Source organism: Labrus mixtus, chromosome 13, assembly GCF_963584025.1.
Source record: "Labrus mixtus chromosome 13, fLabMix1.1, whole genome shotgun sequence".
In the NCBI taxonomy this organism is placed as follows: Eukaryota; Metazoa; Chordata; class Actinopteri; order Labriformes; family Labridae; genus Labrus; species Labrus mixtus.
Window position 1 is genome coordinate 3,794,912 of NC_083624.1, and position 120,134 is coordinate 3,915,045.

The following is a 120,134-nucleotide window of genomic DNA, read 5'->3' on the forward strand; positions in this document are numbered from 1 at the left end:
TTGCCCCTTGTTTTTGCTTCATCCCTGCATGATGCTCTGCTGCTTCCTCTGCTCAGAGATGTTTCCTCCCTCTCCCTGCTTCCTTCCTTCCTTCCTCCCCCTGTCAGCCTGCAGGACACCTGTTGGTGCAGAGCAGCCAGGAGAAGCTGAGTTGTCCCTTCAGAAAGGCCTCCTTCAGCACTAAAGTCACCTGGGGAGCCTCTGTTCAACTCTGAGTGCTGGACGATTGTGTCAAACAGGGGCTTTCTGTCGCTCATTACACACTTTTACTCTAGTCTGACTAAATAGGGGCAGTCTAGGTGTTTTTAAAAAAGGAGGGGGGGGGGGGGGGGGGGGGAATGAATAAAACTGATGACGTTAAAGCATTAAATGTTCAGATTTAGCAATCTTTAGAAAACTCATATTCACTAGTCACTGTCCTCTTCATCAGTCGGTCTTTAATGATGGCATGTGATCCAATACTATTCAATCTTTTTTTCATATAGCTATAATATTTTTAAATAAATATAAATGTTCTCTATAGGTGATTGTGTACGATGGAGTGCTTTATTTTGAAAGGTTAATCTCTATTCTGAACGCCTCATGTGTGGAATCAATAAAACCTGTAAATATAAAGAACTCCAAATCAACACCACTAAAAAAAACTACAACTGCAGAATAGAGATGTTTAAATGAAAGCACTGATATCGGGTGTCATTGATATTGGAAATCAAAGAACAGAATTGATTGCAGCCTTGCTCTCTCGTCTCAGATGAGATTTGAACTAGTGTAGTGTTTTTGAAGATGATCTTGAGTGTATAAGTGGCGGCCATGTTTTGCTTAACTTGCATTCATTTGAACACTTAAAGGATTCAAAAGTGAATTGTCGATGAAAGAATCAAAGTCAGTTTTTCTCGCACATCTTTCTAGGCAGTGGTTTTAGATTTGAAAATAAATACTTTAATGAATGTTTTAAAAGTCCCAAAGTCAGACGTTCCCGCTTTAATGACACAGCACAACATCAGGATACATTCTGAGACTGAAGCAATCAGTTCATGACACATGACAATCTGCTAGTTCTGTAACTGGAAAACATCTCTAATCACACACACACACACATTGATTTTAAAGATCAGACCAAAAAAATGGCCTCACCAGAACAGTGCTTGTGGATTTATTTCATGAAAGTCAAACACAACAGCAACCTCGGGGTGTGTAATGGTAGATTTGGCGAAAAACAAACAAACAAGCCGAATGTGAATTCCCGACAGCAAAGAAGTGAGCCAGGGGTGAGAGAATGTATGTGGCCCGATGCCAACGAGACGGCTTACTGTTGGGGTCTTTGGCTGGGCGCAGGAGTGGGTTTCGATCTTTTTTTTTTTTGTCTGGCCTGGCCTGGCACAGACCGGCGTCCTGCCCCAGACACAATAGCTCATACAGTACGAGAGAGAGAGAGAGAGAGAGAGAGAGAGGGAGAGAAGGAGAGAGGGAGAGATGAGTGGACGAGGTGGGGTAGGGGAGGTGTGGTGCCTTTCATTACCATGGTCACCAATGGCACTATTAACCATTCAACACCCCCCCAATTATCCTCCCATCCGCAGTCAGAGAGACAAAGCCTCGGTCCTGGTCTGCTGGAGCAACATGGCCACTAATCTGTCTCACTCCAACATCACACCCACTTCACTGTCTATGGAAGTCAGACGTGTACAAACACCGCACAGAGCCTTCATTGTACTCACCTTGTACTACTTTAGTGTTGTATGTATGTGGCTTTTGTTTTTTTTATGTCAAAGCTGCTCTAAACCAATTGCCTCTAGTGGGATTAATTAAGTAGTTTGAATTTGAATATATTTGACTTCACAGAACTTTTCCGGGAGTTCATTCTTTTGTTTCATTTGGAAAAGTTACCATGTAAAGCTAGGTAAAAAAATAAAATAAAGAGAGCGACTACATTTTGGTGATGCAAAGAACAGAAGGTGAAGGATCTTTGTTGTAGAGTGTCACGTTTAAATGTCAACATTAGAGGTGTAGACTGAGGTTTAGGAAAGGGAGGCGTTCAAGGAGTCACGTTCTGTGTACATTTCTGGAGCTCTTTCATACTTTTTTGTTTGTGTGGTGGAGGATTCCCCTATGCTGCATTGCACAGTTTGTTTTTAGACTGTTGGATTTATCTGTGTGTGTCCATTAAAATGTGTTTAAGTGTGTTGCTGCTGTCTTTTTTTTTTTGGAGTACCCATGCACTGAAATAATTTATATTTTTTGCAGATTGGCTTTTATTTGCTTCTTCTTGTTGTAAGAAATCATTTAAAGGTTTATAAGAAAAGCAAACAGACAGGGTCGATTGCCTTTTAAATGGACTTAAAAAAGAAAGGTTCATGTTTCCAGGACTGCAGATACAAACTGAAGTGTAGGGATGGGGGGGGGGGGGGGTCGTTCAAGAAGTAAAACCCTTTCAGACTTTTTTGTTTATGTGGCGGATAATCCATCAAGATGGCATTTCAATTGTTGTCTTCACTTTGTTCGAATACGGTTTTGTGTCGTCTTGTCTGTGTTTTCTCCAGTTTCAATTTTTAATGTATTTATTTTGCAAAGTGTGTCCGTGTCCCCGCCACTTTTTTTTTTGTTGTAATTTACATTTAGAAGTTCAGAAATCGTTAATATTTCTTGCAGTTCTGCCAGTAGATGTGCTTCTTGTTGATGTCAGGAAATCAATTTAAATGTTTCCTTTATTAAAACACAAACACACAGGTGAATGTCATCCCAGACGCTGTAGCTGGTTATTTCAGTGGAAGTTGGTGCTAAATGAGAGATCAGTTGTGGAACAGTGCCGCAGCGTGTGCATGTATACAGTGTTTATTTTTCGTGCAGGTCATGGTGTGTCTGACACTGCACGCCTTCTCCATCAAGACCACAGGCCTGCAGCTGCCACAGAGCGAGCTGCATGTCTTTGCTAAGGAGACAGACGCACACACAAAAAAAAAAGCTAAATAGTGAGTTTATGCACTTCCATCAGGTTTTTTTTTTTTTCCAGTGAGTGGGACTTTGATGTCTGAGAGTCAGGGCCTGGGCAGGGGAGAGGGGGAGGGGGGAGGGGGGGTGCTGAGGCCTGACTGGAGGACTGGGGCCTAATGAATAGCTCCAACAACAGTGGCTTGTTGTGTTTGTTTACCCTTTTCGCCCAGCTGCCTGGACCGTGGAGATGGGAGAGCATTCATCATGACCTAGGACACACACTGAAGAGTGACAGGACGGCGCACACACACTTCAGAGTGTGCCAAGAAAGTGGCCCGCACGGGGGAAATAATCCTCGACACACACTTCAAGACACAGATTTCTGCTGTTCCATGCTCGCTACGGGCAGTTTTCACAGAGTTGAAAACATCTGAAGGTATATTTTAACATAATCATCCCCTCTGGAAACGGCCCGACAATCACATGAATTAAATACAAGTATTTCAACAGTTCTTAAAAAAAAAAACATAACCCCAAACTTTCACCAGCGTGAGTTTCAAAGCCTTAAAAAGTGCTCTTTTTTTTTGTTCATGAAACCTGCAGCAATCCCAGTGTCCATCGACCTCTCCTGTCAGGGTCGCGTCGTGTGGTTCCATCGTGTTTCTGCTTATCGGTCGTGTCGTTTCTCTGGCACGGCGACGGAGAGCGAGAGGATGTTCTGTGCCTGCTTCACAGAGGGCATGTCGATCATGCTGCCACGGAAGGTGAACGCTCCCTGAAAAGGTTTTTTTTACGAACAGAGGAGAGGAATGTTAGACCGGATCCACACAGAACAAAACACGTTGAATGATCTTAGGTAGTAGGTCATTGTTGTTATTGCATAACGATCCACTGCAGGAGAGCAATCATGAATCCTATTTTCTTTGTGTGTGGATGTGAAGCATAACGATTTTAATCTAAAAACTTTAGCACTATAGACAAAATAATTTAGTTCAGAAAAGAGGAAGATGCAAAAGAAAATGTAAGTTTAGAGCATTTGGGAATTATGAATCTTTTGGTATAAGATTTTAAGTAAAAAATAGAACGTCAGGAAAATGCAGCCAACAGCTTAGGAATTATAAAAACCAAGCACCTGTCGTGTAGAAAGACAAAAGGACTGACCCTGCTTGCTTTTCAAACCTACACTCACTCACACACACACACACACACACACACACACACACACACACACACACACACACACACACACACACACACACACAGCGCGGCAGAGGGATGGGTAGGATATGAATCCCTCGGGCGATGCTTAGCAGGAGCGGCCCTGGCAGTGAGAGAGGTGTGGGCAGATTGTGTATTACCTCAGCAGATAGCCCACCGAGCACAACACACAGGATCCAACCATGCACTAAATTAGGAACAATAATATTGTACACTTAATTGGCCCAACCCCCCCACCCCCCCACCCTTCCTGCCCCCTTCCTACACCAGGGGTCGTACAGTATGTATTCTCTAAAAGCACAGAGGTGTGTCAGAGGGTACACAAAGGGATCTAGTCTCAGGGCGGAGGACGACTCCTGCCCACCGCAGCACACACTCACAGATATCGCGTCATGCTGGAGACATCAGTTTGAGGAAGTTGAAGAAGATCTCCTAGTTTATCTAATTAATTTAATCCAATTAAAACTATTTATTTTCAGTTTTGGGAATACAGTGACTTTTATATTTAGAATAAGTTTGATTGAGAAAACTGGAAATCGCCAGAAAACAAGCAGGGAAAAAAATGCTGACACATATGATAAGCAAGATAAGATGGTTAGTGTTTCTTTTTTTTTGAGTTGTCTTTGCATTTGCATAATAATAATAATAACAACAATATTAACAATAGACAGTAAGTCTAATAAAGCATTCATATTTTACAGGAACTACTTTTCAGTACTTTATTTCTGACTAAATTCCCAAATTGTCTCAGTGAGGGGCAATGAGAGATGAAATTGAAATCAAAGAGAGAGTAATAGATTTTTTTTTTTTTTTAACCTTGTGAATGATGGTGGTTTAAATTTGAGCACGAGATGCTAATGTTACCTTCCCCTCCTTTTGGTGCTGGTCAAAAGCTGCAATGAGCTCTTTGGCCCACTCGACCCTCTCAGGACTGGGGGAGAACTCCTCCTGCACAGCTTGGATCTGCCCTGGGTGGATCACCTGCTTACCTACACACACACACACACACACACACACACACACACACACACACACACATACACACACAAGAGAAAGAGAGAAAGGAAGAATAGTGAGATATGCTAATGATAACAGCAGGCAGGCTTTGGCTCCAAATGAAAATTAAATACAAGAGCTACTTGAGTTTAAAAACAATGTTTTTTTTATTGTTGGCACAGAGCTTTCAATAACAGAGTTTGTGCCAATTACCTGCCTCGATTATACCGACACCATCCAGGTTTCTTCCATTATTTCTAACAACAACTGTTAAACCAACAGTTTTCCAGAACTGGTTGGAAAAAAATTCAACTTGTGACAACTTGAACTGTTACCATGTGAGAGGAATAACATCGGACAGAGAGGAGGAAAAGGAAATATAATGTGTTTATGTTTATATGTTATGAAGTGAGTCCGATTGTAAAGGAAATGAGCAGAACATGCTGTGAATCAGAAAAGATTATTAAGTGTCTTTAGTCTGCCTGGAGGTTAGTACTGATGACAAAAATAAACTTTGCTGAACGCTTAGTAGGACTTCAGGAAACACACACAGTCAAGCTATACACTCAAGAAAACAAGGACAGTATTTCAAACCATTAAAAAAAAAGATATTCCATTTTTTTTCATGGATCTGAACATCAAGAATCCTTCAATAAGGCAGCAGCAGTATGAAGGAATCGCTGTTTACCCCTTCATACATTTGATATCTTTGCACAGTCTCAGTAAATGTTCATTGTCAGCGGTCAAATCACAACATCCGACTCAAACACGAGCTTAACATGGAGTTAAAGCTCCGTCTGACACAGTCCTCTCCCATCCACCCATTCACCCACCCCTCATGAATCCCACTCCCTCTCTGTAAAATGTGGGCTAACGCCGCAGACATAATCCCGTGTACATTTGCAGATCAAACTTGTAGCGATAAGTTAAGGTTATGAAACGTCTGCTGAGATCCACGACTCAGCTGCAGGCAGCAGGAACTCGACACTTTGGGGCTTAGCTGTGTCGCCGACAACAAATCCTTCAAGGTGGCCGAGCGGGGCGGGCAGCACGAGCAGGGGAGGAAAAAAAAAAAAAAAAAAATTAGGGGAGTAGGGTAGAGGAAAGGAGGACAGTAGAGGAGAGGAGAGAAGAGGGGGAGGAGAGAACCCCTCTCCCTTCATCCAGCTCCGCTCACCCCAGTTAACCTCAGAAACACACACTGCAGTTACACAATCAACACGCTGTACTGTACATGGAGGCTGGGACAATGAGACAATATAGTTCATTTAACAGCAACTCGTTATTAGGGCTACGACAAACCAGTTCTTACAGAGAATATTAACCTGACGATTAACTGTCCTGACGATACATTTCGCACACTTGTGACAAATGTTAATCACTATTTCTCAGAGCCCCAAAGCAAAGTCTTAAATTGAAACGTTTTTTGAAACAACTATTTGAAACCTTAAGATTTTCTCATGTGCAGGAGGGCAAAGAGTGACACACTGTTGCATTTAAGAAGCTGGAACCAGCAAAATGTTTGATGTTCTTGCTTGAACACTTGCCACATTATGAATCTAAGCTCAAACATGTTATGACTGACCTTCTGTCAATCTATTCATCAATAATCATACATTTACACATTTATATGTTTACATGAGAATCATGCAAACAATTAAGGCAAGCATGTTTTATTATGTTATATTAAAACGTCCCTGCAAATGCATCAATTGTGCTTGTGTGTGTTTTTGTGTGTGTGTGTGTGTTTGTGAATATAGAGGTGGAGTTCTTCTCTTGGAGCCTGAGGACTGCCCAGGGCCACACTGGAGAGATGTGTGTATGAATGTGTTTGTGTGCGATCGTGTTTGTGTACTTTTATATGTCTGTGAACCTCCTATTCTGCAAAAAAAAAGGGCATTTTTTTTAGTGCTCCTACTTTTCCTTTGCTCATACCATGAATCTGTTTGAAGTACAAAACTCAATGTGTGTGTGTGTTTTGAATGTTTCTATCAGGGCTGTCAGACAATTACATTTTTTAATGGCGATTAATCCCTAAATTTCAGTAAGTTAATAGCGATTAATCAGACTTTTAAACCTACATTTGAAATTCCATTATTTCGCATTTAAAAGTAAAAGTATTAGGCTTTTATTTTGAAATTGTATGTTGACTTAACTTGACTTTACTTGCTGTTTGAAATAAAGTAAGGTCCTTCTGGTAGATGGAAGGTTACGTTTCTGTCGTAATCATTTTTTTTAAAGTGAAATGAGACATTCAAAGACGCAGCAGTGTCGTTCTTTTCCATCACTGTGACTACAGGGAGACACTGCGCAGGCTTATCCACGGTGCCCCTGACGGGACAAAATAGCATGCGATTAGAAAAATGAATGCATTTATTTCAGGTCTTAATTAATCGTGATTATCTAGCTGATCCTGACTAGTGTGTATGTATTTGTATTTGAGAAGTGAGACAACAAGAGAATGCATTCCCTCTTCTGCCACCTGTTTTGCTCCTGGTCTGAAGACGGAGCAGCATGTTTCCACACTGAAAACTGCAGGCTAAAAGATAGTGTGTCTCGTCCTGTGTATGGTTGTCATATGAGTGTGTGTGTGTGTCTGTGTAGGACGACAGCAGAATGACAGAGCGCAGAGACAGACAGGGTGACTCAGGTGCCCTCAGTTACAACCCATTGGTTCCCCTAAAACTGCATCATTCATGCCCTCCAGCCAATCCCGCTCTGCCATGTGGTGCTGGCATCTCATTGGAGGATTGCTATTTAGCAAAGTGCTCTCAGGCGAATGATGGGCAGGGTCCCGGGGATGGAAGTGAAATGTGGACCCTGAAAGCAGAGAATTTTTGTGGAACCGTTTCTATATTTCTGGGAGGCGATCGTGTTTCAGACGGATCACTGAGTCTCAGCAGCAACACGTAGTTTACAGCACATAAAACAAGGTGCTTGCAAAGTTTAAAAAAAAAAATCAGAAAATGAATGACCTTCCTCCCTAAGAGATTTGATCCCTGCATTCTGTCTTCACACTGACCTGTTTAGCATTAAGAAGCACCGGGTGTTTGTGTTTGACCGGTGTGTTCTGTGCTAATGGGTGCTGGTTGCGGCTTAGGCACTGCCAAGGTCAATTACTGCACAGGTAGAGGCTTTTGGCTGCACCGCATTATTGCTTAAGCACACTCGGGCCAGTAATAGCTACTAACTAAGATTATACAGAGTGCCCACGGCTTGTAAGCCACTAATCCAGTGCTTTCGACTGGTTCTGTTCCATATCAAATCAAAACCATTTATTCCATCAAGCAGCTGCTTCTGTTCATTTGCTTTTATCACCTCTTACCTCATACGAACAAAACACAGAGTTGTTCTTTTCAATCCCCCCCCCCCCCAAAAAAAAGTCACAAATCATTCTGATCCAGAAAAGTGCAAACACATTATTAAATCTTAATTTAATGAACACATTTGAGAAGCACTAGGGCTTAACATAACGCGCCCTTATTGCAGTGTGCAAATATTCAAAAGTAAAAATGCTGAACTAGAATTTTTCGGTGCAAAATATTTTTAAAAAAAGCACATTGCGATTGCTGAATAATTCTGATAGAGACACACACAGGTACACATACTGCACACAAGCGCTCACATGAACCTGCAGCCCCAGAGAATAGAGGTGGCAAATGAGGTCACCTGGAAAATAAGTTGCCGTATGAGGCAGCAAGGAGCGCTGCCAGAAGATGATTTGACGATGTGAAGTGCAGGAAGCGTGTGTCGAGGAGAGTGCAACGTGGAGAGTGTGCTCAGGCGTTTTCTACTTTTCTGTGCCAAAGAAAGAAATCAGCATTTATTTACGATTGTATTCCTTCCGATATTTCTTCCCCTTGTGTGTAATTATGTCTTGCCTGTCCGATGCTTCATGGACAAGCTTGCTCCACACACATTGCTCTTAGAGGGATTCATGAAGTTGGTGAATTGAAAGAAAAGCTTTTTTTTCCAACAATTTCTTTGTAGCGTGAAAGCTGACTAATTCTACTCGGTATCTCAAAACCTAAGGAAGACAATTATTACTTTGAGTAAACAAAACATTTTATTGTTGGGGGGGGGGGGGGGGGATCCTCAGATAACAGGGGTGAATACTACACGACAGATTTTGAAAATGATCGGCCTTCAAGGGATGAAAATACCAGAGCAAATAATATCTGCTGCAGCGAAGGAATAATGAATGAATCTGAAAAAAGAAAAAAGGCTGCCCTGCCTTCTGTGGTTACATGCAGTCTGCAGGGCACAGACACACACACACACAAATTCTGAGAGCGTTGCCTGGCTACAGACACACACAGTGCGCTGTTAAAGCACAGGCTACCACTCTCTGTTAAATTTAATCACACTTGCAGGTGAGCACATGGACACAAAACCCTTCATCATGGGCACACCAGAAGGAAGAAGAGAAAAAGTCCTAGTTTTGGTGTCAGTCGGTACAAAATAAAAAACAAAAAAGACCAGCGGCCAGTTTCTGGAGCAGAGACACAACGTTCATTTTAAGTTAGAACCATTGTTATAAAGAAGAGTTAAATGACATGAATGTCACACAAGCTAGGCGATATTCTGCGTCCTTTTAATGTCTTTAAACTACATTAAGAACCAACCTCTTTGTCACTTTGAACACAACAATGAGACAGAGTGAATGATTGCATGCAAAAAAAAGAGGTTAATCTGTTCATGTGAGGTTTAGAGAAGTAAAGAATATAGAGTTTAACAACTGTGAGGTATCTTTGGTGCACAGATATGTTCATTTGTGGACTTAAAGTGACCTTATTTAAGGGGACAGGGGCAGATTAGAGACCCCAGACAGCAGGAAGTGTACCTGTGAATCCCATGAGGGCTCCCTCTCTGGCCTGTCGCCTCAGCCCCTCCAGGTCTTTGTAGTCGATGTAGACCAGGTCGATGGCCTGCAGCCCAAACGCTTTGGTGGTCACCACCACCTTCTGCCTCGCATAAAGGAGCTCCCTGGCATCTTTGGTTCGTGTGGCACCTGGGAGACAAAAAAGAAAGGGGATGCATACATATCATGTAAGTCATAAAACAGATAAGGAGTGAGAACGCTTGGAGTCTTGTGTCCTGATTGTGACACTGATTCATCTTTTTTCTGGTATGAAATATTACAATTTATTTTATTCTCCGTTGATGGAGAGTTAAACTGTAGAGTAAAGTCTGGTATTATTTTCAAATCACTTGAATATTTATGCCTTTATCAGCAAACTTCCTGTCCATCTGAGGAATTGATTTAGAAAATAATACACTTGTGAGATGAAACTCATTTCCATCTCCTTCTGTATATTATCTTTGGGCTTTGACTGAAAAAACACTCATCCAAAAACCATCTCCTACTTCGATAAAACATATGCACAATGAAAACATTTACCCCTGCAATACATTAATCAGTTATGTTTGAATACCTGTGTGGACATGCAGTATCATGATGTTACTATGACTCGATGTTGGCAGAGGGAGAAAGGATAAGACTTCTGAAGCAAACTCAGTGTTGAGAAAGTTTAATAGAAGTCGTGGTAGCTACCTATGCTGGCACAGAAGTCATCAGAGCCAAACACCACTCCGTCATGGTGCAGACCAGCTGCTGGAGCAAGTCCACGCAGTTCCTCACACACCGCCTGGAGAGAATATATTCAGATATATATATCACTGAAATACATTTCTGAATCAAGTGACACAGATCTACCCTGATTTATATCTGCCAATATGTCCGTCACTTCTCTCGCTCTTCATATCTACTGACTCTCCAATGTGTTGACAATTGTTTTAATGACCTACGTTTCATTTTCTTTAAGTTCTCTTTAGGACGCATATCTGTTACACATTTATTACATAAGGTGCAACATCTACAATTCACTTAGCAGATGCTTTTATCCAAAGCGATGTACATTTACAGAGAGTAAGTACAACACAAGCAAGGATCTAGAAAAGAGAAAACAACGTCAGTAAGAGCAGACGAACAGCTTTAAGTCCGATCGGACACACAGGAGCTGACAGGCAAAGCACAACATCGACCGCTGTTCTTGGGAGCTCTAATCAGCATCAAAAACATCCTAAAATCACCTTCATCATCATTATCAAACAAAACCATCGTCATCATCATCATCATCACTGTCGTCATCAATAATACTCTTACTACTTAACCTACCACCTGCAGGTATAAACGCTACATACTCAAATGAAAACAACACAATCAGGAGTCTTCAGAGATTCATTTTAGTCAAAAAAAAGAAAGTAGTAGTGGTTGGTATCAATCCTTGAAACTTTAACTACCATTCTTACCAGTTCGTTGAGAGTCAGGGCTGAAAAAGTGAGTCCGATTGATCAGCTGGTGCCTTGTGTACTTATTCTACAATCAAATTATTCCTGATTTCTTATCTTCCCTCATCAACGTCTGTGTTTTAAAAGTCTTAAACTGCTACAGTATGTCGTGTAAAGTTAACATTAATTAGTAAAGCATGAAGTTATTTTGCTAAATTTAATTTAATCAAATCTGTTTTTTTTTCTACAGTGAAGCAAAGCTTTAGAAAGGAAAGTATCATATTCGCACCTGCTCTGAGAAAGTCAAGCTCAAACAAGCTCTTCTACTCAGATATCACTTCTGGATACAGTTACTATCGCCTGACAGCGAAGTTAAAAAAAAAAGAAAATCTGGAATGTGATTGTCTGTGGAGAAGGGAGTGAAACAATAAGAATGTGTCTCCTGCTTTTGTTGGCCTCCAAATTAATTTCACCACTAGCTGTGCCACAGAGGTTTTTCTTTTTTCTTCTTCTTCTTCTTCTTCTTCTTCTTTCTCTTGCTTGAAACCGGGGGGTTCAGTCTGGGCAAAGATACAGGGTGTTCTCAAGAAAAAAAGCACACAGAGGCACCCCCTGCCATCAGAACACACACACGTACACACACTAACAACCCAAAAACACGGACGCAGAATCAGAGTGGAGGAACTTAAAAAAAAGAAAAAGAAAAGACAAATCAAAAGAAAGGAAGGACAGCTTGTTTCTCCCCAAATGCCCAAAACCGTGCCCTCTTTTCCCCGTGTAGCTGAAGGTCGTGCTGCACTGAAAACGGAAGTGCTTTGATGCTTGCCAAAATATCATTAAGAACTTTCCCAGTATGATGATATTAAAACAGTTCTAATTAAAAAATGTCAGCATGTCTGGAGAGGGAAAGGGAGAGACAGACAAGAGAAAAAGGAGTCAGGGAAAAAAAAAAAAAAAAAAAAAAAAAGGCTCATTTTGAGAGACTGTCCGAATGCTTTGAATCCCTTTCATTTTGGACATGTGGAGCGCTCGGCGAGCTGACGCGCTCTTTAATCTAGCGTGAACAATGGACAAACAGGAAAAAAATGTCTTACACAGGCAGTTTTTTTTGGGGCGGCATTTGTTTGCAATTTACCTTAAAATTGAGCAGGCCCACAGCGGTTTCCACAAAGGTGACCAGGCGGATGGGTTCTGTCAGCGGCCGTCCTTTCAAGTTGCGCTGAAACCTGTCAACAAACTAAACACACGGGGACAATCTCATGCACGACTCATTAACAACAACCCACTGTTCTCCTGTTGGAAACCACGCGCCTCCAAACAATCAGAATAAACGTGTTTGTTTTTGCTATACTTTGTTGGAGTCTGTGCTTTGTTTGGAGCGCTTTTATTCCCTCTGCATCGTTTGCTGTTCAAACTCGCCATCAGCTTGATTCTATTAGATTTTAGAATATGCACTCATCTTTAGGGAAACATCACGTCCTTTTATTACCGCTTAAATTCCAGTATGTGTAGTAATGTGCAGCTGCCACTTAATCATTGTGTGATATGCATGGAAACAGGGAAAACCCACACTGAGATCCTGAGTTATTGAGTCAGAGTGAATTTAAAACAGCGAGAACATTTCCAGCAGTAAAAACCACATAAATGATATGTCACATCTTTCAACATCCACGATGGGGGAAGACAGACAGATAGGAAGGGGGGGGGGGGGGGAACAGAATGTTAACGTGCAAAAAACTCACTTTTGATATGAATCTTGACACCTTTATTACCTGCACTGTTCCCATTTGAGTCCTTATTCAGAAACACATCTATGGAGGGGTTCAAACAGCTGAGGGAGCAAGCGCAGGAGAGCAGCAACAAAAGCAGGTGAAATGAAATATTTTACATTATCACCAGGGTTCCCCTCTCCGTCTGAAGTCTCCTTCTCTACCTCCGTTCACAGGCTCTGCTCAACTACAGCATGTGTTCCCCTGAGAACGTGCGCGCGTGGAAATGTGCACATGCACACGCGCACACACACGGCGAACCAAAGAAGAAACAAAGTAGGGGAAAAAAAGGGGGAGAAGAAACAAGATTTGGGGATGTCTTTGAGTGTGTTTTACTCCTACATTCTTCTTGCTCTGCACCCCCAACCTGCTTCCATAGCAGGGAACAGGGAGACTGGAGCAACAATCAGAGTGTGATGTGACACTTTGCTGAGGCCTTTATTCTGCACGACTCCTGCTAATATGCAAGCTCACCTAAGTAGGGCTTTAAAACCAAGTTTAATTCTTTGAAGACCAAAGCATTTCAATTTTTTCCAACAGACCAGTTCACAGCTAGCCCTGGACTGCCAGTGGGGTTGCCCAAATTCCAAAAATCTATCATCTGGAAACACACAAAAGCCCCTTCCGTTAGATATTTCCTTTCAAAGCCAGTCAAAAAAAGAGAGCGAGAGAGAGAGAGAGAGAGAGAGAGAGAGGGCGCAAAAGCCCAGAAATCTGTCTAACCTCATGTGTCCCCCCCCCACCTTCCTCTCCTTTCTCTCGCTCCCTCTTTGACACACCAGGAAAAAAAAAAGACAGATATAAATAACCTCAGGTACAGCAATGCTATTTTCCTAAATGAAGAGCCAAATAACCCCGGTGCTCACACTCACCACTCTTGTTCTACCCCAAAAAAAAAAACTGAAAGAGTGGGCCCTCCATTGATGGATTTAAAAAAAAAAAAAAAAAAAATAGGGGCAATTTTAATCATCTCTCCATTCAATCTCAGTTGGATAAATCATATCTGAGAGATTTGCATAAATACAAACCATCAAAGACTTTTCATCTTCAAAGAGGTTTTCAAGACCCAATAGGCTTTGTACTGTAATCATCTGAGGTCACAACCCTGTGGGAGCAAGGCTGCTATGGCAACATAAAAACTAACGCTGGGGGCTTAGCATAATATCCCCCCCTCCTTCGCAAACACAGGAAGGGGTGGTGTAGGGTGGTGGTGGGGAGGGGTGTCCGAGAGGAGAGTGTGAAAACGAGGGGTGTAGATGAACCTATTTCTGTGACAGAGGAAGCCAGATATGGGACGGTGCGGGGAGACCAAGCTGACATTACACTGCAACACTGCGCGACGCAAACCCCAACATGGCTACGGCAAGCGGGAAGGTTGTTTTGATTGGGCTGGGGGAAAAAAACGCCGCTAGATAAAGAGCCTCCGTGCCTCTCTGATTACATGCTTCTGTCCGTCTGTATTCTCCTCTTCAGCTATTATACACTTGGAGGGCCTGATTTACGCTGCATCAGAGGGACTATAGTGCTCGTTCATTGTTCCTCAGGCGCATACAGCAACCATTAGCTGTCAATGGCTCTCAAACCTAGCACACTTAGGATGTTATTCTCTGCCAAATTGAAAAAAAATACATATGAAAGAACAGAAAAAAGAAGAAATAACACCTCTTCTCGCCATTCAAAGCCACGCTACAAACAAGCCCTCTGACAATTTCACCACCCAATCATGAAAAGGGAAGGAGGGCGAGATGGAGCAAGAGAAAGGAGGCTATAGTGGGACAAGTTTCAATTAATTTTCTTCAAAAGGGGGCCAGATTAAATGTTTCCGGCCTGCTGAAGTGTTCATTTCACAGAGGGGAAGCGGAGAAAAGGGACGAGGGGAGGGGCCCGGGAGGAGGAGGAGGAGTAGAGGAGGAGGAGCGGGGACAGGGTGTGCGATTCTTTCGGTCCCACTGCACACCAAATAGTGTGGTGGGCAAAGAATGCGCACGGCTCCGAATCTGTGTGAGAATTGTCCCCGGACAAAAGGAGGGAGTTACGCCTGTTATAGCCCAATAAGGCCTGTCAGTCACACAAGGGCCGGGGGAGAGGAGGAAGGCAGAGCTAAAGGTTTCCACACAAAGGGAAACAAGCAAGTCCATCTTTTAGCGACTAATCAGTCTGGAGGATTCCTGCGCTAATATCAATAAAAAAAAAAAAAAAAGGGAGAAAAATAAACAAGTGAGGGATTTACTGCGATGCTTTACGAGAGGAGAGAAAATCAGACGCATGCTTACAACGCAGGCAGATGAATACAAACGTGGACACAGAGAAGTCATGTGAAAAGAAGACAAGGAGAAAGTAACAAGGACAGCCATGGGATTAGACGAGCCAACATGAGTAAAACAAAGGTCCAATAGACGGGTGCAGACTTGACCGTGATTCAGGATAACCTGCTGCTGCAGAAACACCCTGGCAAACACTTTGCAGATCCAATGTGCAAACAGATCAACACAGAGTGCTTATGGGCGACAATGCTTAAGTAGTGGAAGAAAAACATAAGAAGGCAAAATGTTGAGGCCCTTTTTGATTCCACATGATTTCAAACAACAATCTCTGTTAGTTTAATGATCCATGGAATCGAAAAGTATGAAAGTTTTTTAAAAAATTGCAGATCTTCAGTCATTTTTTGTAACCCAAAGCTGCAGCAAGCAAAGTGAGAGAAAGCTGCGGTCAAAATTCACAGGTCGGCAAGAAGTGACGTCTCTCAAGTGCTTTCAGCATTTATTTATTATCTTAAAAATATAGACAAAAAGGAGTGTCAAAAGTGTCACAAATACTGAACAACGCTGAATGCCGATGTATTTGTGCAACTAAGACATCGTGCAGGAGGAGTTAGCTTGCAATTTAAGGTCAAGGTCACTTTTTACTTTGGGGTGCACAGGACTTATGTTTCTTTTGCCATGGTACCAAAACAGTTATCGATGTCCTTTACTTTTGTAAAGTTTTGTAGTGTCAAATTCAAGTTTTATTTTTTTCTGGTTTTGTTAGGTTTGATGGAGAATTGAGCGTAGATTCTTTTGTGAGAAGACGTAGAAACGGGCTGACTAAAGCAGAGAAAAAGTGAACACCTGTCACCAATTATACTTGAAAAAAAGAACGGGCAGCAGGATGTAGATGTGTTCTAATTAAAACCACTAGTTAAAAACTTCCTGCCCCTTTCTTTAGACCGCATATGAGTGTGTGTGTGTGTGTATGTGTGTGTGTGTGCGTGTCATATATATACAGAAAGTAAAACAGCCAATTAAAAATAAAAAGATAAACTGCTTGGCCGTGTTAAAGCCTTCTAAAGAGCAAGAAGGAGAGCAAACTGCAGCTGAAATGTTGGCAGATTGCAGAAGAAGTTTTGAATTAGAAGTAAATAAAGCACCTTTGAACTGTTTGTTTCCTCCTGGTAAGTGAACCATATGGAGCTGATCAGAAAGGCCTACATTAATGATGTCACTGTCTCCTGACCTTTGAGGACCTGACATCCGTACCGTGCCCCTTTATAGAAAGCCATAGGGATGGCCTAGCCCAGACGTACTGCTCTTAACTAAGGCACAGGCCCAGTTTTTTGGGGGACAAATTTCTAGAAGTATTACATCTGAGAATGAGAAATAATTGGGTAAAAAAAAAAGAGTGCACAAATGTATTAATGCAACAGTTCTTTCCGCTGCAATTACCAAAAGGGAAAGACTATTGTCATACTGCAGCAGATGTATTGCTCAGATTTAATGTTTTTGTTTGGCTGTTCACTATTTAAATGTTGCTGTCCTGTAGATTCCCATGTGAACTGGTGTTCATCCTGAGCTGGTCTGCATGCACAACAAAACACAACAAAGACGTCACAAGCAGCACTAAGCTTTACCTCTTCAAACTTTGCTTCTTTAAAGCAACATTATTGAGGAATTTAGTTTGGTGTGCTTTAGCACCAACCGAACGTCTCTGAGTGCAACTACACTGTCGTAAAACACAAATACTTTATCGACATAGCCAGCTCAGCCTACTGTTTCTCGAAGCTCTCGCTAACATGTAAAAGCCTGTCCAATCTTTATTCTTGTCCGCCTTCTTGCCCGGCCAGTCTTCTCTTTTTTCCATCTTAGATTCCTCGATTACATCCTCTTCCGTCTCTTCGGCCATTGTACCAAACAGAACTGAGACGGGCTAACTGGCTTCTTGTTAGCTCAAACTGTGTGAATTAGTGCTGTAAAGCTGTATGCACGTCTCGTGAGAGAACCGTGGCCATTTGCCAAAGTTACATAGTTCTGAAAACACGCGACTGGTGTGCTCTGTGGAAATAGTGTAAACGCCATTTCCCTGTTGATATTATTGAATTATTAGATCGACTTTGAAACTACTATGTGACGGGGTCCTCTTTCAATCCACCCAAAACTTAAAAACAGGCGTAGTCGCAGACTGTAAGTGAAGTGTTTTTATTTTTGCCGGCCTCCCAAAGTGCAGTGATAGATATTTACAAAAATACAAAAATGCAAAAACAGGAAAAAAATGGTGTTTAGACTATTTACACTATTTACAAAACAAAACTCGTCCAAAAACAAAATCCACATAACTCAGCAAACAAACTGTACTTCAAAAAAATAAACTCTCTGCTGTAACATGTTACCTTCACTGTAACCATCCTAGACTGCTTGAAAGCAGCTCTCTTTTGAACACATTAAGTCCCTCCCACTGGGCGTTATGAATTGCCTAACATTTTAAAGAAACACATTATTTCATGAATGAGCAATTTACACTCTGTTAAATTAACATGGTTCACTCATCCCTAAATTACCCATTCTCATCCATATTTTAGTACCACCACTGTACTGTATTGGTGGCGAAACTTTCAAAACAAACATTTAATTAATCAGTCAATCATGTGATCACCTATGCGCGCTCCATCCGCCGTTTTAGTATGCGGAAATGGGCCGCCTCTGTTTGGAACAAACGGGACACCGCGGAGCGCATATGCAACGCACCAACGGTAATACCACTCTGAATCTGTATATATATGTGTGATACCAAAAATAGCACTTCCAAGTGTGCACCCTTAATCGCGCTATGAAACTGAGAGGGAAAGGAGGATGATGGTGTGATTTACTGAATGATTATAGGCGCACTGGCAGAGGGAAAAGTTTGGCGGATGTGTGTGTGTCAGCGTGTGTGTTGGTGTGTGTGCTGACTGCAGTCAGTGACGGAGCCGCTCCATCACATACTATTTGAATGTGGAAAAGTTACATATCGTTGCTTCTAACCTGGCTTTAAAGTCTTTATATGTGATTTTTCACACTTAAATATAATATAAATCAAGTATATCCTCTGAAAATAACTCTGTGAGTCATGACTGTCTACAATGGGTGTAACACCCGAGTCCCACTGTCTGTGATGCTTTCCAAGTTTTCCGAGTCCTATCTTCAGTTTGTTTACATCGCCAGGACGGCTGGCCAGCTCCTCCCCTCGTGTATAAAAGTTGTTTAATTGAGGGACTAGAGAAAAGAAGAATAACATACTGTACTCACTGCTTAACTGTGTTTCTAGATCACGCTCATTTCAGGTGAATTTACATGCAGTGTGAAGATACGAGCTTAATAAAGATCGCTAGCATTAGCATGCTAACACAACAATGCAGCGCGAGTTGTTTTGGTTTCATGCTGGTGCTCAAGGGCGACATCTGCTGGATCAAAAAAACACATAAAGTCTTTAAGGCTCTTAACTTTTCATTGACACCGCAGCCACTTTCTTTTGTGGCCATGTTCAGACATTTCTTTTTGATATGCGTTCAAACCCAGGTCAGTTACGATACGACCCCTAAAGTTTTACTTGTATAGGAGTGTCACCCCAAACACTTATGAGGTCTAACTGTCCCTCTACTGACAACCTGCATCACAGCTGTCTTCCATGTTTGTTTCCATTGAGTCAGTGTGAGTGACTCTTCGGCACTTCTATCCAGCATGGAACAGTGACGAGCTGTTCAGACTGAGACCGCCTTGCAAAAGATCTGACCTGTATCTGATTTAGTACCACATATTTGGATGCTTAGATTTGTGCAGATGGGATCACCACAGATTGAGTGGTACAAATCTGAATTGAAAAGGTCTGATTCAAACGGACTCAAACGGTCATAAAAAAATCAGATCTGAGTCCCATATGAGCAATGAATCAGATTTTGATCAATTTTGACTGTCTACAAGAATTCTAGTACTTTAACCTAAAGAACAGGGAAGCTTTGACGCTTATTTTTATTCATTATACCTGTCTGGCCGAGAGTCTTAAATTAGATTTAATTATTTCTCAGCCTCAACACGGCAATGTCCTCATCAGTCTTCAGTATGTTCAGCAGAGGAAGAAGGCACCACTGTGTTGTTACAGAAAGCTATCGAGCTTCAGAAGCTAATCCGAAGAAATGTCATCCGTTTCTAGAGCAGCAGCCAAGAAAAACACTCGGCCCGTCCCCGAGTCCTGCCACAGGGATCGATTCCCTCTTTTACTGGGATGTGGAAAAGTTTGTTATGATTGCTTTGAAGATTCCTGTGGTTTCTTCTTACTTCATGACTCTGTGTAGGAGCACCAGTGTGTTTTTAAAAGACACCCAGAGGTAATAGAGAGATATGTCATGGGTATTCTCTTGGCCTTGTTTAGTTTTTGCATGTGTTGCAGTTTTTTTTTGTATTGTTGTTTCAGGATGTGATTACACTTGGTTCTAAGAAACACTTTCAGATTACTGTCTTTTTAAAAAAAAAAATCTCAAGGACGACTAACAAAGGGAGCCAATATTCATAACTTACCCATTGCACCTCCTGCGTGTCCTCCACTTTGGGCAGCATGATCGCAGGAGGGAGAACCTCAGCCTGCAGGATGACCTCGAGGTCAGCCTCGGCTAAGCCACTGGACACAGAGTTCACCCTCACACACTTCTCCGTCCGGCCCAGGTCCAGTTCTGCTAACATCTTGGGGATGGTCTCCCTGGCTTCTGTCTGGATCAAGACAAAAACAAAGACAAAACACACATGAAATCAGTTTCAATGAGTCAAAACAAAACACTTAAAGACGCCTTGTTACTCGGAGTGATTACTTTCCTGAGAATACACCAGAACAACGAAAGAAAGATTGGAGATGTATTCTGGATCAAAACAACATTTACGACAAATGCTTGGATGCAAATCAGTTATATTTACTAAAAAGCACTAATAAACTATAAATTGTAGAAGAATGTAATAGAATTTCCTTCAAGGAAATGTTGCCAGATGAAATATATTGACCATTAAGAGTGATCATAAGAACACAGATTACATGCAATCAAATAAGGTGACTAACAAATGATATATCAGTCTGGAATACATTAAAATAAAGCATTACGATGTAGAAAAAGAAAAATAACACATCCCTTTACTGCAGTACATCTTTATACAGTAGGCCAGAAAATCCTTGAAATGCAGGCTGCAAACTCAACTTTTTTTTTTTTTATCTGTCAATGCAGGCTTTGTATGAGCTGAAGAGGAAGAGACATGAGCAGGATGGGAAAATCAAAGAGAAGCCCTACAGTCCAAACTTCTATCAGTAACACAGTAGCACACGCCGCTATATTCAAACCAGATGCTGGGCCACGAGAACGGAGGGGGAAAAAAAAGGATGTAAAGGAGAGAGAGGTCCGGCTAGTGAGAGGACAGAGAGAGAGAGAGAGAGAGAGAGAGAGAGAGAGAGAGAGAGAGAGAGAGGCTCTCTGGGAGAAATGTGGTCCGAGTTAGGCAGCGTGAGGAAACGGTAGCTTAGGAGTTGTCAGGTCAGATCAGAGGCCGGAGCCTTTGAGTGCTTATGAGTGTGTGTGTTTGTATGTGCATGCGTTCTCTGGAGATGATCAAATTGGGATTCTTTTGTCCTTTCTACTTTTAAAAACTTTTAAAATTATGAGAAAAGAAAAATACTTGAAACCATACAACGATGCAGAGTGTATAAAGGTGTTTCAAATGTTTAAAGCTCCCCTTGGACTTTTGAACTATTTATGAAACCGACAAAAATGCAATATATAAAAGAGAGCGGAATTTAATTCTTTGTTAAAGCTCCTACAAGCAACTTTAGGTTTGTGTTGATTTTGGCGCCCCCTCTGGACAAAATAGTACCTCTCGTCTCTTTACTGATCCCGTCTTGTACACGTCGAAGGGTTTTACGACAAATAACCTCATCAGCTTTATTTTAAAGCCAAACGATATACTCATCGGGAATGCTGTGGGGGGAAAAAAAAGTTAATCGTCTTATCTGACACCTACCCTGTGGCAGTGGTTACAGGCAATACATTAGCTATATAGAAATTTTAAGTCTCGTCACAGATGGTCTCAATTGTTTTTTTTGGTCATAAAGAGGCTTCGATATTATTTTCAGTTCATTCCACAACCAGTAAAAAAAAAACTCACCTAGGAGCTTTAAAAAAACACTACTTCTAATTGTACAAGACCAAAATCAGGTAAGATGTAAAAAAGTGAGGATGCTGAGTGGGTCGTTTACTTACTGCACCAATGAGTAGCGGCTTATGTAGCATCGTGCTATATGATGGAACGTCATACTTGATTGGAAATTAATACTGAGAAGGCTTTGGGTTTACTGCAAATAAACATCTGACTAGGCCTCATTATAAGCAGACAGATCATTGAAGTAATGTGCATGAAAGAGAAACTGTAGACAGATATAACATGGAGAGGCCATACATCACCATCTCTTGTAAAAACCAAAGTAAACCGAGCTTATGGGGGACCTCTCAAGGGTCACGGGACGGCTTCTGAGACAAAACAGCCCTCGCTCTGATCTCCTGGAATGCAGAACTGTACTTGATATTACGAACGCCCCTCCAGTATCAATAAAATATGGTATCAAAGTACATATCAAAGATTTACTCAGACTTAATAGGGGTCATGAGCGGGCTGGACTGCTGCGTGTCATCTATGTCTGTCTTTGGCTCACTGAATGAGACAAGAGGGATCGTCACACCGTATGATGGGCGCGCTGTGATCTTTGACTCGTACTCAAGTTTGGCTGTAACCTCTCTGTTAACTCTCTGTAACTGGTAGCTTTCATAAGCCCGCATAGACCCGTAACTGTATCGTGGTAACTTAAAACGGATGGAGCAATTTACAAAGCCATCATTCAGTGTTCATAAACCTGCTACTTGGTGGATAAAATTCTGTCTGTGGCCGCCTCGGTTCATGGTGACTGCAGGAAAATTGATCTGTGAGAACCGCTTGCGAGAAAAGACACATTGATCCCTGACGTAAACTAAATAAATAGTGATGTAGAGATGATCAAAAAAGCTTTGTTTTTTAAGATTCAGAGCTCAAGAAGACTGCAGAGGGCTGAGTGTATATGAAGTGTAACCAGACACCGCTCATTGCAATAATTGTCTCCTGCACTTTCTTTCTTTTTTTTGTGCAATCTTGACGCCAGGAATAGCTCAGAAGATGGCCAGGTCACCGTGCACCACCCTTTCTTTTATCAAGATCTTCTCTTAGGCGGAAGAGAGATTATTCTGCCAGACACCTTGACCCCTATGGGCCCTGCCACTCTGAGCTTGAATAAAGCTCTTTGAAAAAGGAGATCTTTTACATTAATGGACAGCCATCCAACAAGTTGCTTCAAAGCTCCCTCCCCAATCACCTGGTGTCCAACGGAGAGCTTGCCCCGACGTCAGCTGCATCTCCTCTTTGATTCCCTCCATCGTGCTCATCATTAGAAGCTGACACACCGGCAGGCGGGCGGGCGAGGGAGCAGTCGGCTGGAGCGGGCAGGGCCGCGGAACGCACACACACGCACACAAGAAGCTTTTTCAAGTGCGGAGGAGGCTGACCTTCCAGAGAGCGGGGTCAGCTCCTTAACACACAGCCTGAGCCTCGACGCTGAGGATCCTACGGAGTGCTGTGTATACGTGACACAGCATGGCTACCGCCTCGTAGACACCACATCAGTCTGTAGCGTCCAAACTCGTGTGTGTGTGTAAAGTCCACAGCGGGACCGTCTTCCTCTCCAGCAGCAGATCGTGGATGTACAACCATGCCGTCTTGCAGCTTGAAACAAAAAAAATGTCAACCATCGCCCAGGAAGAACTCTAGGTGTAGACTTTCACGCTCAGTCCCTCAATTCAATTTGAATAAGAGATCAGGGCAAGACAGGTAGGGACTGTAATATTAAAGTCCTGAATGTAGGTCTTGTACTACACACAGTATCTCCTGACCAATATCAGGACCTCTTTTTGAAGGTCTCTTGTCTATGACGACACACTTTCACTGAAGTCTCGTCTCGCTCGTTGACAACGAGCCTTTGGATTTCAAAGCCAAGGTCAAGGTTTCAGTTGGTAGGGATTTTAACTTAATTTGCCTGTGCTTTCCTTACTGTGACCGGTTGCTAAATGGCAATGGCCTGGTGCGCTGAGAGGCCTTGTGCTTACGAGCTAACGATACGAGCCAACGACACGAGCGATTATTATTAATATCTCTATAAAGCATAAAATACAAATTCCTTGAATCAGGTGTACTCGCTCTTTAAAGGCTGCATTATAAAAAAAACAGCTAGTGTACACGTTATCACTGACATGGTTCCTTCAAACTTTACAGTGCTCTGGTTTTTATTCCCAAAGTGCATATATGTTTTGCTGTGTGAAAATGGAGGGAAATCATGAGTCACCAGGAGAGTACTTGTTTTTCTGTCTTTCTTTTTTTTTCTTTTCTTTTTTTTTACCTTTTGAGAGCTGGCGTTTTGCACCCTGCTGAGCAACATGAGCTGCCATTTAAAATGAGCTGTAGAGTATCTCGGGTGAAGGCTGCCTGCCTGAAGTATGACTGTGTACACATTTGTACATCCGTCTTTGTCAGTGTGTGTGTGTGTGTGTGTTCATGTGTGTGTTGGGTAATGTTTGTGTGTGTGTGTGTGTGTGTGTGTGTGTGTGTGTGTGTGTGTTCGTGTGTGTGTTGGGTAATGTTTGTGTGTGTTTGCACAGGTTTCAAGTCATCTTGGATGGGGTCTGACAAGTGACATGCTGCACTCCAGAAAGCAGGAGGGAGATGACTGACTAATTCAGGCTACATTGATAACTGAGACATAGCAGAAGCAGATTCAGGCCTTCACTGTTGTCAGTTGGAGGCACACCGTGTTACCCATTTTCCTGTCAGGGCAGACAACACGACATAACTAGCAGGATGGAGAAGGAGGAATTTGTAAAACATGAAACCTGCTTGTCACTGTTGGTCAAAACTGACAGCCCGAAATGGGAAAACAGCTAGTTATTAGGCGGTATCTATTCACTTTAATTGGCCATGAAAAGCTTTCATTACAGCGTTTTGGTTACAGTTCATTACAAGCTGAATTGCGATGTTTGCAGGGGAATTAATTCCCAAGACTATGGATTCATTTTTGGGGGGGGAATCGGGAGAAGGCAGAGCTCATCATTCCGTATCTTTAAAAACTACATACAGAATTATCATGGATCTGCATAATTAAAATGATGTACTTAATTAGGTTCATTAGAGATTATGCATCAGTTTGTTTCCTAATGATTTATGTCTCATTTGCAACTCCCAGTACAGCTGTCTCCACTCCGACAAAGTCAGCCCAATTTACTGTTCGTCCAACTAACACAGGACTAATTATGCTTAACATTATGTCCCTTCTTAGCTAACTAATGATTGATCTTATTAAGGTATGTAAGCAACTTACTTTGAGCTTCATTAGTGAGCTTTAGAGCATGCATGAGCTGAAGGGCATGCTGAAATCACAACTCTATCAGGTTTATTCAATCTAGGGGCACAAATATAAAGGCTACAGTGCGCTTTAAATCGCATAAGGTCGGGTATGTCGTTGTTTGAAGCAAAACTAGATGATCAGCTGTGAGCTAGTGAAGGGTTAGGAATTAAATATTAAGCAAGAAATTAAACCAGTGGCTGGATGGGGGATTTGCAGCAAATAATGCACATCGTCACGGATTACTTAGAACTACAAGAATGGGCTTTGTGTTTGTTTGTTTGTTTTTGATTTCACGCCTTTTGTTAAAATGTGAGAATTATGTATAATACGTGTTTCATACATTTTTTATATCACTTTACATAAAACTATCCTCTGCGGGTTGAGTCATGATTTGCTCTTAAACACGACAACTTCAGGTTTTGCCGCTACAAGCATGACTCCTCTTTAGGCCGCTATAGTAACCTTGGAGACTTGGAGGCGGACACATCTGCCTGTAGATGTTCTCCCTGATGTGTTTGTGGACGATGCTGTTCAGATTTGTTAATTGTGTCTTTTAATGTCTAATAATGTATTTTTGTATTTGTATATGTGGCTGCTCGTTGTTTGTGTGGTCGTTGTTTGTTTGTGTTAATCTCAATGAGTTTCTTTCCTGGTTATAGAAAGGTTAAATAAATAGAATTTAAAAAAATAACCAGGGGCTTCCTGCTATTATGATTTAGCTTTGATGACTCATCATCGTCAATTAATATACATTTATTTAATCCCCATTTAGCTTAAAGTTCCTGTGAGGAACTTTTGTTTGCATTGCTTTTGGCGCCCCTTGTGGACAAAGTGCTACATCTTATCTTGTTTGCGATTTTGTTTGGTACAAGTGTAAGTAGAGTTTTCTTTAAACAGTCAAATTTGTCGCCTACCTTCAATCCTTGCTAAAGACAGTGTCAACAAATCTTGTTTCTAGTGAGCTAACCTTTTGTCTCACATCCTGCGTGAGTTGTTCCAAGCAATGAAAATTACTATTATTATTAAATCTTGATTTTCTCTGTGCTTGTTTAGGTCATATAGACGCATCATTATTAATTCCAGTCTGTTTCAGAACCAGTTCAAAACTCCTCCATGGTGCTTTATAGCTGCAGTGCTACTGTCAGGAAGTATGGCAGAAGTGTCGTAACCTACTGGTAACACTTAAAGTATGCACCTTCTTCAGAACATAAAGTAAAAAGTGGGCAGAGAGAAAATCTACATTCATGCACATCACTAAAACCCTGCACATTAAAAAAAAATAATAAGATGATTATCATCTGACCTCAAAAGGATTCCTTAGAAAGTCTCTTAGTATTAGAGTAAATTCAGACCATATGACATTTCCAGTTGCATCATAAAGGAACAAAACCATGATTACCTAGACTAAATGGAAAACAAATGGGAGTTAGAGGATTTTTTAAAAGTTCACAAATGAGTCACGGAAACAAGGCAAGCAAGTTAACAAGAAAGGGTCTGAGATGTGCACAGAAGTTTAAATAACCACAAGGTTGCAGACTAAAGTAAAATCTGCTTTCAGTTCTCAAGGCTGAGGAACTGACACTGCAGATGTGCAAGGATGAAGTCTTGGCAGATCCTTGTGATGTTGGACTAAGGTGCTAATAAGGTGAAGAAGGTGTAAAAACACAACAAGTGAACTGCAAAAACATGTCTTTAGGAAACATGAAAAGCCCTTCTAATTGCATGAGGACAACAAATGACATAACATTGCAACAGTGCAATTTCTGATATTTTACCAAAAGCTTGCCAGGTTGTCACTACTTTGTGCCTTGCCATTTTGAAAGGCCATAAAAACGAATGACATTTCTAAGAGAGTTACAGTGTTGCTCATTTTCCTCTCTCCTGCACCAACATCTGCTCCATTCCTTTCCATCTCCTCCCATTCTTTCATGTTTTTCTCTCCTCGTCGCCTTCTCCATCATCACTCCTCCTACTGGGGTTACTCTCAAAGTGTTACGTTGCGAAGCCCACGTAGCACAGAGTGGTGCGGGCTGCGGCTTTGCCAGTGAAAACACAAGAGTGTAACAGGATAATGAGAGAAGAAGAGAGGGCCTCTCTGTTCTCTATGTCTCAGCATTTTCCGATCCCTCGCTCAAACTCAGTACACGCCCACAGCCCCCCCGGTACCTTGGGACTCTTGGATGTAACCTGTGACTTCTACTGATATCTAGAAAAAACAAATGGGAGAAAAAGAGGTACACTTCGTTCTATGTGCTCCGACAACGGACCAGCCGTATCCAACACTAAGCAACTACAGCTAATCGCAGCACTGTCATCACTCTTCATGCACCCTGACCTCTAGTTCGTCTATCAAACCTTCCCAAAGGACTCGAATCCATACCCTATGCATAACATATAACACACACATGCACTGTGACAGCCAGGTAAGGTTTGGAATCGAGGGACTTTCTGATCTGTCGGGGACAGGGTCTATTTTCTGGCTGAGCGGCTTACATCCCGTTTGTGAGTCTTGGCAGCCTGACTGGGAGTTTCTCTGAAGTCTCCTGGGTCCGCAGAGATGTTGAGTGCACAAGTATACAAACATACACACACACACACAAACACAGGAACATGAATATACACGGCCAACACACTCTACATACAAATGTTCAGTATTCATAATTCAACAGGCTAACATTATTTCCCAGGAGCGCTTTCTGTCACAAGTTTAGTCATTTGAATCCACTTAAATGGAGAGCAGATCTTTCAGTGTCCTCTGGAATAACAGAAGTGAGCATTGAGCGGAGGTCATGTATCAGTTGGCAGTTGGCTGCATAATTTATGTTAAGTTGAAAATCTCTGGTGTCAGACACAGTTCATGCATAGAGCATAGCTCAGATATTGACTGCGCTACTAACAGAAAAGGGTAATAGACCGTAATAATGTCATCCACTCTACCATGTGCCATTTATTCTTCGCTCAGCTGCTCCTACCGCCACCACAAAGGTCTGTCAGGACCAGTGGCCAGTGGTGTGAAAAAAAAAAAAGGGCATGAATATATGAAAAAATTGAAATTTTGCAGTGTGCACGATGACATTACATGAGGTTAAAAAGTATTAACAGCCAGCTTTTTAAATAATTAAGTTAATATCAAGCGGCAACCTCAAGTGTTGAAAAAAGAAGCCAATGCAGAAGTGCAAAAAAATAAATAAACTGCAGTTCCTCCAGTGTCCACTTGAGGCTGGCTCTAAAAGTCAAGGAACCCTCATTAGGTCTCATATTAAAATATCTATTTGAACAGCAGGAATTAACATGTTTAGAGTCGGGTTCAAAAAATAATAATTTGGTATCAATAGTTAATTTTCTTATTTGTAAAATTGTACGAGGATCCCTTTTTTCATAGCTCATCCCTTTTGATTTTATCAAGCCAAAGAGTTAATCATACATTTGCCTAATTAGGGATGTGATGCGTTGACTTACAAATGGATGCGTTTTAGCTGTTAGCCAAGAGGCGTATGGTCCGCCTCAGCTCTACCGGTTCGCCTGTTACAAGGTGGATCAGAAGTTAGGTCGAGATAGCATTTTCAATATGGCAACCATCACTGTTGAGCTTCACAATGCCTCTGCAGGAACCAATGTGTGACATCACTGAGTCTGCATCCATGTTTTATACAGTTTAATATCAGTTTCTCAATCACTGATTGAAGGAGTCTCAAACAGAGGGGTTTTCTTGTGGAAATAAATTATAATTTTAAAATTGACAAATATGGGACAGAAATGTGATTTTACCACTGAAACTCTTTTAAATATTGGAAACAGTAAATTTAGCAGACCAACTGCAGCTTCTGACTGGAAGGAGGGCAGGGCAGTATGACAGCATAAACGGCATAAGGGTAGAAATGTGTGCACCAGTAGAGACTGCATTATTATTTCCACATCTGGAGCGTATTCATGTCGTCATTCACATTTAGCTAGCCCATGAAGCTCCATCGTCATATGGACTTGTCAGGCATAGAGGAGGAGAGTTAAAAACAACAACTAACTAAACCCCACAAGAGTTCAAATTGTGGTTCTCAGAAACACAAATCATGAACATCCTAAATGATTTATCTGATTGGAGTAGACATTTGTTTTACAAAAAAAAGTTTTTTGGTGAAGCATGGTACTATTATTTCAAAAGCATGTCTTACTTGAATTTCCAGAGGAATTTCTGTTTCATAATTCCAAATGTAACAATGACATTAATTACTTATTGATGATAGAAGATTTATTGTACTATTTAGGACCATACTGAACTTTACAGATCCTGTTAAAATGAAGGGGGGTACATGACAATCCATACGATATATTAGAGCTGAAATAAGGCTGTTTTAAGTTTACTATTTAGATACTTTGTCAGGATTGTGAGGGCATTCACTGAAAAGTTTGTGTTGATCAATCATTTGTAGTCTTGGGAAAAAAAAAAATCTAATTCATCCTTTAAAATCTTCTCCCTCTAATACAGTAATTAAAAAACACAAGATAAGTTACAATACTCAAGTTGAAGGGATTTAATATGTACATATGTAAGTGTGTTTGTAATCACATCCACACACTCATAAAACTATAATCCAGGAGTTTAAGGGTTCTGGCTTCCACATGGGTCCAATAAAAAGGAACCGAGGGGGTTGATCAGTAACAAAAGAAGATATTTAACTTTGTGTCTAGTAAATTAATTTCATTTTCAGCACTAACAAGTGCTTTTGCTTGTGAGCTGACTGATAGTGAAAGCAGGACACTGGTCCTCTGTCATGCTTGAATGATGTACAGTGAGCTGCCGACTGTAACCATTTGTGTATGTGTGCTCGCCTGCATGTGCCCACATTTGTGTGCGACTGTGTGTGTGTCTACGTGTGCACGCTTGACTGTGTGCACGTTTGTGTTTAGTGTGTGTGCTCCTGCGCGTTTGCAGGCGCGTGCGTGCCGGTGCGCGCGAGTTGCTCCCCATCGAGTCGGCCGCGCCACCATGCCATCTGGAGAGGAAATCGAGTGTGAAGTACAGTATAGTTTGGGACCAAGCTCCGTGGCAGCGGCTCAGCAGTTAGTTCATTAGTTCCAAACTTCCAGGGATTAGGAGAGAATCTCTGCGGCGGGGAGGCAGGAGCGGTCAGGGAGGATGGAGGGACCCATGTGGGGAAAGGAGAAGGAGAGGAGGGGGGGGGGCGAGAAACACCGGGAGGAAAACTGGACCATAGGGCACGAGGAGAGAGAACATGAGAGCGAGAGATAAACAATCTTAACCCTGAGGACCCTGGCGAAGGGAAGAGAGGGACAATGAAAGAACAAGACAGCGAGAGAGTAAAGGGAGGAGAGAGGACAGGTGTAGCCGTCAGTTCCGCTCCAGGGTTTCAACCTGCCCTCCCTCTTCCTCCACCCCACTGATCATACAGATATGATGATATGTGTAAGAGTGTTAGAGCAGTCAGCCTTGTCTTCCCTCCCCTCTCTCCTCCCCCTTCTCTCTCCCCTCTGGGTCTGTGGTGACAGTTAGCAAGCTCTGGGAGGCTCCTACCCTTTACTCCTTCTCTCATCTCCCTGCCTCTTAAGCAGCCAGCGTTACTGCCAAGATGGAGCGCCGACATTTTTTTGGAGTCAAAGCGGCAGGCAATTAAAGCAGGCACTCCTGGATTTCAATTTTCAAGGGGAGGGGGGCTGACTGACCTTCATAGCTTACCTTTTTGTCATGAATATCTCTCCCTGTTTTAAGGTGAAGGTGACTGATAATGAAAAGAATACATTAATGAACACATAATAGGAGGGTGGAATGGGCAGTAGCCCCATTTAAGGCCTATCCAAGCATACCCAGGTACCTAAGCTCACATTTCACCTGTAAACCTATTGTTTGAGACACCGAAATAGTGGCTAATGGATGGTATTTAGCAAGCTCAGTCTCTGCTTCCCCCTCAGAAAAAAAAAAAAAAAAAAAACATGCATATTGAGAGCATTGTTGAAGCCTGGCATCTCTTGGCACACACACACAGTGCCGACTGTGTGGTTGTCATGGTGAATAGCTACAGTATTAACTGTAGATATTGTCAGGGCAAACACGCTCACAGTGTTAAAAGGTAATCTCTGATTCCTTTGCAATTCAGTTGGTAAGGAAGATATACTGAAAAGAAAGCCCACCACAAATTACCATCTGAAGCTCTTCATTTGGCATCAGCAAATGTTTTTAAATTCAGCTGGAAATTTACGAAACAACACCATACAACAAGATACGACACGATTACTGCCAAGAAGACGACCTACTTTATTTTATCTGACAAAAGTAATTTTATATGAGCCTGATCTTTGATTCAATTAGCAACACCCAAAACTATTTCAAGGGGTTACAGATATCTATCCTGCAAGTGTCTGTGGTTAATTTGTGAAGAGTGATATTAATTTGAAATGCAAGCGAGTTATAGAACAGATACACACGTGTGGTACACTTCACACTACCACAACAGAGAAAGACGCTACAACACTGACTCTTCAAAAATAAAAAAAGATAACGTTTCTGGTTCATAAGTATATGTAACTCAAGAAGGACCAAACTTGCCCGAACTTTCTCCCAGCTGTAAACAATATTCTCTCTATGAGTAACTTAACTGAGCCTGCATATTTGACATCTCCATGATGTTAGCAGCCTGCTAGCAGCAAAAGCTACAGAACTAAATTAGTTTGAATAGTGATTTATTCACAGCACTGTCCTGTAGGTCAATAACAATAAGCTCAACTTGAAGGGTAACTTCTAGGGGTTGGACAAAAATATCATAAATCTAAAATGACTCATCACTCAAATACAACTCACTGTGTCCCTACCTCATCATGGCATTTATGACATGAATGATGGTTGCATTAGCTGAAGTTTGATGGCCGAATAAGAAGTCGACAGCAGGAGGAAAGAAGTTAAGGAATGAAGCCCGATAAGAGGTGGAACTAAAAATCTATATCTATATAAATCTATAAAATAGATAAATCCTGCACTTTACCCTGTTAGAGGCACTCTATATCCTTCTGTTGATTAGATATCGTGAATGATAATTTTATGGTTTTTTTCGACAATAAACTGTATCAATTAAGCCGAATTGCTGTATCATGATATTATCGCTGGCCATGTAACACATATCCTGTCCTGAGTTGATTCCCACCCCTAGTAATCACACTTTGAGTCAAGTTTGCATTAGCTGTTGTGGAACACGAGTAATTAGCTGTTTAAAATCAAAACTAACGCAGTTGTGTCCTTCTACACTCATACAAAGACTTTAAAAATGAAACATCTCCGGTTTTATAAAAACACTCTTTACCAGTTTGATGAATGGCAGAAGTTTAATTTGCCCAGGTACAGAAGCTATTTGTTTATTTCCATCCGCCCTCCTCCCTGTTTAGAGTTTAAACATCGGCTGAGAGTGCTTTTTATAACCTTCAGTGTATAAAATAAAAAATAAATATAAAGAAAATAGATATTTTCACAAGTTGAAATTTTTGAACACCTACCGAAAGTGAGAGAAAATTATGCCAAATTGACTAAACAAAACAAGGAAATTAATATATTGAAAACAAATGTCTTAGCAGCATTCCCCTTAGGCTTCTCGCACACACACACACTTAAACACATACACACACACAGAGCACAGTTGATCCAACAAGAAAGAAATACCATCTTAAGGGAAGGTATAACTACACAACAACCCCCACAGATTTCCAATCGCCACAGAAGCAGAGGGTGTGGGAATGTGAAGAAAGGGTGCCAGTAGGAAAGGTGTAGTTTGTTATTGAGTAAATATATATATTTTTTTCTATATTACACAGTACGACCAGGCCGACACATAATATGTTACAGGATTTCTGCACACTGTGTCAGACTGTACACAAACTTATAGTGCCAAAAAAAAAAGGTTCAAACCTGAACTCATGCCAATGCTTTGTAGCATGTGGCACTGATGTAGCATGATCAAAGAAGGAGCGGTAATGAGTATGTTAAGGAAGGGGAAGTATTACAGTTTGGTAATTTACTATTGTAGTTTTTTTTTATGTGCATTACTCAGAGTGCTCAGATGGAGAGGTGAGCTTGGGAAAAGGTTAAAAGAGTGGAAACACCCTGTAGCTAATGTCATTTCCCCTTTAGATTGAACAGCATACACCAGGGCCTAATGCCTTTTCTCTACAGGTACAACCCATCAGCATCGAAAAGACAAAAAATAAACAAGAATGAATGTAAAATAACATTAATTCTTTCTTTCTCCAAAGCTAGAAATAAGACACATACGTCTTGTCTGTGAAGTGAGTATGTCGTAGAAAGACAAGAGTGGGCTAAAGGAGGATACTTTCACTGAAATAAAATAGAGCCATAAGTCTGTCACATGCTGATAGTTTGTGTCTCAGAGTTCAGCGTCTGAGTTCTCCTCAAGCCTGAATGGATGCTTCAGTGCTGCATTCCTCTACACATTCCTCCCTCTTCCACATAATAAAGACAGAAGCTCTGACATCCACCAACTCCATCGTGGGGTCACTTTTTTTTTTTTAGCCTGTCAGTCACACAGGCCATCGTCTTATTGTCTTCTACAGGAACAGCCTGCAGCCATATCAATCATCTTTATTATCATGACTTAAAAACCTTTGTTTGTTAACTTTTTACCCGAGCCCCCTTCTTTACCGCGCTCTCCAATCACAATTTCATGGGCAGTTCAGCTGGGCCAATGGGGAGGCGGTGTAGGCGGGAGGAGAATGCTTTTAACCTGCTGCATCTGGTGCTTTCCCGCTGCTCGCCCAGCGGGACGTGGTCACCTTGTTTTAAAGGACTCCCATAGGGGGCCACCGCTGCCTTTATCCCATCATAATGGGGTGAAATGTGCTTGTTTTAAACATCTCACTTAGGTAGTTTTCCTTTCAGTGATTAAGACTGAGCACCTGTCTGAAGAAAAAAAAAAAAAATCCTGAACAGCTGTGCTGGTTTGTTTGTGACCCATGAAGGTGCATTTAATTCATACATCTGTGGATTTGTGTACCTTTTTGCTGAGGGCTACACCGTCCTCGCAGTCCAAGACGGCGCAGTCGACATCAAGCGAGGCCAGCTTCCTCAATTTTCGCTCATCATTGCCGGGGCAGTAGAGAACGGCCCTGCGGGGAACGTAGCGCAGCGAGGGGCCTGCAGAGTGATGGTGTTGACGCCATGCTTTGGTACACAACTGCCAGGCTGCGGGCAGGAGCCAGCCGCTGTCCCTGTCAACACAAATAGGTACAAACATAAAACCACGGCAGCATACCTTTGTGTGCACATCAGAAATATACACAAAAAGTCAGACAGCGCTAGGATGAATCTATAATTACATGTCATTGGTGCATACATTACTCATGAGCGCACACAGTATCCATACAGGGCTAAGGGCAATGAATAATTAAAGGTTGTTGCTGCATTCATCTTCATAATATCTACAGTTTTTATTTCACATGTGAAGATTAATAGGGAGGCCTCCTCTTCCTCCAGACCAGAGCGAAAGTCTGGAAGCGTTTCATTTTGGGGAGTTCTGTTTGCCCTTCAGCTGTCCATTGAAGTGGATGAGACACGTTGACCTGAGCTTTGGCGCTCTTTGTTAGGAACAAACTCACCCAAACACTGAGCCACTCATATGCTAATGTTGCAACACTGCTGAATATGTAGGCAGGGCAGAGAGTGAATGAGGAGGGGTGTTAGCAACTGGTGGAAGCCGAGTCATGGAAAAGTTTGGAGCACACATTGTAGCCAAGACAAAAAACTACAAATGGGAATAGTTTCAGATATTTTTTTTCTTCTTTGACAATTAACTAAATATCTTTGGCATTCTATTGGGCTTCAGGAAACAGTTAACATTTTTGGAGTTTTGCAAAACGAAACATATCAAACAACAAGTCATTTAATAAAGTACATTAACAACAGAGTAATATTGAATGAAAAGAAACATTAGTTAAAGCTCTTTTAATCTAAAAAGTGAGGAAAGGGAAATACATAAAATGGGACAGAAGTATGTTAGATGTCAAAGTAAATTATTTGTCAATAAGAAACTGCTGATTTGCACAATTGATTGAAAGTGATTTTATTTTTTACCTGAGATTTAGTTTTTCTAATAAATGAATGAATAATTAATTAATTTTAGCTAAAAAAATAATAATAATAATTTGTGGTAAACCAAAAATGATTCAAAAAAGATTTTTTTTTAAATCCCCATGTGATCAAAACTATAATGGTGAGTAGTGCCTCTTGTCGTTAGCGCTTGATGACATGAACATGACCTTTAATTTGGAAATTTCTCCCAAGCTTTTTTTGTTGAGCAACTACAGTACAACTGTTTACTGTAGCAAAATTATGTCGCAAATTTTCTTCAACATAGTCATGTTATTGGAGCTTAACAATTGTCTATATCTAAATACTCATACTTCTGCAAGCACCAGAAATGGGCGAAGTGTTTATACACTAAGCCACAAATACAGTGGAATTGGATGTAACCCTTCAAATCACATGCGCACACTTCCACACTATTGTGTACACAAATAATCACTTTCCTGCACACACTACTTAATTATTTGTTGTGCCGATCTGTCGAACAAATGGTCCAGATGAATGGCTAAATGTCGAGGATCAGATATATCTAATTACAGCACGAGACAGCTTCTCTCTTCACTAACCCTCGCTGGGTATCAGAAGCCCTTCGAGGGATCATATTTGCAGATAGTGTCCTTCTTTGCCTGAGGAAACAGGAGAAAGAAAGGAAGAGGAGGGGGCTCCTTCTGTTGAAAGAGGGGGCTGAATGATTCTCTTTTCTTGTCTTTTGCTCTCGAAAAGAGCTAAAGTCACTTCAATAGCCACTTAATCCTGTCTACTACGCTTCCACACGCCCTCCAGTCCCAATCAGGACTAATCTGCTCTGAGATGTAGCGGTCTGTTGCTGCTAGTTAAAACCAATTCAGGTTGCTTCCAGTATTTAAAGGAGCAATTTGTAAGATATCTACTGAAATAAATCATAAAATGACTTTACGATATCATTAGACTTTAAGAATTCATGCTATGTGGAAGTGCTGGCTTCTCTAATAACAAAGCAGTTTTGATTCTGGTCTGGTCTGTGTTTGCTTTGACCAGAAAAGGCACCCCCACACGGCCGTTTTGGACGCCCCTCGGTTTGCCAGGCAAACGGCAAACCAACAAGTGTTGCAGTGATGGAAGCGGCAAGAGAGCTGGTTCAGATATAACGATTCTGCCCGACCTAAAAAGCTAGAATAAATATTATAGATGATTCTGAAAAATGGAGAGAGATGAAAACACAGAAATGTTTCTCATTCACAGCATCATTTATTAACAGACATACAGCATATGTTATATACATTGATGGCCAATGCTGAGACTTTGGACAAACTTGCCATCCTCTCAAAAAGATGGTTCAATGCATTGGTTCCCAACCTTGTCAAAATTAGATTTGCAATAATTAAATAAAATAAAAAAATGACTGGGAAATGTATATAACAGTCTTTTGGTTAGGACAAGTGTGTAAGTGTATTCTGATAGGGATTTATCAATGAAAACTATTCAAATTTACGTTATTTTTCAAAGCAATTATCACTGTTTTGTGTGGGTCCTGGTGGGATCAGCTTTTATTTGATGCAAAATAGGGGGGATTCCAAGGATAAAGGGTTGGGAATTGCCGGTCGAATGTACTACTACTTGAGATGTGGCCTCTTTAGAGAAGTCATTTTTCCCACTGTGTCAGCATTTGGTTGTTTACTTTTCTACAGAAACCACAAATCCTTAGTTTTGGCAGGGCACTCCTTTCCCTTTGTCAATCACTAAACCATTTAAAACATTACTTAAATTGCAGAGTTGAGACATTCTTCTTAAACCAGTTCCAGTGGATCATTTTCATTTTTCTATTCGCTGGTCATCTAGGATCCACATCGTTGCCCACAATGTAGAATCGGTGTGTTCCAGTCATTTGCAAAATGCTGGTTAGGATTGGGAATCCTAACACATTTTCTGTTCGACAAGAATGTGCGGATGAGTGTAAAAGAGTCATTGCACTGATCCATATTACAGAACTTATTTGCCCCACTTGCACCAAACCAATTTTAGGAGCATTATCATGTGGCAGTAAAAAAACAACAACTGTGTAAGGTATGGAAAAAGAGGCATCCGAAAATCTATAGCATCAGGGTTTGCCAAATATTTGATAAAATCACACAAGTGTTGGCCATAATTCAACTTTAAAGTGTTTCTATATTATTTGTAAATGACCAGTTTGTACCATCAGGCAGCCATAATCATCATTGATAGATTAGAGCATAGCTGTTACAAATGGAGATCTGGTAACAGCCATCAAATATACAACTTTTATATATAATATTGCAACCTAAAACGTTTTATTTACACATTCAAACATCTGGTAAACCTTTCCCTTTTATTCAATCACCAAAGATTCAACAGTCCCCAAAGTGCCATATGCACCATCCATCACCAATTTCTTCCACGTTCCTTTTTTACATGAAGGTTATGATAACACAAGGCTGTGTGTTTAAATTAGCAGCTATAAAATGGTGGGACCTAGCCACAGTGACTATGTTTACTGGTCTGGGATCAGAGCTATAAGTGTGTGTAAGTGGGTTTATATGGTGCTAGATGGGACTGGTTCCAATTAGTAGAGTGGCAGCAATAGACCCAGGCCCACTGGCACTCAATGGGGGAGAGTGAGGGTGAGGAAAGGGAGAAGGAATGTGGTGAGAAGGTGGTGAGATCCATTTTAAGACTTGACAAAGGCACTGCAGATTGTCATATTTGGACCTGCTTTCCTACGAGTAGTTATCATCGACAGCCAAAAGAAGTGTTCTTATAAACTCACAGGTTTAGTTTTTGCCTTCAGTATAACTTTTCCCTGCTGGCTTGGCAGTATGCAGATGTGTGTCTGTCTTCCTCCAACACCACCAGAGAGTGTCTTGGACAAAGCAGTTCACTGCTACAGAACTATCAACTGATCTTCAATCCAACAGAATATCGTCTGATGATCTGACACTCAGTGTAACGCGTCCAACTACAATAAATCCACCTTGAACCACGTATCCTTGAACTACACATCTTATCTTCAACACTTTCCGACAACACTGATGTACACTTTGGACCACATTCAGCTACCGTTTCTCACCCTATAGTTTCATCTTCTTATCTCGCCTGAAATCCCCCGTCATGTAATTCAGACAGGTACGCCAATTTTTCTCAAGGTAACGGGTAAAAGCACATCTGTAGGAAATGTCAAACTAAGTAAGGATCATGGAGTTCACGCTAGAAATTCTAAAACTCTTGAGCTTCCTGTTTCTAATCATGCCTCTGGTATTTGGGGGTTCAAAAAATGCAAACATGAGACATGCCAATGAAATGTCCAAGACACTCTTATGTGCCTCCAAAATGGCTGGTCTTCAACTGGGACAATGTCGGACAGTTGTCCAAAATGTTGATTTGTGTCAGGTTCAAGGGATGGAAACTTTAGTGGTGGGTTTCATTTGTTGAAAAGGTTATTTTAATTTGATAGAATGTCATATAGAAGTCATGTGCCACTCTGGCATACTCCTGTAGAAACATAAGGAAGAGTACAATGGATCTTAATAAATATTTATGACATATGATCCACAGTTAACTGCTGCTGATTGTGGTGTGGCAGTAAATTTTGTGTTATGATTGCCCAAAGAAACTGCTTCATTATCATGACAGAATGATCACTGTAACTCTGCTGGCCTCCACCTGGCAACATAATAACCTAATTCAGAGAGTAATATTCATCCTACCACACAAATCACACCAGATAACAAGGGGCACACTCCAAAACAGACCCTGACCATGGCCCACCTCTCAATATGCAGATTTCCACCATTATCTCCAGCATGGCCGTGCAGGCAGAAGCTGTGTCTAAAATGCACAAAATTAAAGATCTGTGTTTCAGGTCCATGATAATCAGCCGCTTCTTAATATGCAAACTACATTTGGAGGTCTGTGGCACTTAAGATTCCAGATTAAATTTGGTGAAAATAAAGATGAATAAGGAGCAGAGCGGAAATCAATGCCGCTGAAGCGTAAACAGGCTGTCTGTCTGCAGAGAGCTGATGGCGGGTGGGAAATAAAATGGTCCAAAAGTCATCAATATTTACCTAGCTTTGTGTCCACCTGCCTGTCTGACACTTTTCTTGTGTTTTAGAATGAAGAAGAGAGCTGAAGCATTCCCCACACACCCTCCTCCGCCCAGCATGATGCTGTTCGTGTGGGTTCTCTTTTTATCCACACTGCCTCGGGTCTCACAATTGGATGGCAGAAAAATGCTGAAAAATTAACCAGAGACACCAAAGATAGGCAAAGGAAAGAATCAAACAGTTTTCTTCTACTTTTTCCTCTCCTCTGCCCCCTGCTTTTTGGCTTGCCCTCCAGCAAGTAGGATCTTAGGATGAGCGATGCACTCCCCCTGAATGAGATTAGCTGGAGGCTGCAGAGTTTACTGAGAGCTGGTCTCGCAGACAAAAGTTTACTGGGTCTGCAAACATTTTGAGGATGAAGACTGAATTGACTGTATTGTAGTCTACAGTTAGAAAACCAACAATTCATTGGAACAACACTGGACATTTCATTTCCTCTGTCTCATATACTGACTATATACTGATTCTAATACCTGGAACATCAGATAATAAGGTTGATTTAAAGAATAAAAAAACACAAGCTAATCATAATGGTGGAATAATATTGGTGTGAAAAACAGATTGATGGAAATGTCACTAATTTTGACTAACATTACACTTACCGCTAGCACCACATTGTTTGAATTAGTTTTATCTTTATCCGGTGGATTTTTGAAGAGTCTTGTTAATTGTTTTGCGCTGTGCTGCTACCGGAGGCAGTTCAGATTTTTTGATGTACTATGGCAGACACCATCAGAATCAGAATTTGAAGGGATCAGATAAGCAAGTGTTATTTCAACATGCAAAATGTTCTAATAATGCAGAGCCTATATGATTTATCCCGCTTTAACCAAAGTCGTTAGACATTACTAAATTTAGCACGACAAGTTCGGTGTGTGCATCAGAAGTCCTAATCTCAATTGCTCATATTACACCACTGGACCCACATCTTACTCTTCTCACTTTAAAAAGCTAATTCAATGTCCCTCAACCATCAACAATACCCCCTTACTCCTCCTTCCATCCATGCCTTCTCCCCCTTTCTGGTCTCATTAGTTTGGGTTTTATGCCTTAATCTACACAATGAGGATGAAGTCATGGCGGTTATCTTCAGCAGCCAATGTCTGCCTACCTGTAATCCTTCTCAAAGTCCCCGGCTTTCTCCCAGCTCACAAATCGGCACACAATGCTTTTATGCAAGGCCTCCGCAGTAATGCCCAAAGACGACAGAGGACTTTTTTTATTCCCTTTTCTCATCCCTCAACATAAAACTAGTTAAATCCCACTTCTCCTTAGAAGAACGGAGATGTCTTTATCTCGGTCTGAGGACGGGGAAAAAGTCAGAAGGACACCAGAGCTATCATCTACCAGACTAACAAACTGGTTCTGATGGCAGTTATCTCTCTGCCCATCATAGACAAATTGATAAATCCCATTATGTAACTTCCTATACAGTATGGGCTAGAATCATTTGAAACAACCAAACAAATAATAAACTCATCAATGAATTTGATCAGATTAATATTTAAACTTCATCTGACACACAAAAAAACTATGAATTTATCATTAAAAGTTAATTGAGAGGGGAGCTTGAAAAGGTCAAACAAGTCGCACCATTCGAGGAGGGCATAAGGGGGTTAGCTTTTAACTTAGCATTTTTATTGACTCTGGCAAAACAAAATGAGCGGGCTCTGTAGGATTGTGCACTCTGCATTGGCCATTCAGGCCTTCAGAGCCCCATTGTACTACTTTGAAGAGAATGAAAGGAAACCCCACTGGTGGAAATGCAGTGGAACAGCCCCACAACAGGCCACAACTGTTCCCTTATGCATGAAAGGCAGGGACATAAAAGACAAGATGGACTTCTGAGGTAGGGCCAAAAACAAAGGCAACAAAAGTGCTGATCACGAGGGGATGACACGACTCGTCTCGGCAGAAGGAGCAGGGAGAAAAGGAGCAGGGTACAATAGCACTCCCGGCCAAATGACATGTTGAAGAATTGAAAAATCCACACAAGAAGTGTCTTCTCAATTCACTAAACCCACAAGAGCTGGGTGACTGTCGGCTGGCCCTGGTCAGCCTGAGGGGGGTGGACTTTAACAGCCCAACAGCTTTTCTCTTCCTAACTTTCTTTCCCAAATCTTTCCCTGTTTTGGCAAACAACTTGGCAAAGGCAGGGACTGACTGGGGTGATGGCTTTAGTGTACACACACCAAACCGAAACCAAACCAAACCTAATCAAAGCGTGGTGGGTTCCGCTCCCGCAGCTTCCGTTTTGATCTGTTGGCTGTCTGTGTGTGTGATCTGTTTCTGTTTGTGCTCTAGGCACAATTATACCACTGCCTAACCTCCATGGAAACAGTCAGACGGACAAAAACATGTTTACTCTCGTACAAAAAGCATCCTTGTTTTTAGGGACACAGTGAAATGACGGCCGATATTTGAGCCAATGTGTTAGAAGTCATACCAAATAATGCTTTGTTATTAATAGCACTTCCTGGTGATTTTTCACCCTGTTGATTTCTACGCTGGGAACCGCGGAAGTTTTTTCATTTCTCATCGAAGGAATTTTCACATATGAAATAACACACATAAAAACTGTGGGAGTGTTTATGCGTGTGTGATACCTTGATGGATGGCTTGGCTATTATAAATCAACTGAAAATCTTCAATGGAATACCTTGCACAGAGGAAATACACTTCTAGATTTGTTCAAATACCCCCCAAAGAATTGGATAACGCCTCAGGTAAAGCCTGAAATGTGCTATCAAGTATCGATGAATGCACCAGTCAAAGTACAAAAAGTAAAACCTTTTAGCATCGTAACAAATAATATGGGTGCCTCAGCAAGTAATAAAGTTTATTTTATCATTTTACAACTGTTTTAGTACTGTTGTGGAGCAGCGAAGAAGAAATTGCTTCACATAAATTATCATAAAACAATACCAAATAAAATCAAACTTAAGCTAGCAAAATGTTAGCAATCAATTTCTTCTGGTCACACATAATAATCTTCCCTGGACAAAAAAGTGGGCTGCTAGCCAAGCTGCCACTAACCTTAGTCCAATTTGTTCCTTAGTGCTAAGCTCCTCTATGGGTCAGGCAATAAAACAATTATAGGGAACAACACAGTGCCACAACATCTCTAGATGAAGATTGGTATTTATGAAAATGTACAGTATATTATTTTGCCTACATTAATGAAAGTTTTTTCAAGCAAATTCATATTTGACATATTTGAATTTCATGCACTGCACTCAAAGACAAATGTATTTTCTCTTTTAAAGAAAGTACTTGTTGAAAGCCAAATGCTGAACAGTGCACTCCACAGGTGAAGGCCCTCCTCCACGCTAGCCTGAGGCCTATCCCACAATTCTTCACACATACCCACGGGCCCTTTCACTGGCCATCACCCTGTCTGATTAATGGATCGATGTGGTAATTGATTAGTGAAGAGGAGGAGGGAATAAGAACATAGGTCAAACGTCAATAATGTCCCTGTGACAAAAGGTGGAAGACGTAAAATGTACCGGTGATAGCCTGCAGCCAGACCTCTACCCATCAAAGCCTGGGCAGAGCTAGCATAAAGGCCTTGGCCAATTCTCCTGCCTGCCCTGCCCTCCCTCCCCAACACTCCTTTTCTCTTGGTAATGCTGTCTGTTAAAGTGACAGGAACCATTCTGGGAGCCGCTTGTCAGCTCACCTTCATAAAACAAGCCATAAAGCAGCAAATAACAGGCTTATATGGCTTCATTATTCTGGCCATGCAGGATCACAGCCCTGGGCTGAGGGATGTGGGGTGGGAGTCATGTTGGATGTGGAGAGGCGGGGAGACTCTTGGCAGGACAGCCTGGTTCTCGTGGAGGTTTGTTGTCCCAACGGCTGTCACCATGTGTGTGTTTGCTCAGGATAGAGGACCACTTGACCCCCTTCAACCCTGTGTTCCCCAAAATCCAAAGCAGGGCCAACGGTGAAATACAACTCACTTTGGAGATCCTGTAACAGCTCCGGTTTGTTTTCATTTGGCATCCTGCTTTGTGTTTCATCCTTATGAATCTAATTCCTGACTACACTTCACACAAGATGCTAAAGATAAAAGATTACATCCCGAGTGCACTCTAATGAATCTCCTCCATAACTAAGCACAGACCCTGGTGGTGTATCTGTAAAGTGGCGAGACTGGAGATGAGGCAAGTAGGGCCAGATGGAGCACGCATCTGCGACACTAAACCTTTGGCCGTGGCAGGGCTGGACGTGAGAGAGATTCTCATTTATTTCATGCAAATATCTTTGGGCCGTTTCACAACCTGACAGTGGGGGCTGAGAGGTGGTCAATATCTGAGGGTGCTGTCTCCAAAACATTTTCTCTGTTTTCCCAGAGTCAGCCACGGGTGCCTGGTGTAGGAGTCATCAGTGGATGTGTTCTCTTGTTGTGTGCTTACCAGTCCATGGGCACACATGACGCAAGCCCCTATTATTCCAACAAAACTTGTCCCCACTGGCTCCAACCAAAATTCATCCACAATTTTTGACCCACTGGTGACAAAATTGGTCGTTTTTGAGTGGGGGCAAAGACAATGACAATGATAGTGAACTCTCATTATCATTCAAAAATGAGGAAGTTGTTGACAATCATGTCAATTCTTTGGCATTACTGGCAGCTCAGCTAGCAGCCCCATTACAAAAACATTCCACGTCCGCCAAAGACTGCTATAAAGACTCAACTTTCTTGTAACTTTACTGGTTTTAATCCAGAGTTTGTTTTGTTTTGAAATGGACAAAACGTTTAAACATATCTCAGCTGCTTAAAAAAGACGAATGAATGATTGCACTAAAGGAATCCTTCACAAAAAAAAGCAAGGCTTCAAGAAACAAGCTGAGTTAATAAAGCAGCAGCTTCTTCAGTGCACAGTTCTCTGGGATGCAGTGTACCCCATAGGGCAATAAAAACAATGAGCACCTTAGTATAATACCTGATAATTAGCCTTAACTATATCATGAAACTTAACAAATGAACTGTGTGTTTTTCTGCCCTTTGTAACTATCAGGGTAATTATTGATATATAAAATGATGCAGGCCCTATATGGCCTTTAATCTGGTCTCAAGCTTTAAAATTAACTATAAACAGACGGCGGATATTAGCAAGTCAAATATGCAGCTAAGAGAGCTCGTGGAACATCTGGTGGGCAAGCTTACACAATGTTCACCAAAAGTAACTGTCCCTTTATGTGCTTATCTGTCATCCGCCAGGTCCCAGTTGTGTTCAGATCAGTCACTTATCTCTTTTGCAAAGCTGTGAGGCCGCAGTACAAGCACCATCTCTCTGATCATTGTATAGTTAATTGTCACCTCCATCAACATTAGCACTCTCTTACATGCTAAACAGAGGGGGAGAAAAAAAAAAGAAAAAGGGGGAGGGCGGGTTGACTGCACCCTCTTTTCTGAGGCTGACACTTGCTCTCTGAGGGGTGGTTTTTCGGTGTCAGGATTACAGTGCATGGGAGAAAAGAGGGCGGAGGAGAGGTGGGGAGATTTCTTCACAACTCATGTCACTGACGTCTGTGTGTAATGGCAGCAGAGGGAGGAAGAGAGGCAGAGAGACAGGGAGCCGGCAAGGATTGATTGGTGTTTACTTTTAAGCAGCCGCTCAACCAATGGCAAGAGCAGCCAATGGGACCCATCATGTCACTATAAAGTCACATGACCAAACACAGGTCACATGGATATAAAACACACACAAGGTTACGACGGGTTCAATGTATAGACAGTCCCACACATGCACACACACAAATATATCCGTTACATACAATTGGCACCGGTCCAGATTGATTTAATATGTCGCAATCCGACCATATGGACACACATATCCGCGCCTAATCTAACAAACACTGCAGAACACACACACACACACACACACACGTATTCTGGCCTGCACACAGGCACACATATCCGGACTGTTAAACAGCATTGCCATCTTGAGTCCCATGGATCACTGGGACCATCTGACACTGTGGCTCCTGAATGCATTAAGACCAGCAAGGTGGTCACACTTTCCAGCAAAGCTAGCACGGTTACATAACACTCCACGATACGAGTGCATTAACAGTTTTAGTTCTGCAGATAAGAACACTATACGTTATAAATAATGTAACTCCTGGATGTCAATCAAACTTATTTATTATTTAAAGGAGAACAGCTGATACATGCTCAGCCAGTTGTCATGATACGAGCATTAAAACAGGATGCAATAAAACACAGTTGGTAGAGCAGGTGCTCCGTGTACAGAGGATAAAGTCTTAGTAATACTGGTCACAGGTTCAACTGCTGTCCTATCAATAAAAGAAAATAGCCCTAAAAAAATAATCTTTTAAATAAAACACATTTGCCAAATCTTAGGATGTGTTATCTTACCCATAAAGGAAATTACAATTTTTGAAGTGAGTTAGACTTCATTTATTTATCCCTTTAGTTGGTTAACACAGTGGAAAGTAAATAAATAAGCAGTCGTTTTGACAATTGGTGAATTGTTAGGGGATTTTTCAAGCAAAAATGTTTTACATATGCTTGAATTTGCTGCTCCTGGGTTTTTTTTATAAAGCAAAAATCTTGGGCGTTTGAACTGTTTGATTGACAACAAAACATATGAGGACGTCACTTTAGGCTCTGGGAAATTGTGATACTTTATGGCACTAGTTTGGCATTGATGGATACAATCAATCCATAAATGATAGAAATAGTCGGCAAATTAATCAAATTGGAAATAACACTCTGTTTAAGGCCTTCACCGAAGCATTGGAGTCGATGGCTGGTTGACTCTACAGGTGTCAATGGAGGGAAAATTGAACGAAACAGAAGGGAAATAAGGATGAAGGAAAAAGCAGTTGACTTGGTCGAGTCTGAATTAGAGGAAGAGAGAGAAAACAAAGACTGGACGGGTATGGTTTCGTGGGCAAGCTATAAAAACATTCTTTTAACTTGCACTAGATGGGACAATCTGGGCCGGGCCGTGCCTGGATATGGATGTGACCGGGACAGTAGATCAGATGGTACATCAGACTATTAGGACATTTGGCCTTCGATGTGATATGTACTGTGTCTGATCTCTTGCCCCCACCCATCCACCCACACCGGGCCCAGACACAAACACCCCCCCCGTACCCCTCCTCGGGTCCCGGAGAAAAAAAAGTCTGACAGATGGGTGTACTGGAAAGATCCACTCAGGAGACCAAAACATACTAAGGCGCTGTCTGTCTGACGTTTGGATTTGGAGAGGAACGACGACCAGAGAAATACGCAGGGCAGAGAAAAAGGGACATCTGTGGCATTTGTCTTATTTTCTGTCTAGAGGGACTTGTGTCATGAGTGAGCGCAGAGTCTTTTGGATCATATTCCATTTAATTAATGAACCCCTTTTCACACACACAAACACACACTCACAAAACACAGACTTCACATTCCAACTCACAGCTCTTCTGCTCTTCCCTGTAAGTTGCCTGTGCCCCCAAGTGGTTGGAAATGATAACTGCATCTGGTTTAAACTGCCTAAGGGAAAAAAAACCCTACTGACTAAATTTGAATGAACAATTCTTCTTTTTCAACACCCTTTCTTAATGAGCAGATGGGTGAATTATTATATTTAAGTAAGGGCTTTTTAAATACCATGTTCTGCAAATATTGTTCATTTTGTCACTAACCTATTTACACTACAGCACACACAAAAATAAATAAACGCACTTGTAAAAATAATGCACACCCTTAGTGAGAAGTTTCCTTGCAACAGTCACTTTCCTAAAATGAACTCTTCCACTTCCCATTATGTGTAAATGGAAGTTATCCTGAATGCAAACAAATATATATGGTTATAAAATGACCAGTGTCAAATAATGTGAACAAAAAGCAATCAAGCTTGAAACCTTTATGCCACTTTAAAAAAAAAAGAGCATACAAATAATAGGGTCGATTTTAAATCACTGCCATGCTCTACTTTTCCTCTCAATAATTCTAGCGCAAGAGATGTATTTTTCATCCCTCATTTGTGCTCGTTGTCAGTTTAGCAGTGAGCCTTTTCAAAGAGGAATTTTAAGTAATAAGGCTGATGCTCCCTATAGTGTTGTAATGACAGCCGCTTCATTCTTTTGACCAACAGGAATGCCTTTTGCCCTCGACTTCTGCCCAGCCCCAAGCCTTTAATTAAGACTGGCTTAGGCCCGACTGATCCTGACACACCAGGAAGTTTCTTGAAAATCTGACTGACCATGGAAGTATTATATAGGCCACAACCCCCCATAGCAGCCCACAGCCCCTCCCCACACCCCACATAAAAAAGGGTTGTAAGCTGAAAGGCCTTCTAGTCGGACCTTATATGATTGAAGTATGCCTACACATTCTGTGTTAACCCTTGCTACACATATTCCCGTGCCCCTTTCTCAAGGATATAAGGTGGTTTGGGCAAGAAGATGCACTTCTAGCCCCTAAATTGCTTCTTTAGTTAATTTCATAGTCTTCCTTGTCACACCAATGCTTAATTAAATCAACCAAACGTTGCATGTAGCAGAGGCGGTGGTCCAAAAAAGAAAACCTGGTGCTGTCCGATTGTCAGAGATTGGCGTTCTGGGGGTGTTGTTATTCACATGGGGACAATCCCTGAACAGGCGTTTTACCACAACACAGCCACTTGTGAGTCCAAAAGCCCCATTAAAGTGCAAAAGAAGCACAAACTATGATACAGGGGGGGGGGGTTTAGTTAACCATATGTTTAAAGTTTAGGGGAGGAAAATATCATTGAATAAGGACAGACACCTTCAGTTCTTGCCACTTTGGGTCAGCTCCTCCAAGAGGAGGAGAGAAATATTGGGGCTGAGAGTTAATAAAGATTCTGACCTGTGGAGACGGAATCAAACCAACCAACCAACCACGCGGTTACCTCTACGGTAGACAAAACAAAGGCAGTAGAATCTGATGCAACCAAACACAACAGTCATTCAGGAAATACTGATACGCCAATATTTCAAAACTGTGCAGCACTGGAGTGTAGACCTGTGTAAAGTGATCTGTCCTGGGAATGAAAAGCAGTCCACTCTGCGATAAATGTGACTTTAGTTAAGACAGTTGTTATGTGTAGATTTCTGGCATTTATTCACAAAGTGTGAGGGGTGAAATAAAATATGGATACACTCGAGTATCACAATTTCCAAAAACACTTCCCTTCTTCTTTAAATTATAAATTGAATCAGACTTAATAGATCATTTCTTAAAATAAGAGATGCTAAGTTAGTTTCTTTGCATCTCTACAGTTTGTAACACTACTGTTGTGTCACCTGGCACTAATACTGTGTTCTTCTTTGTGTTATTGCCGTTAACGAACAGCTTTCAGATGTGCTCCAGCCACTGTCTGGTGGTAGTGCCGCATTAATACCAGGCTCGAGTAAAATATTGGGGAAAAAACATTTTTTAGATAAGATAAAAGTCACATGAAAAATAGTTTTTTCTTTAAAAAAAATGATTATTGGAATATTTACAATAAAAGTAGTGTTATGATGTTGGGTGATATGGGAACTTAGATTTATACAAATGCAGATCCAACCGTCATTGTTCAATTGAAAAAGGAAAGTACTGTATAACTTTTTTAATAAGATTAAAAACTGCAATTTATATCGCATTGTTACAGTATCACTATCTTCGAATGTATTCAATCTCTCTGTCTTGACGGGTATCTTATTTGGGCCAATACACAGCCATTAAGACAGCCACATAAGATCATCATCAATGATGGTTTGTTAGTCATTGAAATTTTCACAAACATAAACGTGGAGTCGACTCGAATGTGAGTGACAAGGACAAAGAGCGAGACCCTATACCCTTGGCCTATTCCTCCGTTAAGGGAGTGGTGTGGGCGATAACCAATGCCCCTTCCTTCCTTCCTTTACTGGGAGGATCATGGAAACTTTACTCAATTTGTTTGGCACAAACGCATTCCAGGACCAGACTGTATTAAAGCTCCCACTATATGACATCTTGCTTACCAATTAAATTAATTATTAACACTTTCTGAAGTATGAGTAAAGTCCCTTTTACAGGAATAACCCAAGATGTAGAGCTCAGGTTTAACTAATGGGTTGTCATCATATATTGCCCCAACACCCCAGTTTAATGTTTAGTAGCTGTAATGTTGTTTTTCTATGAAATGGGATAAAAGGAGTGAAAATCAGTAGTCCAAAAGTGTTATTGTTTGTTCTCAATACTTGTGACTCCATACAACAAGCTGAATGGGGGAAAAGGTTTTGTTCTGATTCCCAAATCAACAGTCCAACAGTTGGTTGCAGTCCAAATGCATGGGATGCATGACATTCAACTAACTTCAGTTTCATGGCTATTAAAGGTTCAGTAAAACCACTAAATGCCATAGTGGAAGGATTTCTAAAGACAGCTTACTTGGGATGGCGGTCAGGGGCAACAAATGGGGGCTTCCACTGGGACTTTCTGGGAAACTGAAGTCAACTTTGAGTAACTGTTAGATTTTTTTTTAACCAAATGTATACAAACACACAGTTCTGTGTTTGTATCATGGTAGCTACTAGGAAACAGATGCTACTTTTCTGTCTGTAACAAAGACTATTGGAATGACAAAGACTATTGATTTTTGTATTGGGATGCAAATTTGATGGTCACTTGGAGCAACTTCTTTGAGTGTGCAATATTGCTGCAGATGGTTATTGATGGTAGTTAAAATGAAAGTTGTCTAGATACTGCTGCCAGTATTGCTAACAGCCTCTGATAAATTAAAACAAAAATTATTTAAAAATACAAAATAGGGGGGTATATCAATCAATGAACCAATCCAATACATTCATCAATTAGCCCCCAAAATATCCAGCTGGTAAATTATCCTCCGACCATATAAAAAACATCAGTGTGATGTTAGGTAGAAAGTGACGTCAAAGCAAGTTGTTTGTTCTTCAAAAAGCATGAATCTGTAAGGGAAAGATGCATGCACAGTGAGTTTGCATCCTTACAGATTTTGATGCGTCAGAGATGCAGGATGCTTAGCTTACAACATCACTGCTTAATAGAAGAAAACCTGACGCGACTCATGAAGACACTAAAGAACACTTTATGTGGCGGTATCAGACAGTCGAAGTGTTAGTATTTGACATCCTTGGATGAGAAAGTGTGGGGAGTTCAATCGCCCGTATTAAACATGGGGCACTGAGCCTACCTGATGTTTTCCTGCACATTATGCTCAATGCAGGTCCCAGAACACAGCAGCTATGTCAAGGTCACATGTCAGGCGTCCAGTACCACTGGTCGGTTACTGGAATTCAGGTATCAATGGGAGGCATCAGGTACAGGAAGTCATTAAGAATATTCCATACAGAGGCTTCCTGAACAAAGTGCAGAATGGGCGTTGGCATATTGTTTCTGGAAATGTCTGCCGACTGACACGGGGCATGACGGTTGACATGCTGTTTTTATTGGACTAAAGCCTATTAACAAATGTCTTTTTAAAGTGTTATAATGCATTTGTAACAATCCACACAAAAACAATCTTTTCATTACTTGGGAATGCTATCCATCCCGACTACAATCAAAGAGATTCTAAAAAAATATACAAGTATTCAGGTAAAATCTAAAAATCTTTTTTTTCCAAAAATGAAGATTATAAGGTCAGGAAGGTAAAGACAGTGGTCTGAATTTTCTCTCAAGTTCAGAAGCTTTCGGCTGGCTTAGTCCCTCTCTTCAGGTCATGCAGTAACCCTGGACTTCAAAAGAACCTTATCACTGTCACATTCTCTCGGAAGAGATCACAGTAATGGAGACCGGATGCACAGGCTTACACTAGGTTAGGCTAACACAAGGAGGAGAGAAGAAATGCTTTGAATGTTGGCTTGTAAAGGGAAGAGCTCCTGAATAGGCCTCCCGACCTTCCCACTACACTTCCTTCCCGGGAAGTTCAAGGAATGCTGTGTAAGGTTTTAGAAATTAGTTGGGACGTGCCTTTGTAGATTTCCCTCAGAGGCTCCATCCAATCAAAGCTCTGCATGTTTTCAAGGGGCTGTAATGAAATTATAATATATAACACTTTCCACATATTTAACCCTTTTTTGATACTCTTTATGGACAGCTTTTTGCACGTAATGAGGATGAAAAATTCTGAGTAGGAATTCGGTGTTACCATTTTGGGTAAGGGTAATCACCATCAGACAAATATATTGGGATATATCAATGGGAACAGCCAATTTGAGGCGTATCCTAATGAAAAAAGGCCTGGACACTTAATCAGTTAAACTTCAGAACATGGTTTATTGACAAAAAGTGCTGCTTCCACATTTCTCTGTTTAATCTTATTGTGTGTATCATTCTCAGCTAATGGGAGTCGGAGGCCATTTACTCCACATTGACACTTCACACTTCAAGTATTTAACATCGGGCGCGTAAAATCCTTAATTTCATCATCGGAACAATACAAATGGGACATATGATTCTGACATAAAAAAAAAAAACAACAATAACAACACAGTTCAATTTCCACTCTCCCCATTTTCTTCCTACAACTCTCTCTGTTCTCACTCGCCTCCATCCTTGCTATGGCTACCTCCGTCGAACACAAGGTCCCCACTTTGACTGTGGCTTCATCCTGTATTTTCCAATTATCACCTTTTAAAGGCCAGCTGGGTGCATTCCAAACCATCGGGGGGCAATTCCATTTGCATTGCTCTGAGACAAAGTCATGCTCAAGTACTTTCATGCTAAAGTTCATAATCTTCTATAAGGACGCCAAAGCTGCAGCTAGAAAAGTCTTCAATACCTAAAGCCGAATTCAAATGATCAAACTGAGAAACGGTGTGCTTTCCTTAATAGCGTTATGATTTAGAAAAGTTTGAGAAAGTAAAGAGAACTTCAGAATCGGACAGTGTTGCGGTTAATCACTGAACAACACCCCTGGCCTTAAAGCTAAAAGTTTGCTTTTCAAACTCGACCAGATTGACTCGAACTTGTTCATTTCAGACTGATCAATGCAGCTCTCCTTTGAGTGTTGGGCTCTGTTTACAATTAGAGCTCATTATGCTAATTTTATTCTTCCTTTTCCATTAACTTGATTTTTAAACAGCTCCAGGAATATTTTACATCTCTTTTATTTTGGTTCGTTTTTTTTTTGTTTTTTTTATGCACATTCAAATTCACTGCAATCAAAGGGGGCCTGAAATGACCATTCTATAGTTGTGAGCGTGTTTCTGTGTGCATGTGCGTGTTGTTTGGAGGGGGCAGAGGAGGGAAGAAACTGTTCCATTTACTTTGCACATTAATGAATGCCTTCTCCGCCTGCCTTTAGGCTCTCTTTCTTAATGCTTGATCTGTTCACTGGTGTAAACCTGTGTTTGATTTCTTCTCTCCTCTCCCTCTCAGACTGCATATAGCAGCATTTAGCTGTGAATTAATTTTCATGTTTGGATATACCCTGCTGAGGTGTGATGCCGGTGGCGCATAATCAAAATCTGCAACACTTCATATGGGTAGAAAGGCCTTGTGGGTATTTTCACAGTGCAGATCTGTAGCTGGGCGGGGGAGACTAAAAAAGGAAAGAGGGGTCAATGAGAAATGGACAAAACGGGAGTCAGCAAAAGGACAATGGGATATAAGACACAAAAGAATAAATCCATTGTCTTATAGTAGGATACAAAGCAGAGGATAACTTTGGCAGAGTGGTGTGCAGCTGTGTGTGTGTGTGTTTGTGATAATGCCTATGCCTCTTGCCATGAGACAAGACACGCACCCACAGCCACAGCTCAAACACCAGCAGCCCTTAACATGGTGTGTCTAATGCTCCTATTTAGTGTTTGGGGTGCAGCGGCGCGTGGCCTGAGGTTTTTTGGGAGGGGAGCGTGGATCGCACCTAGCCTGACAGCTGTGGCCCAAACTGGAGACAAAAGCCTGAGGAAGTACCGCATCATCGAAGATGGGACAAAAAAAGGCATGCCAATTTGCTTGAGGTCTGGCAAATACTGCTGTCTGTTTCAGTGCATAAAGTCCACTTTTCACGGACAAAACGGAGAATCATTGCAAACAAAAACTGGGAGGACACACCAGAAAAGGACAAGGCTTGATGTTGTACATTTAGATCAAAAGCCGAAACACAAACTACAAATTCAAAACAGACTTCATTTCAAACAAACAAACAGAAAGAACATAGGCCGCCTTTTGTGCACCAGTCTTTTCATTGGAGTTTATTTGTAATCCTTTGATAGGAGGGAGTCTCTTTGTCAATCGGGATACATCAAAGATAAGCCAACTTACCATGCTGCTTGTGTTTGTGTGTCTATGTGTGCATGTCTGTATTCTAGCCTTTAACATCACAGCAAGGCACACTTTTAATCTATTGATTTAATAAGCTTAGGTAGCAGGCTGTTGGCTAAACAAATGAAACAGTAGAGAGGTGACACCAAAAAAAAGAATAAAGGTATGCGTGAGGTGAATCGCTAATGTAGTTTACAGTAGGAGACAGGCTTTCAGTGTCTGAAAAATAATGAGTTTTCCAAAACATTTCAGGGGAACACACCAGAAAACAGAAGATGACAATCAGCAAATGCTTGACAAAAAAATCAGTTGCTATAGGGGTAGATGAAATTCAAACCAAAATTAAAGCTACAATCATTTAGCTCCCGGGGTAAACATTCATAAACGCTAACCCTTTATTATCATACGCAGGGGTGTCTCCATTCATAGGCTTTGCTATTAGAAGCAAAAGAGATAATAATTACTTGTTTGTTGCCAAATCAGCTATTAGTCGATAATTAGACCTCAGCGAGAATTATAACTCTTTCAAATGGTTTGTTTGATCTGAACATGTGTTCCCACTTGGATGTCTGAGTATGCATTCATTATATTTGCAAATGAAAAGCAAAACAAGCCTGCGCAGAACGAGATCTGATGGTTTAATATGCAGTTCTCCGCCACACCACTGAATTAAAACAAAAAAATACATACTGCACTCTAAAAATCAAATGATTGTTACATCTGAGTTCAGACTCTTTACTCTGAGGCAGATAGGCAGGCAGATGTGACACCAGTAAATTGGGTACCTCACAAAAAGGAGGTTGCAACCATTCCAGGCATTCATTTCAATGACTCTGCAGTGAAATGGAAAACTAAATATTTAGAATACATCTTCACAGCAAAATAGGAAAACTATCCAACCTTCCCATAACGGAACTTCCTTCATCACGCCCCTGTGTCCATATACACATGCAAAGACGTCAGGGGATTTTAAAGGCACAAAAATATCCACTGGTTTAAATTAGAGCATCAAACAGCCAGCTGCTGATGTGTTTCCTGTGTGTGTGTGTGTGTGTGTGTGTGTGTGTGTGTGCAGAGGTTTGAGGGAGAGGGCTGAGCAGGTTTCTGACCTCCCGTGGGTGCAGCAGAGTGAGTGCAATGGTGTCAGTTCACTAAAACAACATTGTGGGTAACAGTGTGTATTTTACTACAGAGAGGAGAACCACAAACAAGCCACAGCACATGTGACAATAATGATTATTTCAGCATGTAATTCAAATGTTAATGCAACGGTAGGTGAATTCATTTCAACAACTGCCCGTTAAAACGTAATCCTAAAGACCATTACGGTACCGCAGGAACTTTTTCATAGTGCTAGGAACTGTTGGAACCCTCCGCCAAGCAAATAACAAAATAGCTGTTGATTAAAAACTCTTAAAATCATAAACAATTGGGGGAGGGGGGTAACGGACAAATGCCCAACAACTGATTACGTCAATTTTAGATTCAAATCGTCGTCATCATGGCGATATCGAATGCAGACAGAAAAAAAGTCCCCATGGTGTGTAGTTCTTCCCTTGATAGTTTCTCTACAAAAGGTCCCCACAACTGTTTGGTACGAAAACACCTATTGTAGAACCTCTGTTTAGGTGACCAATCAGACTTCAGATTGATTTATAGGCCTAGAAAACATACATACAATTTAAATTAATCGTATTTAGAACATAACAAATATGAACACTATATATTCAAAGTACTGGCTGCATAACTTGGTCCAAAATGATTAGCCTATGCTGGTGAACTTGCACAACTACACTATACTACTCCCCAGCACCAGACGAGACTATAAACCAGAAAAAGACCAGAGTAAATTAACCCATTTGTTCGATATTCTTTCTCATATATTACATCACTTTGTGGCATCATTCAGTGTAGACAGTCTGTCTCCACATATAGGCTTGTCTATAGCCCTATTCAGACTGACTTTTCACCTTCAATAAGAATGTGGGTATGCAGAGGCATAATGGGGGGACAACATGACCCCCCCCCGTGCTGGCTTCTGAGGTAGTAACAGAGGTGTTACAGGGCCGAGATGGGATTGTCAAAACGGGATCAGCAAGATGAGAATCCTAACTTGAAGAAATGCCAGCAGATCACATTCTGCCAATTCACTCTGTTCATGGTGGCTGAGATTACCGACTTAACGCGTATGATGTTACAGTATTAATTTAAATCTTACGCAACACCAGAATAAAATGACCTCTATAAACAACATTTAAGACTCAAACATAATTCAAGACCTTTTGTTGACAGTATACAATGTCAGAATTTTTTTTTTTTTTTTTTTTTTCACTTTTACGACTCTGTGTGAAATATATGTTCTGCACAGGAGTTTTCAAATTGGCAAAGATCAGAAAACATAAACTAATAAAAATGTCTGAACGGGGCTTTGGAAGCCCATCGATGGCAGTCGACATGCTGGAAATGCTGTCTCAACCAAAGTCAGCGTAAGATCTGGGGCAGGCTTTAAGCCTCCTGACAAACGGCTACACCACGCCTGCCTGCCCGTCCGTCCGTCAGCCAGGTCAGCCATGCACCTTGTTATCAATAACTTGTATCCTTCAAATATCAAAACGGATGGGTAATAAAAATGGACGATTGACGTCAATTGATTTCTGAACGGGGCTTCAGAAGCCCATTGATGGCAGTCGACATGCTGGAAATGCTGTCTCAACCAAAACTTACTGTCAACCAAAGTCAACGTAAGATCTGGGGCAGGCTTTAAGCATCCTGATAAATCCCCCCCCATCAGCCAGGTCAGCCATGCACCTTGTTATCAATAACTCGTATCCTTCAAATATCAAAACGGATGGGTAATAAAAATGTGAGCTATTCACACCAATCTCGTTTTTTATATCAGGTTGTAAATATGTTTGTTTCTGCCGTAAAAAGAGGCATCTTTGACTGGGTGTGATTGTGACTACCGGATGCTTCAGCAGCCAGCTTCAAGTGGATACCCGATGAACTGCAGTTTTTGCACTTTTGTATTAGCTTACATTTTCAACACTGCAGCTTGAAACCAACATGGGCTCAAAGAAGTTCCAATACAATGTGGAAGGTCAAACACAAGACATCCTACACCTTTCTGATGAGCAGTGAAGCAAACCCATAACTCACTGAATGAAACATAACAGAATCAAAAAGTTTGTAAAAAGGTATCATGCTCCTTATTCCACTTCTATATCCCACTATCCTTGTTCTACAGAACTGATTAGGGGTTGGACTTGGACAGAATAAATCGTTGCTCTGACTTGTGAATTGTGATGTATCGTTATATGATTGTCTTGTAATGTATTAAATATTGCTGTATTGTGATATTATGGTTATCACAGGCCACGTGTTGCATATTGTGAGTTACCCTCCGAGCCGCTTGTACCGATTTTGTCCACCTCAGTGCACGTGCATTAACCTGACACCATGATAATAAACTACCTGTTAACACTGTTGACCTGTTTAAGTGTAGACCTGACCCAGTCTGTGCTCCATTATTACTCCCCGATGTTAATATGCCGTTGCAAAGATTCTGTCATAAGGAAGTGGAGAAAACCCTCCATAGTGAGAGTGGCTGTGTCCTTAGAGGACATTACAGCAGGCTTTATCTTGTTGTGCCAGACAGTTCAGTAGTAAACACCCTGGCAGAGGGCCTCGTAGTAAACTCCGATGGAACCAGAGTGCTGTAGCCGTCCTGGCACACAGATATGGGTCATTCTAGGCTGTCCTCTCCCTCACCCCGGCACCAGAGCCCAAGCCCTGATGAGATTAGCCGGCCAGCCAGGCGCTCAGTGGTGGTAAAACACAAACACCACTGATTACGTGGACATTAAAGTCAGATCCCCTCACACTTCAGCTCGGATCCCCTTGTGCAGGGTCACAAGCGGGTTAGTGTGGTAACTCTGCCGCCAGTCCCAACACTACTGCCTTTATCAGTGTACACACCATGGACTCTGATAGATCCTCAACAAGCACGTCATTATCCTGTGACATAATCTGAGAAACTTGGACTTTCAACGCATGACTAAAGGGACGGTGACACACCCATGTTTCCCTGCAATCCTTCACAGGATGTCTTTTCCATGCCCCAACAAAAAAAATAGGGCTACTCTATCATATATTTGTAAGTTTTGCAAAAATATGGAGTCAAGCAGGTTGACATTTCAATTCACTGACTAGTTTTTTGGCCTATAAGTAACAGAATGGAGAGCCTTGGCCACTGCCTCTCTGTGTTAAATCACTGCTAAAAATGGGATTAGGCAGGTTGGAATGCCCGGGTAATCACTCATTCAGCAGCAGCCAGAGGAAAAGGCCTCTTTAAGGAGAAGGGGTGGGTTTTATATAGCTGAGAGCTTTGATTACTGCGCCGTCTTAAAAACCGCATCCGATGAGTAAAAGACATGCACTGGTCCTCCCCCACGTTTACTGGGCAAGTGGCCCTCCTGGGTTCCTGTAAATAAGTGATGTCACAAGGCTTAATGATGCCCAGACTAGACTCTGAAGAAAAGAAAAAAAAAACGACAAGCTTCAGCACAAACTGCGAGCACGTTGCTGAACTGTCATGTCAACAGAGAATTAGTTATGCACGTTGCATCCCTTCAGCTGATGCTGCAGTTGAAGTATGGAGTAGTGCAAACAGTCTCTCTGACTCAATGAAGCCAGTAACCCCCCCCCACGAAAAAGAAACATTGTCCTAATCTGTCAACAGACTAATCTGTCCCTGATGAAGATGTTCAGATGCACAGGGGAAAAAAAAGACACTTTCTCTGGGTTTTCTCCTGCTCTCCCTGATGCAGACTGGTAGTGACAGTTGTTTTCAGTTGCTACATATAAAAGGGCCCATCATAAAGCCCCGGCTAGAGGAAACAGGATAAGCGCTTGAGCCAAGGCAGTAAAAAGCTCTCTGGGAACTTGAAAGCCACACAAATGAAGTCTGCGTCTGCCATCTGGAAACAATAAACAAACAAAACCCAGCAGCCAAACAAACACTGCGAACGGCTGAGGGAGTGAGAGACAGAAGAAGAAGAAGAAGAAGAGGGAGAAATGGAAGCAAAAGATTGAGAGCGCGAGTGAGTGATGGGGAGAAGAGGATGTCAATGTTAAAAACGTGTGCGGCATGCATCATTAGCCGACACTGATGGGAAGACTGACACAGAGACGAGCCTTTGTATGAAACCTCCTTTGATGCCGGGGAGATGGCCCTGCTGTTTGAATGTGTGTGGTACCACTGAAACCTGGTTCTAATGAAGTACAGTGCTAACAGGAGGCCGCCTGTCTGCAACTTGTGCCAATGATGTGATGAGAAGTTCTGAAGCCTGTACAAAATAGGAAAAAGAATACCAAAAAAGAAAGTGGCCAACTCTTCTCTGCATGCACAGATAAATTTGAAATACAGTTTTTTAAATAATTTTGATTAACTCAGAGAGGCAGTCCCAATACGGTTGTTCTGTCACTTGTGTTCAGTGGTATGGACTGGTTAAGGAGAGACGTTTTAGCTGCAGAGGACTGAAGGGTCATTGGAGAAATTATGAACGAGATAAAAGTAAAAGGTAGAAGGACACTGTTGTAAATGTCTCTCTAGGTCTGATTTACCAAAATACAGTAAATACAACCATATTCATACACTGTTGTGAACCATAATATCAAAATCTCTCCCTCACAAACACACAAGGTTATTTGGGTTCATCCTTGGCACTTTAGGAATTCTGCTGTTTTATTTTTGCTACAGAACCTCAGTATGTTATCATTATCTTGAAATTGTATTTTACTTGCAACACGATATTTCCATCAAGATTCAACGTGAAACACGACAAAGTGAGACCAGTTATATCATCATATTATACACAATGCCCTTAATGTTGCTTTTGAGATAAACTTGTGCCTGTAAGGTCTGCAGTTGATAAACACTGAAGTATCTATTGATGCCAAAAAGATCCAATTTCATCAAATTCAATTTCAACTCAAGGAGAGAAAACTTTGGCAGCTGATCACCCAAAAAAATTAAAAATGATGCAGTGTATTTTCACTTTTCTTCCAAAGACTTTCTGCTAAACATTTAATCGACCATTGACTAATTTACTTCGGTTTGACAGTTAACTTGTTACCTTCATCTTAGCTGAAAGTAAAAGTTACAGTACAAATTTGCTACAAAAACTAAAATGACAATTTATTTCTAAGGCTGTAAAATATACTGACATGGATCCATGAATCGATCCAATTGTCAGGATGTAACATATTAATGTCTGAAAGCGTCTAGTAACAAAATGAGCAAATCCTATTTTATCAGGGGCTTTTTTTTTGTGCAATAGGTCTAAAAATGTGTCTAATTTCGGTTGCAGGCTTTCAAATCAAATCAGAAGTCAAAAGTCTCAAACCAACGACTGAAACTGTCCCTGATCAAACTGTCGCTCACAAAGAAAAGGAGGGCTCACAGCTTTATCATGCAGAAAGACAGTAGACTTACCAAATATCCTCTATAGTCATGAAGTGTCATGAAGTGTATGAAACACTTTCATGTGAGAGATTAATGACATGAAACTTCACTTGGTACTTGAACAGAAATCACAGGCTGATCTCAAAGTCCCTTTTCACAAAGCACACTGTCAATACTGACACCGAGGGGTTACACCAAGAACTGCAGCTATGAGGCCCCAGCATGGATTCATGTACTATAATAACACATAGTCTAACCAATGGTGTATATGTGCTTAAACCAACATGTTATAGTAGAGTGGCAGGCAAAGACAACCGTACACACACGCACGCACAAACAACCCGCCTGCTGTGCCCTGTTAACAAACACTCTGCTATAAAAGCAGGGATCTTACTCATTAGGGTGCTGTGGATCAGACAGGAAATGCTGGGTAAATTACACCTCATCGCCCTGGAACTACCCGACCATCACCATGGCAATGGGCCAACCTCAGTCCCGTGAGAAGGGCTAACACACCCTGTTGATAAAAGAAAAGGGGGATATGACAAGACACAGCTTTTCTGCTTCAAACTCAAAGAAAGGATGGTATATGTTTGTGATGGAAATCTGCAGGTTTCTAAGGTGTAAACTGACTCCATATCTTTATCTATTTTAATAGCCAAAACAACCCGTTTGGCTTTTTGACAGCCCAGCTGACTCCATGTCTGGAAGCAATATCCTGCCCACACACAACTCTGACTGCTACCCAATTAATGCTGCATGGGCTAAACTGTACCAGCCCAACAAACTTTATTAGAAATTGTGAGTCATGCCCACAATGAATGCTTTAATACAGTTCAATAAATGGATCAACACTGGCTACAACTTCGCAGGACAGTTCAGAAGAATTTGGGTGGTCTTTCTAAGGAGATCACATTTAATATTTGGAAAGATTAAGGCTTTACATGTCCATTAAAAAAAAAAAAAAAAGAGTTAAGCCTATAGACAACTTCTGCAAAAATGTTCTTTAACTTTAGAATAATAAATTCCGCTGGGTTCATTTGAAAATTCTTCAAAGGTTATTAAAAAAAAAAAAAAAAAAGCTACATGTAGCTTCCTATCGCTGTGTCAAAAAAATTGACACCTTGCCCTTTTTAAAAGGGATCATTTCATCACCACACTTGTATTGCCTCACATCTGTAAAAAGCAAAAACACAAGTTTCCCCATTCGTGTTATCATTAAAAACAAGCAATATTTCTCCAGCTTCTCATTCGATCCGACCACCACGCTCAAACTCTAAACCACATAAACCACTCGTTAGCCAAATCCACCCCACGTTTCTAGAACAAAATTCTTTTGTTGCATTGTTCACACATTCCTCCCCAGTCGTGTTTTTACAGATGCGGGTCCATGTGCGCTCTGGGGTCCAGAGAAGTCCCTCTCTGCAGCCAGAGATGTGCTGCTGATCAAAGGCTTCAGCGCTGCAACAGAGACACTTGTTTTGGTTGAGTTTTTTTTTTCTTCTATGGGGATACAGGGTTACATATCCATCTGTTGGCCGCATGGATCCACCTTGGTCAATAGTGCCTGGGACAAGTGTAGGCCTCTTTTCTCTGCCATCCCACATTGCTCCCTCTAGCACGTTTACTCAGCTGGTCACCACGCTGGCCGCCGGAGCTTTGTTTTCACACAGCAACATGTGTTACTTAATGCTCTGTAACACTTTTCAAAGGCAAGACTAGCTGGGTCAACAACAGGTAATAGAGCGATTTATTGATTTACTGGCTCAAAAAAGGCAAAGTGTAAAAGAAAAAGGCCTGCGTGTAGGCACAACTGAATACATCTACAGGCAGTGAGGTTGGGACAAAGATTTATCCATTTTTTTAGTACTATAAAACCAATGTAGTTTAATACAAAAGTAGTCCCCTGCTTGACTTTGAGACTTCACAACGTACAAGATGGTATGGGCTCCCGTTTCAAGAAAAACCATTAGGTAATGGCTGAGAAAGTGTCCAGCAAAAAGATTAACCATTAAATAACCCAAGACAGTCAAAGCGTAAAAGGTTTAAGGTTTCTTAGCCAACCTGCTCGCCCTCCCCGGCTTAAGAATTTAGTGACAAAGTTCCCGTGGTTGTTTTCTTGCCTGATTGGATTATGGCCACACACCTCAAGCTCAGCTTCCACCACCAATCAATGAGGAAATGAGGTGTCAACACACTGCTGTTTATTCAGCACTCATTTATTTTTCTACCGGAAGCCAAAGCTAGCTGCAGCACAGAAGAGACCAGATGACTCAAGGGATTTTCTTTTCAGCATTTGGAATTAAGGTTTATTTTTTTAAATGCCAATACAAACAAGCAGGTTGTGGTGCAAAAGAGCCAATTAAAAACAATAATCTCCTTGGTTTTATTTTGTTTTCTTTAATTGCACCACATTGTAAATTCCTCATTATTATAGGATAGTTTTAAATGGAAATGAGCTAATTTAATCTTTAATGACTAATGCATTTATAATGATGCTTTGTACTAATATAACGAGTTTAAAGTATAACTAAATAGTGTCTTTTCCTGTTTCTAATCTCTTTTACAACTGAGAAGACGGGGCTTTTAAACTTCAGGCTGTGCGTCCATATGACCCAGCTAAAAGAGCTGGTAATGGAAAGACACCAGGAAGTCGGTAATGCTTCCAGTCAGCATGAAGTGCCATCAAAATAAAATTCTGCACAGTAGCTGCTGCGTTAAAACAACTGGGGCAATTGAAAATTCCCATCCCAATTTATGCCAAATGCCACTTTATAAACATTCTAGCATGACTGCCAAGTGTCTGCACTGCTTTATGCCCTTTCTCTTAATTGAAAACGTTATAGGGGTGCATTACTCTTGGGGTTTTTATAAGCTGTGCTATAAAGCCCTAGCAGGCCCTGAGAGGGGAAACTGCCCATTAACTTATAAGGTCCAGGCCTTGGCTCTCTTAATTGACAACCTCTAGGCTACTTTCATCACTTGTCGACTTCATAGCAGCAGTCAATGCTTCCTCCAGGATGCTGTTGCATCTTTGACACGAGGGTGTTTGTGACAAAGAGCAGTCTGCCGCCAATGCCAGGGCGAGGGCTCTAGGCTGTCCATAAAACAAGCGCACACATTCCTGTCCTGGTTCCAGCCATCTGAGAGGGCTGCATTTAACCATGTAGGTGCTGCCTCTTAGAAACAACAGCTAAAATCCAATTTGGGCCCTATTAGGGAATCATGACTTGTTGTGTGTTTTTGTTTTACAAAACTCTGCACATGATCAGACCATAAAAACACTGGGAAATGTGATAAACACTTTCCATATTTAGAGAAAAAAGAACAAAAGACTACCCCACTTAAAACAGGGATCATATAATTGAGCATGGATAGATGTTTTATTTCTAATCTATTCAGTCTATTACGGCAAGCAAAAAGACACACACTCATACAACACACACACAAACACCAGACTGGATTGACAGTCCCTTCACACTCTAATTTGGCAGGATCATCAAATGTGTGCCTCTGGACAGACATGTGCCCGGAATTAGAGCAACGTGTCACATTGTAGTTGACCAGTACAGACACATTACTAGAATATTAAACCAACTTAAGTATATTCAAACTTACTTTCTCATTGTACCTTAATGTGACATGTTTGGCAATTTACTGAAGGGGAATGAGCTCAAGGCAACTTTGACTGTCAACTGAATCTCTAGACATCATTTTGAAGGAATACTAACAATTGTCATTCATATGGAAGGTTTTTAAATTCTCAGTATTATTAAAATGAGCACTACATTAAGGATTCTTTTTTCATAAAGATGAAGATCTATAGGAAAGGAATTTTGAAAGCAGATGTTAGAATCAAATCAGAAGTGGTTAGAGCTTTCGCAATACCAGAATTTTAAACAATTCTAGTATTCAAATCAAACCATTTCAATACCTGTTTCCTTACCACAGAATCAAAAATACAAGTCCTCGGCACCAAATGTTTCAGATTATCAAAGAATACAGACAAGCTCCTGCAAATTGTCTAATTTGCAGAACTAAAGACTGTCAAAAGTTACCCAAATATTTAAAAGTATATTGTGCAATTTAGACATTGCTCTTTCTTTCACTTGTGGCAGCTTTTGGTTAAGAATAAGACTGAAGATCTCAAGTTTATTTTTTAAAGCTTTGTGGTTTTTGTGATACTTTCAATCATCAAAACAATGGCGTATAATTTTAAAAGACATGGCATCTAAAAGTGGTCAAGTATAGAGTTGTATTCAAGTAAGTATTCAAGAAATACTGAAAATCTTAGAAGTGGCTATAGTCATGGTCTCATATATTGGACGAGAATATGCAGACAACTACTTTTTTCTGCCATACCTGGAACAACATAGTGAGCCATCTTTTATGGTAATCATGTGATTTTAAGCCAATAAAAAGCTATGTAAACTAACTAAAGTAATAATTTCATACATTTAAATCGAGCCCCAATCTTTTAAAATATGAATTTGTCCATTTATGGTTTATGACCAAATTAATGACATTCCCATTAGGGTTGTTCCTAGAAGACTAGTTTTCTTGTTGATTTAAAGTCAGTTTAAATTCAGACAAACTGACTAGTCTAAAGGTAAGAAAATACCAAGAAAACAGTCAACATTTAACACAATTTGCGTAAATTGTCTGCTGGTAAACAATGTAATTTGACTTGCTGAGAGTGGCTAATGTCAGATATGCTAGCACCTTGCATGTTAACATCCACATTCTAAATGTAGCTACACATACGGTCCATATGCAAGTTTAACCTGAAACTATCTACATAACTTTATCTCCATTTTCTAGCTCAAAATACTGCCAAACCCCACTGCCCCTATGAGATGCTATCCATACACTGCTTGTTTACATCCAGGCAGTAGAGAGGGGAGAGAAGACACATTAACAGAAGCTTCAGCCAGTCTGTGGATAAAGCCTCAGCTAGTGACGGACCACTGAAGTTGTTGCAGTTTGAGCATAACATTTGACCGGCATCGAGGGCCAACATCATTATATCGATAATTGGTTTAGTCTTACAGTAATTCTGTTGCCAACTGGCAAGGGTGACACATTTTTACAGTGAAGTCGACCTAAAGCACACATCCCAAAAAGTCCAAACTGTAAGCTACTTCATGCCAAGTTAAATTACAAATGTAAGTCTGTTAACATACTAATCTTAGAAGGGAAGCATTGTTTACCTGCAACACATAATAATAATAATAACTTTATTTATATAGCACCTTTTAAAAACACAGGTTAACAAAGTGCTTTGACAAACAACAAAAACAAGAACAAACTAAACCAAACACAGAAGAACATGAACAACAGCAAAATACTAAAAATAATTAAATACAGTTCAACAGAAAAGAACCCATAGTGCACGATACCCAACAGACATATATAACCCGACCATCACAAGAACCATCATAAGAACACAGGAAACACAAGAACCCAACAACACGAGCTGAGACCAAGAGGAACCAAAGATTTAAAAAGATGTAAGAAACTAAAAGAGATAAAAGCAAATCAAAAGACAACAGAAATAAGAAGGTAAGAGCAGGAAAAAAGTGGTTAAATCAGCATGCATCAGCATGTTTGCATTGTCCCTGTGAGCATATTAATGGCTCCAAGTTCACTTTTAGCTCTTCAAACTGAGGTGTCCAGGTACAGACAGAGACACTTACATTACACTGGGTTACTTGGACTCTTGGGAAAAAGTCAAGCAAACTGTTTCCCCCTCCTCCCAGTCTTAATACCGAGCTAAGCTAACCTTCCAACTAGGGCTGGGAAATATATCGAGTTTTTAATACATATCGATATATTTTCAAACAAGATATAGGGTAAGACAATATCGTTAATATCGATGTAGTTTATGTTGCATTAAAATAACATTACAGAGGTGTCAGGTCACCTTTTTCTCATCTCACTGATGATGACTGACTGTCTGTCTCTCTTCACCCTGCTCCTCCTCTCTCTCTCTCTTTTATTGTATTTAAGGAACATTTTTATTTTAGAATATTACTTTTTAAATAAATATATACATATCGATATATATCGAGTATCGCCATTCAGCAAAACAATATCGAGATATGAGTTTTGGTCCATATCGCCCAGCACTACTTCCAACATGCAGGACAGAACTGCTTCTCCTCACATCCAACACTTGAATAGAAAGCAAGTGTAACATTTGTGCCTATCCCTTTACGTTTATTTGACTTGTTGGCCCTCACACAGAGGCTGTTTGAGTACAGGCAGCCAGATTAGTAGAGTTATTTGATTAAAAGCTATCTTCCCTTTTCTTTCCAATAATACAACAGCTTATAGGAAAGTCACAGCGTGCACTGCAGCATATCTGCGACTTACAAGATAGACTCAGTACAATAAAGATAAACTTTATTGATCCCCCATGGGGGAAATGTTTGCATTGCAGCAGCTCAAGAAAACAGGGGACGTGAATATGATTATTAAAAATAAAAATAGAAGTTAAAAGTCAACATATTTACATCAGTTAAATAAATAAAAAAATACAATAATGGAAAATTACACAGTAACTACACTGGAAAGAGTTATTGTCATTTAAAAATAAAAAATGACATGCAATGCAAACAATTACACTGCATTTAGCTAACTTTTTTAACTAGCTTTTTGGTGTTCAACCTCAATTGTGTCTATTTGTACTTATATTATTTATATTTTTTTCTTTATTCACAACCAAACAGGCCAGGGTCACAGCAATGTTATGCAGCAATACAAGCTTGGAGCAAATGTACATTTCGACCCTACTTCAGCAAACAAACAGCTTAAAGCACGTCGTTTATCTTTCCTTTCGGTGCACATAACTGAGAGATGTCGACGAATATAATATTTAAAAGAGTTTAGACAGCTGTAGCCTGCGTCTCTCCAACAAAAACAAACAAACATTTGACCGACAGTCGCTGCGGTGATCTAAAGGGATATTTTTCCGACCGAATAATGGCGCCGATACATTTTGCCTGTTGAGTTTTCACACCTTAGACGCAGCACAGTTTGCAGAAGCAGGAATATAAAAACACAAACTGACTTACTGTGGTACAGTTCGTTTCACAGCTCCGGTGATGTGCGCCGCCATGTTTCTTTATGTGACGCGCTGGAGCAGCGAGCAGTGATTGGCTGAGGGAGAAGTTCCCCTCGTGAAAAGCGGGCTCTGTGATTGGTGTGCAGCAAAGGCGGGGCTCTGGAGGACTCCAAGCACATGGGAAGATAAACAGCGAAGAAGAAGTGGGATAGAAAGGGCAAGAGGAAGACACATGAATAAGAAGGGAAATCATTCATGCCTATCAATTAGTTATGATAGAAAAAATTCAGGGCTATAAAGAATAATTTAACAAAATAATAGAAACGAATGGAAAAATTAGATTTTGATTGGGTTAGAGTGATTACTTCTTACTTTTTTTGTTGCTGCTATATTAGTCCTCACCATGTCACATTCACAAACTCACAGATGGTCTCTTTTATAACTATGGTGTCCTGCTCGATGTGACAGAAGGTACAGAGGCAGGTTGACGCTTGTAAGGGAAAGGGAGACTGAGGGGGGGTTGAAAAGGGAAAGGGAGATTTGAGCACAAGGCACGTCACCCCAGGAGTTCTCCCTCACAGCAGTGGTGAATTACTACCACTACCATCAGCCAGGTCCAAGTGTGGAGCACGACTGACACGCAATATTTGCCATGATTAAGTCAGCAGGGGATTTGCTCCAAATGTCAGCATTCAGAGGGCGGCCGTTGGACTCTTGGTGTATTTAAATCTGACTTTATGAAGGCAGTAGAGCTGAATGTAGCTACTTGAAAGTAGACCCTGAGAACTATGTTTATAATAAGCCTATTATTTCTCTGTTTGATTGAGTTCAAAAATTCTTGCCCAGACATCAGAAATCATAACAGAACGAATGATATATTTTATCGTATAATAATAACATTTTTATCAATACATTTTATATAATATTTCACAATATTATATCATATTGTGTCATGAGTATATTGTGGTTAAAAATAACTGTTTTACAGAGGACCAAAGTGTCACGTCTTAAAAATCGTGACTTTTATTATAATGCATGATCTAACATGAGGTTCTGGACCCCCGCAGTGGGTCACAGGAACAATCTCATGGGACATGTGATTTATTTTTATTATTATTTATTTTTTTAACAGGATAGGTAAAATACATTTTTGCAACAGGAATTGCCATTATTATTTTACTGATATGTGTTTTTTTTTTTTTTTAAAGTTGCTGATAAATGTAGTCTTTCAAAATCATTACATTTAAACATATAGAGTATCAAAATGAGGTTGACTTGCTCGCCGCTTATTTAAATTTTGGAAGATGTGTATATGGGTGCTTTACTAGGACATAATTATACCTACCATTGTTTATCTTCTAGTTAATTTTGCTTTCAATATGTGTTATTTTTTTTATGTCTCGCACCCAAAGGCTGATAACACATGAAAAACATCCACCACATGACAGAAACACACATGTTCATCTTCATGCACAACACCTGCAATGACCTGTTCACAGAAATGTCTCATTTGTTTTTTTACTGTAAGTCTAAACATCTAAAGTGTGTTTGCAGGTTCTCTGTTTCGTCTTTGATCAGATGAGAAAAGTGGGATTATTTCAGATAGATTTCTATCCCTTTACAAAGGGGGCTTATGTGCGCATCCATTCCTACATGGGATAAAAAAAAAATGCAATGGAGTTTGAAAATTCCATCCATGGGTTACTTGGAAACTACTTCTCCCCCTCCCCCTGGCGTTCATCGAACACAATTGTTGTCTACTAATCCAGTTTTGATAGCATTTGGCACACTTTCTTTGGATCACAGCGAGATGCTCAACTTCCATTCTGGTCTCCCCTAGGAACCTCTGAGCCCAAGAAAGCAGCCGACACCAGGTCGCGCCAGAGCAGGGGGGTTCTCTGTGTCCTCATAAAGCAGAGAAAATTATTTTTGATTCAAGTCACCCCTTTGCCACATGCACACACACACACACACACACACACACACACACACACACACACACACACACACATACACACACATATACACAGATTGTCAGTCTGCTTGTTAATTTCAGATATATGACGAATATGTGTTTATTCTTGTCAATCTGTTATGTTGTTAAATGTTGCAATCACCTAATGACCCCCCTGTAAGGCAATAGAATATAAAATATTATGTCAAAGGCAGAGGCTTTTTGCCTTTGTCCCCCCTCTGCACTCCCTGATCCAAATGGACAATGCATCACTAGGCCTTGATGCCTCAGAAGTCTGGGTTCATTAAAATCTTGAATGAGTGCCAAAGCTGTAGTCATAGATAAAAGGAATATGAAAGGATAACGAAATTTATGGATGGCAAGTCACCACCTCACCCTGGCATTTATAATAAACAAATGGTTTCTGTTTCCAATTTAAATTTCTCATTATACTGTGACTTTTGGAAAATGTGTTTTGATTTACCAACATTTTATCTGAAAAACGGTATAATTGATTAGATTTACATGGCTCTGATTTTAATGCTGATCGCCTGCCTTCCCCAGCAGCCAACCTCTCTCCCCCCCCCCCCCCCCCCCCCCCACCCCCCCTCCACCCTCAGCCCTACACTCACCAAAAAGGAAGGATCTGAACAGCTCCTGAGGCACATTAAAATCATAGAAAACAAACCTACATATCAAACGCTTTTTTTTTATTCCTGATAAAATAATTGGCTTTAACCAGCATAGAATCCAATTCATCCCTTTGAAAGAAACTTCTGTGAGGCCACCAAACAAAATGGTGAGATAGACTTCACAGCCCGGGTGAGATGGACATCAATGCGCTGTGCCAGCAATGGCTATATTAACCCATGGCTAAATCCCATCACACAAATGTCAGTGTATCCGTTCTGAAACCATGACATTTAGATCCAAGGTCTCCATTGTGGTTTTAGAGGGAGCTGATGTTTGTCCATTCTTTGCATCCATCAAACCCACACACACACACACACACACACACACACACACACACACGCACACACGCACACACACACACAGCCAACTGTACTTTACACACTGAAAGGTTAAAGATCATAAGAGTTTAAATGTCTTATTTTTGTTGCATAATACATTATGCAATTTTGCAGCTTTCCTTACTCAGTGATACTAAAATAAAATGTTTTTATCATCTCTTTTTGAATATTAATTTTTGGCTTAATGACAATGGCACAATATAGTTGTACAAAACAACATACAACATTTTCAGATTTTTTTGTTGACTGTTAATTTATTTAAAAAAAAAGAAAGGTTTCTACCATTTTCTGTACACCACCTTTCAAATGCAGACTTTCCTCTGCCTCACTTACAAAATCATGCTGGTAACGTTCTAATCAATCCACTTATTGGAGCTCAATCTTTCAAACATTTTCTAACAGTTTCTAATGACTGTTCAGCCTGGTCCTGTAGTAGTTTTTTCTAGGAAGTAGGTAATATGTTAAAGAACAACAACAACAACAACAACATCTATCTTGAACCAATCTTAATAAAATATCAAATTTGTGTTCTCTGTCATTCTCCATAGTGATGAGAAGCAGCATCTTGAAATATGGAGATTTACAACACATGGCTCTCTCTGATCAATTTTAGAAAATAATTTATTGGTTACAGTAAAGTCAAGCTTGATTTGAATTGTGATAAGTCAAATGTTTTTAATACCATTCATTATAAGGACTTTATTGGACTGGACCGCTGTGACTATTAATCATCAATCAATCAATCTTTTTATTTGTGTAGCGCCAATTCATAACAAATGTTATCTCAATACACTTTACAAAAGCAGGTAAGACCTTACTCATTGTTATAGTATCTACAAAGGTAGGCAGGAATATCACTGCATGGTATTTTGTTTGTGTTTTTTTTTTCTTCCTCGTTTCTTTCTAAAAAAATTTTAAGTCTTAATTTAATGGACAAAATATGATACAATTTTTTGTGCATCTTCATGTTGCTATTTTATCCCCTATCTTGGATTTTGAAAGCATTATGCACTGAAATATGTACTCAGCAGCTTTAATATGTCTTGGATCATTTGACTTACTCAAAAAACTACTCGGTGCATCTTTCCAAATCATCACCACTTTCACCACAACCCACCAGGACAGGCCCAATCTGACACATCAGGACCACTCATGAGTCATGTGCAATGAGGAGCAAGAGCCACGTTCAAGAACAGGACAACGTGTCATAAAGCTCTCATGTTAAGAGTGTAACACCTATAAGCCACTTGGCTGCAGATCACGAGATGTTTAATTATTGCCTCCTTACATTAGCTCGGATCTGGCCCCTCGGGCATCAGTTTGGGGGTCAGGTTGAGGGGTGGTGGGGTGGCGAGGGGGCTGAGACTGGTGGAGATGGTAAGGAGGAATAAAAACCCCTTCAGTACTAGATCTCTTTCTCTCCCTCTACTCCCTCTTTCCCCTACTACGGCAGTCCAGATCAGGAATTACAAATGATATCATGACAATTTTTCACGCTCTTCAAACCAGTGATGTTTTACCGACTCATTTGCTATGATACCTTGTTACGGATCCAGCTGTGAATCAGGGACGTGTCATGGGGCTAGAAGCCCACCGCCTGCTGGGCCTGGCCAATGACCTGGAAGGCAATAGGGGATGCCAGTGCCTGCAGCATGTGCTGCACTGACAAAGCAGCAGGGCACCGTCAAAAACCCTCTCATACAAACTTTGCAGATCACTCCGTTTTTACCAGATGAGTAAGCACTGGTGCTGACTTTTTTTTTCTCTGCCCTTACATGAGGTTTATGGATTTCCCTTCACGAGTCTGTGGCTCAGGCTGACGTGAAGCAAAACCCTTGCCCACAAGGGGAATAGTGTAGTAGTGGATCTTGGATCCAGGGGATGCAGATAGCATGTGGCAGGGTCACTGCGTAGGTTAAGCAACAATTCAGTCGAGTGCCTGTAAAGGAAGTGGAGTATGGTTGGAAAAGACCAGCACACCAGCTACAGAGGCCACACAATCCAGATTAAACTTTGGCCTTTGAACGTACACAACAAAATCTACTCCACACTCTATATAAAGTGCCTTCATGGACTTGAAGGAGAAAATATTTTTGTGTTCCCTATTATTTCCTATACCTGATCACAATACGGAAGCATTCTAGACATGATCCTTCAAGCACGCATCAATCCCAAACAATATGCTGTAATCCAATAAGACAAAGCAGCAACTTAATCCATTCATTAATTTTTGCATTCTTCAACAGGAATTCAATGAGGTTAAGGTTGTTTGGGTTTCCAGATGAGAGCCCTCACGCAATCCCAGGCCCCGATGACTTCTGCATTACTAGAATGATGCGGCCGGGACTGATGGAGCTGAGAGTGTCAGTAGGCATTAGTCTTCACATCCCCAGAGCTGGTGGACAAAACCAGACTGCGGCCCCTGACCCAATCCACCGCCAAGCTACTGACCCAGCAATCATGGGAGAAACACAGAGAGAGAGAGAAGGATGGAGAGCTATATAGAGAAAAGGAAGAGTCAGGGGGAAAGCGAACAGAGAGAAAATAAAATGTGCATACATCCATGTGGAGAGAAAAGGAAGAAGAAGGGCAAATATAGAGGCTTTGACTTTTTCTGCATATTACCCAAATCACAGGAAATGGTTTTAAGGGCCTTTTTCCCGTTCGGTTCACTCTGATTCCCCCTCTCTCACTTCATTTAACTGAATTAATGAGCAGGTCCAGCCAGAGCTCAGAATATTAGCTTCTTGGGCACCCGTTATTTTGATGAGGGCTTGAGCTTTTGTTGTTCAGTGATTATGTGGATAATTTTACAATAAATAAACATGTTTACGAAAGGTTTATGAAATAAGAGCCGTAAGAGAGGTTTGAATAACTAAAAAAAAAAAAAAAGATTAAAAACAGAAACAAAACAAAACAGTTTCATTTCAAGATCGACGACTTCTGCGTGGGCCGTGTAGGTTTATGAATGAATGTTCCTGTAGTACTCCGCTCAGCACTCTGACGCGGAACAAACACAGTGGGACGGTGGCCTCACAACACGACACCGGCGGGCCGAGAAACACCTACATCAGAGAGGACCTAAAGCTGTGTACACATAGTTCACCTCAGGACAGACCTGCTCACAGCACAATGACACTGCTGGACTCCCTCTGTGCACTCTGTTGAATGCATCTCTGTGATGGTACAGTAGACAGAGGAGTTCTCATTGCATGCTGGGGGCTATATCATACACCAACTAGCACCGTATAGCAGAAATGCCTGGTTTAAAGTGCGCTGCTTTTATTTAACAGTGAAAAAACCCAGTGGCAGGAATATCCCTGCTTATTTCCATATGTTGCACATCCCATCTGATTTATGAAATGATATGAGTTCATTCATTATTCATATTTGTGGAAATTATTACCATTTCCCCGTCAGGCTTGCCACTGACACCATAAACATTATGAAATCACAGTTCGCCCAAGGCGCTGCTGCCGCTGCTGTGAAAGGTGGTCACAATTGACTAGTTAGCACGGGCATGCACTACACTGGAGACAAGCACTAAATGCCATACAAGTGACCCGTGAATTTTTAATACAAGCAAAGTGGTGACAATAAGACAAGTGACAAGGAAGAAAAATGACTGTGGGACTGAATATTACTGAGGCGTGCTCTGCTTTAAACTCTGGGTTCAGCCCTGTTAAAGGAATAGTTCTGATTATTTGCCTTCTTTCATGCAGCTTAAAGAACTGCAGTAAAGATGAGCAGCCGTCATTCCTGCCCTTTAACTGAGTGAGCAATGACACAACTGTAGCATTACGGACTGTAAAGCAAAAAAAACACATTATCATCTCTTCAATGAAAGAGATTGCTTCTTCAGTCAGAATTACCCACAATCACTAATTCTGTTAGCCCGGTGATGGCATCAAGCAAACAAACTAAGATGATTTTAATTACTTCTCATTGCAGTCAGCTCTCTAACAAAGTTTTGAAATTGTGCAAAATCCACATTTCTTCACATGCAGGGCCCTCATAGACTGTGTAGAGAATGGACAACACATGAGCTCCAAAGAAGTGAAGCAAAACTTTTAGAGCTCCCCCTGCTGACTGCCTGACAGCCTACAAGTTAACCGATAGAACAAATACAATTTTACAATAGGTTCTTTCATTATAGTAACTTCTTATCATGATGACTTATGTCCAAATGTTTAGTTTTCTAACAAGTTAAGTTTTAATTTGTGTTTTAATGTTAAAGAGATCAACCGTAACATCACGATTGACAGGTCTGTTGATAAATGGGACTCATTCTCCCTGTGCACCAGATACGCAGAATAAAAGAGGAAGGGTGAGCGGAAACGTAATAAGGATAGCACAAGAGTCATTCAAGTTTCCATAGCTGTGTATGTCTGATTCAAACTAACACAACATGACCTGAGGGATCTTTGCCCCTGTGTCTGTAAGTTTAATGTGTGCTTTGGTTCGCTAAATGAGCGGGGTGTCTTATTCAGCGGCTCCACCAGCCAGATCCCTTCTGCGCATGTCTTGGGTCCAAATGATGTCACCCAGCTTCAGTTCAACAGAACAGTCAGTAAAACAGAAGGCAAATGAGATACACTGTCCATATTTATATACAGTTTAAGAGTATACTCTGCGGGATGATCAGTTTATGAAAGAGGCATTCAATACAAGAAAAATAACTTTTAAATCTCCTGTGAGGAACTTGTAATTTGTGTTGGTTTACAGTGGGCGCCCTGTGTGGACAAAGTGTTACGTCTTATCTCTTTGCTGATCTTGCCCTGTTCATGCATGAGTGATGTTTTCTGACAAAAGAGCTCATCCTGCTCAATTGAAACAGCCACATTTTACACACTTTATCGTCACAGTAGAAAAATGTAGTAAGAAAAGTCTGTTTCTGTTAATCACCTGGTGTAACACCTACCCTGTGACAGCTGTTTCAGGCATTACATAAAGAGTCATAGAAATAGTCCATCTATATGCTAATGGTCTCGTTTGCTTTTGGAGCTGATAAAGAAGCACCAATACTGAGCTTTAAGAACTTTTTCAGTGACTAAAATTATGTTTTGCTGCAGACCTGTTCATAGATCTTCATAGCTTAGCTTCCACGTTAGCATTTCAGCCACTTCCAAACATGGGCCCCGCTTACCGTCATCTAATGTCTGTATTGAACATACTGAGCACCTCATGCATATCTTTAAAAAATCTGTAATATCCCTTTAGGTAGTACAGAAGCCACAGTGTACGCAGCCTTGCTTTCAGCCTTAATGCAGTCCAGGTCCAGTGTGTACTGTACGTACCCTCAGCAGGTTCTGATTGTAGATGTCCCACGTTGTTTTTTAAAGCTAAATTCTTTTAGCATGAGCAAAAACTCACACCACAGCAGACTTAGTTGTGAGCTAATTTGTCACAGGCTTATCACAGGCTTTTCATCGCCGATCTAGTAATTACCAAAATGAGCTACAGGATAACCCCCTGCCCCCCCCCCCCCCCCCCCCTCCCCCTCCCGCGATGGTCAGCCTGTAAAACCAGGATGTGTTGGCACCTTTATGATATAAATACTCACACACCCTGGGCATAAGAAAGCTGTCAACAGAACATTTGTTTTCCATTTTTCACCACCCAAAGCACTTCAAGCTGAGGGGGAAAAGGGGAGACAAGGCGTTAAAAATGTACCGCAACACTAACTATTTTGCCCCTCGGTGAATTTTGGTGCTTAAACAGATGGGGCTCGAATTGGTTCCCTGTTTTATTTAGTGCAACAGGATGGTCCGGATTTCCATTCAACAAGCTCTCACCTCCACACATGCTCGATTTCTGGTTGGCACATGCAGATTAAACGCATAAACACACGCGCGGAACATTCACACATGCACACACAGCAGCTGCTCTCGCTGTTCTCCCTTAATGCCCATTCATCACTGAACTTTTTGCTGATTGGAAAACACAAGTGCATGTCAAGTGAACTGAAAGACAAGAGGGTGTGAGAGGTGCGTGAGCTGACCCACGCATGGAAGTAAGCTGTTATGACCCCCCCCCCCCGTCCAGCCTACCGTAAATAGATCAAAGCACATCTGTTTCTGTGTCCAGCAGCCACACATCTATAATTGCAAACTGGCCCTAATGGCTCAGAGCGACCCATCAGATGCTAAGCAGTTTGGACACAGGGGATGCTAAAGCATATGAGTGGAGTGCAACCTTCAGTAATCGCTGGACGGGGAATTCTCTGGAGCCACAGTGGCGGCTGTCTGGTCTCTAGTGGACTGAAATAGATATCACAACTTCAGCCCAGGGACGGAGGCCCCGAAGGGCCCGAGCTGACCGCACAGCTGGGATTGTGGAGCAGGGGTTGACCAGTGGTCAGAGGCTGGGATACCACTGGGCTCAAGAGGAAAAAGTTGCAGTATTCTGGGTGCAAACGGTGTGTTCAAGGGATAAAACAAAAGTGGTTGATTAGAGTACCAAACCCCTGATCTAACCTCCCTGTAGAAGGTTGTGTTTAAGGCAGAACAGTTAATGATTTAAATGAGGTCTGGTAGAGTCCAAGCTGGTCTTGGCTGAACGGGGTAAGCAAGAGAGTGACGAGAGAAGCCTCAAGTTGGCCACTTGTCACAGTGTGACGCTGATTCGGCCTAATGAGCGTAGTGCTGTCACCACACATCTGCCTCTCATTCACTTGTAGAATCTGGCAGTCTAAGGACCTGCTGGAGTCACTGCAAGATGCTGGAACTCCACTCAAGACATCGACACTACACTGCATCAGGCCTGGTTGCCATATTATAAGAACATTATGAAATAACTGGAACTTTTAACACAGAAGCAGGCATATTGAAACAGTACACACACAAACACATGTAGGCGTATGCTCAATACATGATGCATGAGTTTCTTAATATGCAAAAAAGCTTGAAAATCAGCAGTTTGAAGTTGAATATATTAAGTTCTAATTTAAAAACAATGCAATACTTTTTGTCTCAACTAATTTCTTCCCAATTATGATGTCATGACTGTATTCACAATGCTTCTTCAGCCTTTTTGTTTTTACATGTTTTATTGTTATTTCCTTGCATATTTTCCAAAAAAAAAAAAAAAAAAAAGAATTAGCCTTTATTATGATGTTTTTTGAAGACTTTCCCAAATGAGGATCCATCAAAATAATTGCTTTAGTTCAGTAAGAAAGTTTGAGAAAATAAAAACCTGCTTGGAAATGCCCAAAGTGAACAAGTAGCACACATGTCCATTGATTACAAAATAGCTGTCTGTCTGTCTGTCTGTCAGAGATTTTCACAAAGCTTTCTTTTTCATTAAAAATTGTGAACAAATCATGATTCTTAATCTTTATTTCCTTTTTTTCTTAAAGATATTTTTTGCCTTTATGATAACAGACAGCTGAAGAGAGACAGGATCGTTGGGAGGAGATAGTGGGGTGATGATGTGCAGCAAAGGGCCGGGGGTCGGATTTGAACCAACAGCCTGCTGCAACGAGGACTACAGCCTCTGTACATGAGGCGTGCAACATAACCTCTAGGCTATCTCTTGCCCCCTCATTTACTTTTTTTATTTGCAATGTATCAAAATCATTTCTTTAGTTGAGGGAAAACAACATTTTTATTTCAGTATTAAATCATAAATTTACAACAACACCACAATGCTTGTCTCGCTTGACAGATTTAATCTTGAACTTGCTGTTACATATATTTTTCACAAGGTGTTTAAAAAGCTTTGACTTTCTGCAATATTCAAACTGCAAACAAATACTATTTTTATGATCTCTTTACTTCACTTCTTTTTTTTTTAAACCCAAGTACTTGTCAAACCTTATTTGTCCATCATTCTGGAAGTCACAATTACATGACAGGTACTTTCTTACTCAAATCATCCCCCGTCAATTTTAAACGTGCTTAGGATAACAAATTGCCACCTTGTTTTTGGCTCTCTCTGTGTGTGTTTCAGTTCAGATGAAACGTTACAGTAATAGAAGTGGAGTGTACGTGGGAGATATTAGCCTCTCCGTTGATCAGAAGAGACAATGACAAAGACTGCATGTCCTGTATGTGATAATGATGATTAGGTCGTGGTGTCTCTGATCTGCAGAGGACAGCAGTCCTCCCCATCTGTCCTGACTCTGAAGGCGTCTGTGCAGCTCGAGCAGCTACTCAAGAATTCCTCATGGGCATCCTCCTGGAAAATAGCACAAAGGTTTACTAAACATCATTGTGGCGGTGGCACCAATTATTGTTAATATACATCAAATAGCCTGAGCCGAGTCCGAGAAACAGACTGATCACTCCAATGACGGCAACTGTCAGTCTGCTCCCCAACGAGGAGAGCTGTTGAAATAATTAGTCCATGCCCTGTGAATAAAACAATAATACAACAGCCGAGACGACATCCAAAATATGCACATCGCCTCAGATGACCCGAAAACCTGCCACGGCACGGACTGCGGATCAAGGACACATCTCTAAATGCAGACTGAGACACTGGACAGGGTTGAATACTGGCTTTGTTTAAGTGTGTTTATACATGTTTGTGTAGCATCAGTGAAGAGGAAGAGTGGTCAGAAATAAAGAGGTAGTTTTGGAGATCTTTTGTTTGACCTCATGTTCACTAATTCTGACCTATACACACCGCCGGCTTTAGGTGGTCAATTGGCTTTGTTTTTTAAGAAATGGCTGCACTTCACATTTATTCAAGCTTCATAAAATTTGCGAAAATAGTTCAACATTCATTATATCATTTTATCAAACATTCAGTAGAAACCCAGAATAAATATGCACCTGAACAAATATTATATTTATAGTATATACAAACTGAAGGGAAAGACAACAGTGTACAAGTAAATATCAGAAATCAGAGCTTGTTTGCTCCTGAGCCTGAAGATGGTGCTGCTCAGCTGCATTTCTGATCTTTTCAGTCTTTTGAAAGTCATTTTAGCAGAAGTGCTCACCCATCACACTGCATCGAAAGGACAGTTCTGTTAGACCTCCTGTTGGCTGGCTTCAGATCCTGTATTGGGGAAGTATCTGTGCTTTTTAAAAGTCCCTGACCTAGTCACGAAACCCAGACCAGCCACAGGGAAGTTGTACAGCCGACCTCTGACTTCTGATTCATCTATGGGGGGGGGGGGGGGTAAAAGGTGTGAGGATCTATAATGTAGGATACTTTTATTTAATAGGAAAGTCATCCTGAACTGATTAATCAAACTCAGACGCCTTATTGTCTGCATTATGTGTTCTTTTTATTGTCGTCAGAGTGATTACAACTATCAGGACTTGATTGTGTTGGGCAACATTCTGCATGATTTGCATTATTCAGTATTTATCAACTCAAAAGACACCATTGCAATTTCCCTGTATTCACACTGAATCTGTTCATTTGTTCTCTTAACACTAAAAGTGAACTGTACATGAAGAACTCTAACACTCTCGTTCACAATACCAACCATTTTTTTACACTATTATTCTCAGATTTGTAAATCAAATACTAGTGCCCAAATACACATCACACCTAAAATTCATTAAGAATATATATATAAAGGAATAAACCATTTTTAACCAAGCAAGTCAAGAGAACAGAAATTGGGAAAAAAGGGCTTTTAGGTATCCTGCACCCTCATCGTGGAATCTGTTGTAGATTTATTTGAAACTCAAATAGCTAGTATCCTTAAATGTTATTAAATCTACATAAAAGACCTGGAATCAGATTCTATAAGATTTCGATTGCTTCTAGCTTGACTTATTGAACTATTGACTCCCAGATTTGACTCCCAGATAATTCTCTTTTAATGCAAAATTGTAATGTTTAGGAATTGAACATTGCCTCCCTTTGTGTCTCAGCCTGCAACTTTGTGTTTTTGCTGCTGACTGTCTTTGCCTGGTCTCTTTTAGAAAAGAGGTTCTTAGTCTCAATGGGACCAACCTGGTTAAATAAAAGTTAAATTTAAAAAAAAAAACTTTGTAAAAGAAGTCTGATTGAAAAAGACTTTTTGTGTGCTGTTGAAGCAATCCCCCTAAACTGCTTTATTACAGTTATGATCAATATTAGATGACATGAAATTCTGTAAGAAGTGAAAACTGTTTTTGCTTTATGTTCACTGCACATACAAACTCAAAGACATAAAAAAACTGAAAGTGATTCGACAGCTTTATGTGATTTGAAAATAAGTTTCCAATGTTGTTTACACTGCTTTTTACATTACTGTACATTATTAGATGACAATAAAGCCATGTCTAGGTTTGCAGCTGTTGTGTTTCTCTTTAGAAGTGGGTCTTCAAATCTTTGCATTTGTGCTGCATCTTCTTTAAAGCTATGACAAAACTTTTTTTCTTCCTACAGTGTTTATTTCTTTCTAATAAAAAAAATGGCTAAAAACCCAGGAAAAACAATGCCTCTGGCCCCAATCATCGCTAAAAAAAAGTCACTGAACTCAACTCGTTTTAAGTCCGAACAATCACGACAAACCCTGGGTTTGTTGAGGCCAAATCAGAGCATGCCGTCTGTGTGCATCTTGTGAGTTGCGAGTCTGTGATGAGCCCATTAGACTGATGAGTTTACGTGCCACGAGACTTTGCTAAATGTTGGAGAGAGGTGGAATTCACAGCATGGCCGTGGGTGCGAAGTCAAAAGCAGTTCAAACGGGACACCAGGCAAAATGAGCTGGTGTGTTTTTTTTTTTTTACACCACCAGATAACACTAGTGTCAACACTGTGACATGTTGGATTAGGAAAGGCTCAAATATATCCCCACAGACACTTCTGACAGCATATAATGATGGTTCTCAACAAAAGAGGACTTTTTCCTTCCATGTTAATAAGGCATGCCGACTGGAGCAGTACATCATTGTCTGTGTGAAGCAGATGATTTAAAAGTGTTGACTTAAAAACAACAAATAGTTAGTGGGTGAATAGGTGACAAGTGTGAGGCAAAGTGTGAACGGAGAGTTTTCACGCGAGCGTAGTAGAGTAGGGCCTGATGCACGTGGGGGGCTTGGGGGGGTGGTTGGTAGTTGGGAGTGGGTGGTGTAAAGGGGTGGGGTGTAGTGATGATGAGAACAGACACGAGCCACATGAGGCCCCCTGACAATGCAGGAGTCCCCCTGCGGTATGTCCAGCAGACGACTTATGCACACACTCACACACATGCACAAATGCACATGTACAAACTGGCATGCAATTTTAACTCACATGCATGGAGTTTTGTGAAACAACATAAAAAATAAAAAATAAATTAGTAATTTATTTTAAAAATAGCTTAAACCCAGAATCTTTATGATCGAATACATTTTGTTCTTCACGACGAAGGGGACTGTATTATTTCCAGGCTCTCATTCCTGATGATTGCACCCCCTCTAGTGGTCTCATCTTGAACAGCAGTTACGTCTTGAAGCAAGCACTGTTAACTGTATATGAACGGAAAAATTACAGTTTGCTTCATTTGCCAGGTATGTACACGTGCATGGATTTGGGACCCTGCTTTGACCAGTGGACATGCACAGAAAAACATGCAGTACATGTAAAAGGACTAAACCAAGGATGACAAGCCGGACAAAGGCAAACATAACTACAACAGGCCTACAGATGTAAATTTATATTCAAATCTTTGTATACATATCCAACACACATGCATATTCAACAAAAACAAGAGTATTATAAACAGGAGACCGTAAGACAAAAGTGAAATTTGGAGGACTAAAGGTGCAAAACGTGCTGATCTAAATACAGCTGTATGATGTTAACAATCTGCTTAATATAATCAGGATATGGGGTTTGTCACAGTATTCACAATAAGCAGCATGCATGGATCTGTGTTTCCCAGTGATGACATTTACATAACTATAGAGTTGTTTCTCAAAATTGGGAATAAAGATAATAATTTACAGGTACATTGTATATTTGTGTAACATCGCTACTGCACATGAGTTGATACTGCGACTGCATACCCATCGATAAAGTGTTTTTGCATGGTTTGATAAATGTTTAAAAATCAGTGTCTCTTATTTCGCTGCTGCACCAGTCTACAGCAGGGAAGTGAAGTTGGATTGGAAAAACTAGACTTAAATCTAAACTATGTGGGGGAAGTCTCATACACAATTCATTTTGGCAGCGAAAAACATCCCAAATTTGGTTAGGCACCGTTTGTGGAACCACGCTGGCTATTCCACACACGCTGCGGACACCAGAAGTCATTCCCAGTTTGTCTCACCAACACACCGCTGGTCCCCCTCCACCATGAGGGTGCCTTTAAAACGATATGCCTTCTGGGGGTTTCTTTTATGGGCTGCTGTTGCACCATTGACTATTCCATAATTCTCTTCAAATCAGTTCGTCCCCCCCCCCCCCCCCCCCCCCCACCCACTCCTCCTCCTCCTCCTCCCCCTTTTTTTCAGCCCTCCCTCGACTTAACAACCAGAAAAAGGTCACATTTCTGAGAAGTGACTTCCATGCGTGTTCCATGCTGTGTCGTCACTTTCAATTTCCTAAGACCTTTCATGTCACACACCCATCAACCCAGAAACACACCACATACTACCCTGTGCACCGTTTGTGTTGCTGGTGTGATACTTTAAATAGAACTCTTTTGACGCAAAGTGCTATCTTTTTCGGAGAGGTACATTTGACTGAGAAGTGTTCAGGGATATATAAGAGTGGGTATAACTCAAAAAAACACAGATACATTGTTGTAGATTACAGCTTTTAAAGCAAAAATATACAATAAGGAAGCATGATATGTTAGATGTTAGTTTAATGGAGAAGTAAAATTATTCATGAATTGTAATGCCAATATTTCTCTGTCATTGTTTCTTCTGGGGAGTGAAAATGCAAAAGGCCATACATGAGCAGAAGTGATCCCCTCCTTCTTTCCACGTCCCCCTGCAGCATTTAACTCCGAGAGACCCTCAGGACACCCGGCGAGCGCTCAACATACGACTGTCTTTTCCTTTCTCCAGCGCCCCGATAAGATGTATCGGGATGTTTAACTCCGAGCACAAAATTAATGGAGCGTGAAATGCAGGCCTGAAGTGCAGCAGGCTCCGAACCTGCAGGTGACATTGTCTACATGACGCTCGCATTGCGACATAAGTGAGCTGTATTATAATCGCATTTGACTGGTGACAATTAGTGACCTTTTGCCAATCCAGCAGCCATCCAGTTCAATTACACCAAACAGCCAGTGTACTTCTACATAGCTTGGTCACTGAAGTGCTAGTCCAGCAATATGATTTAGCACACTGCTGGAATGGGTTTTCTGTCTAATAAGTTTATAGTTTTAGATTTAGTTTATGGCTATTAATGAGCCCCCATTTGAATGTTCATGTCAGTGTGTATTCTGCAAAGAAAACATTTGAAATAAAGAACACATTTTTAGTATTTGCATAGTGAGTCGGTTTTGTATGCCACAGTAAAGCTGCTGCACCTTTCCTTTGCCGTTGCAGACTTGGCACATTTTTTTACTTTTCTCAGAATCTAAACCTATGCTTTTCTGTTTATATAATCTCCATTTTTTAATCCTTTTCAGGCGGTTTGGTAGATGAGGTGTATGAAGATGTAACTTTCTTCAAACTGTTAGTGATTCATCCACACATCACAGGATTGTCAGAGCGATACTTCAGCTTCCTCCTGTATCTTCCAGCGGCTCCACCTCGGGCCTGCCTGCCTGTCTGCCTTCACTTCAGCTTCATAGAGAACAAACTTGAGAAACCTCAGAGGCAGGAACATAATATAAAACCTCACGCTCTATCACTTCATCTAACCTTTCTCAAATACACGCTGCAACCGCTGCAAGCAGTACTGCAAGCACACACACTTTTTTTTTTTTATTAAACTGTAGCCACTGTGCGTCTTATAACAGATACTCTTTTTGCAAATCAACTGTAGAGTAAAGAGATAGTAATGTGCTTTGAAGTGTTGGAGTGCAACCACACTGAGTGGATATGTCAAAGCTACAGAGAAGCAATATAAAAACTGTCAGTTATTCCCTAGTCTCTCTATCACAATCGTTCTATTAACTCAATTGTAAATTAAAGGGAAGTCAAGTCTCATTATTCCAACGCAAAGAGTTCAAAAAGTTACTTCTTTGAGGCCTTTGAAACTAAAGAATCATCTATTTTATCTTTACATTTTTAACCTAACGTTATCATCATGCGATTTAATATATTTTTTATCAAATAGTTTCAGTTGGGTTTATTTTTAATCTTTTTAAAATACATTTTGATTGTGTTATTTATGTAGCTGATATTTTTTTGTTAACACTTTGGGCAGTAACTTTGACTTAAAGGTGATATACGAAGAAAAAAAAGAGTTATGGGAATCATTATTTACAAGGTTGACCCCCAATATTGAGTGTTAGGACTTGGAGATGTTATGAATTGGCGCTATACAAATAATGATTCATTGATTGATTGATATTGGTCAGTCAGCACTGTCCAAAGTCTTATGTGGTCCGTTGTGCCTGCAATTAAGAAAAAATGTCAGAAACATGATAGATTTTGAGAAAGATGTAGTGATACATTATGCATATAATGTGTATAATGTGTATGCATGTCAGCTGTTCAGATGGTGCAGATAAGTCAAGTGGAAACTGGTGCATTGGCATGGTCTACCTAAGAAAAGGGATTACATTTACATTACAGTTTCAAAAATAACTGGAACAAATGTTTATGTGCTTAAAGGTTTTTTTTTTATAAAGGTTAGTGCAATGTATTACCGCTTAGACCAGTGGTTCTCAACTGGTCTAGTATCAGGACCCACCATCAACGACTTAATGAGAAATCGCAACCCACATTTCTGATATTTTTTAACCAATGAGATGCATTTAAAGAACAATAGTGCCGTTAGGACCTCAAACAGAAACAGAACAAATGTTTTAAAAACACTTCATAGACTTTTGGACACAATTTATTTCCGGGCACACTTTCACGACCCACTGAAAACAGCTCCGCGACACAATTTTGGGTCCCGACCCACCAGTTGAGAACCACTGGCTTGGACAACATATTGACTTACAGTTTGAAAAATGAAACAGTACAAAAAGAACAAAGATCAGTACTGCATATAGAGATGTATCTATACACAGGTAGGTGAGAGTTAAACTGAAATACATAACCCACCTCTTCATGACAGTCATCTCCCATGACCTTTTCCCACCAGATACCCAATGTTTATACTCAAACAACTCTTCAGTCACACCTTTCGTATGGACGTCTGACTGAACAAAGTGTTTGTAAAGATTTAAAAAGTGAGCTGATAAGAACAACACAACGGCAGAGTGACATTAAAATAAGACATGATTCTGTTTTATGAATCTCTAAACTGAATTTCTCACATTTTCATAAAATCTATACTTATTATAAACTATTCCAAATCAACAGGGTGACAAATTATTGTGTTCTGTACATGAAACCTCTAAAACAGACTTCTAGCGCACCATGCATCAAACAATGATGTCAAAAAGGAGAGGTGGGATTTCAACTCTGCATACAACTTTTTCAGAGGTATTCTAAGTGTCACAGCTCAATGTACAACCACAACCAGCAGACTCTGGAGTATTCACATTAGATATATTTGAGGACCTTGTCTGTTTATGTAAGTACTGACACAAATGTCAACTTCATCAATAGCTCTGTGGTTTCTTGTTCCTCCTGTTGTCCCTTGTTCCTTTCGTTAATGGTTTACCATATGACCTTTTTCCTCAAAATGACAGGTATAATGGCTGTTGAAAACACCACCCTGGACTCAGCTGAAAACTCTCCAAACCAGAGCAGCTGTGATGTTTTCGTGTACCAACGAGCTGCTGTGGTCCTCTTCCCCATTTTCTACTCGGTGGTTTTCATCATCAGTGCGTGCGGCAACAGCTTGGTCCTCTATGTGATATTCCAGAGGAAGCAGAAGTTCAACTCCACCTCCGTCTATCTGGTCAATCTGGCACTGTCTGATGCTCTGTTCACACTGGCCCTTCCAGGAAGAATCACTTACTACATCCGCCATTTTGACTGGCCCTTTGGTGACCTTCTCTGCAGACTGACCACACTTCTCTTCTTTGCAAACACATATGCAGGTAATATAAACACGTATGCAGACGATACTCTCCTAAATCTTTACTGGCCAAGAAATGATACGATCTAATACCATTAGATTTTTAATTTACAGCGTAACAAATGATTCACATTTAACATCTTTTGGTGGCACAAGATTCTTTAATATGTGGTTAACTAGAAAAACAATCAGTTTATTTATTAATAGGCACCAAATCTACATGAAGAAAAAGATTGTTGTAGTTTTCATGGGGAATAAGTTAGTTTGCTTGTGTTTGTAAAGCACTTTTCTAGTCTTCTGACCACTTAAAGCTGCTTTTACACAACAAGTCACATTCACCCATTCACAGCACATTCACACACGATGGTAGTGACTGCTACGGTGTAGCAGGGCCGTAGCAGTGGGAGGAATTATGGGTTCAGTGTCTTGCCTAAGGGCACTTTGCCTTGGGTGAAGGAGCTGGGGATCAAACCCCCGACTCTCCTTCTGAGAGACGGCTGACTCTACCACTGAGCCACAGCTGTACATATTAACGTACTACTTTTGTATATGTACACTACTGGATCTAATTTAGCTTAAAGTAGACAACTTATTAAAAAGAGTCAACATTTCTCATTTTTTAAGGGGGAAATTGAAGCCTTTTTTGAACCCATCATTCCTGACCCTGACTGCAGATTATCAGACTTTAACACTCTTCCTTTATTGTCCCCTGACTTCTTCACAATGTCAAAACAATAAGCTTTAGGACAATGTCCATAAATGACAGAGGGGGTGCCTACAGCGTCTCATTTTGTACTGTTCAGCCACCTAACAATCTCCCTTTCTTGATGATTTGGAAATGATAACATGTTCATTATGCTTCCACCAGGCATTGGCTTCATGACCTGTATCAGTCTGGACAGGTACTTGGCCATGGTACATCCACACCGGCTGCAGTGTTTGCGGAGCGTGAAGGTGGTCCGCAGGGTCTGCTGCCTGGTCTGGGCTCTGGTATTCCTGCAGATAGCTCCTCTCATGTTCCGCAGCATGCTGCACAAGCACAACGACAGACAAACCTGCATGGAGTACTTCAACTTCGAGGGATCCCGCTTCACCCCGTATCTCCTCCTCCTGGCCTGTACCCTCTCCTTCTGCTGTCCGCTCGTCATCATCATCGGCTGCTACGTCAAGATCAACCTGAAGCTGAGATCCGCAGCCAAGCAGAACTCTGTGACATGTCGACCAAGGAGGAATCACAGGGCCAACACCATCATTCTCCTCATCCTCCTCACCTTCATCATGTGCTTCAGCCCTTACCACCTCAATGTTATGCAGTTTATGACCCGAAAGATACACCACATGCCAACCTGTGAGGAACTGAGGTCCTTTAAGGTGTCTTTACAGGTAGGAACAGAGCTTTTTTCATTGGCTTTTCAAACATTCCCCAACAATTATTTGCTCATAATCGATCTTCTTCCCTCAGATTACAGTCTCACTAATGAACTTCAACTGCTGCTTGGACCCAGTCATCTACTTCTTTGCCATAAAGACCTACAAGAAGCGGGTGTTGAGTCTGTTCAAGGACTATCTGTATACTTCGGGTGCTCCCTCCAAAGTGACTGCTGAGAACAGCAGCAGTAACACCTGAAAGAAACCACAGCTGTTCTGCAAAAAAAAAGTACGACCAGCATCCCAGAGCAGATCTAGTTTACTCTTATTAAACTAAAAAAAAGGCCTGGTGTAATTTCTCATGTTGATGCTTGTTTTGGAAATGCCCTTGAAGTCATTCATTTAGATATTTTGACTTGTTGTGCTTGTACACATGACTGTTCAAATGCAGGAGAGGGCAGATTTGCTCATTTCCAAAGTGATGGTGTTTGTTTGTTTTTTTACACTTCTGTATAAAATGTACCATATGTGTCTCTCAGATGAAATATCTTATTGCCTCTGATTCTACTTCCTGTTTTTTTTTATTGCCCTTTCATTTGTAGTTTCCCCTTTTTTAGCATTTCTGTCTCCTATCGATAAGAACGGAAATTTTGTTCAACAACATTTGTTTACTAACGGGCCCTTTTCATGGTTTTGTGTGGGTGTGTGGTACAAAGAAAATTTCTCAACCAAGATGAATAAGCTACTCTTTTTTTCAAAATCGTAAATTTACGCCATACAACAGCAACTTTCACTTCCTTTGTGTGATGTCTGCAGATATAACGAAATGGGTCATCGTTTTAATACAAAGAGTATGAATGAAACTCTGTAACGTGTGTTCGCTTATGTTGAAAAACATTATTGCTATTGTCAACGGATTACAGCGTTCTTTATTAAATATGAACTTTGGATGTGCCAAAAGAAGGAAACATGTCATAGCTCTTTACACCCACATCTGAGTTCTGTGTGTAGCTAAATACATTCACCACTTCCTCACCCACCTTTCCTGCTCCCCCTCCCAAGCCTCGTTCCTGCCGGGTCCCACATCTAGAGCTGTGTGTGGGCGTCTTACAGATTCAAGCAGGTGCACGGTGCCTGTTTATAGTGCAGAGTCCCAGATCTCAATGTATTCTTAAACAGTCACATTAAACCTACTCTATGTTTTCTCCTCAATGAAAGTAATGTGAGCAATTTTTTTTTTTGTGGTCATGACAGAAAACACAAACAAACACAATACACTGAATCACTCATCCCCGACGTCAGGGTCAACAACCGAGAGCACATTTTATGACAACATTAATGGTTGACGGTAAGTGGTGATGCAATTTGTTAAGTGAGACAATTACCCTGAAATGATTTCTCACTATTTACAGTAAGGGTTTTTAATATAAGATCTGGTTTAAAGGAGATTGCCCTTCAACTGGGCTTACACTTTCTTAATACATGTATTTTTCTTTAGCATAAGCAGTGTGTTGCAAAGATGCAATATTAAAGTTTATCTCAAGTAGAAAAGTCAATAGGATAATCTGAAAAGGCTGAGGAGTAAGTGATGGAGTTGTCTGCTTGAAGATGTAAAATGATTGATGATTATAGTAAGTAGTTTAGTTTAGTTTATTTGTTTATCGTTTGGTGGAAAGTCCCCTTTAATTTACTGTACAGTAAAAGAAGCAGCTTTAGCCTTTACGGCTAATTTCCAGCTGTAGTCCCCGGCCAGTTGTCAGTAGGCAACCTAAATTAAAATACAATAAAATCCATTACATTTGTAATTACAACATGCCTAAGCAAAAGGAAAATAGACATACAACATATCACACACAATCGGAGCAGGCACAAACGAAGCACAATCAAAGCAGTTCATGCAATAAAGACAATACTGGGGCGACAAGGGAAGAGAATAATCATAGAGGCCACATTGAAAGCACATACAAGACATAACATGGAGGCAGACAGCAGCGGCAGCAGCAATGACACAATGTCACATCAAACACACATATCCCATCTGACAGGGCTTAACGTGTGCAGTTATAGTTGTCAGACAGCCATGTTTTAAGGTGTGTTGTAAAGGTGGAGTATCTATGTGTATCTTTGATAGTGGTGGGCAGTGAATTCCAGTTTTGTATTGCTCTAACAGAAAATGATAGCTGGCCAAATGTGCTCTTCCTAAATGGAATTAGAAGGTCACCTCGTGTGGTGCTTCTAGTGATCTGACTGTTATGTTGGATTGTGAATGAGTTCAAAGGAGGAGGAGCAGTGTTATGCTGAATTTTGTCGACCAGGCAGATGTTTTTGCATTTGATAACATCTTCCCAGCACTTAATACTACTGACTTATTTACTTCCAAAATAAGTAAGTAAGTAAGTCAGTAGTTTATTTATTTCAAGGACAGACGTCACAAAGTGATTCACAATAAAAGATTGAGCATAGACATTACAAACAGTCACATAAATTCAAATACAGATAGATAAAAAAAAAAGGCAAGGCTGAACAGACGAGTCTTTAGCTGCTTTTTTTTAAAGTGTCCACAGAGTTCACAGCTCTCAGTTCCAAAATGTAGGTGCCACAACCTCAACAGTCACAGTCTCCTTTTTTTTCCTCAGTATTGTGCGAGTAACAACCAGCGGTCTTTGTAGAACCATCATCAGGAGTGTTAGCACAGCCCCGTGTATTTCAGACAGATGTTTCAGATTCTCGTGGAAACTTTCCTTGCCTCTTGGTATGAGTCAACTTTGTTGTTGATTCGTCCTTGCGTGAAAGATTGCCACATTTACACTTCCTCACCCTGTCAGTTTGTGGCTTCTTCTTCTTCTTCTTCTTCTTCTTCTTCTTATGTAATCCACTCTTTTATTTCTGCTGTGTGTTGGTCTATGCGTTAAATGCCAAAGCCATCTTACTATTCTTTACAACCTCACGAGTTTCAGAGTAAAATCTTTTTCACCTGACTTTTTTTGTTTGACTTTTCTTGCCAAAGTAGAAAACCAAAACCACTAAAGAAATAAACTATAATATGATAAATGAAATATATTTACTTTTGAAGCAGGATGGACTGCATCATGTATATGTCATTCTAAATAGCATGTATTAAGCTAACTATCTTTTATTGCTGAAGGATCTGTCTGCCTCATGAAGATCAACACAACAAAGAAAGTATGAGGCGCTTTGTTGCATTTCATTGTTGTCCAGTAGAGGGAGGCAGTGTGCTGCCAATACTCAAAACAAGTCACTGTGTGCCAGCAAGATGACCTCTGACTTCACGAAAAGTAACATTATTGAGTTATTGTTTCCCTCTGCATGAGGTGCAACATACCACTGCTGTCTGCCTGGAGTAGAATGATGAGATGTCTAACTGGGTTTGTGTGGATGGGATCATCTGCAGCTGTATATATGCATCATGATATGGGGTAATATTTGCAGGTTCCTTTGAGAAAAGTCAGCTGCACATATACCAACAACTAATGAACTGTATTCAAAAGGCACAGGGCAGGCAGGATGAAAATGACTGACTGGGTATGAATGTAAAGACCTGAAAAAATCTTATTGATAAGATTCTTACAAAAATATTTAAGCTTTTGTTCCTTTATGGAGTCTTTTTCCATGCCTGCTCCTGCACTCCTACAAACATTGGTAAGTTTAAAGAAATGAAACAGATCCATCAGAAGTGTGGCTGACAGCACAAGTTAAGTGTTGAATCCTAAATCCTTGTCTATGGGATACATTTCATCGTATATGAAAAACTTTATGGGACCGTCTTGGGGCAGTCTTGGGAAGTGGATCTGATACAGCTAAGCTTGAGGCCTGTCTAGCTACTAGGGGTGCATTAAATAATAATCGGTTACAAAAAAAATGTAATCGATAATCGTTTTGTAGTCCACATTATTGTAAATGTTTCTTTATGTTGCATTGTGGGTTATTGGATAGGCCTAATTCAAAACAGAAAAAAGGAGCACGAGCGCAAAAAGAAAATAGATGACAAACAAAGCGCTGATAAAGGCTTTGTGCTGAAACGCGTCCGTTGTTGATCCATACGCTGCTACCCTAACAAAAATATCCCTTTAATTAACCCCCCTATGAATTCACAATGAACAAAAAGTCCCAAACAAACTAAATATGCCATATGATCTACGAAAGTTCAGTTCAAATTGTCTTTTTAGTCCACAGAAAAAGAAGGACTTTCACTTTGCGATTACCGCTTTACTCCGCTAAACCAATGACGTTTGATCATCCAGGACAGAGCAGCATAACGAGATGTTTTCCTGTATTTTGGAGTTTTAGATGATTATTTTAAAATCTTTTAATAACTACAAAACGGAACAACCTTATAGGGAGACAGAGCTCATAGCGGACGGAGGAGCGAGATTGAGCGAGTGTGTCATTACAGAGGAGAAAGATGAAACAGTTCACCTGTTCTATTGTAACTTCATTTAGCAGAGTAAAGTGTGCTCTACACTGCAGACTGGAGTCTTTGTTAACAGAATGTTGCAGTCCAAACAGCTTCAACGTGTGATGAGTACGCACTGATGTCTGCACGGCCGCTCGCCACGCTCACTGCTCTTAATTATAATAAAAGTGTTAAAACGGTCATAACACGTCTGTGTGAATTTTTATTTGAGGTTTGCTGTCTGGTGAAGTAAGAAATTTCATATTTGAATGTTAATACAAAGGCCTATTACTAACAATTATTAAAATCCCAAAGATTCAAATTAATCAATAGATACAGTCGGCATCGCGTCATAGTTGGGGGGCGGGGCCTCCCGTGGGGGAAAAGAATCACAGAAAAAAAAAGAACTACAAAACGATTACTCGAGTACTCGCTTTAACAATGGGAAGAGTAATCGATTAGAGAACATTTTGCATTTCTGCACCCCTACCAGCTACTGTCAGCTGGTTATCAACACATTTCTTGCTATACTTAAAGATACAAGTGTTGAATTTTCACAATAAAATATCTAAAAAAAAAAAATGTTTTTAAATAACTAAACATTTGTCATATTTTTTGTTGAGTGCTAACATTACCTCAAATATTTCAAACAGTTATCAAAGCCAGAGAAATCGGTTATTTTATAGTTGTAACGGGACGTGTCTTGCCGCAGCAACCGCCACGACAGACATGACATGTTTATCGTTGCTGTGGAAACACCAGATGTTACATCAAGACTGCAACGTAATGAAGCGTGAACCGCTACTGAGAGCTGTCGTACTGTTGCTGAATGTGCTGCTGTGAAAAAAACTTCATGAAGATTATACTTGGATTCATCGTCGGTGAAGCGTCGGTTAACATATTCTCTTCGTTAGGTATGTTTCCAAAGTTCGTCTCGACTATGGTCAGCTCGGAGTTGGTTTTCATCGGGGGTGGGGGTGGAGTAGCAGAGAGAATCGCGCCAAAGATTCCTTGCCAACCGCGATGTCATCTTTTGTTATTGTTTTGATCAAGAGAGAGAGAGATCTCCCTGGCAACGGAATTTACCTACTGTGCGTTTAACTCAGCTAAGACAGAAATGATGGTTATGGGGCAGCCAAGACTGAGTCATCACTATGATCATTTTATTGTTTCTGGATGACTGTGTTATCAATTGCAGAGACAGAGTTAAGAATCCTGTGGTGCTCTTTGTTGACTTTCGTTTGATTTGTATATGACTAACCTTCTTTCATCTCGTCATGTTTAGGCCAATCCTGTCTTTAACCCTGAGGTCCTCAGTCATGCCTTTGTCTACTCTGGTTAGATTATTAAAATTTCCTTCCGTCAGGTTTGCCAAAGAAGAGTTTTTTCGGGTCCGCAGATGGTTCAGAATGCAGCAGCTCGTGTTCTGACTGGAGCATTTAAACATGATCATATCACTCCAGTGCTGGCCTTTCTTCATTGGCTTCCCGTTCAGGTTAGAGCATGCTTTAAGGTGCTGCTAACTTATAATTTAACATGTAACTTATAATGGTAAATGGCAGTGCACCATCGTATTGGACAGACCAGTTGAAACCAGGGGACTGGTCTTTTGAGATTTCCCTATAGGTCAAAAAGAAGACAGTTGCTGAGCGGGCTTTTTCATTCTATGCTCAAACATTATTAAACAGTTTAACTCTGGACATTAGGCAGGCATGTTCTGTTGATGTATGTAAAGTAAAAAAAAAATACCCACTGAACTGTTGAGTACATGTGTGTTGTTTGTACATTTCCCTGTCTTTAAGTCAACTTCACCAACTATCAAGGTGCATGAAGAGTGAAAGGCTTTAAAGTCTTTATATGTGATTTTTCACACTTAAATATAATAGAAATCAAGTATCTCCTCTGAAAATAACTCTGTGAGTCATGACTGTCTACAATGGGTGTAACACCCGAGTCCCACTGTCTGTGATGCTTTCAGAGTTTTCAGAGTCCTATCTTCAGTTTGTTTACATCGCCAGGACGGCCGGCTGACTCCTCCCCTCGTGTATAAAAGTTGTTTAATTGAGGGACTAGAGAAAAGAAGAATAACATACTGTACTCACTGCTTAACTGTGTTTCTAGATCACGCTCATTTCAGGTAAATTTACATGCAGTGTGAAGATACGAGCAGAATAAAGATCACAACAACAATGCAGCGCGAGTTGTTTTGGTTTCATGCTGGTGCTCAAGGGCGACATCTGCTGGATGAAAAAAAATGCATATAAAGCCTTTAAGAGGTCAAAAACAACACCTGTAGTATGAAGATCAACATAGACCTGTACACTGTCCTATTGTTTCTATAGACTGTAGTACTACTACTGTACAAGAAACAACAAGAGTACAGGTATAATATGTTACTCTAATTAATCTACATAGTGCAAGTGTTGTTTGACCTCAGTGTGTCAAGTGAGGCAAACTGGCAGAAAAATACTTTTTTCAAACCACTACATTTTGAGAGAGTTGTCTGTATATCATGTTTGCTCAAGTCAAGCTACCTGATGGAATTATAACATTTGAATATAGTTAATTTGTATGCACAGAACACCCACGCTTCATCCTAAGTCTGCAATCTTTTGAATGTCTTTCTTACAGATCAGTTGAGACATCGCAGCAATGTTGTGACATAATGTTACAAAACAAGTCTTAATGTAATCTTTGAGCTAAATCCTTTTTCTTGAACTATAAAAAAACACCTTTTTGAACCTGTGGTATTCTAACAACTGAAATTGTTGTGGGATTAATCATTAGGAACTATCTATGATTTGATAACCTCACAGATATGGAAAACTGAGACATTATCTCACACCTACACAATGCAATAACAGGGCCCTGTGGTACACAAATGTGGTTGGCCCAAAATTCCTTTGACTCATTTCTTACCTGTAGGAAACAGAAAAGCTAATCAAAGATAAAGTAAACATGTAAATGAAAAGGTAAAAAAAAAACAGAAAGGAGATAAGAATCAAACAAGGCGATAAGAAATGTCATGTTAGAGACAGATTATGGTACATTTTATACAGTACAGTTCTTAAGAGAAAAAAAACTGATCGCCATGGAAACGAGCATCTCGGCACTCTCCCACATTTGAAAGTAAGGGAGTGTTTTTGGTCCGTACTTAAGTTACGACTATGAGGTCAAAGAAATGACGTAATGAAATGAAACGCGTGATGTTGTGAAGCTGTCTGTTCCTCTTGTCTGGACTGAGCTCGGGGAAAGAGCGATTCATTTTATTTTGCAGGAAGTCTTTGGCTCGATCTTAGATGACCCAAAAATGTGACACCATTGGACAGCTCCTGATGTGTATTTTAAATTGTAATATGTGATCACAAATTCTACACTTTATCTTGCAACCAATTTGCACATTTTTAACTGTTGTTGCTCTAAACATATTGTTTGTGAACCGTTTCTTAATCATGTCATTTTAATTATGACATGTGCTGCTGCTGCCCACTAGGTCAGGTTGTGAGAGAGAGCTTGAGCTCAATGGGTTAATTACCTGGTTAAATAAAGTTTAGATTATTAATTATTTATTTTATACTTGCTTTTTATAGATTCTCTGGTTTTGTTTCATTACTGTGTTATGGTCTGTAATACTTTGTATCAACTGTTCCGTATTGGCTTTTTTTTTTTTAAGTGCTTTGAGCGCTGTACAAATAAAGTATTATTTTTATTAATAAATAATCATATCAAACACAAAGACGAGAAGTGAAGACGTATCAGATGGAGGTTTGATGTAAACTTTGTCACCAAACCAAGAGTTTCTTTTTTTTTTCTGATGATGAAAGAACAACAGGCAGTTTCCTGTTAAAACTGTTGCAATCTTATCTCAACCACATGTTGAGAGGCCCACTGTCACACTTTGACACTTATAGCAGCTTGTGGCAAACAACACATATTTGTTATGTGGTACTGTAGAGTGAAAATATAGTAAGAAACAAACTGCATTTATGGAATATGGCTAAAAAGTTCTTGTTCTCTCTTCTTTCGTTTTCAATTTTTAAAAAAATACTCTGTTTGATCATGAGAGGGTTTTTTTTCGTTCCTTCTTTTTTTTTCTTAGAAAGGTACGGAGGCCCTGAAGTCCCAAAAAGTTAAAAAAAAATAATAATTCTTGTTTTTCAGGGAAGAAAGGAGAGCCTGAAATTTAAAATATTCTATAGGTATTTCTCAGATGTATTCCCTGCAGACGTAAGTGACACACAGTGATCAAAATGGGGGTGAATGGTAAATGGGCTTGAGCTGGTATGGCGCATCTTCTGAGTACTCAAAGCAATTTCACACCTCATGTCACACCTACACATTCACACACTGATGGCAGAGACTTCTATGTGTCGCTAAGTGTCTATCAGTATTAACTAATCCAATTCATACACATGCATACACTGCAGACCAAGTTAGGTGTCTTGTGGCTGCAGGTGCTGGAGATTGAACCCTTGACCTTCCGGTTGAGAGGCGATGACTCTACCAACCGAGCCACAGCCGCCCCAGATGGTTGGAAGATTTATTGAATCATATAACTGAACTTGCGAGGGATTAATAAAGTATCTATCCATCCATCTATCTGTGAAACAGCAGTGTACGTGTGGGATGTACTGTTTATCCTCCAACACGTCTGAAGCGGACACTTTTTCATCTTCTCTGCTCCTATGGACGCAACATAAGCCACGTGTTAATGAGAGCATCAGTTGACGTCCGCGATACGCTCACACCGTTGATTCCAGGCAGTTAATAGAATATTTCAACAGATTCGACTCAAGAGCATTTCCTTTTTGAAGTTTCTCATTGGTGGCTTCCTTTATTGTACACAGGATGTACCAACAAACTGATTAGTATCAGGAGCAGTGAAACTAAATCTGCCTGTTTCTCTTTTACTGCAGAATTGTTTTCTGTGCTTTACAATTGAGGATACAAAAACAGGAATACAAGAGGCAACAGTTAAATCAATAAAACACGCGCCCAATGTGCATCAGAGACACCACATAGCAATCAAACCAAAAAACAATACACTGCACATACAACCAATGACACAAGGGATAACATTTACACAGACACACACACGCACGTGGTCGCACACACACATATTTGTATGCTTCTGAGAATAGATAGGTTGTGTGAGGTTAGCTTTAAAACTAGAGACAGTGTAGTTGTGGTGGACCTCATGTCAGCAGGTAGTCTGTCCCAAAGAGAAGGACCATATTAACCAAAAGCCCCCTCTCCAGACTTTGATCTCCTTCTTAGTACAACTAACAGACCTGCACTTGATGACCCGAGGGCCCTAACGGGGTTTTTAAGTCTAACAACTTAAAAACCAAGTGATGGAGTGTAAAGGTGCTGTGGGGGAGTTTTCTCTTGTGTTCAGCCCCATTGTTTTCTATGAATAGAAATGGCAGACTACCATGCCTGTCGTCTGTCAGCGCTGGGTGTGATCTGACCGTCTGAAGCCTGGTGAGTCAGGTCCACATGGCAAGGCCACGAGGAAGTTTAACTGCTTCCTCTGCCTCACTGCCGGACTTGTTTTGAACAAAGGAGGGTAGTGGTCAATAAAGAAAAAACTGATTATGATTCTTTTAACAGATATCGCAGAAGTTGTTGTTTTATCTTGATGACAACTGGAACGGAAGAGCACAAGTTTTGATATTTCTCTGTTTAATAGGGTACAACTTTTTTCTCATGAAAACAAGTGAATTCATTGAAAACACACCAATACATACTGTGGCATCAAAGTGCATGCACCCATATCAAGAGGTGTAACTGAGGTGAAAGATGTGCCCAAAAGAGCGGGAGTGATTCAAAGCTGTGAAAACCGCAGAGTATCTGAAGTTAGAGCTCAGCAGCAGCACCTGATTGAAAGTTCATGCAGCTGTTTTTTTGCACAGTTCAACTTATGTAACAATTGAAATGAACAGAAAACAGTCTCTCAATTATTATTTTTTTTTTGTTGCCTTGTTTGGTACTGACTGATTTAATCCATGTACTTTCATTTAGATAGTTTAATCGTATTAAATATAAATCATGTTTATAATAAGAAAGATCAGTGGGCTTGAATCGCTTTGATTTCTTTAGGAGACAATGTAAAAACGGAGATAGAATTATTTTTTAAAGACGCCGAAAAAAAGTTGTTTTTTGGGGCCATTTTTGCCTTTATTGGATAGGACAGCTGAAGAGAGACAGGAAATGTTGGGAGGAGAGAGTACGGGATGTAATGTAGCAAAGAGCCGAGGTAGGATTCAAACCCACAGTTGCTGCGGCGAGGACCATAGCCTCTGCACATGGGCTGCGCGACACAACCACTAGGCTATTGGCGATCTTGTGCAAAAGCAGACCTGGGTTCTAATTCATTTTTTGTAAATCATTAAAAAAAATTGCTTCAGGGAATAATTATATTATTACGAGTTATTTTCATTTAAGATGATTTTAGCTTTGTCGTTGTAGATAATCTTCTTTAATTTATGTCCTTGTAATATATCAAGGGTGAACCACATCTTGAATTTGAAAGGGTCTCTGATCTTTCCCTACAAAGCCAATGTGAGTTTCATCACTGTGCCTCTCCAACACCTTAAACCATAGTGACCGTGTGTTTGTTTGCAAAGCCTTTTGACTCACTAACTAAATGCTTTTCATACCTGCAATGCTTTGAAGTAAAAGATAACTTTTTGTATCGGTCAAAAGCAACAATGTTTTTGTATCGAAATGCATCACAGGTGTGGTTCTTCTTTTCTGAAAAGTCATTTTGAGATCAAAAAACATCACACAAAGAAGTGCTTCTGGGGGCAAAGGGGAACTTTCCCAACACACATTTACATAGTCAACAAGGAAGTTGATCACAATCTGAACAGGGAGTGAAAAGAAAATTGTTGTGTGTAATTTTATGCAAAAAAAGAAAAGAGAGAAAATGTTACCAAAGCCATGTTTCATAAGAAATGGCCCCGAACGGTCTCGTGGGTGCAGCTGAAGCCACATCCTCCTTAAGAGTACTCACATGGCATATAATGTTGAGCCATGTGTATGAAACCTCAGTGTTCCTCTCCCAAAATATGACACAGATGGCTAAAACCCCCTCAGCTTTATTGATAGCATATAAAATATTACATGAACTGAAAGGTTTAGGAAAAGTCCGATAGGTGAAGTGACACATAAACACATAGGTAGAGAGAGGGAACGGGAGAGAGAGAGTGAGAGAGCAACAACAGGATATTTTGTCACTATGGTTACCAGCAGCAGATACGGATCTTGATTTCTGTATGTCATGCTGTTCACAGTCAGGGCAGTGTGGTTGTGCTGTCAGGACTCAGCCCTCAACAGAGATCAACTTTGAAGCAGAAGTGTGATGTGTTCAGGATCAGGGTGAACTCTGTGAAGAGAAACATCTGCAATCTGCAAAGGTACGTTTTTCTTTTCCTTTTTTCTTTTTTTTTATTATAAAAGGTTGATACAGATAATTGTCTAAGGCAATGAACCAGTCTGTAGTTTAGTTTATGTGATGACTTTTTCTTAGTGAAAATATGTCTAATGTTGAGTCAGATATTTGCTACATGCAAATGTCTGCAACACAAGGGTCAACTTAAATTTCCAATTAACACTAAATGGAAATATAATTACATTTTTACAGACAAAATCCTCCACATATCAAAATGAGTAAATATTAGTGTATGAAAAATATGTGGTTTATGAGGGAATTTTAGTGCAAAAAAACCCAACACATTTATATCAGTCATCACTCAAAGTTGGAAACTCTCACCACAGTTTAGTTGTTCTTGAATAAAAGATCATTGACATTAAATATAGATTTATAATTTATCAAATCTTTATGTAACCTCATTTTGATAATAAAAATTTAAGAGAAAAAACATGTTTCCCTAAATACTCCCGCCACATGTGTTCACGTGCCAGGAAGCAAGTTTCTCCGCTACAGTGTGCGCTGGAGGACATAGCTGCTAGGGTGGTGTCATTTTTGCTCCAACAATATAACTTTCCAACTGCCTGCCATTCTCAGGCAGAGTACCCCGGGGAGGCAGACTTCCTCATACAAACTCATCTCTCAACACTTTTTTTTTTCTGTCTTTTTTTTTTTTTTTTGCAATGTGTAAATGTGAGAGTGCTGCAGCTGCATTCAGAATCACAGTTAAGCTGTGTTATTGTTCACAGACTTCCTTCGTGTCACATTTAGCAACAAAAACAGCGGCGGTATCCTGTGAGTCATAGACGTACAATAGTGTTTAAATAGGTTAATAGCTGTGGAAGATGGAACTGTGGTCAGTTTAAAGCAACAAAAAAAAAATTAGTTCAAAAGATAACCTCTGTGTACATTATGTCAAACTAACTAACTAACTTTAAACAAACATTTGACCTGTTATACATGCATCAAAGGGACACAGTTTCACAGCATATCAGTGTGTCTTGAACTTTATTTTCACTTTTTGTCTTAATGGGATACTTGATTGTGAAACCACTGGTTAGTGTGAAACCATTGCACAAACCAGGGTAGAGTTTGGCCCTTTGTTTGGCTTGAAAAGAACCACAAGATGGCACCATACACCACAAAAACTACTACAGCAGTATTACACAGGACAGGTGGCTTTTCATTACCACGATGTTGGTGGTTACTCATGGGAGATCAGCAGAGAGCTCACCAACTCTAAGCCCATTTCATTTTAGTAAGCTTGAGGTTCATTGTAGGCCAATTTATTGGATTCATTTTTAGCCTCTGATGTGTTCAGAGATATTGTAAATCTGATTTTTTTCATCATCTTATAATCTAGTTTAGAGCAATTCAAAGCAACTTGAAACATCCACTCAATGGAGTCATGACAAATACCATGACTTTTCTTACTTTCTTTTTAAAAGAAACGTCTCATCTTATTTGTAAATCATGCATGTGATTTGTCTTGTGCCAGGGTTGTACTACCCCAATGAGTTTCAGTTCCACAAAGACAGATCATATTTTTTTCAAACGGACAAGTCTGATTTTGCATCCCCTTATGCACACATTTCCTGTATGATTTTTGTGAATCATTGAACAAAGAAGTTGTATTAACACATTTGATTTTCCTGTCTCACATTTTATAGGCTCAAAAATATATCATGATGGGTTTCCCCACTGTGACCACGGCTGCCAACCTCTCATCCTCCAACAACCTCTCCATCGAGACTTTCTGTGAAACCCTCTACGCCCACCGGGACTATGCCAGGGTCCTCATGCCTCTTTTCTATTCCCTGGTATTCATTGTCGGACTTCTTGGTAACTGCCTCGCCCTGCACGTCATCCGCCCCAATCTGAAGAAGATCAACTCCACCACCCTATACTCTCTCAACTTGGTCATCTCGGACATCCTCTTCACCTTGTCACTGCCTTTGAGGATTGCATACTACGCTCTGGGCTTCCACTGGCCTCTAGGCAAACCGCTGTGCAAGATCTCGGGCCTAGTCTTCTACATAAACACCTACGCTGGGGTCAATTTCATGACCTGTCTCAGCGTGGACCGCTTCATCGCTGTCGTCCTGCCTCTGCGCTACGCTCGATTCAGGAAGGTCAGTACTGTGCGATACATTTGTGTCGGTGTGTGGATGCTGGTGCTGGGGCAGACTCTTCCTCTTCTGAGCTGTCCAATGACCAACGTGGAACAAGGTGGCTTTATCACTTGTATGGAATACCCCAACTTTGAGAAGATGGACCACATCGCCCCTATACTCATTGGTGCCGTCTTCCTCGGTTACATCATCCCTTTGGTGACTATCCTTGTATGTTACTCTGTCTTGTGCTCCAAACTCCGCCACACGGCCAAGAAGAACCATCTCACGGACAAGTCCGGGCGGAGCCGCAAAGCCATCGGCGTGATCTGCTGCGTATCTCTGGTTTTTGTCATCTGCTACAGTCCCTATCACATCGACCTCCTGCAGTACATGATCCGCAAGTTGACATCCACGCCCGACTGCGCTGCCCTCACAGCCTTCCAGGTGTCGCTGCACATCACCGTGTGCCTGATGAACCTCAACGCCTGTTTGGATCCCTTTATCTACTTCTTTGCATGTAAAGGTTACAAGAGGAAACTTCTGAAGCTGCTGAAGCTTTCGGCCAGCATGTCCTTATCCAGCGCGGTGAGGACATCACCGGAAGGCTCGTCCAAGGACTTTATCGATGGCAACAAGATCCAACTCACCAGTTCCACAGTAGGTACAACGGAGAGGATCGTGGATAGGAGATCACGCTTGATGAGTGAATCTGTGAAGAGAACTTGAGATTCTACAGGATGAGAGGACCGTTTATGGGTGGGCCTACTTAAATCAAGACCGGACAAATAATGTAACACACTTGGCATTGGGGACTTCATGCAGCTACTCAGCACCTGAATCTGCAGGAATTCAGCTGTTCCTGGATCGGATTAGTGGACACAAGGGAGGGATTTAAAAGGGCATCAACAGAATGACTTCCTGAGCTTACATTTTCTTATGGATACTGGGGACTTTCTCAGGAAAGCAGAGATTAATGCACCCAAGGAATGAAAGCAGTGCTCACTTTCATGAAGCATGTTTGTCTGCTGCCCAAAGACTGATCCCTTCTAAGGTTAGAGAATTCAGGAAGTGAAAAAAGACATTGATGGAACATCTATTGAAAGTAACATCCTAATGTCTGAAACTGAACAATGGACTCACATCAGATCCCATCCTCGCTGTGCAAACGTTTAGCTTTGAAGACTTAGAACATGCTGGAAAGGGCCAGTAAAATGAGACACCAATCCAAAATCTTTTGAAAGCATCAACTGAATATTTGTGTGTAAAGCAATGACCTCACATCTTGTCTCATCCTCACAATGCTTCAACTGTGAACTGAGATTTTGAAGTAGTAGACATGAGTTAGATACCAATGGAGCCATGCTCACCATCTTACCTCTTGTTTCAGTCCAGCACACGAATCTGATAACTCAGGAAACAATGGATTACTGTAACTGTACTTTCATTATTTCAACTGCCTTTAAGTAAACCTCAACTGGTTGGAAGAGCAACACACATTGTTTACTGAAACATGCCTCTCATTAGAACAAAAGTTAGTTGTACATTCAATGTTTTTTACTGTAGTGCATTGTCTGTCTTTGAGCTTTAACAAACCTGCTAGAAAGGAAAACACTTGAACAGTGGGATTGTATTTAAAATATAGTATTTTGTGCATTCATGTTTATCATCTTTTTTTTGTATTGCAGCATATGATTGCATTCTGTCACCCCTATCAATCAGTAAAATAGTATGACACCGTTTGCTCCAATTGTGTACTGCATCACCTACTTGCAAACAGGACATAAGAAAAACCTCCTCATTGAACACAGGCTCCATAGTGAGCCACTACTAAAGTCTGATAAAACTCCACAATTGAAATGTACTGTAATCACTGGTAGAATAAGTTGTTTTCAAAAAGATACATGCTTACTTAGTTACAGTTTTAATCAAGAACACTTCAAAGAGAATCATGCTGATAACATCCGGTGTTATTTGCCTTGATTTCTAGTGAATTGGCTTTGTGACAGTCCCAGCTATGTTGTGTGTATTGTGTACAATTTGTCTTAATGTTGGGGGTTTGTAATTGGGATTCTATGTGATATGTAGTCAGCAATAGAAAATATACCAGGAACATAAAAAATTCAAAATGCCAGGAAGCCCTCATTGTTTAATAAATAATTGCCAGAAAAAAGTGTTTTGTTTGATGAGGTTTGATCAATTTTTGAAGAATTGAAGGTGGGTCATTGACCAATATCTAATATTATGCATTAGAACCATAACCACTTTAACCGTGAAATCATATTTTCCTTTCAGAACCTGTAAGATCTCTCTTAGCTTGTAAAAACAATGAATTCTTGGTTATATAAAAATGGTTGTACTTGTCAGGCAGCTTGAGTGTAAAAAAAGATGAACAAACAGGTTTTGGATTTCTCAACTGGGTTAGGGTTAGGGTCAGATTTTCTGTTTCTAGTGTCAGATCTACCAGTATTTTCACATAATGTGAAACACTCCTATTTCTGTATCAACCCATGAACTCACTTTTTTGTCTTTTTTAGTACATTTTTACAGCGTTACTTGTACAAGACTGTTTCTGTGACAGGAAACTATGCAGTTTGGTGCAGTTATTGATACAATTTACCAGAATTCACTGAGAAGCCCATGTAACTGTCAGGAAACCGGGACGGTGGGACACAGGTGCGGACACAGGTGCGGACCCAGGGGTGGGGTGGGGTGGGGTGGGGTGGGGGGGGGGGCGACGACAATGAAACAGTATAGAGCCAAAACACCCTTCTAACTAATGTACTGAAAATGATTAGCTGACTCGAAACTATATTGTCCGGGAGACCCAGAAACAATTCACGGAAGTAAAGGCTGCCAGGGAGGCCTTAAAACTCAACACAAAAGGCTTGGGTATATCAACTACCCAGCACCCCAAGTTATTTTAGCAATAGACACAAATACACAGAAAGTTATTTGTTTGTGTTTATGAACACACAGACAACAAGAGACAACACAGGGAGAACCTCTCACTACCTCTGAAGGTGAGATAATGAGTCAGCACAGAGCACTGAATTCCAGGAGTATAAATAAGCTTCCCACACCTGGCTTTAATCAAGGCCAATCAGCCACAAACACACCTGTCTCTGCACTTAGGTGATTCAGTCACCAACCCCAGTGAGAAGCCAGAGAGTGTGTCCTTACAGTAACAGGATTTTGTTTAAATTGGCCAGTACTTTTTGATGACAAAGGAATTCCTCAGGGATCCATTTTGGAGCCTCTTTGGTTCTTCAAAAGTCAGTTCTACTGTCATCAGTTGTGGAGCTACAATAAATAGGAAATTATTATTATTTTATAACATGGCAGAAAAGACTCTGGTTAGACGGTTCCCTCATTCACAACTTAGTACTCATAATTGGTCCAGGGTTAATACAAAATAGCCAAAAATAGAACAACAGGTGCAACAGGTGCAGTAAAGTCAAATTACTATGACCTTTTTGTGGGTGTTGTGGTGGCATCTCAGCATCTGCTACTGCCTGCTTCCTGTGACAGCAGCGTTCATTGTTTGATTGAATAAATCAGACAGCTGCTAATGAAGGTACCTAAATCAGGCGATCTAACCTTATTTAGATTTTACATATTTACGTTTGTTTTTGCTACTGCGATTGGTCTGAAATGATTACATGCAGCTCTTACCTGATGATGTTCACTAACAGAGGAACATTATTGATTGTATTGATTTTTGTTGAATAACCAATCAGCAGATTTAAATTTTAGATTTAGTTGCAGCATCTTATCAGTGCTCCGATAACGTATAACTTGAGTATTTCCTCCAACATACTCTTAAACATTGGATCCCTTTTTCTTTAACAACATTAACATGTAAAAACAAAGCTACTATTCATAATTGAGTAACACAACACAGGGTGTCATCAAATGTTTGTTCACACCTCAACCTTGTCATATGCTTTATTTTACACTTCTACATTATTTTTTATTTTATGTTTCTAAAACATGTCCCTTGCTGACAGTCTAGCGACTTTACTTCCTAAGAGCTGTATTTCACACATATAATTGCCATCTGTTTCATCCCTCCCTTTGTTTCTTTCAGATTTCTTTGGGGATTAGAGGAAAGTGGCAAGAAGCATCAGAACTCTGAAACACGACAATTTCAGAGGTGTTAATCAGTCTGGTGATTTCTTTTAAAATGATTATACCATTACATTGAATACGGTTTTGACTTAAAGAACCTTTTGTTGTGTCTTTGAGTCTGCTTTCACTTAATAATGTACTAAGCTTATTGTTACTTCACTAGGACATCCAACCTGCAGAATACTGTGCATGTTTGCCAGCCTCACATCTGCGTTTAAGGTGTTTACCATTGACTGTATATAAAAATAAACAACACAGCTCCATCTTCTTCAGTTGAACATGAGTGAAGCCTAATACCCCTTAGATTGGCAATGACAAACGGTGCTGGTGTTGTCATAAGGAGTCTGTGCAGTATAGTCTGCCATGGATATCATGTCCCGCCCAATATGCGTTGATTTACCAACAACATGCAGAACCCTTAAGTTGACAATGTCCAGAACAGATTCTTGTGTCGGTTTGAAGCAGAGAGTCACAGTAATGAAAAGTTAATTGACTGTTGTGTTGGAATTTGTTTCTTCTATTCCTCCTCTACCGTACGAATCCTGTGAACCACAGCGTCACAGCAGCAGCATCCTTCAATCGGTGGCATTTTACACATTTTTATTGCGTCAAATAGCTCATTAAAATGTATCTCCTCAGAATCGACACTTGGACATAAATATGCATTATAAAGACTAAAGACAGAAACCATGTTTGAGAAAGTTATTTGATGTGTAATTTTGATTTTATAGTATGATTGAATTCCCATTTGCATATCTGTCCTCGACCTGGCAGAAAGGCTGGATGAAGGAGCAAGCTGGCCGAAAGTGTCATCGGACAGCGTTCCATTTACCTTACTTATCTGCAATTCTCAACTCAACTCAACTTTATTCATGTAGCACTTTAAACACAACGTAGTTGATCCAAAGTGCTGAACATTGCAGAAACAAAGCGTTAGAAAATAACAGACAAGAACAACAACAATAAAAAAAGAAAAGAACAAGTGTTAATTGCAGTGTAACACAAGACCAACAGAGCTATGGGTTTCTGTCTCTCTCGTTCTCTGCATCAACATAAAACTTTAACAAATGTTTTATCTTATATTTAGCGCCCTTATTCTTGGCTACAGTGTGTGATTACTGTAAAAAGCTCTGACATTTTGAAGTATACCAGACGGATAGAAGAATAAAAAATAATTAAAAATGTGTTACTGCCACAAATTCGAATCACTGAGTCAGAGAGAGACGGACGGGTAAGAGTTCATACACATACAGTCGGGATCACTGATGTTGTGTAGCTAATGGAAGCTTCAATGATGTAGTTTAAAATTAACCATTTAATCCCTATTAAAAGTTTACAAAGGAAGAGGTAAACAACACAAACTTCTGCACTGATGCTTCCACTTCATAACCAAGCTCGTGATAACACTGCACAGGTTATAACTTGGACATAATACACTCTACAGTATACAATGGACAAACTGACTAAAGAATATTTCCATCTGCCCCTAATATATAAACAAATGTTGAATTTCTGAGTAAAGACATACAGATTAAAGTGGAATCCCCCTAAAAGACCAAATCTTGATAATCAGAAGTGAAAAAGAAAACGTCTTTCTCTGTTATTAGTGCATGGGCGTCCTCAGACTATCATGTGACTGATGGCACTAATGTGATAGCTCATAAGGGAAGTACAAGCCAGACATGTATTTTTAAAATGAAAAAAAATATTGGTTTTGTGTTTTCCTTGACTAGAATAAAGACAATTTCATGACAAATAGGTGGCTAAAAATACACCAGAATACTGGAAGTAGAGATGAGACGCTCAATATTTCCCTGGGGGGGAAAGACCCCCAGACTTCCCCAGCTTATGAGTATTGCAGCTGGTCAGTATAAAGAACCTTTTTGGTTTCACTTTTGGGGAGCTGTCTTGTTGTCCATCTTTTTATACAGTCTGTGATTCACACTGAGACTTTTTTTTTTTTTAACTTCATGGTCTATCAAGTCATTTTGAGCATACATTACCAGAGATTGTACGTCGCTTCGGATAAAAGCGTCTGCTAAGTGAATTGTAGATAGAATACTAAACATAAAACCCATTGTACTTTCTAATTCTCCTGTGCAACATGCCCATATAGAGCGTTCAGAAATGACCTATTAAAAGAGCAAAAGACATACAAAAAAGCAAAAGACATACAAAAAAGCAAAAGACATACAAAAAAGCAAAAGACATACAAAAAAGAGGAGAGAAAAAAGAGAGCTAAAGACTGCTTCTTAAATCTGTCATTTTTGTAGTGACTATTTTCAGCCACTAGAGGGCTGTATAAAACAGGGTAAAGAGATGATGGATAAGGAAGTTAAATGGGCTTTTTAATATGTGCCAAATATCTATTCACATATATTTTGAGCTTCAGTTAATGTATTTCTTTTTAAAGTAAGAGTTTATTTTACACTTATCATGGATATCAGATTATTAGATAAATAATTAACAGGTATCAAAAGACAGAACCTAATATTGCCTTGTTGGACACCGATAACAATAATTTCACTCGTTTCATGCAGGTGAACAATAAATACCCGAGGTTTTTTATGGAGTTGGAGACTTGCAAAGGCAGCCACATGACGAGTATCAAAGAGAGGGAAACATCACACAGACTGTTGTCATAACAACATATTGCAATGAACACAAGGTGCCATCTGGTCTGAGATTTTTTTAAGACACACCGAGAGGACAAGGCGAGAGATAATTGTTCCCAGGAACAGGAATAAGACTGAATGAGCAGCTTTGATATTTAACACTGTTGTGGAAACACTGTGCGTGTAAAACGGCTCAGTGTGGAGAGAGTGCAAGTCGTGAGAAAGTGTGATTTATTGTGCATTTCATAAGATCAATAAAGGGAACAGAAAGTAGCAGTTATGAGATCAGGGGAAGAACTTTTTGATTGCACAATGTTCTTTGAGCCAAACGTCCTAATTCATAGTTGTTAGCGGCTCACACGCACATTAATCACACACATTAATCTGTATTCAATCCAGGTCCACACTGACCTTGAGCTCTTCACCTGAGCTATGCGCTCTGCATCCATTAAGTGGACGTGGTGTAAAACTATCTCACAGCATCAGCGTGAAGTGTCTATTACCACCGTCTTATTTCCTGTTTATATGGCAACTGCCTCAACATCCTGTTTTTAATTACTTCTCTCCAGCAGCAGATGCTTCTCACTGCAACCTGCTGTGGATTACTCCCCTGAGAACTAATGTGCTGTGACAGACCCCACTTTTCCAATCAATAACTCGCCCTAAATCTGCCATCTCTCTGCCTGCCAAACACACTCCCACTTCTAATGGCACATCATTTTCTTTAAGGGGGTGTAATTGCAGACTGTGGAAAGCTGTAGCCCCTTTGTGTTCCAACTACGTAGATACTGTAAAGGAATCTGAAAGTGCAGTCGACACAGGAAGTGATGAAGGGGGGGCTTTACACTGTGCTCAGCCTCACCACGCTTTCCATCACATTACCCTTTGAGAAAGCGTTCACTTCCCTGTTTTGGCTGAGTGCTCAGATAAACCGCCACACTGCTTCACAAAGCTTGTCGAGATGTTTGGGTGATTTCTTTGGTAAGTGAAGTTTTTTATTGTTGAGGAAAAGCTATCTGATCTGTTTGAACTTTTGACACGGAGAGGGGGGAAAGTAGATCTGGCTGACATGTTTTAAAGTCTCTTTTGTAAGTCTGTTTTGGTAAAAATCTGAAAAAGACTAATTTAAATGACTTGATTTCATTAATGTTCTGCAGGTGGATTCATTTTTAAACAAATAATCACCCATAATTAACAAAACACATAGTTGTGATTTAAAAATACTCTAATCCTGGGGAAGTTTCAGTCATTACAGTTACTCACATACACAACATGACAGTGGGAAATATAGGAATGTAAATATAAATATGAATAGCATGAGAATATAAAAATATGAAAAAAGGTATGTTAAAAAAATTAAAAGTATTGAAGAATTAAGCGATGTTAAAAAAAATTACAGCAATATGTACAATAATCACAATTTAGACATATAACACATGCAGTGTTACTCACTAGGCTCAATAAGAGTAATAATAGTGATTATAAGAAGTACAGTAAATTACAGTAAAAAAGATAACAACCCAAAAGTGAAACAAGGAAGTCACATGGTTTTCCATCAACACAGTTCAATCAATCATTTCTGAGCCCAAAATTTCACTTCTACATTGTTCACCCTCAACATGGATTAAAGTTACACTTTCACATTCTTTCCACACTTTGATGTACATGAATATGTTCCTTTCTTTTTTAATAGCTTGTTTATGTTTCATAATTTAATTGGACTAACACAAAGTACAGACAGACATGGTCTGTTTCTCTTCCTGTGTCGTTCACAGTGCAGCTGCACAGCTTTTATAAATATCTATTCAAATTAACAAGCAGCAGGTTCCGCAAATTGCAAAAACACAGAATACAGCATGTTCATATTTAGAAACAGCTTCTCGCCGATTCAACTGTAACGTTGCCTTTTCCTTTTTCTAAGTCACAACTTTTGACCTGCTTTTAAACTATTATGCTTTAACTGTAAGTAACACTTCAGTTTTATGGAGTTTAAACATATTTTTTTTATGTTCTTTCCCTAGAATTTAAACCTACAGCATTTGGACTACTTACAGACAATCTTCAGCATAATGTTCAAGAGTAAGTAGCACTACCTGTCTTTATTCTTAGATAAGAGGAAACCTAAAATCCTACTGATTTTTTTTCTTTTAAATCAAATGCAACGAGTTCAGACAACCTTTTGTTATGTTTTTAAAGCTGACAAGAGCTACATTCATTATTTTTAGAGTTAGTCTTCTAGAGATCCAAAAGAAATGGCCAGAATACAGATTTAAGACCATGCTTGAGTCACATGACTTTCAAACTTAAAACACGAAAACAAATTGGTTATTAAGAGCAACAAAACTTGATAAGTATCCGTTGAATGGAAATAAATGCATATCTTTCTGAATTCTGTATCTTTCAGGATGAATCTGGATCCAAACTGCTCCAACATGTCGGTGGATTCTGGTGCTGTGAAGCTGGAGCAGGGACCCGTGGAGTACCGCATAGCAGGCCTGGTCTTCTACTGCTTCATCTTCGTCATCGGCGTGACCGTCAACCTCGTTGCTTTGTGGGTGTTTTCTCTCACCACCAAGAAGAGGAACTCCGTCACCGTCTACATGATAAACGTGGCAGTGGTGGACCTGACCTTCATCCTGCTGCTTCCCTTCAGGATGGTCTACCACCAACAGGACTACTGGCACTTTGGGGACCTGTTCTGCAGGATCATGGCGGCGCTGACCATCTTCTACCCCTGCATGGCTCTGTGGCTGTTTGCGCTCATCAGCACTGACCGCTACATGGCCATCGTGCAGCCAAAGCACGGCAAAGAGCTGAGGAACGTCCCCAAAGCCGTGGTGGGGAGTTTAGGGGTGTGGCTTATGACTCTCGGCTGCACCGTGCCGTTGCTTTTCTCAGGAGAAGACCCCGACCGCGCCTCCAACTTCACCACCTGCATCAAAATGCAAGACATCATCTACATGCGCCAAGACAACCTCGTCAACTTCGTGCGCCTGATCTTCTTCTTCTTGGTCCCCATTTGCATCATGATTGGCTGCTACATAGTCATCGTGGACAATCTGATCCACGGCAGAACCTCTAAACTCAAGCCTAAAGTGAAGCAGAAGTCTATCCGCATCATCATCACGTTGATCATCCAGGTGCTGGTGTGCTTTGTGCCGTTCCACGTGTGTCTGGTTGTGCGTTTGCTGGGAGACGACGAAGACGGCGGGTTCAGCACATGGGCGGTCTTCACCACTTTCCTTATGAACCTGAGCACCGTGTTGGACATCATTCTGTACTACATAGTCTCCAAACAGTTCCAGGACCGAGTGATCAGCGTGATTCTGTACAGGAACTATCTGCGGAGCGTGAGGCGGAAGAGCAGGCACACGCACACAGGCAGCATCCGATCGATGAGCAACCTGACCAGCGCGATGATATGAAACCAAACCTCAAACTTTCACACCGGTGTGTACTGCACGCTCGCTTTGTAACACTGAATGCATCACTGTGCACGGGGGTTTATTATCAAAAGGATCAAAACTTGCAATTAATTTCTGAGGTGTAATTTACACTCACAGTATGGGAGTGCTGCTGTTGTGGCAAAAACATCTGTGTTCGGCGCTGATTGACTCACCCAGGAGACTGGAGATGTTTTCTGTGCATCTTTGCTCTGGCAGACAAAGCACGAGTGTCTGAGGCTCAGGTGTAACACATGCAGGCGAAAATGAAGCTTATAATCATTAAAAAAACATCCAGCCCACAGACAGTATCTCAATGTTTGCTTTGTAATTATGTAGAAAAGTCTTTACAGCCACGTCAACCAACAACTACAACAACAGACAACTCAACCGCAGGGGGGGGAACACCCACAGGAAACAATAGTGGGCTGTGTTTTTTTTTTCTCCACAATATTGAAAACTTCACCTCATCTCAATGCTGCAGCAAGGTTTAAATGTAGCAATCAACTCAGGCAGATGTCAAGCACATGAGGTGCAAATAAACTGTTGAACTGCTGTCACTTTACTTCACACAACCACTCGAGGAATCGTTATGAAACGAAGTAGAAGCAGTGTTGGGGACGCTCTACAAGCTGTCTAAGACTTAACACAGAGGTTTAACTACAAGCTAAGAAGGGGAGAAGGCTAGCTCCTCTGATACTGAAGTATAACAAAATAAAGCATGCCAGCAAACTTGACATGCCACTCAATGGACTGCACTGCAAAAAAAGTGCAAAGAAAATGATCAAATAGCATTCATGGGAAAGTGTGCGGAATGTCAGTTTTGGTCGTGTTTACAATCCACCAGACTACGACATCAGACTAAAAATGACATCTGGACTTTTTCATCATGCAGGATATCTCAGTTGGCAGTTATGTCTCAAATGGAGCTGACGATGCTAATGCATTGCCTGGACATGTAAGGTAAACAGAAAAAAAGAAAATGGAACTTAAAGGTGTTAAATTACAGAAGAAAAGCAAAAAACACAAGACAAATAAAAAACAGAATTTTGAGGGGGTCAAAAATAGTTTGAAGTCTACAGAGGAAATTGTTAACATTCAATTTACAGATTAATATCTTTGAAATATGAGAGTGGTTAAACCGCAAGCTGATAAATGTAGTCAAACTATTATTCTCCCAAACACTGAACACAAGCAGACTAAAAGCATGCTGTTAGCATACTGGCCAGGTGATGGCAGCATGGCACAGCTAGATCATATCAACCTTCCAGAGCAAGATTGATCTGTGCAGTCTGTGGACATGTACTGGATAGTGGAAGATTGTTAACTCTCTGCTGTACAGATCTTTATACTTTTTCTTTTTGTGCATAAGAACATTTCAAATTGCTTCATAAAAGCAAATGTTTTGTGTTTTGTTCTGTTGAATAATCATTCGGCATCATCGAGGAGAACTTGTTAACTACAGTTGTAACAGCTTCCTGGACATGAATCCGACTGCAGTGTGTGTTTGTGGAGCAATGTGAATCGTATTGATTAGACGTTAAATGATTCAGTCACTTAAAGTGCATTTACTGTAACATCCTCAGGAGATGTCAGCGAGGCTATTTACTAGATTTAAAGCAACCTTAACCTTAAAAGGAGAATACTTTTCCTGCACAGGAATGCTTTAATGTCAGGTCACATGCACTTCAATGCAAAAATCCTGAAATAAATCCTGAAATTATCCTCGGATGACGGACAAGGTGTGAGCTTTAAGTTACTGAGTGCTTGACAGATATATCTGTGAGAGGATGTCCTACCCTACCTTTACTAGCTGAGCTAAGAACTGACTAGTGGTTGCTATTTGCTAAAATAATCAAGTTAGTGTGTCTGTCGCACCAACACAGACTTAACTGAATTATACAGTGAGTCAGTGTGGCTGAGTAACTATGTAATGTCTCATACAATTAGACAGTCAGGGGCACCCTGGGGTTTAACCACACACACACACACACACACACACACACACACACACACAAAAGTAATTTCCAAAAAGGTTATCATAGCACAAAAACACAACTGAATACAACTGAACTGTGTCACTCTTTTGAAGACACTGATTGGAAACAAAACCTGAAATATTTTTTGAATTTCTTTATCTACATTTGGAACATAAAAATAAAGGACACATTACTTAGATACATTTGATATTAAAACATGGAACCCTGTATGTCTGGTTTTGATGCTAATCATTTATTTCCACTGTTCAGAGTGTGTTTAGAGTCTGAGGACGTGTTGGACAGCTTTAACATGTTCTCATTGAATGCTGATTTTAGAGATTCTGAATTGGTTGGCCTAGAGGACAGCCACTTGTACCAAGCTGTGTTTCGGGACTGATGAACTCCCACAATCACAGATAGGAACTTCAACTAAGCTAGACTTTAGTTTTGCAGCCAAAGTATAAATAAGAAACGTATGGAAAACACATCAACATAAAGCATGAAATGCATATACAGTATACAAAGAGGGCATCAAGATACAACAGGATGTAAATAAAAGTGTCATTAAAAATCCAAAAAAACACAAAAGGTAGAATGTATCCACTCGGCTTAACTGATCAGAGCCAGCAGGTGAAATAGATTCTTTGTTTTGACACGCTCAGTTTAGTCTTTCCAGGGTAGAAAGTGAACGCTCATTACACCTAAGCTTTCAAAATAAATGACTTGCTTGGTATTTGAAACTTTGGATGACAATAGGAGCTGCATGAGAGTTAAAGGGAGGATAAAAATATTATTAGTAAGAATGTTTTATTTTGAAAAGCAAGTTCGCTCAAATGTCTGTGACACAGTGGATAAAAGGTTGAACTCCAGTCAGAGTCTGTTTCTGTTGTTGGTTAGTACAGTGCTGATGGGTCAAGAAGTTTCCAGACGGAGGGATATAGTCGGGCTAGATTTACACTGTGTTTAATAAGAGGAGGCAGACCACAGGATTTTCATCTCACACTGAATTCTGGGAAGTGCAGTTCATCACATGATGATAGGTTTATTGGCCGGCAGACTACAAGTGGATTTATAACTAAGAGGCCAAAGGTCGAATGAAACATCAGAGGGTCGTCTATCTGTCCCACCTGTTAGACATCAAAGACAAACCAGGCACGCTGCTCACAGCAACTGGCATTTAAAACAATTAAGTTTCCTGTCAAGTCCCTGTGATGAATTATCCGGAAGCTTTACCCGCTGTAATTCTAAATCTTCCCAACAAGTGCCTTTGTTGTAGAGAAATTAATGAAAACAAGATTGTCTTTCATAGGAGCTGATCTAACAGCGCGACAGCCAGCTGCTCTTCTTTGGGAATAAAAACAGTCAGCATTAAACACAGCTCACACAGAATCCTTTTTTTTTTTTTTTTTTTTTTTTTCTCTTACCACTCGTGTGGAAAACAAATCAGGCGGCAAGCGCAGTGGCCATCTGTTTTGTTATTTGATATGTGTGAATACATGTTGTAATGACTTTGTTTGCGAATCACTCTGCGCGGCAGAACACACGAGAGCTCTCGAAGTGCTGGAGTGTTCAAAGCTAATCATATAATTGGACACAATAGTCGATGACAAATGGAGACGCTTGGAGCCAGCCAGCTGGGGAAGTGAATATGTAATCATTGTAAAATCATATCATTTTTGCATATTTGAAGACAGCTTAATGGAGTCTGCGTGTCAGCACACTATCAAATGATGATCAGAGACAGCGCCGCTGTATTCTGTTTTGATTCTAAACACTGCTTTGTAGGACTATTTATCTTTATTGTGATTAAAAGTGTTTCTGAAGAGTTTGTGTCTTATGATCATTGATGTTGGGATACACTTGGGAAAAGGGACCCCTCTGTATATGAAAAATAAAGTATTATGGCACATTGGAAACATGGATTCCCAACCCAACCAGGGCTCGTACCTCAGGGATACTTCTGCAGTTACCAAGTCAATGTGAGAAAAGATGGAGAGACTCCACTAGTTCAAAACAATGGCTATTACAATAAAAAAGTGTAGCTCAATATAATGATGAAACTGTAACACTTGAACAGTATTTGTATCCTATGGCAGAAAGATAGTAAGCAAGAAACATAAATGTAAAGTTAGCTGAAACTGATGGTAAATAGTTGAAATAGATATCTGAAAGAAATGAATACACAGTTTAAATAGTTATGCAGATTTAAACAATATAGATTCTGAATAAATGGTCAGTATTGGTTAATGAAAGTAGCAGTAACAGTTGATGTACACGTATTAAGATAAGCCTGTATGTGTTGTATGAAGAGATGAAACAGTTAAAGTAACGGGTAAATGGTTTACATTGGTAGCTTTTTCACTAAATGTCCAATCTGTTAAGGTAAGAGAAGTATAACCAAAATAATAAATGTCATTCAATGAGCTAAAAGTAACACTGAAATGTTTGGCTTAAGGACTGAAATTGTTAATGAATAGAAATGGATTAGTGGTTACAAAATTAAACCAACACGTAAAGATTTTTATAGCACTAATTGTTAACTAAAATATTGAATTGCACTTGTAAATGGTTGGATGAGATGGATTATTTATCATGTTGGATGAGCTTGTTGAAATAACTGAATATTTACAGCAAAAAATGTTAAAGCTACTAAGTGGAGATTTTGGACGTTTTAAAGCTACTATAAGCAGAGTTTTTGGATGATTATAAAACAGACTGATATGAATGTTGATGACTCTTTATGAGCTACAATAGAAATCGTGATCATCAGGAAAAATATTTAACTCTTGTTAGTTATTTTTTTAATGCCTGAAACGGCTGCTCAGGGGGTCTGTGTCATACAAAGGGATTAACAGCATGCTGCGTCAGGAGCCTTTACATTTTTTTAATTTATAGATAGACTGTCAGTGATTGATACATTTGACTGTTAAAAGAAAGCAGGATGAGATTTTCATTTATAAAATGCTTCCTACAAACAGAAAGGACAAAATCAGCAAAAAGATTAGAGGTATTCTTTTGTCCACAGGGGTCACCATAATCACCACAAACTAAAGGTTCCACTTATATTGGCAATTAAATGTCAATTTGACAAAACCTCCCTAAACATTAAAAGTTAAATGTATTCTAAATAATGTAGTTATATTCATAGACTGTATATACACGGACGTAGTCTCAGTGATGTCACACATTGGTTTCCGAAGCAGGCTTTTGAAGGCAACTGATGGTGTTCGCCATATTGGAAATGCTGTCTGACTAATTTTCTGTCAACCTAGCTGGAGATGAGGCAAACAGCTTATTATGAATAATTCCCTGATGAAACTAAAACGGATGAGTTAGGAAAAATCTCGACCCCAGTATGTAAGACCAAAAACTGGCTATAAACATGTTTTTTTTATGCTGTCAAAATAGACATTTTAATAAAGGGTGTGTATGGGAATTCGGGGTCTTTTGAAACCAGCCTCAAGTGGACATTCAAGGAGCTGCAGTTTTTTGCACTTTACTTTTTAACACTGGAGGTTGCCGCTTGGCGAAAATCTTTGTTTTAAACAAATCGGTAAAATCACATTGAGTTTAAAATCAACCTAAAGTTATTTTCCAACATGAATGTTGATGCAGATTAAGGGGTAACTGTAACTGGTAAATCTACTTGAGCTTTTATAGCACTTTTCTAGTCTTCTGACTACTCAAATCAGTGTCTAATAACATACTACAAAGTTCTCTTGAACCACCACGAGACTATTACATGTCTATTATATGTCAAGGTGTATTTTTACATGAACAAATTTGGCCAATGCATTCACACCCTAATTTCAAACACCACAACTGAAGCAGTTTTTTTTTGCCACCAAAATGTGTTGTGTTTAAAACAACAGCACAAACAGTGTGTGTCTCAGTTTGTTCTGAAGCGCTGTTTCCTCCACTTTTACTATACCATTAGTCTTCATATTGTTCCCATTAGAGAGCAGGAGGACATGAAAGAGAGCCCATAATGTTATATAGATACTGTACACACATCCAGCCATTGCCTGGGCCTCTCGCTCTACTGTACGGCAATAAGCAACAAGCAGCTGCCTGCATTTACATCATTTAGCGTTTCTCTCAGGGCACTTTAATACACTGAACCTCTCCCCTGGTAAACTTTACAATAGGATGTTGAAGGATACTTCTGGACCGCCATAGGAAATGAGAGGCACATGTGTGTGGATGTAGCGGTGGGTTCCCCCCTGTGATGCTGAGCTTAGGGGCTGCACAATAAGACTAATGGATTCCTTTTGTGGCCACAGCACACGAGCTATTGTTCTTATCTGTGAGATGTACAGTGATATGTGACGTGTGAGCTGTTTCTCTCGTACACATTCAGTATTTAGCTGGGATAGCTTCATAGAGGTAATCTTTTCCTTGGGCAATCGCAATCTACTCCTGCATTGTCTTTCGTCTCCATTAAAAGGAGATAATCTACTGCAAGAGTTTTCCGAACGCTGCTAAACTGACTCCAATTGACCCAGCAGTTAGCCAACGAAGAAGGAGAAGGAGAGGAAATGCATGGCCTTGATTACAGCTGTGTGTCTATTTTAGCAGATTGTTCTGTTGCTGATTCACACACACAGACAGCCGCCATTAGCACGTATAAATAATGTAAGGCCCTCATCTCTCTCTCTCTCTCTCTCTCTCTCTCCCTCTCTGCTTTTTCCCCCCCAACTCTCTACTCAGCTAAGTGCCTGCCTGCATCGTAGAAACCTTGGCCTGCTCCTTGTCGGGGAGTTCTCCATAGATTAGTATGAGATTTATTTTAAGTCTGTAAAGCGGCATGTTCTTGACAAGTGTTCCTGCGCAATGCATGTGGGAATGTTTTTAATTGTATCATGTGAAGTGGAATAGGAGCTCCGGTGGGGACTGTGTCAGGTTGTGTTAATATTTAATCCGGTCTCACTTCGGTTTCCTCATGATCCAGTGTATCACAAGAGCCGAGATGAGAAAAGCAACATTACAAGTCGGATAAAGAGACGCGGGCGGAGGTATTGTAGCTTGCAGGAGGCAGTGTTGTGAAGACACTCTCTTCTTTTGCCCATGCAGGCCTTTGTGGTGATATTATTGCAGCTCATGCTAATGCACTCATTTCAGCTGATGTGCATCTGAAGAGAGCTGACTGACAAATTTAATGTAAAAGCAGGTAGAGAGGAAGAGTTGTGTGTGTGTGTGTGTGTGTGTGTGTGTGCATAGGGAAAAAAGGACACATGCAGAAAAGGAGGGGAGGGATAGAGAGCGAGAGAGGCCTTTCCTCTTCCTCTGTGTGCACATCACGTCTCCCCTCCCTGAGCTCAATTACAGGATTGATACTCAGAGAGGAAACTTCATCATGTCGTACAGATGTCTTCACCGGGAGGAAGAGGGAGACGACGCATGTTGTCATTTAACGTGACATGGTCTGCGTTTATTCAAAACAAACAAAATGAGAAGCAGTCGGACTATAGATTTCATTATAGGGCTAATAATAAACATCGAAGAGAAAGTCAAGTGCAGGCGGGAAATACACAATGAAGTGGAGGTGGCCATGCCTGTTAGAGAGTTTAACAGTTCGCCTGAGTGAATTAATCTAACACAATAACTTGTACACAATAATACTCTCTCAGTGAGCCATTCAGCTCCATCATAGTAAACATTTTTTATAACCCAGACAGCTCTATAAAGCGCTTTAGGCATCATTGGGCACAACCGTCATTAGTCAGAGCCTGTGTGTAAATGTGAATACAAAAAAAAAAAAAAAAAAAAGCCACAGTGTTGGTGATGCAAGCGCAGACACACGAGCCCGTATCTCTTTTACACTGTTTCATTTCAAACGTGACACACGCGGCGAACACACTCCACAACAATGGCCGTGTTTTGCTTTAATTTGATTAGGTTTTGTCTCAGCGAATGCCAAGTCCTGTTTTGCCTCAAGAACATATCTCTTAATCACGTTCCATCCAGGCTGTGTCTTTCATCTAAATCTCACAGCCGTGGCTCACACCCAACTTTATTTCGCTGAAAGGTAGAGGGGGAGAAGAAAAACACGTGCACAAATACACACATATTCAAACGCACGTAGCAGCATGTGTGCACACACATCCAACAAGGGGGAATACGATGACAAAAGCCTAGCTCTCATCTCTGTCACATAAAGTGATGTTTTGTGTTTAGCTGTGTGCGACTGAGGTGTGTGTGTGTGTGTGTGTGTGTGTGTGTGTGTGTGTGTGTGTGTGTGTCTGCGGGGCCCAGATCCATGTTGTTTGGTTTGCTTCTCCATTAAGAGAGCTGTAAAGGAGAGGGAACAGATGGCTGCTGGCCCGCTCTGTCCTGCATCCTCTCACAACTGCCACACTTCCTGTGCGTCCATTAATCTTCCCTCACTACTCCTGCAGCACAACTTTATTAAAACAACTCAGGAGAGAGCGCACAACAAGCCCGCGCAGCTGTCAGGAGCAAAAGACAGAACCATTCGTCCACAGAAGAACGGCCTCGGATTTTCTAGACGCATCTGTAAAACAGCTCGAGTGGAGGCAGGTTTGGCTTTGAAGGCGGCTCTGCAAAGCGCCTCGCTGCAGTCGAGACACAATAAATGCTCATTAGAACGCAGCTGGAGTGGCTGTTGTTGCCGAGTTCATAGGCCCAGTTTGTCAAACTTAAACATGTGAGGCCAGAAC

General features: G+C 40.5%; 4 protein-coding genes across 5 annotated transcripts; 3 read left to right on the forward strand and 1 right to left on the reverse strand.

Annotated features, from left to right (window-relative positions):
* Positions 1 to 966: 966 nt before the first annotated feature.
* On the reverse strand, positions 967 to 67,053 carry clybl (citrate lyase beta like). Its single transcript, XM_061053187.1, has 8 exons — positions 66,952 to 67,053; positions 33,953 to 34,166; positions 20,009 to 20,197; positions 12,572 to 12,673; positions 10,700 to 10,793; positions 9,989 to 10,156; positions 5,014 to 5,138; positions 967 to 3,706 (listed from the first exon to the last, which is right to left on the reverse strand). Exons 1-8 carry the CDS (start codon positions 66,993 to 66,995, stop codon positions 3,599 to 3,601), a joined length of 1,044 nt encoding a protein of 347 aa, XP_060909170.1. The 5' UTR covers positions 66,996 to 67,053; the 3' UTR covers positions 967 to 3,598.
* An 18,374-nt stretch (positions 67,054 to 85,427) lies between these two features.
* On the forward strand, positions 85,428 to 87,675 carry si:ch211-184m13.4 (uncharacterized protein LOC798560 homolog). Of its 2 annotated transcripts, XM_061054636.1 has the most exons (4): positions 85,428 to 85,508; positions 85,627 to 85,980; positions 86,827 to 87,341; positions 87,421 to 87,675. In XM_061054636.1, the coding sequence occupies exons 2-4, from the start codon at positions 85,632 to 85,634 to the stop codon at positions 87,583 to 87,585; spliced, it is 1,029 nt and encodes a 342-aa protein (XP_060910619.1). In that variant the 5' UTR covers positions 85,428 to 85,508; positions 85,627 to 85,631; the 3' UTR covers positions 87,586 to 87,675. The 2 variants fall into 2 exon arrangements, with proteins under 2 accessions (XP_060910619.1, XP_060910618.1); XM_061054635.1 differs by lacking the exon at positions 85,428 to 85,508 and having other exon boundaries at positions 85,620 to 85,980.
* An 11,145-nt stretch (positions 87,676 to 98,820) lies between these two features.
* gpr183a (G protein-coupled receptor 183a) lies at positions 98,821 to 103,462 on the forward strand. Its single transcript, XM_061053188.1, has 2 exons — positions 98,821 to 99,161; positions 100,846 to 103,462. Exon 2 carries the CDS (start codon positions 100,861 to 100,863, stop codon positions 102,013 to 102,015), a length of 1,155 nt encoding a protein of 384 aa, XP_060909171.1. The 5' UTR covers positions 98,821 to 99,161; positions 100,846 to 100,860; the 3' UTR covers positions 102,016 to 103,462.
* Positions 103,463 to 110,271: 6,809 nt separating this feature from the next.
* gpr18 (G protein-coupled receptor 18) lies at positions 110,272 to 115,279 on the forward strand. The gene has a single exon (XM_061053189.1). It carries the CDS (start codon positions 110,405 to 110,407, stop codon positions 111,455 to 111,457), a length of 1,053 nt encoding a protein of 350 aa, XP_060909172.1. The 5' UTR covers positions 110,272 to 110,404; the 3' UTR covers positions 111,458 to 115,279.
* Positions 115,280 to 120,134: the final 4,855 nt, after the last annotated feature.

Coding starts and splice junctions, on each gene's coding strand:
- clybl (XM_061053187.1), bottom strand. CDS start 66,995: ATGGCGGCGCACATCACCGGAGCTGTGAAACGAACTGTACCACA. Junction 20,198..33,952: donor GTGTAGCCCTCAGCAAAAAG/GTACACAAATCC, acceptor GTCTTGATCCAG/ACAGAAGCCAGGGAGACCAT. Junction 10,794..12,571: donor TGGGCCTGCTCAATTTTAAG/GTAAATTGCAAA, acceptor TATTCTCTCCAG/GCGGTGTGTGAGGAACTGCG.
- si:ch211-184m13.4 (XM_061054635.1), top strand. CDS start 85,620: ATGACAGGTATAATGGCTGTTGAAAACACCACCCTGGACTCAGCTGAA. Junction 85,981..86,826: donor CTTTGCAAACACATATGCAG/GTAATATAAACA, acceptor TGCTTCCACCAG/GCATTGGCTTCATGACCTGT. Junction 87,342..87,420: donor CCTTTAAGGTGTCTTTACAG/GTAGGAACAGAG, acceptor TTCTTCCCTCAG/ATTACAGTCTCACTAATGAA.
- gpr183a (XM_061053188.1), top strand. CDS start 100,861: ATGATGGGTTTCCCCACTGTGACCACGGCTGCCAACCTCTCATCCTCC.
- gpr18 (XM_061053189.1), top strand. CDS start 110,405: ATGCATATCTTTCTGAATTCTGTATCTTTCAGGATGAATCTGGATCCA.